Source organism: Equus przewalskii, chromosome 13, assembly GCF_037783145.1.
Source record: "Equus przewalskii isolate Varuska chromosome 13, EquPr2, whole genome shotgun sequence".
NCBI lineage: Eukaryota > Metazoa > Chordata > Mammalia > Perissodactyla > Equidae > Equus > Equus przewalskii.
In genome coordinates, this window is record NC_091843.1 from 92,112,437 (window position 1) to 92,218,123 (window position 105,687).

Sequence of the window (105,687 nt, forward strand, 5' to 3'; positions counted from 1 at the left end):
TACAAATTTTTTATAGGATGGTTCTCACCTTAAGTTTCTTACTACAATAAAAGAAATAAACATAAAAATAAAATAGGGTGAAATATCCTGTTCCCTGATTATTTTAAAGTCTAAATCAAATAAGGCCTGCGTACAACATGCCACCTACAACAGAGCAGAAATGTATTTGCATTTTAATACTTCTGGAAGCAATCTTACATTCCTTTCTGAAATGGGAAAATATTGCTGTCAAGAGATTTAACATTTTCAGAACACAGAGGAGTTGTTATACCACAAAAACTAAATATTGACTCTGAGGAAGCTCTTACTCGAAAATAATTGGCAAATCCCGGGGACTGCTGAAAACAAAAGTTACTCCTTTGTTCAAAGGACTCCGACTTCATTATCAAGATGATATATTTCATTAACGGCTTTCTTTTGTTCCTTTTATGCATCTCAAACAACATCTTTGCAACTCTTGCTATTTTTCTCACTCTTTTTTGCCTGAAGTTGTCACCTGATACTCTGACAGGAACCCAGACTCCTCTAGACGTACAATTTAGGTCCTCCGCAGTCTCCACAACCAGCCACCTGAACGTGGTCCAGAGAAGGCCAGAAGGATGCTGGAGATCTGCAGGACTCAGAGAAGAGAAGGCCTCTTTTGTGAATCGAATCCAGGTTACTTTTCAATGAAATAAGGTGAATATAGAAGGAAATTGCTGAAGATTTCTTAAATGTGGGCTGAGGCACAGCCATAAAAAATTAGTGACAGTTCTCTCTCCAAGCTGGGCTTGCATCAGCTTATCGCCAGCCCCTCAGAGTGTGGAAAAGTCTTTGCAATCGATAAGGTGTTCAACAGAAAAGCCAGTCAGTTTTATCCTCTCTGAACTTCTCTGAAGGGTGATGCTGATGGCAACATGAAAGAATGGAATGAAGTAATGGCTTTATAGCATGGAAAGAAAAATAGTGTTGTGAAATACAATATTTCATAAAGATGCCATAAAGTTCCCCAAAGGCAAGAAAATATAAATCTATTTATCCAAAGAGTTGCTCAACTTTCTGCTGAAGCGATCGATGAGTTAATATACACTGCCTTACATTTACAGTCGTGTACCACATGATGACGTTTTGGTCAATAATGGACTGTGCAGACGATGGTGGTCCCCTAAGATTAGTGCCATACAGCCTAGGTATGTAGTGGGCTATACCATCTAGGTTTGTGTAAGTACACTCGTGATGTTGGCGTAATGACGAAATCACCTAGTGACGCATTTCTCAGAATGTGTCCCCATCGTTAAGCAATGCATGAGTTTAATTAACCGTGTAATTTTTTAACAAAAAACTGCCCATGATGGACATCAGTCTGTCCCTCTGCTCATTCTTTGATAGGGAGCCCATGAAAACAACCTAATGTGGCCAGAGACTCTATTTCAATCAATTTCTAGGACAATTTTATTGTTTTGAGGTCTTTCCCTCAGCTCACTCAGGCATGTTCCCCAGGGTAAAGATCATTCTAAAGACAATAAATTAGAAGGAGTAGAAATCCCTCTAGAATGTTCCTTTCTACAAACTTAGCCCCTGAACTAATTACCTACATGAGGTAGCTCAGGTCTCAGAGGATCCAAGAGGATAAATCACAGACGGTGCCTCCCATGCCAGTCAGTTCTCTCTCTTGCAGGGCTGAATTCCAGCTGCTCCTGCCCCTCTCTCCTTTGAATCCTAGACCTGGAGAGAATCCTTCTCTTTTCTACCCAGGTCTCAACATTCCGAGTGTCACTCCCTGTCCGTCTACACCTCCTCTTCAACTCAAGGTACAACGGGTGGGAGAGGCCAGGTTAGGCTTGAGGACATGAGTCAGCACCCACTCCTCTTCTAGAGAATTCCAGAGATGTTCGCAGAGGCAGTTCTCTCCCTTACCCAGTGAAGGTAGGCGGTTCTAAGGAACAGGAAGTAAGGCACAGGACCCCAAATAAGAGCGTTCAAGCAATTTTCCCCTTGGACCTACTCATGACCCCTTCTCACCATCAGCACAGTGATTTTCAGGCCCAGGAACAGATTAAGTCTAAAAAAATGTATGCATTTCTGGGAGTCAGCAGCAAAGGAAAAGACAACGGCCAAAAGACTCAAGAGGAAAGACAGAGAAAATGATCATCAAGCGCACACTGAAACTCTAGTAGGCAGCAAGCACCAACCTAGGTGTTACATAAAAAACGTTAAGGGCATGTAGAATTTCTGCCACCTCATAGCTTACATGATGGGTGAGACAAATGGCTTAAGAAAAAGTAAAATTGGAACCAAGTCTAGAACGTTGAGTAGAATTTGGGGAAAGAAATAGAAAGACGTTACTAGGCTGGGTGAAAGATATATCATTTGCAAGAGAATCGAGGTAGCAATAACTGTAAGCGAGTTTTAAAGAAATAAGCAAGATCAGCCTAACATGAGCATCTATGTGGAGCAGTAGCTGAAGATGGAATTAGATTGACATTATGGAAGCAAATTAGATATTCCATTCTGAGTAACCACAGAAACTAGCTATTATTCCTTTACTCGTTTATTAAATAGCTGCTACACACCCAAACTAGGTGAGGTGCTGGGGAGGCAGCGGAACTTACACGTAGATGGAGCTCCTAAAGTGTTCACAGGCAGGAGGAGAGGCCAGTGAGTGACTGCAATGGCAGAGGAACAGGAAGTAGAACATGGACACCAAGAAGGGTAGATCATGGGAAGTCTCATCGAGGAAATGATGCTTGATCTGGGTCTTATGGGATAAATAGAACTCCAGGAAGTTAACATGGGAGGAAGAGAGAGAAGATAGCATGTGCAAAGGAATACAGGCTGGAGTGCGTGCTGTTCAAACCTGGTAAAGAGTGTGAGGTTGGTGAGAGACGAAGCATGCAATTGAAACCAAGAACTAAAGAGTTAAAAAATCTTCCCAAGAGCAAAAATTTTATGATCAGCTTTGCTAACGGCAGCTGTGCATACTTAACATCATCAACTGTGGTTTAAAACTAACCGGGTGCTTCTGTCGCCCTTAAAATGAGTGAGCTGTCTTTCCCAGGAAGTCAAGGTCCAGACACCAAGATTCAGCCTCACAAGGCCAAATACAGTCTGAAGATGGAAACTAACCAGCAAAGCCCAGAGAGTCAAAGGAAAAGAAATTCAAGGCCAAACGCAGGCTGGTGGGAAGGCACCACCCAGCACGGCCACATACTGCCTCCCGACCGAAAAGCCCTTGCAATGAGCAAAGTCAAGTACTCCCCCGCCCCACCTAAAACCCCAGCACGTACTCTCTCCACTTCCTAAAACTCCAGCACATGCTCCTCCTCGCCTACCTAAAACCCCAGGTAAAAACTCCTACCTTTTTCCCTTCGAGGAGGTGGATCTGAGTTCTAACTCCGAACTGCTCGTCTGGCTTCTCTGGAGAATTCTATCAAACATTCAAAGAAAATTTAGTACCTATGCTTCTCAAACTATTCCAAAAAAGTGAAGAAGATGAAACACTTCCTAACTCAATCCATGAGGCCAAGGTTATTCAGATACCAAAACCAGGCAAGGACAGCACAAAGAAGGAAAACTACAGGCTAATATCGTTGATGAACATAGATGCAAAAGTCCTCAACAAAATATTGGCAAACTGAATACAGCAATACATTAAAAGGATGGTACACCATGATTTAGTGGGATTTATACCAGGGATGCAGGGATGGTTCAACATCTGCAAATCCATCAATTTGATACACTAGATTAACAAAATGAAGAATAAAAACCACGTGATCATTTCAACAGATGCAGAGAAAGCATTTGACAAGATCCAACATCCATTTATGATAAAAAAAAAACCTCAATAAAATGAGTATAGAAGAAAAGCACCTTAACATAATAAAGGCCATATATGACAGATCCACAGCCAACATCGTACTTAATGGTGAAAAACTAAAAGCCATCCTCTGAGAACAAGAACAAGACAAGGGTGCCCACTCTCGCCACTCCTATCCAGCATGGTACTGGAGGTTTTGGCCAGAGGAATTAGGCAAAAAAAAAAGAAAGAAAAGAAATCCAAATTGGAAAGGAAGAAATGAAACTCTCACTGTTTGCAGATGAGAGGAGTCTATATGTACAAAACCCTAAAAATCCATCAGAAAACTATTAGAAATAATCAACAACTACAGCAAAGTTGTAGGGTACAAAATCAACTTACAAAAAATAGTTGCATTTCCATACACTAATGAGCAACTAGCAGAAAGAGAAGTCAAGCATATAATCTCAGTTATAATTGCAACAAAAGGAATAAAATATCTAGGAATAAATTTAACCAAAGAGGTGAAAGACCTATAGACTAAAAGCTATACAACATTACTGAAAGAAATTGAAGAAGATATAAAAAAATGGAAAGATATTCCATGCCATGGACTGGAAGAATAAACATAGTTAAAATATCCATTTATTAGGTAATATCCTTTAGGTATATTACCTAAAGCAATGTACAGTTCAGTGCTATCCCAATCAGAATCTCAATGACATTCTTCATGGAAATAGAACAAAGAATCCTAAAATTTATATGGAACAACAAAAGACCCCGAATAGCTAAAGCAATCCTGAGAAAAAGGAACAAAGCTGGAGGCATCACAATCCCTGATTTCAAAATATGCTACAAAGCTATAGTAACCAAAACAGCATGGTACTGGCACAAAAACAGACACACAGATCAATGGAACAGAATTGAAAGCCCAGAAATAAAACCACACATCTATGGACACCTAATGTTTGACAAAGGAGCCAAGAACATAAAGTGGAGAAAGGAAAGTGTCTTCAATAAATGGTGTTGGGAAAACTGGACAGCCACATGCATAAGAATGAAAGTAGACCATTATCTTACACCATACAGAAAAATTAACTCAAAATGGATTACAGACTTGAATGTAAGACCTGAAACCATAAAACTCCTAGAAGAAAATATAGGCAGTACACTCCCTGACATCATCTTAGCAGCATCTTTTCAAATACCATGTGTACTCAGGCAAGGGAGACAAAAGAAAAAATAAACAAAGGGGACTACATCAGACTAAAGAGCTTCTGCAAGGCAAAGGAAATCAGGAACAAAACAGAAAGAAAATCCACCAACTGGGAGAAAATATTTACAAATCATATATCTGACAAGGGGTTAATTTCCAAAAGATATAAAGAACTCATACAAATCAATGACAGAAACAAACAACCTGATCAAAAAATGGGCAGAGGAGATGAACAGACATTTTTCCGAAGAAGATATACAGACGACCAACAGGCATATGAATAGATGTTCAACATCACTAATTATTAGGGAAATGCAAGTCAAAACTACAGTGAGATATCACCTTACACTTGTCAGAATGACTATTATAATTAACAAGGCAAGAAATAACAAGTATTGGAGAGGATGTGAAGACAAGGGAGCCCTCACACACTGCTGGGGGGAACACAAACTGGTGCAGCCACCATGGAAAACAGTACGGAGATTTCTCAAAAAATTAAAAATACAAATACCATATAATCCAGCTATCCCACTACTGGATATTTATCCAAAGAATATGAAATCAACAATTCAAAGAGACTTATGCATCCCTATGTTCATTGCAGCATTATTCACAATAGCCAAGAAATAGAAGCAACCCAAGTATCCTTCTATGGATGAATGAATGAAGAAGATGTGGTATATATATATACAATGGAATACTACTCAGCCATAAAAAAGACAAAATCGTCACATTTGCAACAACATGGATGGACCTTGAGGGTATGATATTAAGCAAAATAAGCCAGACAAAGACAAACATTGCATGATTTCACTCATATGTGGACGATAAACAAACACATAGGTAAAGAGAACACATTAGTGGTTACCACAGGGGAAGGGGAAGGAGGGGTGGGCAAAAAGGGTAGAGGGGCACATTTGTATGGTGATGGATAAAAATTAGACTACTGGTGCTGAGCACAATGCAGTCTATACAGAAATTGATAAATAATAATGTACACCTGAAATTACACAATGTTATAAACCATTATGATTTCAAAGCTGTGGGTGACTCCCTTTGTCAGGTGGTGCCTACTTTTGATCTCTTGTAACAAAAAAAGAGGTGGAGATTTTAGTTCACTAAGAGATTTGAAGCCAACAGTTTTACACTGCCACTTTATGCTCTTCCCATGATATTATTTGAAACTAAATATCACCTAAACTAGATTCAACCCTCTCCTTTCTGAGATGTCTTCCTTTTTCCATGTATCCGAGCAGAAATTGACTCCCCAGCCCCACATTTTGGAGATGGAGAAAAATGTGTTGCTCACAATGAGGTATCTCCTTCAAGGTGGTGATGGTTTTGACCTCTGAACCCTCCCTAACCCTGCCCAGGGCAGAGAAGACAGCCCAGGATGGCATCCAACCTCAGCTCCATTAGCTCATCTGAATCAGGTTCGTTGGGCAGATTTGTCCCTTTATAACTTAGAGAGCAATCAGGCACACTTTCTTTTTCCAAAAATTCTGAAAACATGATGTATTCCATTTCAACTTCTGAAATTTACCTTTCTGGAGGGAAAGGGTGCAGAAAAATCTTGCTGTAAATCACTTAGTTGTCGATGTTTATTAACTATAACTTGATTTTCCAAGAAAGGAGGAAAGAATGAATGTTAAGTGCTGAGGAATCTCAAGACCTTTCATGGGAAACTTTTTTTGAGGGGGTGCTCTAGAGAGATCCCTGACAAGAACAGACGTTTGTTTCTGAGACAGGATTTTTGGAACAAGTGAGCATTCATTTCCAAAGGGAGATGTCAAAGACTAAAGCCAGCAGCTGCTCAGACAGCAGCAGGAGATTATTAGGAATACACTTACATCTTGAGTATAAACTAGAAACTCATATACTCAGGGTCTGTGCAACACTTTTTAAAAAGCCACAAGAAACTGGCTTAAACAGAAAAGAAGTGACTGGGAAAGGTAACAGAAGGTTGGAGTATAATCCTCACGTCCACAAATCAATGCGTTCTCTGGCCTAGCGACGTCTCCCTGGAAGGTCAAATGTTCCTGGTCCACAAGGAAGCAAAAGCCAAAACCAGCAGTGCCTGGACGGACATGTCTCCACCTATCCGAGCTTCATTCATCCATCTGCATCATCTTCACCATGAGAGTGTGTGATGGGAGCTCAGGGCTCCCTCCTCTCCGACAACGAGGCTCCGCCCGTTCACTCTAGAAGCTTTCCTCTGGCTGCCCTTCTGCTGTAAAAAGCCTGCGATTCGTTTTTAGTTTTCCTCGTTTACAGTCTAGGGACAAAGATTTCCACAGGGCCCTTTGTTTGGTCTTGATAACAGAAACGTGTATAAATCGTAGTTAGAGTAGATTGCATCTCCTCATGACTCATTCCAGCCATTGGATGACTTTTCTAGAATGATTCTCAGAAGATGCTCTGGTGTTCACTTTATCTGCAAAGTCTTGGGGTGACTCGCCATGGCTCCTGCTAGAGATTGAATGCTTGTGTTCCCCAAAATTCATATATTAAAACTCTAACCCTCGAGAACAAAAACGCAGCAATTTTCTTCCCGAAATCATGTTCATCTGGGAGTAAATGAGAGACAAATACAACAGAATGGTGGTCTTCGAACACGTGCCCGTACATGCCCTAAAAGCATTTGAAAAGTAGATGCTCGCTTGCACACTTTTAAGCTGGCTTCAGTCAAATTCTTCATCAGTTTACACAATTGCAAAGGAGTATGTCATAATGTATTATTTACCATGTATTTGCCTTCAATATATGTGTCTTGAGCTTTGGATTTGATGGTTTAGTTTATTCGTTTTTTAAAAACTTCTCCCATCTAATTCCATCAACTAATCCAGTCCTCATTTTCAAAACAACTAGGGTAGTTAGATTTATTTTTCATCTGAAAAATCTGCCTGATTTCTTTTTATTAAATAAGTGTTAAAAAGTGCATTCCTGTAATATCCTTATTAAGTCTAGATTCTAATCCTGAACCAGATATCGATAGATATGAGAGACAGAGGCAAGTAAGCCGATGGAGACTGACAGGCTGGGTTGGAAGAGAGGGAGAAGTCAAGGGGCCCGGCTCACATGTCACCACCAGCAAGTCAGGCACGGTACCTTTCATATTTCCTAGCTAAGCTCTCTCGGGACTCTCTGCCATAGACGATACTTTGTAAAATTAATTATCCCATCGTTTGCACTATAGAGCAATGCTTCTTACTAATGTTCAGGCTGGCGTGAGGAATACCCATTCTGTGATGAACCACAAGAAAGTGGATTGTGAAAAGGGAGCTGGCGGTCAGCTTCCGGGCTCACAGACAGACGCACTGCAGAAAAAGAACTTGTGAAAGTTGAGGCGTACCTCCCACACAGCACCTCTCAGACATGGCCTTTCAATTTCTGCATAATACCTCTCATGGAGCCTTTGGTAATTTCAGAAATTAGTTAACTTTAGACAGAAGGATGAGACAGGACAGAGGCTATCTGGTTCCTGATCCTGGAAATTGTGAACACAGCGTTATTTTTCGTTTTAATTGATTAGAATAGTTGCCAAAGAGATCAAATCATAAAGGTACTGGATTATGGTCCAGTCACCTTCTACTTATTCCTGAGCAAAGATCTTGGCCATAAATCCAGTAAAGTTCTCGTTGTACCAGTCAATGAATCATGACATGGATACTACGGACATCACCATTCAGTAGGGCGGGTTGAGGTACAGAGGGTATGAAACTCCATCATTGCCTCACACAGAGGGCATGTCCTGCTGGAGATGGGTCAAAGCTCACATCTTTAGAGGCTTAAGACACACATAGCTCAGAAGTGAGACTATGTATCATCTCCATCAGTGTTGCCAATAGACATCCCAGAAGGCATTACACTTGACGACGATGATGATCAAGTTGAACGTCACATCCAGAAGGAGCTGTTCTTTGCGCACCATTCTCCCAGTTGGGGTTAGGTCCTTTTTGAAGCCTTTTCTCAATGTCCTCTCTTTTCCTTCCTAATCCTTTGCACAATTATATTTCTATACTCATGCAATGATTTGCTTAATGTCTATTTTTCTACACCATTCTTGTAGTTCCATACAGACCCAAATAAGTTTTTACAGCTTTATTGAGGTATAAGTCGCATACAACAAAATTCACCCATTTTAATACACAGTTTGATGTTTTCATAAACGCAGGCAGTTGTGCGACTATTATTCCAGTCAAATCACAGAGCACTTCCTTCACCCCAAAAAGTTTCCTCGAATGAGTCGACAGAAGCAAAGAAGGAGTGAAGAGAAGTGTGGACTACCCCTTATTAAATTTTGAACAGGAGCTACACTAAGATATCTGTATGTATTATGTCAGTGTTTCTCATAACAACCCAGTGGTCAGATATTATTATTTCTGTTCTACAGCTGAGGAGACTGAGCCTCAGAATACTTACATAACTCACACAAGGTCCGATGGTCAGTACGTAGGTGCTGGGGTTTGAACCAGTTCATTTGACTACAAAAGTCCATCTCTGACCACCATCACTTACTGGTGATGTTTTCTGTAGTTATTGGCATAAGTCTTTCTCTCTGGGCTGGCCCCGTGGCTGAGTGGTTAAGTTCGTGCACTCCGCTGCAGGTGGCCCAGTGTTTCGTTGGTTTGAATCCTGGGCGTGGACATGGCACTGCTCATCAAACCACGCTGAGGCAGCGTCCCACATGCCACAACTAGAAGGACCCACAACTAAGAATATACAACTATGTACCGGGAGGCTTTGGGGAGAAAACGGAAAAAAATAAAATCTTTTAAAAAAAAAACTTTCTCTCCTTTGTGCTAATCTTACGCACAGATGAAAATCATGAAATTCCAGAAATATGGGCTAACCGTATCACACCCTCCCCCTCCATAAGAGAAGCTTCCTATTCTTCAGAACAAGAACAAGAAGCAGAACAAGACCTCTCTTCTCCTCTGACGACAGCCACATTAAGCATTCGTTATCATTTACTTGATCATTAAATGTGTTGATTTGCCCTCTGCTAGTTCAATTATTCAGCTATCATGTCTACATCAACACAGACAGCTTCAGGTCACCTTCTCCCAGAGGCTTGGATTAGTACTAGCAACAACTTTATTACAGCTCATAACATTATTAATGTTGAGAAAGAAATTTCAGAAAATCTTCTTGAAAGTTCTGTCAGAATTAGTTTCAGTTTCCTAAAACATAAAATCAGTGCTGTAAGCAAGATGGAAAGTTATCACTCCCATATCAAAGAAGCTGGAGGTCAACAGCTCACGGCACCTCTGTGATCATCAGGTGCCCTGGCTCCTCTGAATGCTCCCCCATTCCTAGTGTGCGACTTTCATTTTCGAGTTTGCTTCAGGGTCAAGCATGGCTGCTAGGGCTCCAGCCATCAAGTCTAAATTGCATGCATGAAAATGGAGAAAGAAGAATTGACACATTTTTCTGCAAGTTTTGCCAGCGTCTCATTCATCTCGTTATCTCCGCTTATCTATCAAGGAAACGGAAAAACATAGTTCCTTCACAGGCCACCTTGCTGTCTGGAGAACCAGGGACTGCTGACAATAAGAGTGGCAGGACAGGTGACTGAAGGAAAGCGAAAGGTGACAATCACCACAATGCCAAAGGGACTCCGTGTCAGTCTCGGCCGTGAGAGTTTCCATCTAATTATACCAGCATTTTCTTTGCACAAAACTGTCAATTCTATCTCTTTTTTCCAACTTCACAGATATTTACAACTCTATATCTCTAGAAATCATCCCAGTTCCTAATTCGTCCCCCATCCCACATTTGGTTCTCTGAGGGAGAGAGCACAGCAGAGCCATGCTTAGAACCAGGGACCTTTCCCATCTCATCGCTTGAGCACCACCTGCCCATCTTCTTTTGGGGTGGCCCCTCTCTTCTGCCTCTGATTCAGACAAAATGCTTCCTAAAACCCAGAAAACAAAAATAAAACCACTGCCATGACCTCCCCTCCTTCCCCCTCAGACATCTAGAACAAGAGGCCAAAGGTGATTGAGTCGAAACCTAGAGAGAAAAAACAGCGTCCTAAGGCGTGACTCTTCATGGTGGTTTCTAATTAGTGTTTATTCTGGGGAATTGTGGCTCATGCAGTAAAACGTGCACCACTTCATGCCGGCTGTGTCCTTCCCTTCCACGTGACAAACAGAGCAGGCAGCTGAGACCATGTGTCAGAAAAAAATTCAAAGTCATTACTCTGTGCAGGTCACTGTTCTGAGTGTTTTACAAAAACCAACTCATTTTGCGCTTGTAACAGACTGCGAAGCACAATGCTAGTGTTTCCTGTGCTTTTCTGATCACATGAGTGAGGCACAGAGAGGTTGGCTAAGCTGCTCAAAGACACACAGACAGTGAAGCCTGTTCAGTGCCCACCCTCTAGCTGAATTATGTGCCATTCAAGTTACTCTTCCACTCAGACTTTCCAGCAGCCCACAGAGTCCTCATTACCCGTTATTGGTCCATGTCCTCTGGTCTTCTGGTCTTCTAGGATTTACCATTAATTGCAAGCACTCAAACTCACACACCACATCGATTACCAGCTAACCCTTCAGACACTAATTAAACAAGCCATCAGGGATAACTCCGCAGCCAGTGGAGAGCAGGTTTTGTTCTCAGGGTCTGGGGAGAAAGAGCAGAGCCCTTATAGAAGTGCGGAGAGAACGAGGTCAAGTCTAATCCGAGGGATCATTGCGAAGGGAGAAGGGAGCGTGACATGGGGATGGCTTGTCGCCTGAGTCAGTGATCCTCAGAAGTAACCTCCACTGCACAAGCCTCAACCACCTCCACGGTACCCCCTCTCTGCAGGTTCCCCAGGGACCACGGCTGGAGCAGATCCACAGAGCTGGCCCGGCGCTCGGAGAAAGTCCAGAGAGTAATGCATGTCCCCCACGAGCAGGTTGTGATGGAAGGCAGACCCTCCTAGACTGAGAACAACCTCTCCACACCTGCTCAGAGGGCGAGACTCAGGTAAGGGCTAGGTCCCGCAGCCTCGTCAGAGCAAGCACAACGTGTCCTCCTGGAATATGAAGAGCATCTCCGATGACTCCATCCCTGACTGTCCCTCCCCAACTAGGACCACAGGCTGCTAGCAAAGCCTCCATTCCCTTCCCAAGCCCTCTGTAGAAGCCAGGAAACCGTGGAGGTGGGGTTAGTCCCCAGCTCTAGACAGACTGAAGTCTACACAATGCAGTAGAGGTTGGTCAGGCGCAGCAGTGTGAACGCTGGTCTATGTGGGAGACCAAGGGGCCGTGGGACGGAGGCCGGGGGTGCCAATGAAGAGTGCTCGTACGTTAAGCAGCACTGTGTAAAACTGTGTACTTCAAGCTAGAAAAGACAACAGGAACAGGACAGGCTGCCCCTGCCTGGGCAGACCAGCTGTCCAAGACTCTCCAGAAGAGCAGATGCTGCCGAGTGTGAAGTACCCTGAGCCTCATTTCTGCTGCCTCTCGGTGTTTCTGACAATGCTGAGTCAGAGTCACCCAGACAACATCAAGCCCAGTGTAGCCGTGGGAACCGAGGAGGAGAGCTGGTAAGGTCAAACATACCAGTCCCCACAGAAAGCAAGCTTTGTGCTGAATTCTCCAGCAAATGGAAATACTTAGAGAACGAAAAGGCAGTGGAGTGTGGGTGGGGGCAGGCAGTGCAGGAGGGCCTGTCCCTGTCTCACCCACGGACGGGTGGCCTCCCTCTTTGTGGTCCAGAGGCCCATCACTGCTGTGTTCCGGCTCCTTCCCCTTTCCCCTCCCTTCCCACCACCGCTAGAAAGGATTGCTGACAGGCTCAGGGCCCTACACACCCTGCAGAACGAGGAGTTATTTGAGGAACAGGCCTTCAGATTTCTTCACAAAATCAGTAGTCATTTCATGAATTAATTGCCTTACTCATGCTAAGTGCTTACACAACGTGTAAGACAGATTCTTGTCTTTAAAGAAATGACCGTCTCTACAGAAAGTAGAAAGTAACAGATTGGAAATTATTAGCTAACGATATAGCACATTACTAAATTTTCCATTAGGCAAGATCTTAAGTATTTTTCAGCCCCACAGGGTGTTTAGCAGAGTCGTGCACATAAAAGGGGGCTGTGGGCACCCCGGAGGCGGTGTGTCCTGGGTCACGGTCACAACATCTGGGGGCCTGTGAGGAGGTGACTTCCTCCTGTGAACCAGCAATGAGGCTTCAGCAGCTCACCCCGCTGAGTCCCATCTTGGCTCAGACGGAGTAGAAGACCTCCCTAACCCTTAGGGTTTCTCCGTTTTCCCCGAATCACTGAAGTGGGACAGGAGCACGTGGACAGAGCCTGGCACGCAGACTGATCCCATGGGTGCTCCTCGAGGCTGCCTCACCTCCGTTCTCCTCTCGCGGTTAGTTAGGAAAGAAGTTTTTATCTCTAAAGCGTCCTGAAAAATTACCCCTCAGCCCCCTTCTGGGGATATGGTGACCCCCCCCTTGTACTTGGGAGCCGAGGGGTGGTCCGCAGTGAGAAATCCATGAGGACGGGTTAGGAGGAAGCAAGCTCCCTCCTGTGGGTTCGCTGGGGGCGACGTGAAGAGAAGGGCTCTGTGGCAGGAGGACATGGGCAGCCAAGGCCTGGCAGGGCCAGCGAGCGGGTAGTGGGCAGAGGAGGGCTCCAGAGCAAACCCGACTCGGGCAGAGGGGACACGGTGCTCTGAGACGACTCCGCACCTGCGGGTCCTGCTTGAATCAGAGCTCCCATCCGGAATAAACGTGTCATCAGAGCAGGCCTGGAAATACAAACAAATGGTGAGAGACCGCCTGTTAATCTCAGTGAAGGAAAGAGTCGTCCTCGAACCTTGTCCCCAAGATTCCATGTCGTGTAGCTTGGTCACAGTTACGGCCTTGCCGGTCCACCAGCACCCGCCCCTGGGTACCCAGGTGGTGGGGATTTTATATTGAAGGAAGAGATTGTTTAGGCTAATAGGCAACAACAAGCTGTGGCTGAGTCCCTGTTTGCCCCTCTCATGAGCTTATTTCTGGAAATTCTTCACATTGCTGTGAATCTGATGTCCTCTCTTGTTTGTCAGCATGGGTAACACATTCCGTCAACCGCCAGAGGGATTTCAGCAGCCAGCGTCAGGCGTCGTGATAACGTTAGATACAGACGCAGACAGGGCTGTGGACGCACTCGTGCATGTACGTACAGCATGAGGGCTCTGTCTCTCACAGGGGACGCTGTATGTCACAGGGCGTATCAGTGTGCTCACAACCCAGCCTGCCAGGACGCCTGGTGCAAGTGCTGTCATTAAAAGACCCCACGGCAGCTGCTAAGAGAGAGGGAGGTGGCAGTGGTCAGAAGAAACTCAGGGGACTCAGTGTGAGAAGGAGACGATCCCTCCGTTTGCCTTGTAACTGTTTAAAGGACGGGTTCTTACTTTTTAGGCAATTGGAAGACTTAAAGATGTCTTTGCTCTTAAGACCTGAGTCTCAGAAAGACGACCCCGCTGTGAATGCGAGCGACAGCAGCACAGGGAAGGGACTGCCCACAGGAACATGGCTGGTGGCTCTACCGGGGGTCCGGATGCTCATTGCAGCCCAGGACGGCAGGGGCGAGGGCATAGACAGCTTGTGCCTGTGACATTGCGCTGGTGGAACCAGTGGGACAAGGTCACTAATGAAATATGGTGAATGAGAACTAGAACATTATTAAAAATAACTGAGCACTTTGAGTCAGGGCAACTGAGGCAGAGGCAGCCGAAAACTAGAAGAAAGGCACTGGTTTGAGTCAGGGAATGGCTGACAGGTTAAATTTGAGATGCTTCAGTTAACAACGTCAACAGGAATGTTGGACTTCAGAGAAGAATTGACAGCTGGAGACAGTTCTGGAAGGATCGTGCTTACTGGTCATTGTGGCAGATGTGGAAATTACTGTGTTCACCCAGGGAAGCAAGGCAGCGCCTTGGGAGCACCTCTGTCTGGGCAGCAAAAGGATGGAAGAGGGCCCAGGGAGTGCAGAGCCAGGTCTGAAGCAGAGCCCCACGTGGAAAGGGCGGGACAGCAAGGGTTGGAGGCAGAGCTGGAACGGTCGGGCCAGACAGCATCCAGTTTTGCAGAAGATGTGTGTGCTGTGCCTCCCTGGGATGCTGATGGAAATCATAAGTAGGGTCCCTACTCACACTCCCGCTCCTTGCCTCCCAGAACATCGCCCTCCTTTTCCTGGCAGTCTCTTCTGTCCTGGTCATTTGCGCTAATGCTATTGCTGCTTCCAGGTCTTTTTAGAAGCAAAGTGCTAGCAAGATCCTAGCTTTCAGTCTTGGCTTCACCACTTGCCACAGTCAATAAGCTAAGGTAGACCAGTTATCCTCCCCAAGCCGCTCTGCTCAGCAGTACAAGGGGGGTAAAACAGCCACCTTGCTGAGTCGTTAAAGCACTAAGGTAATCCTATGAAGTTGTCAGCATGGCACCTGGCTTGAGTGAGCGCCTAGCCATTTGCATTTATGAAGTGTAGCCTGTATCTGCCCTCTGTCATTCTTGGTCCCTCCACCCCTTTATGTCTTTCTTCACCATCCCTGCAACTTCTCCCTTTCTTGTCCAGTTTAGACTCTGAGAAGAAACCTTGGAATCAGAAATCTACGAAGGGGAAATGGCATGATTACTCCATCTCAGAAGTGGGCTAGCCTGACTTTGCCCTGCCCTGCTCACTGCATTGACACCTGTGGCCTGAGCTCTGTTAGGGATAGAATAATCGGGTTCTATAAGATTTATCCCAGAAGTATTTTTGTTAGAATAGTGAGAAGTGCAATAATTGAGTGTTCCACAAGAATGTTGGGAACTTCATAGTGAATTGTATGTAGTTTTGAAACAAGAAGAAGAAAGGTAATTTGTACTTCTTTATTCATTTACACGCCACAGTTTGGGTTGTTTTCAAATAACACTAGAGTTCTCTGGAATGTAGGACTCGGGGTGTGGTGATGGGGTGCTTGTTAATTGCAGTGTCTAAGCTGAACAGATCTCTATGAATTTTCATTTATGCATAAAGCACCAAATAAGCAACTGAAAATGAATCCTTCGTAAATTACCTGCACACACAGGATTTAATTTCTTCCCGGTCCTATCAGGGACTATAGCATCCCCATGATGAATCTGAGGGTGCACGTCCTGGGGAGAGTGTAGGAGGTTGGAGGCTGATGGAGCTCATTGGAAAGGCTGCAGGAGTCAGCAGATGGCAACCAGTTGCTTTCTAACAGCAATAGAATCCAGACGTCAGGTTGGCTGTGTTTTCCAAATCCAACAGGAAACAGCTGCTTGGTGTAGAGGTTGTACAGGGAATTCAAATTTCCCAAGAAGGGGAAGCTCTAGAGGCAATCTGACGTTCAGCAGACAACTCCAGGGGCTGTGTTTCCTCCGTGGATCCACATCTTTCTCCCTCTGCTCAAGATCCTACACTCTGGGGTCTCCTTGGGAGCCATGACCAAGTCAGCAGCTGAAGTGACTCAGCTCCTTCACTCCAGGGACTCAGGATCTTGGATTGTGTTTTTTTTTCACTGCCAGAGTGAGTGATGGTGCTGCCTGTGTGTGAGTGGTCACGGGGGGAGAGCAGCATGGTGCAGAGGGCCCAGGACATGGTGACAGAGCAGATGGAAGCCTCAGGAGATGAGCAGAGTGTGTTCACATCACTTAATCCCAGCTGCTCACAAAGCCCTTGTGCCTGCTCTGTGCCACCTCTCACCTCCCTCCTGCCATCACTTCCAAAAGGGAAAACAAGAAAACCTGAGGTGGCCAATTCCCATAAGGAGTTTGTAGAGAGAAGTCAAACGTTCTAATGGTGATGGGAGCCGTGTAGACTTTGACCAGATGGGAAGAAAATTGTTATTCACGTGGTATGCAGTTGAAGCAAGTATTTTCTCCCCACGTTATAGATACAGAAGTTGAAGTTCGGAAAGATTAAATGACATAGTCAAGGTCACAGAGTAGGAGGGAGAGCAAGACACTTATACAGCTGTTCTGCCTCCCGCTTCTGACTCTACATCTCAGCGTCTCCACAGAGCTCAGACAGGGTGAAACCCACATAGAAGCATGGACACAGGCATGAGGAAGACAATTAATTCCTCTTCTCAGGTTTTGTTCATTCCAAATTTCTTCATTCATCACAGGTGCCAGAAAATGCCTCAGCATGAGAAGTGACAACCAGAGCTTCTTGGGGGATCCCCCTAAGGACTTCATCCTTCTAGGTGTTTCTGACAGGCCATGGCTGGAACTCCCTCTTTTCGTGGTCCTCCTGGTGTCCTATGTGCTGGCCATGTTGGGGAACATCGCCATCATTCTCGTGTCCCGGCTGGATCCCCAGCTCCACAGCCCCATGTACATCTTCCTCAGCCACCTCTCCTTCCTGGACCTCTGCTACACCACCACCACGGTCCCTCAGATGCTGGTCAACATGGGCAGCTCCAAGAAGACCATCAGCTACGGTGGCTGCACAGTGCAGTATGCCATTTTCCACTGGTTGGGATGCACTGAATGCATCATCTTGGCCGCCATGGCCCTGGACCGCTACGTGGCCATCTGTGAGCCCCTCCGGTATGCGGTCATCATGCACCGCACTCTTTGCCTGCAGCCCGTGTTGGTGGCCTGGCTCAGCGGCTTCTGCAACTCCCTCGTTCAGGTTGTCCTGACAGTGCAGTTGCCCTTCTGCGGGCGGCAGAGCCTGAACAACTTCTTCTGTGAGGTGCCAGCCATGATCAAGCTGTCGTGTGCTGACACAGCCGTGAATGACGCCACGCTGGCCGTGCTGGTGGCCTTCTTTGTGCTGGTCCCCCTAGCTCTCATCCTTCTCTCCTATGGCTTCATCGCCCATGCAGTGCTCAAGATGCGGTCCTCCAAGGGCCGGCGCAAAGCCTTTGGGACCTGTTCCTCCCACCTGTTGGTGGTCTGCTTCTTCTACCTCCCTGCCATCTACATGTACCTGCAGCCCCCTTCCGGCTACTCCCAAGAACAGGGCAAGTTTATCTCGCTCTTCTATTCCATAATCACTCCCACCCTCAATCCCTTCATCTACACCCTGAGGAATAGGGATGTGAAGGGAGCTCTGAGAAGACTCCTGTCAAGGATCTGGAGGCCCTGCAGAAGATGAAGCCCTGAGACGGGTCGAGCTCCACTGGTTACAGGACCCGGGCCCAGCGTACTGTGTGCTTACAGGGTCAACAACCGAACAGTGTGAGTTTTTTGAGAGATTTGTGAGCTCCCAAGCCCCCTGTCCAGAACATTTCACCTCCTGCGTGGCCACAGTCTCTGAAATCCCACCTCCCACTGGAGTCTTTAATTTTAAAAGGCCGTATGTTTTTAACTGTTTAAGCAGAATTGACATTCAATAAGTATTTGTCAAGTTAATTAATTTCTAATGTCCTGATTCTTTCCCCTTCTCATCTTACTATTTTTTCTGCTATTTTTCCCTTTCCCATCTTCTCTCTTCCTTTTCCATTACTCCTAAGTATATATAATGTGAAACCAAAATATAATCTTATTTGTAATAAATTATGTTCTTCTCCATATACTTAAATCTCCATAAATTATATGTGACTTTCAAAGAAATTCCAGAAATGAAGTGACTCACTCCCTTCTTCCTGTGACCTTCGATGACGCAAGTTTTCTTCCTCAGAAAGTTTCCCCCCTGTTGACTGGGAACGAGCACATCATATTCACCGTGGATGTGCCCGACTCTGTGTTAGATTCCACGGGTACATATCAAAATAGCGTGATCTCTCATCTAAAGAAAGAATACACTCTAGCTGAGAACACAAGGTATAAACAAAATCAGAGTTACAGACAATATAACTTTAAATAATAAGTTCAAGATCATGGGCAACATTTGTAAAAGGCTTCCAAGATACAGGTACCAGAGCAGGTGTGTTCACGTACACCACCTTGTTGAAACCTCAGATAACTCCCTGATGCAATCGCTTCTATGATCCGCCATGGTCATAGAGAATCTATTAGAGACGTTGCAGTAACTTGGCCAAGCTCCTTCTGGACTGAGGGACTGAGACCAGCACTAATGCCCACTCTGGTTGCCTCCTTCCTGCTTCAGCAGATGCAGCTGTGATGCTAGGACTTGAGATCTGCATTTTGTTTTTTCATGTTCTTTATTTATGTTTAATTTATTCATTTTTATTCCCCCTGCCATGCATATGCCAAATATTAACATAACCTAGCAGAGAAAATAGATATAATAATAATAACAATTGTATGACAATTAGGACAAAAGGAAAATTAAGGAAGTCTTTCTGACAGCAAAGGCAAAAGGGACATATAAACCACAAAGCTATAGGACTTGATTTAAAAGACGCAAAGGACTGCGTTTATTCCTGATTCCGTGACCACAAAGGATGTTTTCCCTGGGCTGCCACAGAGCAGCCACAGGGTAACAGCTAAAAGCCCTTAGAACTACTGTAGAGAATACATACAATGATGTATAAGCCTTTTTTTCTAACTTTTCCTAGTGGCACAGGTCCCGGACTCAATTCAATGAAAGCCATGTAACATGGATCTGAAGGAAGTCAGTCCACACATACAGCTATGTAGTGATCTGTCTAATTCTAGGACATGTTTGAGGGCCCTGAGGACTGTTTCCAGGAGAGATGTGCTAGCTTAGAGGTCATCTCCAAGTCTTTTCTGATCCTTGCAGTGAGAGGGGGAGACTGATAGAAGGAAGAGAAAGTGATATGCTAGACATTCCCAGGCAGGACCCTAAGAAATCTGCTTATGAGCTTCCTGCTAGTAACGCTCTTTCTGGGTCCCCAAGTCTCCAGGGGAGAGGACTAGCCAGCTAAGACCACGGTGCTGGGGAGGCTGCAGCTGGCTGCTCTCGTCACAGGCCCACCTGAGCCAGGCTTCCAGCTGGCTCTGCCACACCCGGGTGGAGCTATCCTAGACCCTCCTGACCAGCCCACCCACCAGGTGAATACCACCCAGCAACCTCAGTAGACACAACCTGGAGCAGAAGAATCTCTCAGCTGAGTTCTGCACAAGTTCGTAACCCACAAAATGATGAGATTTAACAAATCAGTTGTTACTCTAAGCTGCTAAGTTTCGGGATGGTTTGGCAGGCAGCCATAGACAGCAGGAGCACCAGGGGCCCCTAGGATATTCAGTATCCAAGTTACGTAAAGCCACAGCATGAACATGGTGAATTTTCCAGAAGGATAAATATTACTCAAGGTTTTCTGAGAAAATATTTAACTAAGTCAACTGATAATTAAATTAAAGCAGGCTTCCATTATAATGAACTGACATCATAGATAGAAAAATGTAGATACGTTTTTATAATGAAAGCCAAGATTTCAAATATTTTGTCTGCTTTTGGTGCTCAGCTCTGTATTACTGAAATTCACTTTTCTCTGTTTTTATGAGCACTTTGTGTAGAAATGTGAGAAGCACTCATGAAGAGGAATGGACACGAGGTGCACTCTTCAGGTATCCCATCGAAAGTATCATTTTTGCCAAGAAAGCTTTGGGAATATATTGGCCTGTCTGCGAATATAACGTGACTCTTTAAGTGATTCTTGGACGTGGGTGTTGTATGTTGTGACCTAAGAGCAAAGCCAGAGATCCATGACAGTCACTCACTTGCTGCTCTCGTCAAAATGGAGGGGCGTCATGGTGAGAGGGGAAAGAGGGGCAAATATATTTCGTCGTATCCCTGGTGCTGTCTGAATGCGTTGAGTGCCTTTTAAATCTGAAAGCAACAAAATGAGGTGGATATAATCATTATCTGCATTTTTACACATGCAGGAAAGTGGGGTGACTTGCCCGAGGTGACCAGGCAGGTGGAGGATTGAGACCCTGCGTGCGAGCAGCAATTTTCCATTCCCTACTAAGTGTCCAACCATTCTGTCCAATTTTGACGCTGACTCTTGAGTTAGCACAGATCTCACTGGTTTAAGGGACTTGGTCCCACAAGGCTGCCCCCGCTTCAGACACCAGCTGCAAGTCTCAGGGGCCAGCCCCTTCTAACCAATTCGGCTGGAAATTCGGGGGTTCCTACAGCCCAGCCTTCAGGTTCAATGGTTCACCAGAAGGACTCACATGACTCATTGAAAGCGCTCTGTATGAGGATCGCGATTTTGTAATAGAGGAAGAGCCAAATGGGAGAGACGCAGCGGACAAGGTCTGCTTTGGGGCTGATGCACAGCTTCCGTGCTCTGTCCCTCTGGAGTCAGGGTGTGTCACCCTCCCAACACACACACGGGCGTGACACCAGCCAGGAAGCCCTGCCAAGCCTGAGTGTCCAGGGATTTACTGGAGGCTTTATTATGGAGGCCTGATGGATTAAATTATTGACCATGTGATGGACGCCGTCTCCAGATCCTCTCTCCTACTCAGAGGCAGGGGCAATGGAGTCGAAAGATCTGATCCTCTAATTACATGCTTGGTCTTTCTGGTGTGGCCAACCCCTTGCTTGAAACAATCCAGGGGCCCACCATGAGTTCCACTGAAATTAATCCAGGTGGTGGAAAGGAGCTTTCCACAAATAAATAACAAAGGACACTCCCATCCCTCAGGAAATCCCAAGGGTTTTTGAAGCTCTGTGCCGGGCACTAGGGACAAAGACCAAATATACTTCTTTGTTGTACCACAGACGCGGACTCCCGAAGCCTCATCTTAACCACTACAAGATCTTGAAATAAAGAGAACAAGAGGCATGAGGGGCGCAAATCTGACCGCACTGGAAGTTAGGAGCAGCCCCCTGGACGCACGGCTGTGCCTCCAGCAGCTGCTGCTGAAACCCAGCAGGACGGCGGGGAGAGGGAGCCAACCATCCATCCCTGGACCTGCAAGCCGTGGGGCTCCAGGGAGCATCCCGTCACCATGTCCCTGCTGAGCCAAAGGTCAACCCCTGAGCCACAGGGCGTGGAGTAAATCCCGGGAGCTCCAAGGTCACCAAGCGGCAAATCCCTTAAGACTGGAGCACCCTCCCAGGCAGAGTCCACAGCTGTCCGGTGCTCAGGCCTCCAACAAGCCGGAAGACTCCAGGGCCTTGGTTTCTTCCATCCTCATCTCTCAGCTCCCACTGGGCACAGAGGGGAAACAAATGTGTGACCCATGCTTTCTCCAGAGGCCCTGGCTGCGTCCCCTTTGTGGCCACCCTCTTGCTCCTATTAGAAAGGTGAACGGGGTTCGGGAGGGGACACACTGGGGCTGCCACCTTCCTAGAATGCCCCCAAGTTCTTCACCCCGGACCTGGGAGCTATCATCCTCTCCTCTCTCTAGATTATGATTTTTAATGTAGAGACTAAGAAAGCAGCACTTCTTTAAAAAAACTAAAAGAAAGTGGTACAAATACTCCCTCTCTGACATTTTACACTGTTCCTGACACTTAGAGATTTTCTGCACTTACTAGAAAAATCAATCTCGGACATGATGGTGGCCATTTATCATGCACATAACTGCAAAAACTTTTTGTGACTTCAAGTGGCCCTTGTACGGGAGGAGTAGGCGCCAGATTTATTTAGCAACGCGATGTGGCAATCCTCTGGCATTGAGCCAAGAGGCAGCATTTTAAATGAGAGCTTTAAGAGGAAGGAAGATGGAGCAAGCTGCCACCACTGCTGCGGGAGTGCAGACTCAGGAAGCGGCCTCTGCTGCAGCAGAGGAAGGAGACCAGGGTGGGCACAGCCAGGGGGACCCGCTGTCGGTGCAGGCACTGGATGTGGGGTGCCCGGCTTCACTCTGGGATCAAACCGCCCCACGACCGTGCATAACTGTGGGAACAGGTCTAGCTGGACTGATCTGACTTTGTCCACACTGCTTGTCTCTCCCAGGTCCACCCGCTCTTCCTACAGTTAATGACGATTCTGCTTCCAGTTGTCCAGGCAACTGGGTCACTTTCTGGACCTTCTGTTTGGTTCCACTGGTCTATTTGTCTATCTTTGCACCAATATCTACCAGGGTTTATTTTTCCAGTTTTATTGAGATACAGTTGACATACAACCTTGTATAAGTTTAAGGTGTACAACATAATGATTTGATAATGTATATATTGCAAAATGATCGCCACAATGAGATTAGTTAATGTCGATCACCACACAGTTACAGTGTTTTTCAATGTGATGAGGACTTTTAAGAGCTACTCTCTTAGCAAATTTCAAATATACATGACAGTATTGACTATAGTCACCCACATCCACAGGCCTTATTCATCCTGTCACTGGGAGTTTGTACCTTCTGATCACCAGGTTTTAAGAGCCGTGGCTTCATAGAGGTTGTAACATCTCCTAAGGAAAGTCTTGCTCACTTGCTTTTTTCTTTACAAGTGTTTCTACCTGAATCATGTATATGTGATACACATATGCATTGTATCTGTAACCAAAACCTCAGGTTGTACACTTTAAAGATATACAATGCTTATTTTTCAATCATTCCTCAGTGAAGCTGGAGGAAGAGAACATGTCCTTACTTTTTTTTCCCCATGAAACTCATTATCACCTTTGAACATACAGTATAGTTTTCCTTTCAGTTTTCCTTAGTGTCTTTCCTCCCCGTAGAATGTGCATTCTGTGGTGGTAGAGATTTCTTCTGCTGTGTTCCGTGCTGCGTCTAGAGCAGAGCCGGCACACACGGATTCTTGTCACATGAGTGAGCGAGTTCAGAACCCTGCCAGCTGTGCTGCGGCTGCAGGATCTAGGACACGTCGCTGACTGTGCCTCAGTTCACTGCTTTCTCACTTGCGATACATGCTGGTATTGACAGCCCCTCGAAGGTTAACTCTGAGTGAGATGATTCCTGTAAAGTACTTAACTCAGTACTTCCCTCTGGTATCAAACACAAGTAGGAAAAGAAAATAGGCACGAAGCCCAGAGAAACCAAAGAGAGGAAGGAAGCTGGTAGTTAGTGAGCATTTTCTGTATCCCTGCTCAGGGTTGGAGATCTACAAACTTCATTTTTAAAAATTACTAAAGGTTTTGTGTGTGTGTGTGTGAAGAAGATTGGCCCTGAGCTAACAGCTGTTGCCAGTATTCCTCTATTTTATGTGGGAAGCCGCCACAGCATGGCTTGATGAATGGTTCTAGGTCCACATCCGGGATCCAAACCTGTGCACCCCGGGCCACCGAAGCAGAGTGCGCAAACTTAACCACTATCCCACTGGGCCAGCCCCAAGAATATGTATTTTTGAGTTTCATTTTACACAGATGAGAGAGCGTGATTTAGAGAGGTCGCATTAGTCAAGATGGCACAGCAAATAGGACGCTCACTGAGGATGTCCCCACAGCTCCCTCTGAGTCAGGTTCCTTGAAGGGTCCAGCTGTCTCCCTTCCTCAGAATCACTTAAAGTCCTTGTTTAAAGGTTGCCTCCTGAGTGGACGCCAGAGCAGCAGAGGCAGCCGAGGGTGAGCATGGGGCCCTGGACACGGAAAGTCACGTACAGCCCTGAGGCTCCTGCAGGGGAAAGGACTTGCTCAAGGCCCCCCAGGATCCCTGGAAGATGAGGCCCAGGAGATCAGGCCAACGGAAGGATAAAGAATCGCAACAGACGAAGAAGAAATGCTCCTCCAGAAAGTGAAAAAGCAAGGACAATGCAGAGAATAAAAAGCACAGGACCTGTGTGGAGAGAAGTGGGACCAACGCTGGCAGGGAGCAGACTTCATAATCCGTCAAGGTTGGACACCGAGGCAGGTCAGAGGAGGAAGGGAAGCCACGTCCTCGATGATCATTTGAGATCACTGCCTGAATCTCCGTGGATGTATTTCACTGTCATCCTCTTCCACACTCAGTGTCGCCATCCCACCAGTGAGTGTCATTGCCACCACATCAGGGAAAGGCAGTGACCTAAAGCAGTCGTCCTACTTTTGGAAAAATATCACAGTTGATAGCTTACCACATCAAGTCCATGGAAAAAAAAAAAGGATAAAAATCTAAGTAAAAACAGCATCTATAGGGAACAGAACATATCAAGGACTAAATCTTGAGGGAAAACATGTAGTGAGATAACTTTCTGAAACATGTTGATGTTTAAAGCCAACGGTTTTATTGAGATATAATTTTTGTACCATACATTTCATTCATTGAAAATGTGCAATTTGATACGACACCTAAAGCACAAGCAACAAAAGCAAAAATCAACAAGTGGGACTACATCAAACTAAAAAGCTTCTGCAGCGAATGAAATCCTCAACATTGTGAAAAGGCAACCTACCGAATGGGAGAAAATATTTGCAAATCATGTATCTGATAAGGGCTTAATATCCAAAACACACAAGAAACTCATACAACTCAAGAGCAAAAAAACAAATAACCCAATTAAAAAATGAGCAAAGGACCTAAATAGACATTTCTCCAAAGAAGGTACAGATGGCCAACAGGGACATGAAAAGATGCCCAGCATCTCTCATCATCAGGAAAACGCAAACCAAAACCACAATGAGATATCACCTCGCACCTGTTCCAATGGCTGTTATCAAAAAGACAAGAAACAGCAAGCGTTGGCGAGGACGTGGAGAAAAGGGAACCCTCATACACGATTGGTGGGAGTGTAAATTGGTGCAACCACTATGGAAAATAGTATAGAGGTTCCTCAAAAAATTAAAAATAGAGTTACCATATGATCCAGCTATTCCACTTCTGGGAATATGTCCAAAAAAATGAAAATATTAACTTGAAGAGATATCTGCACCCCCATGTTCATCACAGCATTATCCACAACAGCCAAGACATGGAAACAAGCTAAGTCCCATTGATGGATAAACGGATGAAGAAAATATAAATGTATAGTACATATATATATATAACGGAATATTATTCAGCCATAAAAAATGAGGAAATCCTGTCATTTGTGACAACACGGATGGAGCTTCAGGACATTGTGCTAAGTGGAATAAGCAGACAGAGAAAGACAAATACTGTATGATCTCACTTGTATGTAAAATGTAAAAAAAAAAAACTCCTAGAAAAAGAGATCAGATTTGTGGTGACCCGAGGCAGATGGTGGGGGGAGGGGAATTGGAGGCAGGTGCTCAAAGGCAGCAACTTCCAGTTATCAGGTAATAAGTCCTGGGATGTGATGCACAGCGTGGTGACTGTAGCTCACGCTGCTGTGTGTTATAGAGGAAGGTCGTCAAGAGAGCAGATCCTGAGTTCTCACCACGAGGAGATGAATTTCGTTTCTCTTTTTTTTTTTTTTAAAGATTTTTATTTTTCCTTTTTCTCCCCAAAGCCCCCCGGTACATAGTTGTGTATTTTTAGTTGTGGGTCCTTCTACTTGTGGCATGTGGGATGCCGCCTCAACATGGCCCGACGAAGGGTGCCACGTCCTCGCCCAGGATTTGAACTGGTGAAACCCTGGACTGCTGAAGTGCAGCACGGAAACTTAACCACTCGGCCACGGGGCCGGCCCCTCTTTTCTTTTCTTTTCTTTTTTTGTATCTATATGGGGTGACAGATGTTAGCTGAATCTAGCATGGTAACCATTTCACAATGTACATAAATCAAACCATTGTGCTGTATGCCTTGAACTTATACAGGGATGTAGGTCAACTATTTCTCAATAGAACTGGAAAAAATGTAGAATTCAATGTTTTTTTGTATATTCACAGAGTTGTAAATTCATTGCCACTGTTTCAGAATTCCTTTTCGCCCAGAAGAGCCCCCACTCCCTTTAGCCATCACCCTTACACCCCACTCCCCCCAACCCCAGCCCTAGGCAAACATCTACTTTCTGTGTCTGTAGATTTGCCTATTTAGGACATTCCTTTGAGATATTCTGACATGCATTTTTCACTCCCAGTGATTTCTGATGCCCCTAGAGCGTCCCCTCTGAGGTTGAAGCACCCACCATGTGAAGAAACCATTCTTAACCTGGACAGTTGGATTTTGTTCTTTTTTTTTTTTCCTGAGTAAGATTCGCCCCGAGTTAGCTGTGCCAATGTTCCTCTATTTTCATATGCGGGATGCTGCCACAGAATGGCCCCAGACTAGTGGTGTAGGTCCGTGCCCTGGATCCAAACCCAGGCCACCAAAGTGGAGTGCGCCAAGCTTAACCACTAGGCCATGGGGCTGGCCCCTGGACAGTTATTTTTAAATACCTACATGGAGAATGAGGTCACGACTGTTTGAGGGCCAGGGTTTAGGCAGGACCCCCCTGAGCAGCTCATCAGCGGGCATCCCGGGGTGCCCCCCGCTGCTAGTCCTTTAGTGTCCCCAAGAATCAGACACAGGATCCTGACTTGGTTGGTGTTCCACAAGCGCTAATAGAAAAAGGACACACTTTCCAACTTTTCAAACCTAAAACTACAGAAGCAGAGAACAAAGCCCAACAGGAAATGACCGTTTTCCACCATTCACCCCCGCCACGCGTCAGGAGCCCTCGCGTGTGGTCATGCACGCCCACTCTCCTCACCACCTTCAAGGCAGTGGGTTTCCTCCTTCTTACCTTCTCTGCTGACTGGGAGACTATGTTAGGAGGCCTGAGGAGAAATTTTATAAGCTAAAGTCACTTAAGCAGAAGCAAAGGTGACCTTGATTCTAAAGAAAAGGGTAGAAGGATCAGTAATGCTCCTGCAGAAAGGATGGTGACGATTAGTGTTTTTCAATTTGCTGAGATACAGTTGACCTAATTGCCATATAAGTTTAAGCCACACGGCATAATGGTTTGACTTACATACATTGTGAAATGATTACATCTATCATCTCGTATAGATATGATAAAAGAAAAAGCAAATAAAAGAGAAAAAGCTTTTCTCCTTGTGATGAGAACTCTTAGGACCTGCTCTCTTAACGACCTTCTTTCACGTCACACAGCAGCGTGAGCTACAGTCACCACGCTGTGCATCCCCAGGACTTATTACCTGATAACTGGAAGTTGGTACCTTTGAGTACCTGCCTCCACTTCCCCCTCCCCAACCCTCCGCCTCTGGGCACCACAAATCTGATCTCTTTTTCTAGGAGTTTGTGTTTTGTTTTTTTGTTGTTGTTTTTTACGTTCCACAGATAAGTGAGATCATACAGTGTTTGTCTTTGTCTGTCTGACTTACTTCACTTAGCATAATGCTCTCGAGGTCCATTGATGTTGTTGCAAATGGCAGGATTTCCTCGTTTTTTGTGGCTGAATAATATTTCATCGTATATATACACCACATCTTCTTTATTCATTCATCTATCAGTAGACACATTGTTTTCATGCCTTGGCTATTGTGAATAATGCTGCAGCAAACATGAAGGTGCAGATATTTTTTTCAAGTTATTGCTTTTGCTCTCTTTGGACATATTCCCAGAAGCAGAATTGCTGGATCATATGGTAGTTCTAGTTCTAATTTTTTGAGAAACCTCCATACTGTTTTCCAAAGTGGCTACTCCAGTTTACGTTCCTACCAACAGTGTATGAAAGTTCTCTTTTCTCCTTTTCCTCCTCAACACTTGTTATCCCTTGTCTTTTTGATAATAGCCATGTGAAGTGATATCTTCTTGTGGTTTTGATCTGCATTTCTCTAATAATTGATGATGTTACGCATCTTTTCATGTACCTGTTGGCCATTTGAATATCTTCTTTGGAAAATATCTATTCAGTTTCTTTGCCCATTTTTTATTTGGGTTGTTGGCTTTTTGCTCTTGAGTTGTATGAGTTCTTTATATGTTTTGGATATTGACCCCTTATCAGATACATGACTTGCAAATATTTTCTCCCATTCTGTAGATTGTCTTTTCACTTTGCTGATGGTTTCTTTTACTGTGCAGAAGCTTCTTGGTTTGATGTAGTCCTTGTTTTATTTTTTATTTTGTTTCTCGGGCTTTAGGTGTCATATCCAAAAAATCATTACCAAGACCCATGTCAAGGAGGTTTTCTGTTTTCTTCTAGGAGTGTTATGGTTTCAGGTCTTACATTTAAGTCTCTAATCCATTTCGATTTAATTTTTGTGAATAGTCTAAGATAGGGGAAAAGTTTCATTCTTTTACGTGTGAATATCCAGTTTTCCCACCACCGTTTATTGAAAAGACTGTCTTTTCTCCATTGAGTATTTTTGGCTCCCTTGTCAAATATTTAGTTGACTGTACATGCTTGGGTTTATCTCTGGGCTCTCAATTCTGTTCCAGTGGTCTACTTGTCTGTTTTTATGCCCGTAGCACACTGTGTTGATTACTGTAGCTTTGTAATATAATTTGAAATCAGGAAGTGTGACGCCTCCTGCTTTGTTCTTCTTTCTCAGGATTTCTTTGATTATTCAGGGTCTTTTGCAGTTCCGTATAAATTTTAGGAATGTTTTTTCTACTTCTATAAAAAATGCCATTGGATTCTTGATAGGGATTGCATTGAATCTATAGATGCTTTTGGTAGTATTGACATTTTAACAATATTTCTTCTTCCAATGCATGAACACAGGATACCTTTCCATTTATTTGTGTCTTCAATTTCTTTCATTAATGTCTTGTAGTTTTCAGCATAGCGATGTTTTCCCTCCTTAGTTAAGTTTATCCCTAAGTATTTTATTGTTTTTGATGCCCATGTAAATGGGATCAATTTCTTTATTTCTTTTTCAGGTAATTAGTTGTTAGTGTACAGAAACTGATTTTTGTATGTTGATTTTGTATCTTGCAACTTTACTGAATTGCTGACTAGATCCAACAGTTTTGTGATGGCGTCTTTAGGATTTTCCTCTATATAAAATCATGTCATCTGCAAATAAGACAATTTTACTTCTTCCTTTCCAATTCTGATACCTTTTATTTCTTTTTCCTGCCTGATTGCTCTGGCTAGGACTTTCAGTTCTATATTGAATAGGAGTGGTGCAAGGGGGCACCTTGTCTTGCTTCTGATCTTAGAGGAAAAGCTCTCAGCCTTTCACTATTGAATATGATGTTAGCTGTGGATGTGTCATATATGGCCTGTATTATGTTGAGTTAGGTTCTTTTTATTCCTGATTTGTTAAGAGTTTTTATCATGAGCAGATGTTGAATTTTGTTGAATGTTGTTTCTGCGTCTCTTGAGATGATCTCATGATTTTTTTCTTTCATTTTATTATTGTGGTGCATCACACTGATTGATTTGCATATGTTGAAACATCCCTGCATCCTTGGGATGCATCCCACTTGATCATGGCGAATGGTCCTTTTGATGTGCTACTGAATTCACTGTGCTGGAATTTTATTGAGAATTTTTACATCTATGTTCACCAAGTAAATTAGCCTGTAGTTTTTTTTCTTGTGGTATCCTTTCTGGTTTGGCATCAGGGTAATGCTGGCCTTGTAAAATGAGTGTTCCCTTCTCTCCAATTTTTGGAAGAGTTTGAGAAGGTTTGGCATTGTTACTTCTTTAGATGTTTGCTAGAATTCACCAGTGAAGCTGTCTGGTGCTGGGCTTTTCTTGTTTGGGAGGGTTTTGAGTACTGATTCAATCTTCTTGCCAGTAATTGGTCTATTTGGATTTTCTGTTTCTTCCTGATTCAGTCTTGGTAGTTTGAATGATTCTGAGAATGTCTCCATTTCTTCCAGATTGTCCAGTTTGTTGGTGTATAGTTGTTCGTGGTGGCAAGGGTTGGTTCCGAACATTCGCCTACCACATTCTTGCCTTCTAAGACTTTGTTAGAATCATCCAAGTCTGCAGAAATGAACAGATGAAAACGTCCAAAAGGGAACTGAGAGGAAAGGCCAGTGAAAGTTTAGAGGAAATATTAATACAGGACAGGCAATTTTCTAGAATCAAAAGTCCCTTTTCTCTGCCTCCTGCAGGTGGTACTCTAGTTGATGTGCTGCTCCGTATAGTTCCAGGCGGGTGCTGGGTGGACTTGCCAACGACACCGCCCTGGGGGGCTTCATCCTTTTGGGCTTCTTGGGTAACCCCAGGCTGGAAAGGACCCTCTTTGTGGCTGTAGCCATCTTTTACATGGTCACCCTTGTGGACAACACCACCGTCATACTCCTGTCCCACTTGGACTCCCACCTCCACACACCCGTGTACTCTTCCTCATCCACCTGTCCATCCTGGACTCTGCTTCACCACCAGCTGCATCCCTCAACTGCTGGTCAACCTGTGGGGCCCAGACAAGACCATCACCTGCCTGGAATGTGTGGTCCAGCTGCACACCCCCCTGGGGTTGGGGGCTGCCGAGTGTGTGCTGCTGCTGCTCATGGCCTTTGACCGCTTTGTGGCAGTGTGCCGACTCCTACACTACACAGTAATCATGCACCCGCAGCTGAGTCACAAGCTGGCATTCCTGGTCTGGGCAAGCAGGACTTTCAGGACCCTGGTGCAGTCGCCCACCACCCTGAAGCTCCCCTTCTGCCGTCACCACCAGGTAGATGACTTTATCTGTGAGGTCCCTGCACTGATCCTCCTGGCCTGTGGGGATGCACACGTCAATGAGCTCCAGATCTCAGTGATCAGCTCCTTCTTCTTGATGGGGCCGTTCCTGCTCATCCTTGTCTCCTACAGGCACATTGCCCGGGTGGCGCTGGTCACCCAGTCCCACAAGGGGGGGAACAAGACTTTCCACACCTGCTCATCCCATGTGGCCGTCATCTTCCTCTTCTGCTCAGTTGCACTGCGGTCTACATCCAGCCCCAGAGCCATTTTTCCCAAAAGAGAGGGAAGTTCCTGACTCTTTTCTACACTGTGGTGACCCCTACTCTCCACCCCCTCATCTACACCTTGAGGAACAAGAACATAAAGGAGGCTTTCAAGAAGCTGTTTGGGAAAAGCAAAATGGCAGGTGAGGCCTGAGGGAGGGGCTCGGACTCGAGGGGAGGTCAGCTTTTGTCCAGCTCCATTGCTCACAGAATTAAACATGTGGCATTTCATGCATGGGAATTCTCATTTATCAACACCAATGCCAAGAGCCAGTAACCTGAGTTGTCCAGACAGTGGACTAACCAAAAGCAAAATTTCACACACCCTGCAATGTTATTCTTAAATTTAAATGTAAGTGTAACATTGCTCCCATCGGGCTGCCACCAGGAAAGAGACACCGTCTCAGTTATTTTAAAAGGGACAATTTATTACAAGGAATCATTAGCCAGCTAATGAAGGAGGTAAAAGGCAAAAGGAAGAAGCAATAACCCCTTACACTGAGGGAACCACCAGGAAAGGACAAGAATTGTTCAAGCGGATGGCCCAGAGGAGAGGCCCCTGGGAGTATAAATTTTTGGACCTCTTACTTCTGAGGAAGGGGTGTTGCTGGTTCTGCTCACCACAAAGTTGGAGAATCTTGATTCCGTTGCTATTTACCTCACCAACTGCCACTGACAGGGTGGAAAAAACACTGGCAGGGCCAAACGAATAAGAAAGAAAACAAACAGGAATCAAAGAGGGAGGGGCACGTCTCCTCCACTAGCCCCAGCCTGCAGCCTGCTCGCCTGTGTCGCCCCACATGGCTGCAGCCAAACAAGGAACCAGCAAGCAAAGCAGAAATATGGCACACACGCGCCCAGCCCCAGCCTCGCGATGGAGCTGACTGGCACAAGTGGGGTTTGGAGTTGCAAGACGCTGGCTCAACAAAAGGCGCATCTCACGACTCTTGACACTACAAAAGGAATCCAAAATACAAAGTTCTAGTCAAGAGGAAGGCACGATGGTAGTCAGCCTATGGAGTCTGCTCAGTCTAGATCCCATGTGCTACTTTCTGTTGAGAACGAGCTCCACGTCTGGTCAGGATAATGACAAGAAGAAGATATGTAAGAGCTGTCATTCGTGAAGTAAACTAAAGGAAACAGTAATCTCAAACTGTTACAATCTTATGACTGAAGGCGTTCTCGCTGTGCCTGCTACACTGGATTTATTTTAAATTAAACATTGTATTTTGAGATAGTTATAGATGCATATGCAGCTGTAAGAATTAATGAAGAGATCCCAGGAACTCATCACTCTGTCCCTTAGAGGTAACATCTTGCAAAACTGTGGCACAATGTCGCAGCCCAGCACATTGACATTGATGCACACGAGATGCAGGGCATTTCCATCCCCACGGGGTCCGTTGTGTTGCCTTGTACAGCCACGCCTTCTGCCCTCACAGCATCATCACCTCCCTTAAGTCCTGGCATCAGCTAATCTGTTCTGTGATTCCACACTTTTACAAATTCAAGAATTTTATACAAATGGAACTATACGGCAAGTAACCTTTGGGATGGACTTTTTTCAATCAGCATAATTCTCTGGAGGTTCATCCAAGTTGCTGTGTGTAGCAATAGTTTGCTTCTTTTTTATTGCCAGGTGGTATTCCATGGTATTGATGTACCAGCTCATCTCATCATTCACCCATTGAAAGCCATCCGGGTTGTTTCCAGTTTGGGTCTGTGATGAATAAAGCTGCTATAAATATTCATGAACAGGCTTTTGTGTGATTATTAGATTTGTGTTTCTCTGCAATAAATGCCCTAGAGTGCAATTGCTGAGTCATGTAGTAAACACACGTCTAATTTTGTAAGAAATTACCATATCCTTTCCAGAGTTGCTGTACAATTTATCATTCCCACCAGCAACCTGTGAGCGATCCAGTTTCTCTATATTCTTGAGAGCATTTAGTGTTGTCACTACTTTTTTTAAATGTTACCCATCCTGACAGACATCTAATGATATTTCACTATGGTTTTAATTTGAATTTCCCTGATGACTATTGATGATAAACATCTTTTCATCTTTCCTCAGCACGTCTTCTTCAGTGCATCTTGACTTTTGCCTATTTTTTAATTGTTTTGTTGTTGAGTTTGAGATTTCAGTTCACATCCGTTTATAAGAAAAACTCCCAAGAAAGTGGGTACAGAGGAAATATACCTCAACATAATAAAGGCCATATATGACAAGCCTACAGGTAACATCATACTCAATGGTAAAAAGCTGAAAGCTTTTCCTCTCAGATCAGGAAGAAGACAAGGAAGATGCCCACTCTCCCCACTTTTATTCAATATAGTTCTAGAAGTCTTAGCCAGAGCAATTAGGCAAGAAAAAGAAACAAAAGGCATCCAAATTGGAAAGGAAGAAGTAAAACTGTCACTATTTGCAGATGACACGATACTATATATAGAAAATTCTAAAGACTCCACCAAAAACTGTTGGAACTAATAAATGAATTCAGTAAAGCTGCAGGACACGAAATCAATATACAAAAATCTGTTGCATTTCGATATACTAATAACAAACTATCAGAAAGAGGAAGTAAGAAAACAATCTTATTTACAATCACAACAAAAGAATAAAATACCTAGGAATAAATTTAATCAAGGAAGTGAAAGAACTGTACACTGAAAACTATACGACACTCATGAAAAAAATTGAAGACACAAAGAAATGGAAAGATATTCCATGCTTGTGGATTGGAAGAATTAATATTTTCAAAATGTCCATACTACCCGAAGCCATCTACAGATTCAGTGCAATCCTTATCAAAATCCCAATGGCACTTTTCACAGAACTAGAACAAATAATTCTAAATTTTATGTGGAAACACAAAAGATCTTAAATAGCCAAAGCAATCTCGAGAGAGAACAAAGCTGGAGGTATCACACTCCCTGATTTCAAACTGTACTGCAAAGCTATAGCAATCAAAACAGCATGATACTGGCACAAAACAGACACACAGATCAATGGAACAGAACAGAGAGCCCAGAAATAAACTCATGCATATATGGTCAATTAATTTATGGCAAAGAGACCGAGAATATACAATGGGGAAATGACAGCCTCTTCAATAAATGGTGTTGGGAAAACTGGACAGCCACACAAAAAAATGAAACTAGAACACTATCTAATACCATACACAAAAATTAACTCAAAATTGCTTAAAGATTTGAATGTAAGACCTGAAAACATAAAATTCATAGAAGAAAATGGAGGCGGTAAGCTCCTTGACATCCATCTTTGCAATGCTTTTGTGGACCTGACTCCAAAGGCAAGGGAAACAAAAGCAAAAATAAATAAATAGGACTACATCAAACTAAAAAGCTTTTGCACAGAAAAGGAAATCATCATCAAAATGAAAAGGCAATGAGAATGAGAGAAAATATTTGCAAACCATATATCCGATAAGGGCTTAGTATCCAAAATATATAAAGAACTCATACAACTCAAAAGCAAAAAGCCCAACAGCCCAATTAAAAATAGAGCAGAGGATCTGAATGGACATTTTTCCCAAGAAGATGTACTGATGGCTGATAGGCACATAGAAAGATGCTCAATATCACTAATCACTGGGAAATGCAAATCCACAATGAGATATCACCTCATGCCAATCAGAAAGGCTATTATCAAAAAGACAAGAAATAACAAGCATTGGAGAAGATGTGGAGAAAAAGGAAACCTTCATATTCTATTGGTGGGAATGTAATTTGGTACAGCTGCTATGGAAAACAATATGAAGATTCCTCAAAAAACTAAGAATAGAACTACCATATGATTCAGCAATTCCACTGCTGGGTATTTATCTGAAGAATACAAAAACATGAATTAAAAAAGATACCTGCACCCCCATGTTCATTGCAGCATTACTCACAATAGCCATATATGGAAACAACCCAAGTGCCCACGGATGGATGAATGGATAAAGAAGATGTGGTGTATATATCAATGGAATACTACTCAGCCATAAAAAGGATGAAATCTTGCCATGTGCAACAATGTGGATGGACCTTGAGAATATTATGCTAAGAGAAATAAGTCAGAGAAAGACAGACACCATATGGTTTCACTCATACGTGGAATCTAAAGAGAAACAAAACAAATAAACACACCAAGCAAAACAAAATCAAATTCATACATACGGAAAACAGAGTGGTGGCTGCCAGAGTTTTGGAGGTGGGGGAAATGAGTGAAGGAGTTCAAGTGTATGGTTATGGATGGTAACTAGACTTTTGGTGGCCAGGAGACTGTAGTGTATACATATGTTGAGTTGATGTACACCTGTGGCTTATATAATGTTATATACCAATTTTACCTCAATAAAAAATATGGTATATTTATATATAGTGTACTATGTGATGTTTTGGTATAAATACATGTTCTGAAATAATCACCACAATCATACTGATTAACATATCCATCGTCTCACAATGTTGGCCTTTTCCTTTTTGTGTGTGTGGTCGGAAGATCTACCCTCTTAGCAAATTTTGAGTATATGATACAGTATTGTTAACTATAGTCACATTGTTGTGCACGTAGCTTTACTTTTAAAATTTGTCTCCATCACATTTGGAATTTTTTGTGTCATGTGAGTCAGAAATACAATCTTTCTGTGTGCATGGCTATTTGTCCCTGCCAGGTTCACTGACCTTCCTTCCTTTCCTCCCCAGTTTCATTGTCACAAATAGCATTTCCATGCGCGCCTGTGCCTGGCATGAACTGTGTCCTGCCTATACCACAGCACCAGTGATCATAGCTCCTGGATGTGTAAGACGGCAAGTCCTCCTATGTCATCAAAGTCTTCCTGGATACTCTTTGCCCCCTATTTTCCGTACATTTTAAAAATTATCTTTCTCTATTCTATGAAAATCCCTGTTAGTGTCTTAATTGCAATTACATTGAATTTTAGTTTCGGGGGACAAAGACTGGCATTGTCATGCTCTTGAATCTTCCCATCCGTGAATATGACACATATATTTACCATTTGGGTCTTCTGTTGTATGATTTTTATGCAATTTTTGATAGATTTATTCTCGGTACCTGATAAATTTTGTTGGTATGATTAGTAGGAGTTTTATTACATTTTAAATTGCAGGTGTTTAGGAAAGCTGCTGTTTTGATTTTTTAACTTTTCACTTGGAAATAATGCCAAATGTACAGAAAAGATGCAAGAATAAGAATGGTATAAAGAACAATCCCATACGACCCTCTCACCCCCCAGGATTTACCCATTGTCAACACTGACATTGACACTCTTGCAGAATACGGCCCGCTGCCCTTTTCAGCAGAACTTCCTCACTTGGGGTTTGTCTGGTGTTCCCCGAGATTAGACTCTGGCTACGTGTTCTCAGCCAGATCCTACTTGGGTAATACTGGTTTCTTCTCAAGTTCTCGCATCTGAAAGCAGAATCCACCTCTCCTCACTGAGGTTGTTTCTTAGATGCTCAGGGCCCTGTCCAATCTCTGCTCTTTATATAGTGACTGTGTTTCTTTTATAACTGCTTAGCCAACTGTGGGGAGATACTTTCCGAGCACACGAGAGCCCTGCTCTTCGTTTGACTTCCTTTGCAGGTTTAGCATCCATTACTGCTTCGTGCCCAGGAGTTTTGCTTTTCCTCTTTCCAGCTTAGCTTTGTGTTTTTAATCACATTTTATCCTGCATGTCAAGGTGTTTGTAGCGGGGGTCTGTGTGCAGTAGCTCACCTCACTAAGATGCAGAAAACAAACACCTAGATCAGACTTACTCAAAAGCATTGGTCCTGGACCAGACACAGAGTTTGCACCAGAGTATGAATCACATACTGCTTCCTTTATTGAGAAAGTCTCAGCTTGAAAAAAGTCAGCTTATCTAAAAAGCACACTTGGCAATGTGGTTGGTTTACATTCTTGCACAAGCTGCTTATATCAACAGTCCGCACTTTGAGTAGCATTGGCCTGGATGGCTCCTTGACAGGAAGTACTGTTTCCATCCTGAACAATTCCACATGGCTCAAGAGTTGCCCCATGTGTAGAGAAGCAATTTATTAACATTTATTAGTGATTTAATGCTGTGTGAAGGGCGTAAATGAACTTCTCCCGGGATGAGATAAATCCAAGATAAGTTCTTATAACTGAAGGCAAAACACATTTTTACATAGTACTTCTTTTTGTGGCTGTAGCCTCATCTCCTCTAAAACCTTCCTCTGCTTGATTTTCAACCTCCTGTCCTAGCAGAGCTGAAATTTCCATCAGAGTTAGGGTGAGGGGATTTTTTTTTCCCATTCATTACAATTTAAATCATTTGGCAAAGAGATTTTAAAAATTCGTAAAGAAATTTAATTTATCTTTAGTAGTTTAGATAAATAAGTAAAAAGATTTCTAGGCACCATCTTTTAAAATTAAGGAAAGCACACAACTCAATAAATATAACAAAGTTTTTGTATCTTCTGAATTATCAGCGAGCTACAATAAACACGAATCATTTTATTAGAAAATAAAACTGTTACAAAAATAAATAAGTTACTGCCACAAAATTGCAACATAATATACAGTTAACTCGTCCTGTTTACCGTCAGTTAAGAACAAGATGGCAGGAGTGATGATATGGGCAAAATAAACAGAACAAAAAGAAGGAAAGGTCTGAGGGAAGAAAATTTCGAGAAGAAAGCACAAAGAAAGTGCTTTATTGAAGGAGTCCATTAAGGTCACCAAGAGGAGCACACCCTCGGAGGAGGGAGGAGGCGCCGTGACGAGAACCACACCCTCTGGAGGATTCCGTGGCCCTGCTGTCTTCGACCCAGGGCCACAGGAGGCGCTCACACTCTCTCCTCAAAGGCACCACCCGCAGGCTTCCGTCTCCCACACGGCCCAGAAGAACGGCAGAGCTCTGGTCTAACCCTGATGGAGGACCGTCCCTCCACTGGTCCACACCGGATGGCGCAGCCGGAGAGCATGGGCGTCCAGCAGCCCCACGCCGTCGCTACCACGAGGGCTCGAAGACCACACTCAACTCGGGCTTTTCTTCCTGCAGTGTTTCCAATGCGCATTTTGTCTCATAATTGAAATACATTTCACACAGACTGTCAAGACAAACAGAGAGCCTGGGTTATTCTCTCCAAATGACACTCAGAGTTTCTGGCCTTAACCACCCCATCTCCTCACCCCCCCTAACCCCATGGGCTTCCTCGCTCTCCGCTGCCACGCTTCATGCCTGATGTGGTTGCTGTTATATTTTTAACCTTCGAGTCTGGCAATGTTTGAACATATGTACATGTGGAGGGAACAGTATAATGTGCCCCCACGTGCCCATTTCCCAGGTCTGACAATTAACAGCTCCTGGTCAGTCTTGTTGCTTCTGTCTCCCTCTCGCTCCTCACATCATGGACTATTTTAAACACAGCGTTTCACACACCCATAAATGCTTCACTGAGTGACACTAAGTGAAGAAAGCTTTTAACAGCATAACCACAATCCCATTATCACACCTAAAATAGTTAATAATCCTTAGTATTAACCTATGTTCAATCAGTGTCTAAATTTCCTCAACTGTCTGATAAATTTTTCATATTATGTACGTTTAATCAGGAGCCATATAAAGTCCACACATTGCAGTCGCTTGGTATGCCCCTCAAGTCTTCTTGGATATAAGTTCTTCCTTCTCTTTTTAAAAAGTTCCCTCACAACTTAAGTCAGAAATCAGCCCTCTGACTTGCATCGTTTCCAGCAATCTCGATTAGCTTGTGCTGTGGACTGAATGTCTGTGTTCCTCCGAAGGTCGTATGTTGAAGCCTTAACCCTCAATGTGATGGTTTTGGAGATGAGCCCTTTGGGAGGTGGTTAGGGTTAGATGAGGTCATGGGGGTGGGTCCTCGTGATGGGATTAGTGCCCTTGTAAGAAGAGACACCTGAGTGCACACTTCTGTCTCCCTCTCTCTGTCTCTCTCTTTCTCTCTCTGTGCCATGTGAAGACACAGCAAGAAGGCAGCCACCTGCCAGCCTGGAAAAGAGCTCTCACCAGAAATCGGATCAGCCAGCACCATGATCTTGGACTTCCCACCCTCCAGAACTGTGAGAAATTAATGTCTGTTGTTTAAGGCTCCCAGGCTATGCTATTTTATTATGGCAGCCCGAGCTGACGAGACAGGCTGATTGCTTTCCCAGTCCATTTTGAGCCTGTCACTCATCTCCAGAGTGCCCTTCAGGGCTGGCTCAGTGACCCCACATGCAGCAACGTCTCCAGCTTCATCCTGACCAACCCCTCCCTTTGTTTCTCTGTTTCTCTCAGCACCGGGAGTGTTGGCTTTTCCTGCAGCCAACGTGCCCCTCTGTGTCTGCAGAAGGATACAATGTGATCTGAATTTCTATTTATTCAAACCTGCATTCCAGTCAGTGCTCAGCCTTGACAGAAGTCCCTGGGCTAACAGAATTTATATTCTTGTGGTGAGATATAGAAAGCAAACCGGAAAATGGCATAGCATGTACGATGGTGGTCAACGCTATGGAGGAAAATAAGCAGATAAGAGGGAAGAGCATGGTGGCCTGTTGTTTTAAGTAGGATGGTCAGAGACAGACTCTCACAGAAGACCTTTAAGCAGAGAATTTAAGGATGTGTGAGAACAAGCATGTGACTATCAAAAGGGAGAGAGTTCCAGGCAGAGGGAACAGCAAGTGCAAAGTTCCAGAGGTGACCGGGTTTTTGTGAAACTGCAAGGAGACTGGTATGAGTGGAGCAGAAGGAATAAGGGTGAGGAGAAGACAAATTTGCAGAAGCAGTGGGGGCAGAACACATGGTGCCTGAGGCACTGCCGTGAGTTAGTGGCTCTTACGTGATAGGAAGTCTGTGGAGCATGGTGGTAGGAGTAATATGTTCTGACTCACATTTTAGCTACACCCTCCATCTGCTATGGTGAGAAGAGTAGATGCAGAGCAGCCTGGCAGAATGCCATCAGGACAGTGCAGACAAGAAGTGACAGTGACTTGAACCAGGGTGGAAGCCATGGAGCTGGCAAGAAGTGGTCAGAGAGTGGGCCTGCTGTGAAGCAGAGCTAACAGGACTTGCCAATGGATTGGATGTGTGCATAAGGAAGAAGAGGCATCAAGGACGACACCAGGAGTTTTTGGCCCGAGAAATTCAGACCAAGTTTCCACTCACTGAGGTGGGAAGATGCAGGTTTTAGACAGAGAGGAACAGCACAGGCTCGGATTTGCACGCGTGACGTTTGGGAGGCTTGCTAGACATCAAGTGGAAGGTCAGACAAGCATGGGGACAAAGAACTCATGGCGATATAAATTGGGAGACACAGCACATATATAGTAAAGCCAGAAGCCTAGATGGTGTAAATGAGGGAGAAAGTGTAGAGAAGAAAAGTCACCCCAATGCTTGAGACCTGGGGACTCAGCGTGTAAAGGTCAGGATGATGAAGAGCAGCGAAAAGGAGACTGAGCAGAAGCAGCCGATGAAGTAGGAGAAAATCCAGAGAAGAGCGTGTCGCCCCAAAGCCGAGTAAAGGAACTGTCTTCAGTGGAGAGTGGTGATCAGGCCAGAGACCAGCCAGGAAGCTCTTCCCAGAGAGGCAACGGTGCCTCAGTGGTACCACTGATAGTGGAAGGGAGCCTTGGTCCTCACAACTGCAGCTAGGCTGAATTTTATGGAGTCCCTGATCTGGATGTTTCTGGAGCACTCTCTTCCGTTTAGAATCCTCAGAAACAAGACTGACGGTACCTCCAGTACACAAAGACCATTGCAATTAAGATGACCCAGAGACTGGTCTCATTCTTGCACAAAGCACAGTCCCTTGCACAGAAATACAATTCTATTCAGCCACTTTCATCGGGACTTATGCTTCTTTCAGGGAAATAGATGAGAAATCTTCTCCCGCCAAACTGAACCTTGATTACTCTAAATGTCTGGATGAAGTTGAACATACAGTTCATGACTCATATACTCCATTAAAAAATCTACAGCTGGCCCAGGCCCCACCTCATTCTGAGTGCAAGTGAGGCCGTCCCGGATTCTGGGACCCAGTCAACGTTTACTGATGACTCTGCACGCTGCCACGTGCAGCTCTGCAGAGCACACCTACCCCAGGCTCCTTAGGAGGCAGCCCTGCTGTTTGAGCACTTCACAGAGCAGCATGACCCCCAGATCACCCAGGTCGTTGCCGCCCAGGCTCAGCTCCCGCAGGCTCTGGTTGGAGGTCAGCAGTGTGGACAGATCCCAGCAGCAGTGTGAGGTGAGGCTGCAGCTGTCTAACCTGCAAGAAGGAGGGTGATTTACAGAACTTGTGCCCGACCCTCCCCAGCTCGCCCAGGTCTGAGCCTGCGCCGTTTCAGACGCAGAGGAAGCACAGGAGGAACGAGCTTGGACCAGTGTTACAGACCCATGCTTATTCTTCCCTCCTCAGGTGGGAGCGTTTTTTCCAGTCTACTGGATTGTGCAGATCAAATTAGTGACAGCACTTTGCCAATTGATTTTTCCCAAATTCTATGTCCCCTCATGAATTTCCCTAAAATACTAGTGCCATTCTGCCCCACTCTTTCGTGGTAGAGAAATTTGTGGTGAGAGGAACTTCAGAACTTACCTTTACACCGTCAAAAAGTAGAATTCCTCCCAGTATCACGATTCTATAATAAGCCAAACCCTGGGAGGACTCCATCTCTCCTCAGATACAGATGATCTCGTCATTGTTCCCTCCAACTTCCCCCCACCCAGCCACGTGTGTGCCCGTCACCCTAACAAGCTGAGGGACTTACTCCAACATCTGCAGCTTGCAGTTGGGGTGCGAGAGCCCCTCACAGAGCAGCTTGACCCCCGTGTCTCCAAGAGCATTGCCCCGCAGGTAGAGTTGCTTGAGATTGTGGTTGGCGCTGAGCACCGAGGACAGGGCTGGACAACAGCCTGACGTGAGGCCAGAATTCACCAACCTGTGGAAGGACAGGGAGAAGCATCCTCAGCGGCCAGCCTTCCTCAGACATGGCAGAGCCCTCTCACCACAGAAACCTCATCTCATCTGAAGATCTGCGTCCTTCAACTTAGAGGTCAGGAGCCAGCCTCTCGGATGTAATCTGAGGACAGCACGACTCCCTGCCGCTGGCCCCGTAAGAGAGACAAACGATGGTCTCAGCAGATGTTTTGCTGGGATCAGTAGAAGAGACAGAACGAAAGCAAACTGATGCAGACTCCCTCCACGCTCCTCCTCCTTCTTACACACACTCCCTCTGACCACACATGCTCCTCAGCACCACTTCTTCCAGAAAGACTCCTCAGTTGACCCTAACAATTCCCGCAAGCCTGCAGAGGCCTACCTTGTTTGATTCTTACATCAACCGGGCAAGCGGGCAGTGCCGCTGCAACTATTACTTGACCCTTACAGATTAGAAACCTGAGTCCCATCAGACCATGTTTCTCTCGAGGTCAAAGAGCAAGTGCGTGGTGGAGAGGGGACCCGGACATAAGCTTTCCGGTGTCGTCCGCCCTCTGTTGCCCGTTCTGTCCAGCCCCTCCTCCTCCTGCACTGTAAGGGCCTCTCAGAACACAAAGCCCTAGGTTGCATTTCACTTCACGGAATTAAGATCTTTGATGTACTACTCTTGGGTCTAGTTGAGGATGTTCTATCACGCAGCGAGAGCACGTGGGCTCTGAAATAGAGAGCTGTGCAGTCCTGCATAGGAGTCAGAGGGTGGACGCCATATACGCCAGGCCTTCAATGAAGCCTTGATTTAAGAACGTCTTGTGCCGTCACATTCCTTCCTGCCAGGATCCTTAACAACGGCACGTGTCTAAGCTCTAAGGTGACTTAGAATCAGGTAAATAGAAACACAGAAAGAAGTCATTCAGACAGTGGAGCTTGAACAGATGACCACAAGGAGACAGAAGCACTTCTCCTCCCACTGGTCTCCATCCTCCAGGTCAAGGAGGAATCACAATGAACGAGGAAGAGTCAGCAGGACGAAGAAGGAAATGCAGCCCCAGAGGAAGGAGCAGAAACAAAGCACGTTTTGAGTGGCCTCCAGCTGCGAAGAATTTTTGTCAGGGGTCCTTAGTGAACACGCAGAAGGAAATTGCAGGATCACTAGCTGTTATGGACTGAATGCTTGTGTCCTCCAAAACTCGTATGTTGAAACCTTAACCCCCAATGTGGTGACGTTAGGAGCTGGAGTCTTTGAGAGGTGATTAGGTCGTGAGGGTGGAGCCCTCATGATGGGATTAATTCGTCTATAAAAGTGACCTCAGAGAGCTCTCTCGCCCCTTCCACCATGTGAGGACACAGGGAGAATGTGGCCGTCTGCAAGCCATGAAGAGTCCTCACCAGAAACCAGATGATCTACAGACACCCTTATGTTGGGCTCCCAGCCTCCAGAACTGGGAGAAATAAATGTTTGAGCCACCCAGTCTATGGCATTTTTGTTATAGCAGCCCAAACAGACGAAACACACCGGCAAAAATGAAGAACTTTCCAGGAACCTGGAGATGGTCATCAAAAAGGAAAGGAAAGAATATTTTGGAAAAAACAAGAAAAAAGAATATTTTGAAAGTTACAGAATGGCAAGCTTTACCACTATTTCCAGAAAAGGACTAGAAGGGATTACGAAACAGATGTTTGAGGAACAGAGCACAGTGAAATGGCAGCAGTTACAAGCAGGCAAGTTGGTTTTGTTAAGAATAAGTCACATCTGAATTATCAGAATGTTGTTAACTATTGAGACTGAGTTATGGATAGATGGAGGACGTAATAAAATGTTTAGAAAATCAAGCAAACAAGTCTTACCAACCAATCTGCTGGATTAGAGGAATGTAACCAATATCATATATCTTGGTCTCAACTAACCCACTAACTCAGTTCTACATTTACTGAGCACAAATATCTTGTCATGTACTGTATTAAGTTAAATTATTTGGTTTCTAAAAATTTACTAATGATATACCTTATGTCACAAAAATGTCTCAAAGAAAATCGAGGAAGAAGATATAACATTTATTGAATATTTACTATGGCCTTGGCTGTCTGAGGATGACTTTAAATAGGATTATCTCATTGAATTGTTCAAAACTAAGATGCATGCATTGTTTTTGTCTCTATTTTTAAATGGAAAAACAGGATCAGAGAAATTACTTGAAAGAATGAGAAGGAGCTTCCTAGATGGACCGTGGGGGTAGGAGACTAAACTTAACTCTCCAGGCAGGAGGAAAGTGGTGAAAGAGTAGGTCAGGTGCTTAGAACTAAACAATAATTCAATACAACTCCAAATGGAGTGAACTGCATGTTAGGTGAAGGGGCCGGGGCAGCCATCCAGCACTGGTGAGGGACAGCCCTGTGTGCCAAGCCAAGGTATGCCACCTCCACTCTGATTTCAGAGAAGAACTTTCGAAGGTGTTTTGAGCAAAGGCTCAATATTATCAAATTTGCATTTTAGAAAACTCCCTTTGGTGTTGTGTGAAAAAAAAGGATAAGAGGTAGAGGGAACTGAAAGTGGAGAAAATTTAGGATTGTCCCCTGTTTACTGGCTGGTCAGCTTCCTGGAAAGTCCCACGGTTCAACAAGGCTGTAAGGAGAGGGCAAGAAAAGGACAAAAGGATGGGGTGGGAGTAAGTTACGGGAATTAAAACATGTTGCAAATGCTCAGTGTCTCACGCTTGTGTAATATTTGGGGGGGGGGCATTATATGCAGGCAGAGATAAAGGTCTAAAGTTCAAAAAAAGAAAATTTGCCTATACCTAACAAAATATAAAATGCCTAAAAGTTTTGCCTCATTAATTCCACTAATAGGCATCCACTCAAAAGAAACAGTCATACAGATATAAAGTTATATATATACACACATACACACTTTTTTCAGAATTGTTTGTAATAGTGAAAAAGTAGAAACCCATCCAAAGGTTCATCATTTACTGAGCAGCTAAATAAATTACCAGGGGGGCTGGCCCCATGGCCAAGTGGTTAAGTTTGCGTGCTCCACTTTGGTGGCCCAGGGTTTTACCGGTTCGAAACCTAGGCACGGACATGGCACCACTTGTCAGGCCGTGCTGAGGCGGTGTCCCACATGCCACAACTAGAAGGACCCACAACTAAAATATGCAACTATGTACTGGGGGGATTTGGGGAGAAAATAAAGAAGATTGGCAGCAGTTGTTAGCTCAGGTTCCAATCTAAAAAAATAAAACAAAATAAAATAAAATAATAAATTACCATAATGCCTACTATGGAATATTATACCCAAATCTGTAGATCTGTATATACTAGCATAGTAATGTATCCACAATAAGTGAAAAAAAGCAAATCATAGGAAAGTATTCACATTACTTTTCCAGTTTTGACAGATAGAGGATTATGGGTTGAATTGTGTCCCCCAAAACTTTTTATGTTGAAGTCCTAGCCCCTAGTACTTCAGAATGTGACCTTGTTGAAATAGGGTCACTGAAGATGTAATTAGTTAAGATGAGGTCATTAAAGTGAACTTTAATCCAATATGAGCTGTGTCCTTACAAAAAAGGGAAATTTGGACACAAAGACAGACACGCATCATCACAGGAAGAAAACCATGTAGAGACAAAGGCTAAGACTGAGGTGGAGCATCTACAAGCCAAGGAATGTCACAGATTGCCAGCAAACCACCAAAAGCTGGAAGAGAAGTATAGAACAGATACTTCCTCACCAGCATCAGAAGGAACAGCCCTGCTGACACCTTGATCTTGGACTTTTAGCCTCCACTACTGACAGACAATAAATTTTGGTTGGAACATTCTATCCAACAACAGCAGACTACACGTTCTTCTCAAGCACACATGAAACATTTTCTAGGATACACCATATGTTAGGCCACAAAACAAGACTTAGTGAATTCAGGGTTGAAATCATACCAAGTATCTTCTCTGACCACAGTGTTATGAAACTAGAAATCAATAACACTATGAAAACTGGAAAACTCAATACATGGAAGTTAAACAACACTCTCCTGAACAACCAATGGGTCAGAGAAGAAAGTATAGAGGAAATAAGAAAAGTATCTTGAGACAAACAAAAATGGCAACACAACATACCAAAAGTTATGGGATGCATCAAATTAATTTCAAGGGGAAAGTTTCTAACTATAAATGCATACATCAAGAAAATTGAGAGAACTCAAATAAGCAACCTAGCTTTATCCTCAAGGAACTAGAAGAACAGACTAAGCCCAAAGTTACCAAAAGGAAGGAAATTAAAAAAAATTAGAGCAGATGTAAACAAAAGAGAGAACAGAAAAACAGTAGAGAGATTAACAAAACTAAGAGTTGGTCTTTGAAAAGATAAACAAAATTGATAAAGCTTTAGCTATACAAACCAAGATATTAAGAGAGAGGACCCAAATCAACAAAATTATAAATGAAAAGGAGAAATTACAACTGATAACACAAAACACAAAGGATCATAAGAGGTCACTATGAACAGCTGTAACCAAAAAGTTGGACAACCTAGAAGAAGTGAAAAAATTCTTAGAAACACACAGCATACCAAGACTGATCAAGGGGAAATGGAAAATCTGAACAAATTACTAGTAAGAAGATTGAATCAGTAATCAAAAAACTCCCAACAAGGAAAGGAAAGGAAGATGGCTTCAATAGTGAATTTTATCAACATTTAAAGAAGAATTAATGCCAATCCTTCTCAAAGTTTTCAAAAAAATCAGAGGGGGAAACACTTCCAATATCATTTTATGATGCTAGCATTACCCTGATGCCAACCAGATAGGACACTACAAGAAAAGAAAACTACAGGCCAACATCCCTGATGAACATAGATGTAAAAATCCTCCACAAAATACTAGTAAACCAAATTCAGTATCACATTAAAATCATTAGCCATGATGAAATGAGATTTGTCCCTGGGATGCAAGGATATTTCAAAATACACAAACCAGTAAATGTGATACACCATGTTAACAAAATGAAAGATAAAAATCATATGATCATCTCAAGAGACACAGAAAAACCATTTAGCAAAATTCAACATCCATTCATGATAAAAAAAAAAAAAAACTCAACAAATTAGGCATAGACAGAATACATCTCAACATAATAAAGGCCATATATGACAAGCCCACAGCTAATATCATACTCAATGATGAAAGGTTGAGAGCTTTTCCTCTAAGATCAGGAACAAGAAAAGGATGCCCACTTTGACCACTCCTATTCAGCATAGTACTGGAAGTCCTAGCCAGGGCAATCACTCAAGAAAAAGAAATAAAAGGCATCAGAAGCAGAAAGGAAGAAGTAAAACTGTCTCTATTTGCAGATGACATGATATTATGTACAGAAAATCCTAAAGACTCAACTAAAAAAGTGTTAAATCTGATCAATGAATTTGGTAAACTTGCAGGATACAAAATCAACATACAAAAGTCAGTAGCATATCTATACGATAATAACAAATTTTCTGAAAAAGAAATAAAGAAATCGATCCCATTTACAACAGCATCAAAAACAATAAAATACTTAGGAATAAGTTTAACCAAGGAGATTAAAGATCTCCACTTTGAAAATACAATATGTTGATGAAAGAAATTGAAGAAGACCCAAATAAATGCAAAGAAATCCTTTGTTCATAAAACAGAAGAATTCATATTATTAAAATGTCAATATTACCTGAAGCCATCAATAGATTCAATGAAATCCCTATCAAGACTTCAATGGTATTTTTCACAAAAGTAGAAAAAACACTCCTAAAATTTATATGGAATCACAAAAGACCCTGAATAAACTAAGCAATCCTGAGAGAGAACACAGAAAGAGGCATCACACTTCCTGGTTTCAAACTATTACAGAATAAACGTCTGTTGTTTAAGCCACCCCTTTTGTGATGCTTTGTTACAAAAGCTCTGGAAACCCAACACGTAGAGTATATTGAAATGGGTGGGTGGATGGACAGACAGATGAATGGATAAATGTTCACATATAACAAAATATCTGGAAGTTTGCTCATCACCCTGTTGGAAATGGTTCTCTCAGAAGTGGGTTGTGAAGGAGGTTTCACTTCTTACTTTATGTATGTAAATTATTTGATATTTTCACGCTAAGCATGTCTTGCATTTTTAATAAAAAACTCATAAGCAGGGCTTCCAGTTTCTAGTCCAGCATGTAGGAAGCTTGGAAGTCTGCACTCTGTCCTGGCAACAAGTTAAAAGCTGAACAAACTGACAAATCAACAACTCTTCTTAGATCTGTGAGAGAAGTGTGGTTGCAGGGCAGTCTGCTGCTCCCAGGTTGGAGACGGAGAGAGAAGCAAACAGTGAGAATTACAGCCTGGGTCAGAAGCCCACAGGCTGAAACCTCGTGGGAACCAGTGCCGGGTAGGGGAACCTGAACTACAACTGACAAGTAGCTGGAGGCTATCTGTGGACAGGGGCGAGAGACCAGAACTCCAGGGAGACCAGTCATTCAGGCAACCACCAGGGGCTCAGTGAATATCAGAGAAAAATCCCTTTGTGTTTCCTGCAGGGGGAGGGGAAAAGGAATCATTTAAAAATATACTAGAGCACTCTAGGCTTCTTAGCAAGGCTTGTCCTCAGGAGAAACTAGGTAGTCAAAGCCTAACGAGCTGAGACATTATCAGAGCCCAAAGGACCTGAAGGAAGGGAAACACTCCACTCCTGCCCTCTCTAGCCATCCTGTCCCACCTATGGGAGTGGGAAAAAGCTGAGAAGCACTTGAAAAGCACTTAGAAGTCACAGTCCAGAGGTACAGGCTCACTAAAAGACTGAGACCTAATCACAGGGCTATAGAACGCTTCCCTCCCCCAACTCATCACCACATCACTAAAGGTCTATTGAAAGCAGATCCTTTCACCCACTACATCATGTCCAGTATCAAGGAGGAATTACAAGACGTTTCAAAAGGCAATAAGGGTTTGAAGAGACAGAGAAAACATCAGAACCAGACTCGGCCATGTCAGGAATTTTGAAATGATCAGAACAGGAATTTAAAACAGCTATAGTTGATGCACCGATGGCTCTGATGGACAGCATACAGGAACAGATGGGCAATGGAAGCAGAGAGACAGAAATTCTAAGAACCCAAAAGAAATGCTAGAGACAAAGAGCACTGTAACAGAAATGAAGATTGCTTGATGGACTTATTAGGAGACTGGACACGGCTGAGGAGAGAATCTCTGACCTTGGGGATATCTCAACAGAACCTCCAAAAACTGACAAGTAAGCAGGAAAAAAAAAGACTGAAAAAAAGAACAAGACCTCCAAGAACTGTAGAACAACTCCAGAAGCTGTATGAGGGTAACATATATGTAATGGGAATACCAAAAAGAGAAGAAAAACAGAAAGGAAGAGAACATTAGTAAAACACTAATGACCAAGAATTTCCCCCAAATTAATGCCATTAGAGGAATAACTTATCAAGCACCATGAAAAGCCATGGCATCACAACAAGAAAATAACATTTCTCCAGAGTCTAAACATAAGTCATAGAAGATTGTGATCCGACTGATAAAGAATTCAAAATAGCTGTCACAAAGAAACTCAATGAGCTACAAGAAAACTCAGAAAGGCAGTTCAATGAGCTCAGGAATAAAATCACTGAACAGAAGGAATATTTTACCAAAGAGATTGAAACTCAAAAAGAGAATGAAACAGAAATTCTGCAGCTGAAGAACTCAATAAATGAGATGAAGAATGCATTAGAAAGCACTGGAAATAGAGCAGACCATATCAAAGAGAGAACTAGCAAGTTTGAAGATAGAAATCTAGAAATCATGCAGGTAGAAGAGGAGAGAGAAGAAAGATTTTTTTTTTAATGTAGAAATTCCACAATAATTATCCAAGTCCGTTAGAAAGGGCAGCATAAGGATAATGGAACACAAAAACATCTACAAAAAGCCTACAGCTAAGATCATACTTAGCGGAGAGGAACTCAAAGCATTACTACTAAGATCAGGAACAAGACAAGGATGTCCCCTCTCACCACACCTTTTCTTCATCATACTGAAGTCCCAGCTAATGCAATAAGACAAGAAAAGGAAAAATATATAGATTGGGAAGGAAGAAATAAAACTGTCTTTGTTCACAGATGACATGATCCTTTATACAAAAAACCTGAAAGAACTGACAAAAAAACTCCAAGAATGAATGAAAAAACGATTACAGCAACTTTGCAGGATGCAAGGTTAATATGCAAAAATCAATCACTTTCCGGTATGTTAGCAATGGACAAGTGGAATTTGAAATAAAATGCAGTACCATTTATATTAGCATCTCCAAAAATGATATATTTAGGTATAAATCTAACAAAATATGTATAAGATCTACATGAGGAAAACTACGAAACTCTGATGAGAGAAATCAAAGAACAAAATAAATGCACAGATATTCAGTGTTTACGAACAGGAAGACTCGATATTGTCAAGATATCAGTTCTTCCCAACTTCATCTAGATTCAGCACAGTCCCAATTAAAATCCCAGCAAATTGTTTTTGGTGTATATCGACAAATTAATTTCGAAGTTTCTATGGACAGGGAAAAGACCCAGAACAGCAAACACAATTTTGAAGGATAAGAACAAAGTTGGAAGACTGACACTACTCAACCCCAAGACTTGCTCTTAAGCAACAGTAACGAGGACAGTGTGGCATTGGCAAGAGGATTGACAAATAGATCAATGGAACAGAATAGAGAGCCCAGAAATAAGACCCACATAAATACAGTCAATTGATTTTTGACAAAGGAGCAAGGGCAATACTACAGATCAAAGATTCAAAGATGGTCTTTTCAACAAATGGTGCTGGAACAACTAGACATCCACATACAAAAACAAAGAATCTAGACACTGATCTTATACCCTTTAAAAAAATAAATTTAAAAAATTAACTCAATTTACTAAATGTGAAATGCAAAACTATAAAACTCCTAGAAGATAACGTAGGAGAAAGTCTAGATGACCTTGGCTTGAGCAATGACTTTTTAGATACAACACCAAAGGCAAGATCCAGTAAAGAAAAAATTGATAAGTTGGACTTTATTAAAATTAAATTTCTCTTCTCTGTGAAAGACAGTGTTAAGAGAATGCAAAGAAAAGCCACACTGGGAGAAAATATTTTCAAAAAATGTATCTGATAAAGGACTGTTATCCCAAACATACAAAGAACACTTAAAACTCAATAATAAGAAAACAAGCAATTCAACTAAAAAATGGGCCAAAGACCTTAACAGACACCTCACCAAAGAAGATATACAGATTGTAAATAAGCATATGAAAAGATGCTCCACATCATACATCATCAGGGAAATGCAAATTAAAACAACAATGAGATACCACTATACATCTATTAGAATGGCCAAAACCTGGAGCACTGACAACATCAAACGCTGGTGAGGATGTGGAGCAACAGAAACTGTCATCACTGGCAGTGGGAATGCAAAATGGTGCAGCCACATTGGAAGACAGTTTGGCACTTTCTTACAAAACTAAACGTTCTCTTACCATATGATCCAGCAACATCACCTCTTGGTATTTACCTAAAGAAACTGAAAACTTAACATCCATACAAAAATCTGCACAAAAATGTTTATGGAAGCCTTGTTCATATTTGGTTGGAAGCAACCAAGATGTCCTTCTGTAGGTGAATGGATAAATAAACTCCATCTAGACGATGGAATATTATTCAGTGCTAAAGATGTCCTTCTGTAGGTGAATGGATAAATAAACTCCATCTAGACGATGGAATATTATTCAGTGCTAAAAAGAAGTGAGCTGCAAAATCATGAAAAGACATGGAGGAACCTTAAAGGCATGTTACTAGTGAAAGAAGTCAACCTGAAAAGTCTACATATTATATGATTTCAAAAATATGACATTCTGGAAAAGGCAAAATTATGGAGGCAGTAAGAGATCAGTGGTTGCCAGGGGTTGAGGGGAGGGAGGAATGAATAGGCCGAACATAGAGGATTTGGGGGGCAGTGAAACTACTCTGTATGATACAATAGTAGATACATGTCATTATACATTTGTCCAAACCTGTAGAATGTACAACACCAAGAGTGGACCCCAATGTACACTAGTATCACTTGGGTGATAATGATGTGTCAATGTAAGTTCACCAGTTGTCACAAATGTACCACTCCGGTGGGGAATGTTGATAACGGAGAAGGCTGGGCATGTGTGGGGGCAGGGGATATATGGGAAATCTCTGCATCTTCCTTTCAATTTTGCTTTGAACCTAAAACTGCTGTAAGAAATAAAAGCCTCTTGAAAAGGAAAAAAGCTCAAGAGCATTATCTGGGTTTAAGACCTGTTTTGGGAGCCATCTGAATACAGGTCGTTTTTGAAGCTGAGGGTTATGTGAGAGTTCCCTAGGAGCGTAGAAACAGTTAGTAAAAAAGAAAACCAAGCGGTGAAATCCCCAGACCACAGGAAGAGAAGTCATTGCAGGACCCTGAGAAGCAGAAGCTGTAAAATTAGCAGGAAGGACTGAGTGGTGTCCCCAAAACAAGATAGAAGGGTTTCAAGGAGGGGAGGATGAGTAGAATTAAAGGCAACAGATGTCAACTAAGATAAAGACTGGGAAGGATCTGCAAGAGCCGGAACCAGGATCGCTGAGGGTCCACTGGGAGGCGGTGCTCTGGGGGCTTCCCTCTGTCTGCTCTGCAGGAGCACTCCGCCCCCAGCTCCTCCCCTGGCTCCTATCCCGCCCTACCCGGTTCCTCCCCTGGCTCGTGGTGTCGCTCCATTCAGTACCTGCTCCCATGTCACCTGCCCGAGAGGCATTTGCTGAACACCGGGGCAAGGAAGCAGCCCTCACTCTCTCTCCGGTTTTATTACAGCACCTATTGGTATTGTGCACTGCTTTGTTGGTCTAATGTCCAGTGTCTGTCGCCCCCTATAAGAATGTTTGTGAGAACAAGGTGTTGGTCTGTTTTACTGACTGCCATCGTCAGCACCCACAGCTGAGCCCACAGAGTGCCTGGAAAATAAAGCGCCTAAATTGTGTGCTGAGCAGATCAAGAGCAGCAGCAGCCGAATTGCTGAAGGAGAAGAGAACGGGAGGAAACAGAGGCATAAATAGACCTCTCCAGGGAAGAGATACGGGGATATCTGAGGATGGGCTGACAACACAGGTCCGAGAGGGATCAGAGCCTTGTGAACATACACACGTTTTAGTTATGGGCTAGCGGATTATTCCTCAGGGAAGACCTTCCTGCCATGGTTTGTCCTGGATGCCGACCTGGTTGGCATTTGTATCAGTAATATGAATGAAGACATCGACAGTTTGCTTGTTGTATGTGTAGCTAACATTGACAGAATCACAATTCAAAAATGTGTAGACAATGGGTCAGAAGAAAGGTAAGATGAAATTTAGCAGAGCTAAAGGTGATGCTCCCCCCCAGGTTGGAGAGGGGGTGACAAAGAAGCCCTGTAGAGAGCCTCTGTCAACACATCCAGCATTGCACTGGCGCTGGGGAGAGGGCGATGGGTCACACTGGGCTGTGTCTACGTCGGGTTCCACTGCCTTCCATCTGCGTGTCCTTGGCCAAAGGTCTTAAGCTCGCTGAGCCTCATTTTCTCCTCTTTAAATTGGAAACACTGATACCTACTTGGTATCATTTTTATGAGGCCAACTGAGATAACCCATGGAAAGAACAGGGAAGAGCAGCGATGTGTGGTGAAATGCATGATTATCAGTAGGTATTTTTGTGGTATAATAAGAAATATACCTGGTCTTTGTACCCACTTCCTGGCCCATAGCTTCTAAAACCTTGGGATTTCCTGAGTGACAGAAGCGTCTTTTACTTTTCAAAGGAGGCCCTTTTGATCACACCTGAGTTCATGCTAAGGAGGGGACTTAAGAAGGGGCCCTGGATAGCCTCAGGATGGAGCTGGTCAACAGAAAGACCAAGTGATCAGAGACTTGGAGCTTTCAGCCCCACCCTCCAACCTCTAGGAAGGAGTGGGGAGGAAGGCTGGAGATTAAGCTCTGTAAAATCTCTGCACAATGAGATTTGGAGACCTTCTGAGTTGGTGAATGCATCCATGTGCCGGCAGGGTGGAGCACCCCAGCTCCATGGGGATAGAAGCTCCTGTGCTCCAGACCCTTCTGGACCTCTCTGTGACTCTTCATCTGACTGTTCATTTGTATCCTTTATAATATCCTTTGTAATAACAGATACGTAAGTAAAGTGTTTCCCTGATTTCTGTGAGCTGTTCCAGCAAATTTTCAAACCCAAGGAGGGGGTTTATAGCCAAGTCAGGAAGAAGTGTGAGTAACCTGGGGACACACTGCTTGCAACTGTCATCTGATGTTGGGGGCAGAGGGGGCAGTCTTGTAGGACTGAGCCCTCACTCTGTGGGGTCTGCACCACCTCAGGGTAGTTAGTGTCAAAACTGAATTGACTTGTAAGACACCCAGTTGGTGTCTGCAGAGAATTGGCTGTTGGTTGGAGAAAACATGCCAGAATTTTGTATTATTGTTTACTGCAGAATTCCAACATGAACTCATGATCTGACGTGACTGCCAAAAACATAAGGAAATCCAGGCTCCACCAGTGACAGTCCAGCGCCCGGCCCCAGGAGGAGAAGTTTCCACTGCACATCTCTAGGAATAACGGGCTCAGGTCGGGCACTGCGCTTCAAACAGGGACATTAACAGACCAGCCCCTTCCTAGGACTGAACTGGTGAAGATGCTAAACCACGTCCTAGCCGAGGATTTAGAGCCGCCCAGGCAGAGGGGGGAAGACGTAAAGTGTGCATGCCGTCTCTGGGGAGCTGAGATCCGCGTCTCAGCAGAGCCCAGGGGACCGATGCACAGCCACAAAGCAGGTGCTGCGTGGAAACAAGAACCCTCTCCTCCTGCATGGCTGCATTGCGCAGTGGTGACCGGGGTGCTTGGAAGCGTTCACACAGAGAACGGGGGTGTCCGTGAGTGTCTTGGAAGCAGGTGTTTCCTCAGTGCGGAATTGGGCTGCACGATCCCTGAGGCTTCTTTCAACTCTCAGAATCTCCAGTTCCATGGTTATACACGCCTTGCTAGCAGGAGGTAGTACCTAGTGCTTCAAACCACTTCAGATATGGTGTCCTGTGTTCTCTACCCTCCACTCCCTCTGATTAACCTTTTTTAGAATAAGCCCCATCCACTTTCCAAATAACGCATTCCTGAAGAGAGTGGCTTTTCTGCCAAGACTTACCCCAGTACCTGCAGGTTACAGCGTGGATGCTTTGCTTTTTCACATAAAATTCCGACTCCCGAGTCTCCCAGGGCATTCTCTCCCAAGTAGAGTCTGATCAGGGAATGGCTGGTGCTCAAGACAGATGCGAGATCCTCACAACAGGCCGACGTGAGACAGCAGCCGACCAACCTTCCGCAGAGACAGCAGAGTGTCACAACCACTCTCTCCCACCCTCTGCTGTGGACCCGGGACGCACTTGTCCTGTGCTGCCTCGAGTCCAGGCCACACATGGGAAGAGTGCATCCAGGCTCCATACTAACACTTTGTTTCCTTTTCTGTTTGGTCTAACAGCAAGTGGACCCCTTCCAAGCCCACGCCAATGCTACATCTTCCCAGATCCCTACACTTATTTTTATTGTGGTAAAAGACACATAAAATCTACCACTGTAACCATTTTTAAGTGTATGGTTCAGTGGCACTAAGTACATTCACATTATTGTGCAACTGTTACCCCATCCGTCTCCAGAACCTCTTTCCACCACCACAACCCGTAACTCTGTCCCCATAAGACACTAACTCCCCACTCCTCCGTCCCCCAAGCCCCAGCGCTCACCGTTCTACTTTCTGTCTCTATGAATCTGACTACTCTGGGGACCTCATATAAGTGGGATCCTACAGTTTCTGTTCTTTTTTTGTCTGGCTTATTTCGCACAGCATAATGTCCTCGAGGTTCACCCGTGTTGCAGCCTGTGTCCGAATTCTTTTTAAGGCTATACGTGTGGATGCACCACATTTTTTTAATCCATTCATCTACTGATGGACATTTGGGTTGTTTCCACCTTTTGGCTTTGGTGGATAATGCTGCTATGCACATGGGTGTACAAATACGTATTTGAGTGCCAGATTTCAACACTTTCAGATATATACCCAGAAGCGGAATTGCTGGATCATATGGTAATTCTATGTTTAGTTTTTTGAAGAACTGGCATACTGTTTTCCACAGCAGCTGCACCATTTTACATTTCCACCCGCAATGCAGGGTTGTTCCAGTTTCTCCACATCCTCACCCACACTTGCTATTTTCTGTTTTGTTTTATATAATAACTATCCTAATGGGTGTAAATTGGCCCTACTATCAAGTTCTTCCTTCTCTTCTTCGGAATTCAATTCTCCCAGAAGCACTGAGTGAAAGGCTATGTGGCTTTAACACCATTTCCTGTTTAGACCTCCCGACCAAGGGCTTGTCATGAAGCCCCCAAACGCTCCCAGAGCAATGCACCGCCTTGGCTTTATTTTCTCAGCTGAGCTGTGAAAACCTTAGAGGCAAGCAGGATTTCGCTGATGGTTTAAGTTCCCTCCATGGCTTAGAACATGGCTTTCCCCCAGCAAACACTGACTGAGTTATTGACAAACACCCAGAGAGACACGCCGGGAATCTTCTGAGGAGCCAGGATGTTCTCCCCCTGAGACTCTGGCCCATCATGGCTTGCTGAAGCCGCAGCTCACGCTTCATGGAGGAGCTCAGCTCAGACTCACCAGAGCGTCTTCAGGTTGCAGAAGAGATGCCTCAGTCCCACACAGAGAAGTCTGATTCCGAAGTCTCCCAGGGCGTTGTGGCTGAGATCCAGCTCCACTAGTTTCTGGTTGCTGCTCAGGACTGAGGAGATGTTGAAGCAGCACTGATGGGAAAGCCAGCACCGGCCCAACCTTCACGCCAAGTACAGAAGCAGAAAGCGTCAGAACACGGCTGCTGTCACCGCCCTCCCGTCTGTGCTTGTTTTCAGCACCATCAGGGGCACCCGTGTTCTCATGTTACAAACGGGAAATTTTAACCAAGTTCTCATGAAAGCATCATCTTATCAGAAACCCTGAATACAGCCCAAAACATATTGGGAAGTTAACTCAGGATCCCCAGCTCACGGCCCAAGACCACAGCTGCTGAGCACATGGGTGAACTCCCTCCGTCAACAGGGGTCAACTGTCGAATGTGTAAATGGCATGTTCCTGTTTCGTTCATGAGAAGGGTATGAGCCTGTGGGCCCATGTCTTCACCACATGTTCAAGCAGGGGAACACCTTTCTTCCTAGGGTGGAACCGCTATGTCCCTGCTATGCTGTTTGTTGATTGAATCCCAGCCCTCCAGCTGCACTGAAGGGAGAAGCAGCTCTGATTCTGGATTGGTTTTCAACCACATGTGCACACACAACATCACCACCACCAACACCACCACCACAAATAACAATTTGTCCCTGTCATAGGAGCGAGGACAACATTCCTTCTCCTTTCCATGCCAATCATTCATATGTCTTGGAGCTTGTTGGCCACCTTCCTTTCTGGCCCCATCTTCACACCAACTAGAAGCAAATGGACAACTAAATTTCTATTTATGCACAAAGCATCTTGTTGTCACCCATGTCTCCTGTTTGTGTCTCGCTCTCTGGAATCACACAGGGGCACCCACAGAGGTGATGGAGAGAGTGGTGTGGGATGCAGATGGAGAGGCAGGTTAGATGCCCAGACCAGCCAGAGCCTTGAAGGCAAGAAGAGGATTCATAACTTATCAAAAGAGCAAAGAGAAAGCATTTAAGCAAGGGAATGGCATGATCATCGTGGGGTTTTCTAAATAACCCTCTGACTTTCACTTCTGTGTGGAGAATGGATTGGTAGGCAGCAGAGCAGATGTACGGAGACCAAATAGCCAATACCAACTCAGTATGCATCTCTGAGCACTAAGATGTGCTGAGACATTTGTCCAGACATTCTAGAGACATTGGCAAGACAAACACGAATCCTGTCCTGGGAAGCTGATGATCTTGGAGACCTTTGCCATATCCAGGCAAGGGATCATGGTTGTTGGACCTGGGCTGGTGGAGTGAGGATGAGGAAAAGTGGACAATGGCTTGTACAGTAGGTAAAATTGATGAGATTGATGTTGGGGTAAGTATGATGAGCAGGAGAGGGAGGTGTGAAAATGTCCTAGAGCGGTAGGCTTTGACACTGGCTGCGTAGCTTGTCAAAAATGCTGTTGTATGATGGGAGAAGGCTGGGGGCATGGCCAGACAACTGTGGGCTCAACTCGGGGCAGGTGAGTCTGATTCACATTGTGGGCCCAGAGCAAGCACTTTGTTAATAAAGCTACAGGAGATTCCCTGTAATGGTTCAATCTATGCAAAATGTTGTGATGGGTTCCAGCCCAGATGGCCATTGTCGTGTATGACGAAACTCTCCAATTCTCTTCTGTGAGCACAGCTGATGAGGAAATGGAGGATGTTGAAGGTCGTGCCCCTTTTGTCATATCACCAACGAATAACTTATTTTCAGTTCCCCTTCATTCTTCCCCATCTGAAACTTCCCAAACACCTGGCCTCCAATCCATTTCGCCTTCCCAATTGTTATGGGCCGAAGTGTGTCCCCACCCAAAAATCCATAGTTGAAGTCTTAATCCCTAGGACCTGAGAATGTGACTGTATTTGGAGACAGGGCCTTTAAGGAGGTAATTAAGCTAAAACCAGGTCATTAGGCAGATCCTAAGCCAACAGGACTGGCGTCCTTGGAAGAAGAGGACACAGAGAGACCATGTAGGACACAGTGAGAAGACGGCCGTCTACACACCGAGGTGAGAGGCATCAGAAGGAGCCAGCCCTGCTCACACCTTCACCTTGGACGTCCAGCCTCCAGGACTGTGAGAAAGTAAATTTCTGTTGTTTAAGCCCCCAGTGTGTAGCACTTTGATATGGCGGCCCCAGGAAACTCGTAAACCACTGATCTGGTCTGAGATCTTCCTCCAGTCCTCCTCTCTGTCTCTCTCTCTGTCTCTGTGTCTCTGTCTCTCTCTCTTTCTCACACACACACACACAGGCTCTTACCACAGTCTCTGAATGTTACAGCCAGGATGCTGGAGCATATCACATAACACCTTCATGCCGGAGTCCCCCAGAGTGTTGTCACCGAGGTTCAGTTCGGTGAGGCTCCAGTTAGTGCTCAGGGCTGAGAAGAGGCTCTGACAAAAGCTGGAAGTGAGAGAGCAGTTCACCAACCTAGAGATTGGAAGGAAGGAAGAAGGAGAGAAAAGAAAGTCAATCTCTAAGAATGACCAACTGAAGCCAGGGGCCAAGAGCGACTGGTACCAGTTCAGACAAAGGCCTCCCAGGGATTCAGAAATGAGTCACAGAACCAAAGATGGCCTCCTGAGGAATGAAGGCCAGGGGAGCCTTGGAAAGACCGCTCTGCACACCTACGGTGGAAGGAGAGGGAGCCTGTGACCTGGGCTCACTGTGAGCACCCTCCGGCCCCTCCCTCGGGTGCCCTTCTTCCTTCCTCATCAGTCAGCGTCCTGCCCACTCTGCTAAGTGATCCAGAGACCAGTTCTCATGTTGGCTGCACAACAGTGTCAGCAGTGCTCTCAGAAATCCCTAGGCCAGGCCGCACCGTAGGAACAGCCAGAATCTCAGGGATGCGACCAAGCATGTCCATATTAGGTCTTCCAGGCGACGCCAGCGTTCAGCTCTCGTGCAAATGCAGATTCTGACTCTGTGGGTCTAGGATTCTGCACTTCCAACAGGCACTGGCTGGATGCCCAGGCTGCTGGTCCTGAGAAGGTTCTAGAACACACAAAGCAAGCTCCTGCCCTCAGAGGAAGGTAGCTGTCACGAGCGAGAAGGGGTCAGGCTCTTCACCAGGAATTTGAGTCTGGGTCCCTGCGAACCTTCCTCCAGCTATGTGATCCTGCTCAGGTTTCTGGTTTCCTCAGCCTCACTTTTAGGGCCTAATGAGCAGGTCTGCCTCCTCCTCTCACTCCTTCTCTCTCTTTCTCCCCATCTCCCATCTTCTTGCTTGTTATTCTGAACTATTTGTCATCATGGAAGTGTACCCTGCTTTCCCACCTCCCTCCCTCTGAGCCCACTACTCCCTCTGTCGGGGGCCCCTTGCCCACTCGTGGCTCTCTCATGCTCCATCCTTCAGGATCCAGCTGGTCAAGGGCACCGTGTGCTTCAGGTCACCCTGCAAGTGTTCTTGCCATGGCCCATCCCCCTCTGCTCTCTGCCCTTGTTTCTCCACTGTCCCCACGACCCAACCTTAAGTGGTTGTGAGCAGGACCTGGGACTCAGCCACCACAGAAGCCACAGTGGGTGGTCCTTGGTGAACCAACGATAAATAGAGAGGTTGTCCTGGTAGTGGTGCCAAGGCAGAGAGAGGGAGCCAAAAACGCATCCCTGTGGGGAAGGGTCCAGCTCCCTTTCTCCGTAATTTTGTCCCACCCATGTCAAGTGCCTTCTATGGAGGGGGAGCCCCCGCGTTCTCTGGGCCGCCACCTTCCGGCAGCCACTGTAGCTGTGGCGGTTCTGTGCAGGGACTTCGGAAGTCAGGCAACTCAACGGCTTCGCTGTGCAGACACCACACCTGGCTTCCAATCTCCTGGCAAGTCCAAGAGCAGACCCTGCAGAGGTGCTGCTGGTGACTGCCTGGCTGCAAACCCAAGGTGGCCGAGAAGCACTCGGTCCTTCCCAGCCGTTTCCTCCACTTGCCCTCAGTGTGTGTGTTCCCGTGAAGCTGGTCCCTCCCTATTGTCTCCTGCACACTCTCCCTCAGACCACATTCGCACCCACGTGCTGCCAAACCTTCCAGCACGCTCAAACCTCACTCCTCCAAGAGAGCTCGCCCGCGTCCAGCGCTAAGGCCCTCTGTCCTCTGCGTTCCTGGGATGGTCACTGGGGCTGTTTTGCTCCTGAGTTGTTGGCTGGCTGTGACCCACTGGAGCCCAAGTTGATGACAAACATTTTTATTCAACTCTCTACCCAACTCGATGCTGTGTACTGAATTGCCATCCACCAAACATTTGCTTATGGTTTCGTTGGCTTTTTTTCTCATCCCATTTGCCCACCTACCCTTCCTCTACTAGTCAGCCTCAGCCCATGAAGGGGTCTGGTGGAAATGGCTGGTGGTGGCATTATCACAGAGCTGTGGCAACTGCACTTGAAAGACAGTTGAGAAGAGGAGAGAGGAAGAAAGTGCCAAGAAGAAGGGGCCGGCAGGTGGAGGGCGTGTTCCACCCCCTACCTGAAGCCGGGCCTCCTTACCGAGGAGAGTAGGTGGCATCTGAGGGGACACAGCGGTCCATGTCAGAGTGTCGAACTCCATCCTCTTCCTCTTCCTCCTCCTCCTCCTCCTCCTTCGGCGAGTTATAGAGCAACCTCAGGGAAAGTGATTCCACGCTGCGACAGTTCTCAATACAGAAAGAAGAAACCACGTGGTCCATTCTGGTGGAGAGACTGATCTCGATTTTGGGGAAATAGCCCATGGCCCTCCGCACGAAGTCCTCCTCCTGCATCTCGTACAAGCAGTAGAACAGCTCCAGCTGGCTGGGCTGGGTCTGCAGCTTCTTGACCTCGGCTTTCGCACTGATCCATTTCAGCAGCTCCAGCCTGATTTGCTGAGAGATCTTGCAACTCAGTTTTTTCTCCAAGTAGGAGGTTCTCTCCTGGTTTACGAGGCCAAAGAGGAAACGGACAACAAAAATCAGGTACCCCTTTTCAAATTTGCCGTAGTTTTCGAGAAGCACCGACACGTCCCGGTTGGGAAGATTCGAGCGACCCCACGGCATGTTCCTCACACTGCCCTGCTCCTCGTCTTCCAGCAGGTAGTACATGGCAGCAAAGAACTCCTGGAAGGTCATGTGGATGAAGCTGTAGAATTTCTCGCAGTCCACTTCCTTTTGGAAGAGGTTCATCCTCAGGAAGGCGGACGCATCCGCCCTCTGCAGGCCGTGTTTCCTGAGGTCGCTCTCCTCAAACAGGATTTTCTGGTTCCAGATTCCATCCGCTGCCAAGGAGCAGAGACCCCGGACGTTGGCAGAGAGGTGCTGCTTCTGGCTCTCTCCTCGGGATTGCAACAAACTGGAGAGGAAGAAGACGTACACGGCAGTGGTGGTCTTGGACGTCTGGGCAAGGCTCTTGCCGCTGTCCATCTGCTGTTTCAGCCCAGTGCACACGATCCAGCAGACCAGGGGAATAAAGCACATGGTGAAGAGGATCTCGTTCTCCTGAATCAGCCTGAAGGCTTCGTGGGCCTGCTGCTCGTCTGAGAAATACTTAAAGAAATATTCCTTCCTCTTGGCCTCTGAGAAGCCCAGGATCTCCACGTGCCGAGGACGGTCCAGCAAGTGCTGCAGCTTCTCCAGCGCCACGGGTCTCGTGGTGATGAGCAGGGAGGCCTCGGGGAGCAGCCTCTTTCTGATGAGGCTGCTCAGGAGGATGTCTCCCCGCTCCACCTTCTGCCAGTCCGTGCAGAGCGCCTCCGTGTGCTCGTCGAAGGCGCCTTGTAGCTCGTCGAAGCCGTCCATGAGGAAGAGGATCCTGGAAGGCTTGCTCAGAATCTTACCTATGGGCGGCTTGGGGTCGGGGCAGCAGCTGACGATCAGGTCCCCCAGGCTCCTCCGTGTCCCGAGGCTCACCTCCCGACAGTGGATGTAGAACAGATAGTCAAACCTGTTCTTGTAAAGTTTCTCTGATGCCCAGTCCAACATGATCTTCCTGGCCAGGATTGTTTTCCCGATGCCCGCTGCTCCCTGGAAGACCACCGTGTGCACGGGCTCCGAGTGTTGGTCGTCCGGCTCGAACAGCAGTTCCAGGTTCATGGAGCTCATGGGGCAGTCCTGCGTCTTGGGCGAGGTCCTGCCAATGGCCAGCAGCTCCTGCTCCCTCTCCTGCTGGCTGCGGTGCTCCTTGAGGAGACACAGCCTGGTGTAGCGTTTGTTGAGGTTGACGCTCTCGCCCAGACGGGCGTTCCTGTCTTTGATACACTGGAACCTGCTTCTCACATGCTTTCTGTACTTCTTACAGTAATCTGCAGCAGAGATGGGAGGTTAGACTTTGGGAGAAGCCCGAGCACGTCCACTCGAGATGGGCTGTCCACAGGGGCCTGTGGTCGGTGGGGAGTGGGGACCGAAACTATGAAACGGGAGGTGCAGTTTCTCTCCACTGCTTGGGTATGGGCAGCACCAGAAATCTAAGATGTCAAAATCTTCCTATGCACGGCTGAGCAGAATAGTGAAGTGCCATATGTGCCCCAGTCGGGAAACCCTTTTTATTCGTTCTTACTCGTTTAGGTGGTCTGCAGCCCGTGCCTTTTAGAACCTGCAATGCTCAGCCCCGGTCGCCTCCCCTTGTTGTGGGACTGCAAGGAGCCTCGTGAGCGTGGGCCCTTTCTTCAGTGACACGGGATTCCCAGAGATGGGCCTCCACACCCCAAGAAACAGGAGCACGTAGGGTGGCCAAGCTTCCCAGTTTCCCAGTGCCTTCCAAATTCGGTCTCCAAACCCAAGTGGACGCATCACCCTCATGGCTCACCTTTCTTTTTTTTACAAATAGAGATTCTGGAAAGGTACTCCAATAAACCAATCCACTCCTCTTCAATGCTTTCTTCCTGGCATATCAAGTGTGAACGATCTGAGAATAAAAGGAAAAAGACACAAAATGTCAAGACCCAGGACTCCTGACTAAGGTGATGTGACTGAGACCCAGTGGCCAGCACGGGGCGCAGGTCAGAGCTCCCCCCCTGGGCCCCTCCCAACCAGAGCACAGTTCAGAGCTGTGGGACGGGTGTGCAGTTGAACATCAGCTGGGGGTGTCCCTGCCATCCTGATTTCAAAGCAGCGGATGTCGCCCACCCACCCAGCAATGCGTCCCTCTGTATCAAGTGGCAGAATCTCTCTCCCGGGCCCGGGAATCAGCTGGCCAACATGTGAGACGGGCACGGCCTCCCTTACCTCCTTTGTCCTTGGCAGACTGCCCCCCGCCAGGGGTTCTGCTTTTGAGGCCCTCCCCACACTCTCCAGTGTCCCCAAGAGGGCCATGGACCAGCAGGCGCATCCTTCCTTGACCTCAAATGCCTGCAATTTATCTTACTCACATTCTGGGTCTTCAAGAGTGAGAATTACCAGTCTGCTTTATATCTAACTCCATGGTTCAGAATCCTGACCAACATTAGGAAGCTTTAAAAATACCAACTCCAGGGGCCGCCCCCACGCCCTAGTGCTTAAGTTCATCGCACTCTGCTTTGGTGGCCTGGGTTCACAGGTTCAGATCCCGGGGATGGACCTCCACCATTCATTAGCCACGCTGTGGTGGCATCCCACACACAAAATGGAAGAACATTGTCACAGATGTCAACTCAGGGCTAATCTTCCTCAACAGAAAAAACAAACAAAAAACCCAAAACTGATTCCAGAACTCCAGCCAGGGATTCTTTCTCAATCCATCTGCGATGGGGCCCAGGTACCATTGTATTTTAAAAGCTCCAACCTGCATCCGCGGTTAAGAATCACAGACATAAACAGTCACGAAATCACACATCCCAAGGACGCGTCCGTAGGAGAAATTTAGGCACGGGAGAACAGGAGTTGGCACAGGGGAAATACAGAGGATACCTCAGGTGGAGGGGAGCCCAAGAGCGACAGGAAGGGCTCCTGGGAGGTGTCTACTTATTCCGTGGGCAAGTGCTATTGGCAACCCAATCACAAAACAAAATCCAGACATTAACTCACACCAAAACCATAGCCTAATTCTTACCTAAAGCTGACCCTAGCCCCCCCAAAAACCTCCCCAAAAACCTGCTAACCCTGGTGATAACTCTTCTACCTCGAGACCCAGCTGGGGTTAGGGGCCGGGCTTTTGCCAGAGACACACGTGGCGTGGAGCCCTGGCCTGGGATCCAACTAGGACAGACCCAGGGGCAACCAGAACCTGTTCCAGGCCCATCTCACACTGTCGGGCGGCCCGTTTCCCCAACGCTTCTCATCTTGCAAAAATGAAGCTCCACACCAATTGAACAGCAATTCCCCCGCCCCTGGCAACGGCCACTTTCTGTCTCCGTGAAGCTGACTGCGCCGGGCACCGCCAATGAGTGGAATCATTCTCTTTTGTGACTGGTTTATTGCGCTTAGCACCGTGAAATTAAAAGTTCATCTGAAAGTGCCTGCCTCATGGGGTTCGTGTGAGGAATGAACGAAATTCATAAAACTGCTTGGCAAATGACTTTTGCAACCACGATGGTCACACTCTACGGTGGTTGATGAGCAGCAGGCCCCAACACGGTTCTAACCGTGCTATTACAGCAGTTTCTCCAGAGCGCCTCACTGCTGTGCGCCCCCACCTCTGCCCCCGGGCTCTTTTTCTCCCCGTCATCACACCCATATTGCCGCCCTGCCTCACCAAGATTCTTCTTGGCTACCCAATCATTCTCACTCCTCCTTACCACCAGCTCAACATCCCCATCCTGTGAGTTCTAGACCCTTCTGAGCCCTTCCTTGTTTTCCTCCCTTGCTCAGAACACCAAGCAGAATGAAGAGCATGACCCCCACCATGCCCACGGAGAGGGAGGGAATTCCTTTTCTCCACAAATTACACAGTTCTATGAGGTGAGGGGCGGCCCCCTGAGCCATGGGAAGCAGACACCCAAGCTTGTGGCTGTGCAGGCAGATACCCGAGGAGCTGGGTGAGGGGTTCGGATAAAGTGGGACTAACCAGGGGTGTTCCCAGGGGTGGGTGAGCCCTGATGTGGGGTTTTAAAGGAACCAGAAAAGAGCAAAGTGCTTCCCTCCATCTTCTCACAGCACTATCATGAGAGGAAGAGAGAGGATGAGGCCAAGATAATAAAAGAAATTATTAAAAGCCAATCATACCAATTTAGATGCATCAAAGGGTACCATCAACAAAGTGAAAAGGAACACAGAGAATGGGAAAAAATATTTGCAAATCATGCATCTGACAAGGGGTTCATATCCAGGACATGTGAAGAACTCCTACAACTCAACAAGAATTGCAACGAAACCCAATTACAACATGGGAAAAGGACTTGAAGAGACATTTCTCCAAAAGTAAATGAATGGCCAACAATCACATGAAAAGACACTCAATGTCACCAGTCAACAGGGAAATGCAAATCAAACCCACAATGAGCTACCATCTTACACCCGTTAGGATGGCTACTCTCCAAAAAAAACAACCATAAAATAAGTGTTGGCAATGATGTGGAGAAATTAGAGCCCTTGTACACTGTTGGTGGGAGTGTAAAATCGTAGAGCCACTATGCAAAACGTTTGTGTGTGTGTGTGAGGACAATTGGCCCTGAGCTAACAACTGTTGCCAATCTTCCAGTTTTTGCTTGAGGAAGATTGTCCCCAAGCCAACATCTGTGCCAATCTTCCTCCACTTTGTATGCAGGATACCACCACAGAATGGCCCAATGAGCCATGTGCATGTCCACGCCCACCATCCAAACCTGCCAACCCTGGGCCACCAAAGCAGAGCGTGTGAGCCCAACCACTACACCACCAGGCCTGCCCCTGGAAAACATCAGTAACCACAGAATTACCATGTAATCCATTAAGTCCACTTGTGGGACTATACTCAAATGAAATGAAAGCAGAGTCTTAAAGAGATCTGTACACCCATGTTCATAGCAGCATTATTCACCATAATCAGAAGCTAGAAGCAATCTGAATGTCCACTGACGGATAAATGGATGACAAAATATGGTATACACATACCATGGAATATTATTCAGCCTTAAAAAGGAATGAAATCCTGTCACATGAGACAACATAGATGAAGCTTGAGGATGTTATACTAAGTGAAATAAGCCGGATAGAAAAAGACACGTACTTTATGACTGCATTTATGAGGTGCATAGAGTAGCCAAATTTATAGAGACAGAAAGTGGTGGCTGCCTCGGGCTGAGGGGAGGGGGGAATGAGGAATTGTCTAATGGGTGCAGAGTTTTGCAAGACGAAAAAGAGTTCTGGAGATTGATTGCACAACAACATGAATGTGCTTAGGACTACCAAATTGTACACCTAAAAACAGTTAAGACAGTAAATTTTATGCTACATGTACTTTATCACCGTTAAAAAATGCCGTCTTCCTCCCACTCACCCCACTCCGGCTCTTCCAGTTTAGCCTTCTCGTGAAGGTCTCTCCTGTTGATCGCAGCAAAAATCCACACGGCCATGGCCCACGCCTTCTCCTCCCCGTTGAAGTCGATCATCAGGGTGGCCAGATCCACAGGATCTGCTTTCTCTGTCTGACCCCGAGGGGGTCGGGTGCAGCCCTTCTGAGGAGGATAGTCTTCCAAGTGCATCTTGAATTTCTTGAGGTCCGCATCCTCCAGGTCCTCCAGGTAGCGTGCCAGCTTGCAGCGGACGCTTGCCATGCTCTCTTGCAGCCCCGGTCAGGCTCCTTGGGCATACGTCCACGCTGAGAAGTTGGACGGTGAAAACAGCATATAGGTAAGGACAGTCTTTTTCAAAGCCACCCTCAGAGGGAACTAAGCTATCAAAACCCCCAAAGATTGCAAGGAAAAAGTATCTCTGGGCTGTAACAAGTAGCCATCTTTAGTTTTGAAAAGTGAGTCAAATACTTACCAGAAACTTTGCTGTTAGCTCCGCATGGGACTGTGTCCTGAGCCATGGAAGAAAGGCTTCCTGTGGAGGGAAACAATAATTAAACCCACAAACTCAGCCGCATTAACAGCGTGATGGAGGCCCACACTGCTTCATGGTACCTCCTTGACATATCGCCGGGGGAACTTGGTCCCACTGATTACTGGGCTATGACCCACGACAAGCTCTTCACTGTCCCTTGACTTCAGCTTCCTCATCCGTGAAATGACACAGTGGGGAAGATGGCTTCTACGTTCCTTCCAAGTGAAAGACTCTGGTTCCTTGTTTCTGTTTTGACCCGAGGAAAGACCAGTGAGCGACAGAAGAAGGCGGCCAGGGAATGACTGACTGCGGCGATGGCAGAGCAGCGCATGGCTAGAGAGAGGGAAGGGAGAGCACAGGGCGGGCGGAGGACAGGGTGGTCTGCAACCGCCCTTCTCTCAATCCACTGACTGATGGAAACTGAACTGAGAGGGAGGTTGGGTTGCGTGGGGGGAACAGCAAACACACACCTCACTTTAATGTCTCCTTGTAAAATTTGTAACTATGACAATTATTAGAACTCACACATACTGAGAGCTTCTCATAGGCTGATGCCACTCTGACGCTTTCTCCCATCTAAGTGCTCAAAGCCCCCCGAGGTGTATCTATTCCTGGCCCTGCTTTATGGAAGTAGAGACTGTCTTAGAGAGGCTCAGCGGCTCGCCCAGAGTTTTGCAGCCAGGGAGGGACGAAGCCAGGATTTAGGCTGGGGTCACCCACTTCTGAGCTCATGCCACTGACACTGCGCTTTTCACAGCCTGAGAAGGTGGGAGACAGTTTCTTGCACCACTTAACTATGTATCTCAGACAGATAGGAACCAAGACGATCAAAGACAATAAAATAGCTGGTTAAAAGGGAAGCATTTATCACACACAGCTTTTCATTGTAGGGTCCCCTACTCAGCTTTCCTAACTAGACTTCAAGTTCCAGGAAGACTAGAAGTCAGCTGCCGTGTCTTTCAATCCTCCACAACTCCTAATTTCGGGTGGATGAACACATTGGCTTTGTTTGGGATTGAGCCCTTCATATTACTGAAAGGCACAACACCAGCCAAAGCCATAAATGATGTAACGGCAGGGAGCGGCACTGTGAAGCAGTGGAACAAACTGAAAATTGTAACGGCCATGGTCTGATGTTTGAGACATCTCCAACGTGCTCATCTCTCCTTCTTCTATCTCCGTTCTTACCGCTCTGCTCCTGGCCTCGTGCACCCCAAGTCCACCCCCTTATGTGTTTGACGGGGTGTGAGGGTCTCCAGGCAGATCCACCGCTCTGCAGGCCCTCTCAGGTCCTGCTCCATCCGTCTCCCCATCACATCAGGACTCTGCCTCTGGTGTTCCCCTGACCTTAGCCGTGGTGCACTCTGCCCTGCCCTTTACCCACTCTGGGCCTTGGTTTCTGAGGACACTCGTTTTCTCATACATGTCCCACCCATCCACTCCCTGCTGGAATGCTGGAGTCATGGGTGTAAGCCATGGTTGCTGCCCCTGTCCTTGCCCCCTACGCACACACGCACTTGCACACACAGAGCCCAAATGATAAACATAAAAGAACATTCCAGAATCCTTGTTGGAGGACAGACTTGGAGGCTGGCAAAAGAAATCCCAAGTCCATTAACCAAGGCGAGTCTGGCCCTCTACACCCCCATGCTTTCTCCGTCATCCCCCTCCATGGAGCTGGACTCACCCACATGCGGCCTCAGGAACAGCCCAGGAGGAAACTTGATGAATTTATAGTGGTCATGGCAGAGCAGGGGCAGGAAGGATGTGGTCTCAGGCGGGACTGAACAAGCTTGCATCACAGGCAAAGGCAGAGACCGAGGTTACTCACAGCCCCGGATTTTCCAAACCGAACAAGTAAAGAAAGAAAGAGTGTTTTTGAAGCTGAGCCTGGCTGTAGCCGGAGAATTTTGGCGTTTCCTTGATGAGACTCAACCAGTGCTCGATGGACGCTCACTCTGACTCTCACAGCAACCACATGAAGTGTTGTAACAACAGAGGTGAGACTGGGATGGGGGATCCCGCAGAGTGGTGGGCACAGTCGAGAGCATGACCCATGCCCTTCCACACCGTCACACAGAGGGGTCACAGGAGGTGCAGGTGCTCTTATCGCCTGTTCATTTTTTTAAAACCACCGCATGGAGGTAAGTATATACCCGTGAAACCATCACCACCATCAAGGCCACAAACACATTTATCACTTCCCAGACTTTCCGCCCACCCACCCCTTTATTGTTAATTATTATTGTTAATTATTGTTACTATTATTGTGTGTGTGGTAAGAACACTTAATAGAAGGGCCTGCCCTTTTCGCAAACCTCACCTCACAGTCCAGTGCTGTGGACTGCAGGCCCTGTGCTGCGCCAGAGCTCTGCAGGACTTAGTCATCCCGCACGACGGAAACTTCATATCCTTTGACTAATGCTCCCCCTTGCTCCCTCTCCCCAGCCTTGGCAACTGCCATCCTGCTCTCTGTTTCTATGAGTTTGACTATTCCAGGTTTCTCATCTAAGTGAGATCATACAGTGTTTGTCTTTCTCAGTCTGACTATTTAACTTTGCATAATATCCTCAAGGTCCATCCGTGTCATCACAAATGGCAGGATGTCCTTGTCTCTCATGGCTGGAGATATACATATATATATATATATATATATATACACACACGGCATCGCCTTTGTCCGTTCCTCCACTGATGGACGCTCGGGGTGTTTCTGCGCCTCAGCTATAGTGAACAACGCTGCAGTGAACACGGGGGTGCAGGCAGCTCTTCAGGATCCTGGCTTCAATGCCTTTGGATAGGCACAAACTCTACTTCTTGACTGACGGACACACTTGCTCCACCGACACCTACGGAGCGCCTAGTGTGCGCCAGGCACGAACACAAAGCTGAAAAGCGCCTTCCCCGAGAGGAATTGGAGGAGAGACAAGCACCAGACCTGCCTCCCTGGCTCTTGCAGTACCTGCAGGGCCACAGTCTGACAAGGGCGTGAGTCCTACAGAGTCTGGAGGGCAAGCAGTGCCCAGCACCCCAGGCGAGGGCAGGAACCCCTGGAGGGAGAAGGACAGGCGTCCAAGGCCAGCAGAGGGGCGTTGGCAAGTGCCTCGGTTTCCTCGCCTATAAAGTGGGGACAACAGTGGTGCCAACTGTAGAGGGTTGTCATAAGGACTGAGCGAATAGGTGAATGTGAGGCCTTTCCGGCAGAGCCTGGGGGTCAGCTCCGGGCCCTGCCATTGTTACAGAAGCACACGCAGAGCGCTGGGAGGGAGGAGAGAGAGGCAACTGCCCCTCCTGAAGCAGGGCGGGAGGCAGAGCCGAGCCTCAGGTCGTCAGGGCAGGCTGGGAGCAACAGCAGCCAGACGTGGGTGCTGAGGCCACAGAGAGCAGATCAGTCAAGCTGGAAAGGAAAGGAGCCCGCTGGCTTGACCAGGGATTTTTTTTCTTGAGGCTGAGGGAACTTTTCCTTTTTCCTTTATGTCTTTCGGTGGCATTTGAAGTTTTATGGTTTTGCCATGAACACGCATTACTCATCAGAGTAAAGAAACAAATTAAACCATAAGTTAAGTTAACTAACGGTGCATCTCAGAGCAGGCCCTAAAGGAAATCCTCGCGTTTAAATGATGGGCAGGACCCGCCCGTGAAGGCGGCCGGCAGGGTTGACCATTGCTTCACAGATGAAGAAATGGCCATTGCGTGGACTTGGGCGTTCTTAAGGACACAGCCACGTAGTCAGCAGTGGGATTCATACTTCAACTTGGGGCTTCTGACGTCTAAGACGAGATTTAATTTTTCGTTTCTGAATGATCAACAAGTAATTGTGAACAGTTTTCTTCCCTCCTAGAACAGTTACGAACTTTTCACGCTTTCCTATCTAGCATTTATGTCCTCCTTTTCTACTGCAGCGAATGGTTACGCTGTATTGACTTGCAGTTGATCCTTTGGATCTGTTGACTGGGGATTTTGTCTGTCTTTATTCAGGTGAATTGAGAGAATCAGGTGAATTTATACGCAGGAAAAGCTCGCGCCGTTCTGGTGCCCAGGTCTGTGAGTTCTCACGGGCACCGTCGTCGTCGCGTGACCACCACCGCCGTGGAGATCCAGAACGCCTCCATGGCCCCGAAGCTCTGCTTGTGCCACCGCGTGATCAGACTCTGTCCCCAGGCGCAGACGGTGTCCCCTGGCCTGGGTTCTGCCGCTGAAGTTGTGCCTCTTCCAGGGTGTCGCACAGCGGCATCGGCCGCCTGCAGCTCCTGGCTCCCAGGTGCCTTCACTCCGCAGAGCGCAGAGGAACCTGGTCCCTGCTGTTGCGTCTGTCGCTGCTCTGTTCCTTCCTGTTGCTGGGTCAGCCTGTGGTGTGGACCCACCACAGTGTATTTATCCACACCCACACATTCGGGCTGTTTCCGGTTTGGGGCAATTGTTAATAAAGCCACTATAAACATTCGCATACAGTTGTCACTTCTCTTGGGTAAATACCTAAAAGTGGAATGCCTGGATCACACGGGAGGGGTATGTTTAACTTCCTAAGAAACTGCCAAGCTGCCTGCCAAGGTGGCCACACCATTTTATATTCCCACCAGCAACGCCTGGGGCTCCAGTCCCCGCGCCTCCCCCCAGCTTGGGGCAGAATCAGTTGTGTTTGCTTGTTTAAGCCATTCTGTAGGTTTGTATGAACAAGGGGATTGAACTAAGCCATGTTTTGAAAGGTTCATGCAGCTGAGCTGGTTGCAGTGGTTTAAGGACCTCAGTCCCTGGAGTCTCAGGGAGAGCGGATGCGACGTCCAGCTGTCACCGCCTGACGCCCAGCTGCACCCCTGGGCCGGCCATCCCCTCGGCTGTGAGGCTCCATCAAACAGCTCCTGCGAGGATGTGTGAAGCAGAAGACGGTGTTCAGAGGCCACTCCAGAACTGTGGAAAGATACTCTAACCACGTACAAAAACTAGTCAAGAAAAAAGTCACCACGCTTTACCTGTTATTCTGCATTGTGAAAAAAATTCTTTTCCAGATGCGGGAATATCAAAATCAACACAAATAATAAACAAGGAAGGTCACAAAAGTAGAGCATAACATCTGCCCTTTGCACATCCTTCACGCCCCCTCCAAAAGCAGCCTGGAGAAGAACAGTTTAATATCGTGCCCTGAAGAAAACGACGACACCCGCAGGCCCCTGCAGCTCCTCCTGGAAAGCGAGGGGACTCAGGGCACTGGGTGCCAAACCCAGACTTGCCACAAATTCTTTCTAATTGAATAAACTACGAGACACCAAAGAAAAGTCCACACCGGGAGACCAATGGCTGGTGTAAACTACAAAGACAACAGCCACCGAAGCATGAGGGGAAAGAAATGGGGCCGGACAAACGTGCTTCCCGCCCCCACCTCCCAGTGCCTGTGACCCGGACAAACCCCAGTTCCAAGGGTGGGAGTAGAGCGAGGCAGTGCCAGAGGCATGTTCTGAGCCCCAAAATCCAGACATGAGACGTGAAAGTGTAGGCAGGGGGACAAAGACCCAAACATTTAAAGTCAGAATTCTATTGGGAAACCCAAAGCCAAACAGCTACAACAGTGCAGGACCCCCAAATCCTGCATGGTCTCTGAGCCGAACGCCTCCAAACGCTCACCCAGCTACCCACCCCACCCCCCCCCACACACACACATCAGGTGCAGCACGAGAGCGGATCCCCCAGGCCTGCACGGAGGTGGTCCCACTTCTCCCACACGCGTAGGGACAAAGCACAGGACTGTCTCTGCAGAAAGCCACTGTCAGGCCACAGGGATCACCAATGCATTCCTTTCGTTCAGCCTGCACTGACTGACACAGGAGCCACCAGCTACACGTGGCTGCTGAAATTCAAGTTCAAATGAATGACCATGAACAATTCAGTTCCAGCTGCACTAGTGGCATTTTAAGGGCTAGACAGCCAGACATGGAGACAACACAAAACAGGACACGTCCATCACTGCAGAGTCTCCTTGGTCAGCCCTGGTCTGCCTCCTCTCGCCACCTGGAAGGGCCTCCTGGAGCTTAATTCCTCATGCTTGGAAAATGTAAAGAATTTCCAACGGAATATTATTCTATCAGACATTAGGCAAGTTGTTGAAGGTGTAAATAGGATCACTTATTTTTAAATAGACATATGCACTTATTGGTACATGTGTAGACAAATCTGGAAGAGCTGTATTGATTGAATGATTTTTTTGAGGAAGATTGGCCCTGAGCTAATATCTGCTGTCAGTCCTCCTCTTTTTGCTGAGGAAGTCTGGCCCTGAGCTAACATCCGTGCCCATCTTCCTCTACTTTATATGTGGGACACCTGCCACAGCATGGCTTGCGAAGTAGTGCATAGGTCTGTGTCTGGGATCTGAACTGGTGAATCCCAGGCCGCTGAAGCAGAACATGTGAACTGACCACTGTGCCACCGGGCCGGCCCCCTGGAAGAGCTGTGTTGAAACCACAAGCATGCGCAGGAGCACACCGAGTCCCTTCATTTGCTACATTCACACAGAGGACTTGTGTTTTATACATTGTACATTTTTGTATTGATTGGCTTTTTTCCCACAAGCATATATAACTTTGTAACTAAAAACAGAAAAGGGAGTGTCCCCAGCACAGTGTCAAGTTGCTGGGATTTTGGTGCCCTTGAACTAGGATGGTCCCCACATTGGGCTTCCCACCCTCCCATCCTCCTCAGCACACCACCCTGCATCTGACATGCTCCTTTTCTCTCTTCTCCTCCAGTAGCTGCTAATCTTTCTCCCACGCCTTCTCATCCACGTCAAGACATCAGCCGCACAAGGCTGCGCATGTCCTCTGTCCTGCGATGAGCACAGGGTTTAACAGGAGTGGAGCAGATCCCACAGGTGGTCAGAGCAGCATCCCCTGGCCGCCTTCTTCCTTGCTGAAAGGGCTCCAGTTTTGTGCAAGTATCTGCCCCATCCTCAAAGGACTTGGAAAGTTAACCTTTTCCAACTCCAGGGATGTATTCTGATTTATACAAGCCGGTCATAGGATCCTCTTGTCTAAAAATGATCATTTAAGGAGTGGGCTGGTGAGTAAGTTCTGACCAGAGCATCACAGAATGAAAAGTCTGTGCTCCTAAGAAAGAAATTCCATAATCTTGGTCCTTTGCTGCCAATAGATGTGGTCAAGTAGTGGCTTGATGCCTGGAGCTGCTGTGGCCTTTTTGTGACTATGAGAGAGCTGAGGATGGCACAGCCAGAGCTGGAAGGAACGTGTCCACTGAAGCAACCAGCCCGACAATGAAACGCCTCGTTGTTGAAGCCGATTTCATATGGCTTTTCTGTTCCTTAGATCCAAAAGCAACCCACACAGGAGTTGCCATTTTTAAGGTGAGATTGCCTCTCCTTCTCTGTGAGTTTCCCTTTCCCTGGGGTCGTCACTGAGCTGACGCTCACTAGTACAGCTGTGGCCCTGCTGACAGCCTGTGCCTGTGCTAACAGTGGGCGTCTGTGCCCTGAGGATTGTTATGAATTTCTAAAAAAGACCCCTGTAGTCATCAGTTGCTGTCATTCCTCAACATTTGCCCATCGTAGTCTTCCCTGCGGTAAATGTGGCCTAAAAATAAGGCGCTTTCAGCCAGCTCTGAATTTCAAGGTCGAACAATGGTCTTGAAAGAAAGGCTCTTGCGATAGAAGTGGGCTCTGAGACAGGAGATTTGCTGAGCTCCAAATGCTGTGAGCATTTGTGAACTCAGGAAATAAATTTTATCTCAGGAACTACAGCATGGAGAAGACGGCGAGGTGAGGAAAGAACAGGTTCAAAGAACATGAGAATTTCAGCAGGAGACGGAATTGGAGAAATGGAGCATAGACACCTGAGAGTCTCTGTGGTTGTTAATTTTATGCATCAAAATAAATGCTGTTTTATGCTGTTGGTCAGGCCACAGCACCCACATACTTGGTCCAACATCACTCTGGGTGTTGCTGTGAAGGTACTTTTTAAAGGAGATTAGCATTTAAATAAGTAGACTTTGAGTAAAGCAGATTATTCTCCATAATGTGGGTGGGCCTCATCCAGCCAGCTGAAGATCTTAAGAGAAAAGACAGACCCTCTGAGGAAGAAGCAGCTCTGCCTGCAGTCTGCACTCAGACTCAAGACGGTGGCCTCACTCCTTCTCTGGGTCCCCCACCTGCCCTGCAGATTTTGGGCTTGCCAGCCTTCCTACACATGTGAGCCATTTCCTTAAAGTATCTCTTTCTCTATAGACATACATATCCATATATACGTATAAGCATATTTAAACAACAGACACTTATTTCTCACAGTTCTGGAGGCTAGAAGCCCAAGATCAAGGTGCTGTCAGGTTCAGTGTCTGATAAGGACCCACTTCCTGGTTCACAGAAAACCATCTTTTTACTCTGTCCTCACATGGCAGAAGGAGCAAGGGGTCTCCCTGGCGCATTTTATAAGAGCACCGATTGCATTCACAAGGGCCCCGCCCTCATGACCTAATCACCTCCCAAAGGCCCCACCTCCTAACACCGTCACACTGGGGGTGAGGTTTCAACATATGAACCTTGAGGGGGGGGACACAAACACTCGGTTTATATTATATATGTGTGTGTGCGTGTGTGTCTACATATACAAACGTACACAGCCAACTGGCTCTGTTTCTTTGGAGAACCCTGACTAACCCTCCCTGAGTAAGGACCCAGAGCCCAGCCCCACACCTGCAGCCCAAGCCCCAGGATGGGGAGTTACAGAAACTACTAGTTGGTGTGGGGATCTGAGAGTAGGGGAAAAGACACCTCACTTTCCCGGATGCAGCCCAGAAAGAGCACACAACTCTCAGAGAAACCCCTCTTCTAAAACAACAAGGAAATGGTGCCTGAGATGCCAGGCGGGTTGGCCACGACATATTCACAAAACCCTACATGTCCCAGACCCAGGCAGGGACAGTGAGAAATCCCAAGGGGCCTGAGACTGGGCTGAGGATGTGGTGCCGGATGCAGCTGGGGAGAAGGCTGGTACCCAGGCCCGGGTGCGGGATCTCAGAGGGGCCCAGCAGGGACATAGATCCGCCCAGCAGCCAGACGCCCTCCTGCTACAGGGAGAAGAGAAGAGATGAGAGGTGGAGCGTGCGAGGCGCTGAGCTTTCCTGGAAAGAGAGTTGTTTTAAACTGAAAGTGCCTGAAGGACAGACCACAAGGCAGGAATGGATGTGGCAGGAAGATGAGCAAAGATAGACTCAGTTTTAGAAAATAAAGCTACAATTTTGCATTCCTGGGTCTCTGGGTTCTCGTGGGGACGAGCCTGGCACAGGCCCTGTATTTGGTCACGCTCACCTCCGTCTTTTCAGCGGGGCTGTCTCCCTGGGGCCTGGGCAGCTGGGACCACCCGCCCCATGGGATGTCACCCAGCGTCCCCAGTTGAGAGGGGCTTCCAGGGGTGTATGAGCCCCAGCACTCCAGGAGCCCCAATTCTCGGACCTCCATGCCTTCTGAGACAAGGATTGAAGCAGATTTGGTGGGCAATCATGAAAAGGAGTTGTGATTCCGGCTTCAGAAGGCACAAATCCCCGGCGTGAGCATCCACGCACCAGTGGAGAGCAGTTCGTCTCCCGCCATTGCTCTGCCTTTTCCCTGTCCCTGAGCTTCTCTCTAGAATTAATGTTTACCAAAAGCATTAGAATCGGAGACCCCGTCATGAGTTCTAGCTGTGGCCCGTTGGCTCATCTACCTTTAGGTGATGCTCCCAGCATTTCCGGAAGACACATTCCAAGTTAGAGCAAAGCCAGGAGCTTTCACTGCAGACCAGGAACCAGAAGGAAAGACAGGCCACCTGCCTCGCAGAAGCAGGGGGTCGTGTGGAATGATTTCATGAGCCCCACTTCAGTTGACTAAAAACCAGCGACGAAGTCATTTATATTTTATTTTATTGATGAAATATAAACACTTTCACATATGAGAGGGTAAATTTGATCCCTCCTAGAAATTCTTTTATTTTTGCATAACTTTTGGTGCCTTTTTCTATTTTGTCTCCTTTAAACAAAATTTTAATTAATTCTTCCTTAAGAAGAAAAGGCATATTCTTGGTTGTGAGGGTGAGAGGCGAAACCTTGGCTCATAGTATACTTACATTAAGTGAGTTGCCAACAATTAAATCAGAGATGTTCCATAAAATAGATTTCAGGTTTCTAACTAAAACTTAGAAATCTAGACCCAATCCAACCATTGTTCCTTCAACAAACATGGAACCGGGCACTAGGACAGGCAGTCCGTTGAGCTAGAGGGTGAACTCCCCAGTTTGCTGCAGTCCCCACCACTCCCTCCTGTCTTTCAGATTCAGTCCACACCTTGCCTCTATATTGCCTGCTGGGAACTGTAAGAATTTGAATTCCCAACTCCTGACTCTCAACCATACTCTTTTTCCAGGTTTATTGAGGTGTAATTGATAAATGACGTTGTGTAAGTTTAAGGTGTACAATGTGACGAGTTGATACACATATACATTGAGAAATGATCAGAATGACAAGGTAGTTAATATCTCACCACCTCACATAGTTACCTTTTTTTTCCTGGTGAGATCATTTAAGGTCTACTCTTCTCACAAATTTCAGGTATACAATACAGCATTATTACCTGTGGTCACCATGTTGCACATGAGGCCCCCAGAATTACTCATCTTATAACTGAAAGCCTTATCTTTAAACAAAGAAGACAAATATTTCAAGTTTCTTCATCAGAAAGAAGGGATATTTGGTAAAGTACAGTTACATGTAGAAAAAAAGTTATTTTAATATACCCGTGTTCATAGCAGTGATATTTGCAATAGCCAAAAGATGGAAACAACCCGAATGTCATCAACTAAGGGATGGATAAACAAAATGTGTTATATACATGCCATGGAATATTATTCAGCCTTGAAAAGGAAGGAAGCTCTGACACACTCTACACATAAACCATGAGAGTGTTACGCAAAGTGAAACAAGCCAGTCACAAAAGGGCAAATACTATGCGACTCTATTTATAAAAGATTCCTAGAATAGTCAAACTCGTAGAAACAGAAAGTGGGACGGCGGCTGGCAGGGGCTGGGGGGAGGGGGTGGGGAAGAGTTGTTGGAAGGGGACAGAGTTTCAGTTTTGCAAGGTGAAAAGAATTCTTGAGATCGGTTGCACAACAATGTGAATATGCTTCACACTAGTGAATCGCACACTTAAAAATGGCTGAAATGGTAAATTTATGGTATACATATTTTCAGAATAAAAAAAGAAGAAAAACAGTCATTTTATACATTCCCCCCCTCATTTAGCCCAGAAGAGAGTAAAGAAGAGCCGGAGTGCAAACGCTACTCCTCACACTCAAGAGTTAAAGGTGAGCAGTGAATCTCACTTCCCCAGACATGCCTACGCAGACGGTAGATGGAGTCATACTTAACGTCTTCATATAAGCATTTCTCGGTGTGCACAGACAACAGACGTGAAATCGAGAACAAAGAGGCTAAAACATCTTCCCAAGAGCAAAAACTTTGCCGTCAGCTTTGCCAACTGCAGCTGTGCATTTTCAGTATAGTCAACTGTGATTCAAAACTAACCAGCTCTTTCTGCCCCTCCTTAGTAGATAGTGAGCCGCCTTTCCCAGGTAGTCAAGGTCCAGACGTCAAGACTCAGCCTCACAAGGACAAACACAGGCTGAAGATGAAAACTAACCGGGAAAGTCCAGACGGTCAAGGGAAAGAAATTCAGTTTTCAAGGCCAAACGCAGGCTGGTGGAAAGGCACCAACCAGCAAGGCCACATGCTCCCCTCCCCCACCTACAACCCCAGCTCATGCTCCCCCTCCCCACGTAAAACCCCTACCTTTTTCCCTCTGAAGAGGTGGATCTGAGTTCTAACTCCCATCTCCTTGTCTGGCTGCCTTTTGATAGTAAACCTCTCTCCTTGCCACAAGCCTAACGTTTTGGGTTTTTCTCTTTATTGGCCCCGCTGTGTCTGCGTTTGGTAACAGACACACACATCTTCACCTCTAGTTAGTCCCTGAAAGAGGTGACTGTAGGGAGGAGCGCACGCTTCTGCTTCATGCCATTCTGTATCATCTCTTTGTTATAAAGAACTTCAGCAACTCTTTAAAAGTTTTGTAGAAAGCTGAAGGACTCCCTGCTGAAGAGGGCAGAGGAGAAATGTCTCACTCCTGTGTCATCTCTGAAATCAGCCCAGAACAATAAAGAGAAACGAAGAACATCCATTTCCGTGAAGCCACCCATCATGAGAGGCTCAGCTGCTTGGAGCCAGGTCGGGGGTGAGAGGAACCCAGTGAGGGAGACCCTCTGAACCCAGGGTTTTCAGAGCAGGGAACACAGCCAGCGGGAAGCAGCAACCCCAGCCCCACTCTCCTTGGAACTGCAAGGTCCAGGCGCTGGGGAAACCCAACACAGCTTCGAGCCCCATGGGGCCATCCTGGCAGGAGGTTGAGATGAAACAGAGACATACATTTCCAGGAGTGGGGTTGTCTGTTGCCAGGGTGGGGAGAAACTGAGAGTCCATAGGAGCTGACCCACGCTGACGCTCATCAGCTAAGTCCAGGCTAAATCACCCCGAATTGGTGACATGCAGAGTATGCCGTGAGTCATTTGGGAGGGGAGCACCCCCAGCAGAGAAGAGCCGAAACTTCTCCTGGTGACCAAGGTGAAGGGTCACGGATGCTGCCGGACTGCGTCGTCTGCATTCACTAGAGAAAATCACAATTAAAATGCTTCCCGTCCAAGCTCACAGACCCCTGAGCTACGTCCACAGAAGCCTCGGGGAGAGGTGCCAGCCCTGCCCAGCTACTCTCCCAAGAGCTACTCCAAGGAAAACTCCGATATTTCAAAGGAAAGTGACTCTTTTAAAAGGCACCATCACGGAAACTGTGTAAAGATAACACAGGAGCGAAAAACAAAAGGAGAAAAAGTGTCTGGCAAACAGGAGACAAGGAGAAACGTGGGAAACACAGCACATGCCCCGAGGCGAGTGGAGGTCAGCGCTGGGGCTCGGTGACCCCCCCGCAGCGCGGCTGCCCGCCAACGCCGGGAAACTGCGACGAGGGGAATCAAGGCAGCAGATGGAATTCACTTCGCTCATCAGCTGACCTTAAATTAGGGAGATTCTCCTGGATCCTATGAGTGAGGCTAAAATAGTCACGGGGCCCTCAGGAGTGGACGAGGGGACAGGAGAGCAGCGACCGGATGCGAGAAGGACGCGTGGAGGGACGTCTGGCAGCTGGAGGAGGCAAGGAACCAGATTCGCCCCCGGAGCCTCCAGGAGGAGGAACGCAGCCCTGCTGGCACCGTGATTTTAACCAGTGAGGCCCATAGGATTAACATTTTTTGTTGTCTTACACCGGCAAATTTGTGGCAATGTGTATGGCCGCCACGGAAAGCTAATACAACTAAGATCCACAAGTTCTTCATGAAATCAGACACTTCACAGGAAGTAGTATGTATCACAAAAAGTCTGAAGAAGAGACATCAGGGCTGCACTGTAGGGGAAACCTGAGAAAAGGGGGTGAAATGAGGGGCCGGCCCGCTAAGGTCACAGGAAGGGGGAGCCTGCAGGACGAAGCGTGAGGAGCAGCAGGAAAGAAAACTACATCGGCCGCGGTTTGGGCCCTGGGAACATGCTTGAGAAACTGAGCAGAGGACAGAAGCCTCAGAGGATTCAAAAGTCAAAGCAGGATGTGTAAGACAAAGGAGATCCTGCTTCTGCACAATTTCTGCCCCTGAAGACCAGAGAAAACGCAATAGGAAAGAAATCGGAGACTTAAAGAAAACTTTCCTAAAACAAAGGAATGCTTGAATCTCCCAACTGCAAAGGCACAGCGTGTCTCAGAGGAAACTGACTCAGGATGTCAACCCTTGGGCGTATCTTTCAAAGACTGAGAAGTAATCCTGTGGGCAAAAGTGAACCACTAAAGACACTTATAAAGAACAACAATCCAGGTGCTCACAGGCTTTTGGCCAAAATCTCAGTATTATTTAATGAAATCTTAAAGCAAAATTTGCCTTAAGAACTTCACAGGCAGCCAACATTCATTTAAGCCAGTAGTTGAGAGAAACATACTTTGAACAGATCAGAACTTTAAAACCACCATTCCCGTGCCCACTTTTTGGAAAAGAAAAAAAAAACTTGCCAGGGTGCAAACTTAAGCCCATGACGTAATGAAAAGAGAAGATGTTGTAAGATGATGTTGGTGGGCACATAATTTGTTTTCACATTTTTGAAATTAACTTTTTTTTTTTTTATAATTGTATTTTTTTTTTTAAAGATTTTATTTTTTCCTTTTTCTCCCCAAAGCCCCCCGGTACATAGTTGTGTATTCTTCGTTGTGGGTTCCTCTAGTTGTGGCATGTGGGACGCTGCCTCAGCGTGGTCCGATGAGCAGTGCCATGTCCGCGCCCAGGATTCGAACCGACGAAACACTGGGCCGCCTGCAGTGGAGCGCGCGAACCCAACCACTCGGCCACGGGGCCAGCCCCTGAAATTAACTTTTATTGAAATAATTTATGCATGTGATTTCAAAAACCACAAAGTAGTCCACCCCTTCAGCAGCAATAGGAGAAGTTAGAGCCCCTTTTCCACCGTCCCGGTGTGGGGTGCCTGTGTCCCTGTGTGGGGTGCCCGTGTCCTGGTGTGGGGTGCCTGTGTCCCGGTGTTGGGTGCCTGTGTGCCTGGTTAAGCCCCCCTCACAGACAGGAGTGGCCATCTGTCTCAATCCTGGCCAGGAGGACATTAGCAGAAGTCCATGAGTTGCTCCTTTTAGAAAGCTCTTATATAAGAGTTCTGCTTCCGGAATAGCAGTGTGAGGTTCCCGGGGACCCGTTCCCCAGCAAAACAACCACAGCTGGTGAAAACGTAAAAATAACAACCATGGAACATTTCTAGAAATTGTCCTAAAGGTAGACAGCAAATGAGGAAGCGTTTACTCAAGAGAATTAACTACGTCTCCACAGGAACAAAGAGAATCTGTGGCCTGGGAGCCACGGCCAGCTCCTTCTCCTCCTATGCACCCCTCTGCCCTCAGCAGAAGGAACGCTGCAATCTCGGTGAATGAGGCCCCTCTGCCCTCATCTCTCCATCAAGGGACACGTTATCTCAGCAGAAAGGACAAGAAGCCAGTATTTCTGCTTCCCTCTGACTCCGAGCTGCAGAGGGTACATTCCTTGCTCTGTCTCTGAGGTGTCAAGTTGAGACTATCCAGCCCCTGGTCTTTGCACCAGCTGATCATTGGGCACAGCTTCCATGCCAGCAACTTTCACAGGGATGTTCATAACAGCACTATTCATAGTAGCCAAAAGGTGGAAACATCCCAAACGTTCATTAAGTGGTGAGCAGATAAACAAAATGTGGCATGTCCACCCAGTGAAATATTATTCAGCATCAAAAAGTAACCCATTATTGACATGTGCAAAACGTGCGTGAACCTTCACCGCATGCCGAGTGGAAGAAGCCACTCACCAAAAACTACGCAGAGCCTGACTCATTTATATAAAATGTCCACGAGAGGCAAATGCATAGAGACAGCACGCATGTCATGACTGCCTAGGGCTGAAGATTCGGGAGGAAACGGGCTGACTCCTGATGGGTACAGGGTTTCTTTTCGTGGTGAAGCAATGTTCTAAAATTAATTGTGGTGGTGGTTGCACAACTCTGTGAATATACTAAAAACCTTTGAACTGCATACTTCAAGTAGGCAAATTTTAGAGTATGCAAATAATAGTGTATCAATAAAACTATTATTTTTTAAAAGCTCTTATTACAAAAAAGGAAGACAGTTGGAACACACCTTTTAGAATTTGTCCGTCCTGTTCCACCTGTGGAACCTGAGGCTACAAAAGCCACATGCTAAGGAGGACTTCGCAGAAAGGGTAAAAGAACCGGGACCTCGCGACACCGTGAGCTGGTCCCCTTCCTCTGAATAGAAAGCAAACTATAAACTCTCGTTTAAGTGACCGAGATGTGGGTGTTTAGTCATGTGCATCCAAGCGAAAACCTTACATGAACAACTACCCTCTCCACCCCACCTCACTCTCCGAAGCACCTCCTTCTTCATTTTCGGCTCTCTTCTTTTTTTATGTTTATCTCTTTACTTTTAACTTTGCTTTCACTGCTATTTCTTGGTTCTTCAGTTTTAGATGTTGTCCACTTCCTTCAAAAACAGTCGCACCCTGAGTTCTTAAACCTTCCCTTGCTCACCTCTTCCCTTCCATCCATTCTCCCATATGGTTCATCACTGGGTTAAGGTCAACCAGTCAGTGTTTACGAATGTGTGGCTTTGTCCTCGTCCCTCACTGCAGAGCCACTGCAGATGGGGATGCACTGATCTGCATGAGCATCTGGCCTTTGGCTGTGGAGGTTCTGTGGGTACCAGGCAGGCTGGCTTCTCATCTCTTTGTCCCAGTGGGTTCTTCCTAATCTCATCTCCCTCTGCACACACTATAGGTGGTGGTATCTTCTGTCCCACATCATTAGTTGTCAAATGGAGTGAAGGTTTAAATGCATATACAAATAGTGGAAGTAAGCAAATGAGGATTATTTTCGTAATCTTGGATCAGTAAATGCTTCTAAATTATAATACAAAACCCAAAATCCATACAACGCTGGTAACCACATAAAAATTAGACATTTTTTTCACGGCAATCAAAGACGAAATTCAAAAATAATGTCAGCAACAAAGAGTCAGTTTTAAATATACAAAATGTTCTTACAGATCAACCCAAAAATGTTAACATTCCAGTAGAAAATAAAATAGACAAAGAATTTAAACATGTAGTTCACAGAAAAGACAAACAGACAAATGGCTTATACAAACATGTTTAAATATGCTTAATTTTACTGATAAACAATTATAAATTGAGACAAGAAATCATCTTTTTGTATTTCAGAAAAGTAAAGATTCAAATACTTGGTAAAGCACAGCATTGGCGAGAATGCGGGGAAAGAATCGCCATCACACACTGGAGAGTGCGAAGTGCCAGGGATGTTTGCACAATGAGACCGAGAGCTGTCACCATTTTTAATGAATCCACTGAACCAGTATTTCTATTTCTAAGAATTTATCCTACAGATATATTTGTAATGTCACCAAGACGCCCCCTGGGGCAGGGCTGGGGCTTGTGTCTCCAGAAGGCCTGTCCTGTTCCGACACTTCTTTCCACCACACAGCTGTGAGCCCGCGTCCATCTCCAGGCACACAGCCTGCACTGCAGCCTGTCTGCTATTCTTCTGCATATTTCTGTAACTATTTTGTTCAAAGCACAATATTGTTGCAAGATATTTCCAAGTGTGATAGGTTGTTTAAAAAAAAGAAAAGCCAGCCTTTCAGGTAGTGGTGAATAGGATGAACACTCTCTCCTTGACCAAAATTTCCTCTGGCTCCTTTGAACTGCCTTCTCAAGCAGGCCTTGAAATTGGCTCTGGTCCTGTCTTCCGCTGCCCAAGCCAGTTTTAGCAAGAATCCTGCTAAGTTACCCCCCACCTTGAAGTCTGATAACCCTGGACTCTGATCAGGTTTGTCATCCCCACCCTTGGTGTCTAAGCCCTTGGCGGCCTATAGCAAGAATCCCCCGACCCTGTCTCCTCCTAGGAATTTTCCACCCTCTTCACTGACCCCCCCCCCTTGGTATCGGTCCCCAGCTGTCTCAGCTGTCTGTCCCCCATCGCAATTCCTCTGTCACAACAGTCCTTATAAAGTTTTCCCTACTGCTTCAATGAGTGTCAGGATAATTTTTTCTTTAACAACTATTGCTCAAGCTCCTGATGGTATAACAGACCCTGGTTCATCTAGAATCCCGGAGTGAGCTCATTGTGCTAAGAAAAAAAACTCCAAACTTTTGCGTCAGGTCGGATATTTCCATACTATCCTTTCTGTGCCTGTAGAAACAAATGTATTATTGCTCTGGCCCTTGAGTTTTCTGTGAAAGGAGGCCTATTCAAGGTAAACACTTAAAACACACCACGATTTCATAACCGTGCTTTGTCATTTCTTCTCTTTCTTTTTAATGCACTGAGATTCTTAAACCATGAAAAAAAAAATGGAAGTGGCCTGGAACTGCTGTCACAACGTTTCTCCTGCCCATCTCCGCTCACTTCTCCTTTCCAGACCCTGGCTGCAGCCGCATCTTGGGCTAGGGGTTGCAACATCTCTTGAATCGGGCCTGGCCTCTCTCCTCCAGGGCTGTAAGAAACCAGCTGCCTGGCCTGACCCGGCCCGGCCTGCAGCCCCCGCGGCTTCTCCGGGGCGGGGGATCCCCGAGTCCGCGCCTGCTGCTCTCTGCTGCCCTCTGCTGGTCGTGGGCGTCAGCGGCAATCAACCGGCACCCTCACCCCAAGTGCCCGGAGGAGACAGGCCAGGACCAGAGGACCGGAGGACCAGAGGAGGGGCACACAGGAGCAGAGAGAGGGGGAGTCAGTCACTGAAGGAGAGAGGCTGCGAGGCGCTGACATTCCTAGGAGAAGCGGGGCACGGGATCCTGGGGAAAGATGCTGTGTTTCTGGGTGAACATCAACAGAGCGCTCGCAGGGGCCGGGGAGAAACGGGTGGACCAGGACGTGGAGCGAGTCTCGGATACAGCCATTAATGCGGACTTTCGTGAGAAAGTCGTTTGGTCGCAAAAGCGGCCCGTCCTGAAATCTGGACCCTACAAGTCTTCACTCTCCCGGAGACCTCGTGTTCGCGGAGGGGCGCGCGCGGGCCCTCCCCACCCCGCCCGGGGCTGCCCGGCGGCCCCCTGTCCCGGGCTGGACCCCAGGCCCCCGCGAGGCCTCCGGCCCCCCGCACCTTCAGCCCTACGACCCGGCCTCCCACGGCCTCGCTGGGCTTTTCCGTGCCGGAGGGCAAGAAGCATCCAGCCCAGCCCCGGCCAGGCTTCCGTCTGTCCTGGGCTTCGGGTCCTGCCCGGAGCAGAGACGCCCACCACGGCAGAAGGGGCGGGCGGGACGCCCACCCTGCGGGCGACGAGCAGCCGCCCTCCGTCCACCCTCAGCCGGGGCCCAGCGCCCTCTGTCCGCCCCTCAAACCCGGGCACAAGAAAGGCTCGGAGCCCGCGTGCGCTGAAGCCACCTTCCCCTGTCTGCAGGTGGAGAGACAGCAGCAGTCGTGGTCTGCTCGCCTTGCTTTACAAAGGGTAAACTGAGACTCAGAGCCGTCAGCGGCTCAGGGTTAGAGCACTCTCGGCTGAGGGCGGCGCTTCTCAGACGACCTGGTCCCAAGGCCCCTTCACACTCTCGGAAATGAGGACTCAGGGCGCTTTGGGCCAGGATCGTGGCTATCAGTATTTACCGCGCCAGAAATTAACACCGAGAAAAAAAGGCTAAATAATTATGAATTTATTATTAAAAAAATAGTAAACATGGGAACCTAAGTAACACATTTTTCATGAAAATGGCTGTTTTCCAAAACGAACACGCACACGTGTAGGGAGAGGCATAACCCTTCCACACCCTGCAGTCTCACGGCCCGACAGGGAAGGCAGCCGGGGGGTCGCGTCCGCGTCTGCGAGCGCCTTCTGCACCGTCACACGCCGCGGCGCCCGCTGGACAGCCTCTGTGCCCTCGGGAGGTGAAAGGACACGCCTCAGTGTCCCCACGGGGATAGCCCGGCCCCTGCACGTGCCCTGCGGTTCCCTGAGCGCGCTCGGAGCTGTGGAGAGCCCTGGAGTCCCGTTCCAGATCTCATCTGCTGCCTTTACACCCCGCGGCACCATCATACGTTCTGTTCTCTTACCTATAAAATATCAAAATTTCTGTTAGAGCTTTATAGAAAAACCTGGACAACTCAACAACAAAAAAATCAAACCACCCGATCAAAAAGATGGGCAGAGAGGGCCGGGGCCGGGACGGCCCCATGGCCGGGTGGTTAAGTTTGCAGCGCTCGGTTTTGGCGGCCCAGGGTTTCGCTGCTTCCGATCCTGGGCCCCGACACGGCACTGCTCCTCAAGCCATGCTGAGGTGGGGTCCCACATGCCACAACTAGAAGAACCCACAACCAAAAATACACAACTATGTACAGGAAGGGATTTGGAGAGAAAAAGGAAAAATAAAATCTTTTTTAAAAAAAAATGGACAGGGGATATGAACAGACATTTCTCCAACGAAAATATACAGATGGCCAATAGGCACATACAAAAATGTTCAACATCACTAATCATCAGCGAAATGCAAATCAAAACTACACTGAGATACCACCTTACACCGGTTAGAATAGCTAAAATAACCAAAACAAAAAATAACAAATGTTGGAGAGGTTGTGGAGAAAAGGGAATCCTCATACACTGTTGGTGGGAATGCAAACTGGTGCAGCCACTATGGAAAACAATACGGAGATTTCTCAAAAACTTAAAAATAGAAATACCATATGACCCAGCTATCCCACTACTGGGTATTTATCTGAAGAACCTGAAATCAGCAATTCCAAGAGACTTATGCACCCCTATGGACATTGCAGCATTATTTACAATAGCCAAGACATGGAAGCAACCTAAGCGCCCATCAACCGATGATTGGATAAAGAAGACACAGTATATATATACAATGGAATACTACTCAGCCATAAAAAAGGATAAAATTGTCCCATTCACAACAACATGGATGGACCTTGAGGGTATTATGTTAAGTGAAATAAGCCAGACAGAGAAAGACAATCTCTGTATGGCTCCGCTCATATGTGGAAGTTAAACATGTAGACAAAGAGAACAGATTAGTGGTTACCAGGGGAAAGGGGGGTAGGGGGTGGGCACAAAGGGTGAAGGGGTGCACCTATAACACGACTGAGAGACAATAATGTACAACTGAAATTTCACAAGGTTGTAAACTATAATAACCTCAATAAAAAATAAAATAGAAAAAAAACCATACAAAGAAAATATGGAAAATATATTAGGGATGTCATGACTGAAAAGAGAAGTTGAGGGCTGGCCCGGTGGCACAAAGGTTGGCTTTGCGTGTTCCACATCGGTGGCCCGGGGTTCACCGGTTCGGATCCCAGGTGGGGACCTACGCACCACTTGTCAAGCCATGCTGTGGTGGGTGTCCCACATATGCAGTGGAGGAAGATGGGCACGGATGATAGCTCAGGGCCAGTCTTCCTCAGCAAAAAGAAAAAGAGAGAGAGGATTAGTGGCAGACGTTAGATAATGTTCCTCAAAAAAAAAAGAAAGAAAAGAGAAGTTGCGTGAGTCACTTCAGAAGAAGGGTTGGTTTTCTCTTCACAGAAACTGAACTGGAATTACGAAAGATGTATTCAAATGTTGCTGTGGGCAGCGGAGCAGTGGTTTCCAGCACATCCACTTGCTTGCCTCCAGAAGCCTCTGCGGGCTCTGAGCTGTTTTTCGTATGGAAACTCTAGGTGATACGCTCCCCAGTGAAACCATCCTGCTGTCTTTAATAGAATAGGAGTCAGTGGTTTAGGTCATGTAGTTTGAGCCAACCAGTGAGTTAAGAATTAAACTCTTCATCCCATCATTAGGAAGCTGACAAAGGTCACTGCAGGGAGTGGAGCTTCCGTCCTGGGACCTACAGGATGAAAAGAGGGCTCTGCACAGCCAGGCGTCTGCCCGTCTCCGCCTGCCTCTCCCCAGCTCTCAGCTCTGCTCAGCTCCACATTCTCCTGCCTATGCTCTCTGCTCCACGACCCAAAGGCAGGTGCCCTGCTCTCCAGCTTTAATTCTGATGGGCTGGATATAGATGCAAAACTGCTAAACACACACAGACGCCCAGACCCTGGAGCACCAAAGGATTAAGAGTGTGGTGAAGGGGAGTGGGCGAGGCTAAAGATGGAGCTAATCAAATTCAGCATCTTTACTGATTTTTAAATATTAACCCCATTGATTTTTAAATACTCTTTAAAATAGTAATATAGTCATGTGACCGCTTACATAACATGATGATAAACATATCTGTCACCACCTGTTATGGATGGAACTCATATGTTGAAGTCCTAACCCCCAGCACCTCAGAATGTGACCTTATTCAGAAACAGGGTCGTTGCAGATGTAATTAGTTGAGATGAGATCCTACCCGAGTAGGGTGGACCCTTAATCCCATATGACTGGTGTCCTTATAAGAGAGGAGACGATGTGAGGGCAGACGCACGTCGGCGGCTCTGTGGCCACAGAGGCAGAGACTGCAGTGGTGCATGTACAGGCCCACGATGGCCGGCCAAGACCAGAGCCTAGAAGAGGCAAGAAAGGAGCCCCTGCCACAGGCTTCAGAAAGCAGGGCCCTGTCGACACGCTGATTTCTGACTTCCAGCCTCCAGAATGGTGAGACAAGAAGTGTCCGTTGCTTTCAGCCACCTAGCCTGTGGCATTTTCTTACGGCGAAACGAATACAGCATCCACGAGTCCACATCGTGCTGAGTGAACAGGCACAAGCGCGAGTGGTGGCCGAGCAAAGGTGGGAACAAGTCAAGTCCGCCCCGACGTGTAACCTGCTCCAGAGGCAGCGACCTCACAGTGAGATGAGAGAAGTGAGACGTGTGAAAACTGAAACGAGGACTTCAAATTGTCATTCCCTCCAGATCATGTGATAGTTTACTTAGGAAACCTAATCTCCTTACCAGAAAACTAACTCAGAAATTGTTAAAAACTAGGAGAATTAAAAACTTCAGCTGAACACAAAACCAATACACAGAAACCGATATATTTCATGTATAAAAACAAATTAAAGGTAAAAAGGAAGGAAAATATAACAGCAAACAAAGATAAATACAAAATAGGTAGATTTTACCTAACAAGAAATGCATGAGGACGACATGAAGAGACATGTTAAGAGGTGCTGAGGGCATGAAGATGTGCACCACACCCCCGCCAGGAGGCTCAGGATCAGGACCGGCCGACCACACCCCCGCCAGGAGGCTCAGGATCAGGACCGGCCGACCACACCCCCGCCAGGAGGCTCAGGATCAGGACCGGCCGACCACACCCCCGCCAGGAGGCTCAGGATCAGGACCGGCCGACCACACCCCCGCCAGGAGGCTCAGGATCAGGACCGGCCGACCACACCCCCGCCAGGAGGCTCAGGATCAGGACCGGCCGACCACACCCCCGCCAGGAGGCTCAGGATCAGGACCGGCCGACCACACCCCCGCCAGGAGGCTCAGGATCAGGACCGGCCGACCACACCCCCGCCAGGAGGCTCAGGATCAGGACCGGCCGACCACACCCCCGCCAGGAGGCTCAGGATCAGGACCGGCCGACCACACCCCCGCCAGGAGGCTCAGGATCAGGACCGCCGCTGAGCTCCAGTTCATCTGCATCGTTAATGACTTTTTTTTTTGGTACAGCACAGAATTACGGGAGAAAAGCCAGAAAACTCTAAAAAGAAAGAGTAAAGAAGGAAGACAAATCTCTCCAGGCATTAAATATTGTAGGAACCAGAGCTGGCCCTTAGAGGAGGCAAGCCTTCCTCCCCCCGCCCCATGGCCTCTGCACTCTGCACACCGTCCCTGGGGCGGGCACTGCTGTCATCTGTTTGTGCCCGACTTTCCAAGCAGACACTGTGCCGCTGGCTCCAGGGCTCACTCCTGTCTACACATCCAGTGCCCAGGAGTGCTGGACCACAAAAGGAGCACGATAAATAACCCAAGGATTGACTCCTCTGCGCACCCTCCCTCTTCCTGACTGGCTGCGGGCGGCAGGCCCGAGGGCACGGTGCCAGAGCCTCCAGGCCGGGTCGCAGCGTCTGTCGTCAGCTTGCTCTTGCAGGAAGAGCTGCCTCAGGTGTCATCTCCGTTACACCTCCAAACCTGGAAAGCAGCGAAGTCAGTGAGCTGCTCTGCTCACGTCATAGGAGATCTATGGGTTTTGTGGAAATGAGTCAAGGAAAACCTCGCTGAAAATGGAGCAGGAAGCCCTGAAGGGGAAGCTCACTCGCACGTCCCACTCGCACGTCCCACTCGCTGCAGCCGCCCCACCAGCAGGAAGAAGGAAGGGAACCAGGTCTGTTTGTTTCAAGTTCTGTGTACAAAATGCTCCGGGTCTCAACCTCTTTTCCGTGGGGACAGGAATGTTACTTTCCTTCTGGTACAGGAGGACATTTGTCACAAGGCAATTTCATCTCCCGCTTTTAAGAAAAGGAAGGGAGACCCCTGCCTGCCCCAGCAACAGCGCACCGAGCACCGCGGCCTGCAGCCGCTGAGGACGCGCCACGACCTCAGCTCCCGTCCTCTGGTGAACTCTTGCCCACACCCCCTCCCCGGTGTCCTCCCAAAACCTAATAAAAGCCGACCTCCCCTTTGTCTCTTCACACTTGCCTGTGGTCCACCGTAGTCTACTTGTCCCGAACTGCAATTCCTCTGCTACTCCCAAATAAACTCGTTATTTTTTGAACTTGCCTCAGTTTACCTCTCTATTTAGGTTCACAGCTCTATGGCAAGTTGCTCTCCCAGTCAGCTCCCTTCCCGCCTTACAGTGGCCTAGCTGCCCAGCATCCCTCCCCAGCTGGGGGCGCTTTGGCAGTACTGAGCTTCTGTCCCACACCCTCAGGAGGACAGACAGCCCCCCTGAATCCTGGAAATCCCCACCACCCACAAACCTGCTGTGATGCCCAGAAGCCCCACCCTCCTGTGTGTGCCTGTTAAAATGCTCGTGTTATGGGAAGGTCAAGGGATCACTGACCATTAGCCACTTATCCTGAGCTGTCTTAGCAGCTCCCAAATCCACAGGGGCCTGAAGCAATGGGACACGCAGAGCTGCCGACGACCGAGGGCTCGTGTTCACGCCCAAGCTCACTCGCAGACACAGCACAGTTCCCACCAGGCTGGGGCACGTGCACCCGACTCTCGGGATTCCCTTTCCTCAGGGGTAAAATGAAAGCATGACTTGAAGTGGCTCTGTGGTCGTCCCCAGCCCCTTGACCATATGAAGTTTTAGCACTGTCTCCCTTGGGTGATGAGCTGAATGACGTCCCCCCGCCCCCCATGTTTACTGACCTGTAAGCTCTCTGAACCTGTCACTTAGGGGTTTTATGAAGGTTCCATCATGCAGCCATGTTCAATTAAATCACTGGTTATTGGTGAATGAACTCAATCAAGCTCCAGCCTCTCTCCCCTCCCTGAAGGTCTGGGGTGGGGCTGAAAGTTCCAACCCTCTGATCACATGGTTGGACCCCCTGGCCACCGGTCCCCATCCTGAAGCCATCCAGGGGCCCCACCTGGAGTCACCTCATTGCATAAATCAGGTAGGGTTGAAATGGGTTTGTTATGAATAACAAAAGAAGCTCCTCTCCCCCATGTCACTGAGGAAACTCCAAGGGTCCTAGAAGCTCTGTGCCAGGAAGCAGGCACAAAGATAAAAGACATATTTCTTATTATATCACAAACGCTCACAGCCATTCTGCTTGGTACGCATGATTATTATTGACACCCCCACTCTACAGATGAGGAAATTAAAGTTTAGATGATAACCACAGTGTGCGCTATAGCGCCTGTTATGTGTGAGCAATGGTTCTGGGTAGACTGTGGAGAGTGTTCCAAATTACACTGTAATTATACTGCAGCCCCTGTACAGTCACATGCGATGTGTGAAGTGCTCCTCCGTAATCTCGGAGCCTTATGTCAGTACGTGCTGTGGCATCACATAGCACACCCACTAAACGTTTTCTTCCTGCAATAACCCCATGTGGAGAGAACCATCATTACTGTGATTAGACCAGTGAGGAGACTGCACTAGGGAAATAACGCGCCCACCAACTCCCCGCGGGAGGCAGCGCCGAGTGCTGGTCCAAGGCTGCGCAGCCCCGGATCCTTTGCTCTCAACGCTACCCGAAACCGCCATCCTCCATGAGTCCCAGGCCGGAGCGTGGATCTGTCTCAGGCCCTTAGTCACTGGGCTTCCCACCACATCAAAGAAACTTCTCCAGTTTTACGGTATTCTCTCCTTACTTCAGTTTAAAATGTTTATCCCTCAATCACTTATTAAAATACCAGCTTCACATTTCCTAGATTCTGAATCCTGTATTTGACCAAAGATGTCATAAAGTTAAAGACAAACGGTGAAGGATACATTTGTGAAAAATTCTCATTTTATATAAGAAATTATTAATATCCAAAAGGTGTACAAAGCTCCTAAAAACTAACAAGCAGATAAGAAGACAACGTATTCACTATCTGTTGCCATATGTATAACAAGAGGCTTCAAACAACAGACACCTGTTATCTGAGTGTCCGAGGATCAGGAACGTGGGAGCGGCTTAGCGGGTGGTTCTGGCTCAGGGTCTCTCGGGGGCTGCATCTGAACCACGGGCAGGAGCTGCAGTCATGAGGGTTGCCCGGGTCTAGAAGACTCACGCCAAGCTGGTCCTCGGCCGCTGGCTGGAGGCTTCAGTTCCTGGCCACAAGGCCCTCCCTCATGATGTTGAAATTGGCTTCCCCAGAGCAAGTGATGAGACAGGGAGAGAGCCGCAAAAGCAAAGCCACAGCCTCTTATAACCTAGTCCTGGAAGAAATACACCACCCCGTTGCCCTAAGCTGTTGGTCACACAGACCGATCCTGGTACAGTGTGGGTGTGAGCAGCAGACCACGGGATAGGGGCATCTTGGATGCTGGCTGCCACCAACACAAAAATAGTTATCCATACAGAAAGGTATTCGTCTCTGCAGAGACTGGGAAATGCAAATCATAACAATAAGAACCCATTTCTCCCCTGTCAGATTGGCTGAAACTTTAAAAGTTTGATATTTTCTGTCAGTGACACAATGTAGGCAGGCAAGTAGCTTGTGCCTTGTCCTGGAAGTGGACATTGAAGGACAATTTGCAGTGACCTCTAGGTATTTCTCCTGAAGAACACTGACGCATGTTCATGTGACTTATGATCAAGGGTGCTCCGGGAAGAACCGTTTGCTGTAGGAAGAGAACAAACACACAGAAAGAGGGATTGGCAGAGTGGTTAAGTTCATGCATTCCACTTCTGCGGCCTGTGTCCTGAGGTTTAGGTCCCTGGGGCGGACCAAGCAACACTCAAGCCATGCTGTGGGGGCATCCCATACGCAAAATAGAGGAAGATGGGCACAGATGTTAGGTCAGGGACTATCTTCCTCATTAAAAAACAAAAACAAAAACAAAAGCAAGAAAAAACCCCAGAATGCCCAGGAACGGGGAATTGTTATTTCATAGCATATCCACACTACATGTTGCCAAGTGCAGAATGCTCCACGTCAAATATATGTATCTTGTGATCCAACTTAAGTAAAACAATTTTTTAAAATCTTTTGGGCAGGTAATACACACACATGAAGTTAACTGTGAAAGCACAGGAAATGTGTGTCTTGTTCACAGCTCAACCCCAGGACTGGAAGCAGCACCATCCTGGATAAAAAGGGTGCCCCCAAATAGCAGAGTATAGACACAGATGTCTACAAAGACACATGCTCGATTATAGAGGAGAACAACGGCATGATGAGGGAACCTTCGTGTGTGTGTGTATTATAAATAAAACAATTGCGGACCCAACTCTTGTGGTTTATGTCTTTCTAATGACCGGTCACAGTCAACTAAATAAAAACCATGAGACTGGCCAAAGTCAGCGAGACTGACCGGTTTTTCAATCCCAAATTCAGTACGAAGAAGGAAGACAGAAGAGGAGGAAGAGAAGGAGAAGGGGGAAAAGACAAGGAAAAAAGAGGGAAAAGGCCCCTGTCTCTTCTTTGCTCCTGAAAAGCGAAGGCCCACCCGAGTTGGGTCACCGTGAGTCCATGCACACGGGTGCGCACGAGCCAAGATGTTTCCACAAGAGGGCGCAGGAAAGAGGCCTCGGACTCGCTCGGTTGAACTCAATCCTGCACCTCTAAGTGAAAAAAAGAGAGAAGGAAACAGAAGCCCCGCCGGGCGCCCCGGGGCGCGGGTCCAGGGGCCTGTGTCCGAGGAGGCCGCCAGGTGGACCCCGCGCGGGGACTCCGGGGACCGGGCCCGCGTCCCCCGGCGCGTCGCTCCCGCCACCCTCCCGCAGCCCGGCCGTACAGATCGGAGCAGCCGGGTCAGCGCCGCGAAGGGAACCCGGGCTCCGTGGGGAACCGCTCCCCCATCATCTTCTAGCCGGCGGGCTAGACGCACGACGATTTTGAACCCGATCGCGAAAGCGCCCCGAAGCGTCTGCGGCGCTCCGGCGGTCACAGCAAAGTAAAGCCGGTGGAAATCTCACCTTTCGCCAAACTCGGGGCTCAAGGTATCGACTTATGACTCCTCCGGGAGGAACGCACGGCCTCGCAATTTGTTGAACAAGCGCCCGCAGCTCGTGGCTCCCCTCGCGTCGCCATTTCCCGGAGTGCGCTTGTTCCGTCTGAGCCGGTGGTGGACGCAACGCCCGCGCAGCACCTGAGCGGCTTGCGCCCCGGAACCCGCGCGGCACAGGCGATCGCGCTGTTGTCACCCGGGTCCGTCCGCCTCCAGGGCCTCTGCGCGCATCCCTGCCAGGCTGCGGGCCTAATGAGCTGGACTCCTCAGGATACCTTTGGCCACCACTGCGCAGGGTCACTTCTTGGGCCCCGGCCCTGGAGGCGCGGAGAGGGCGGCTCCCCAGCGTCTCCCCAGGAGGCGGCGCGCGCAGGACACTACTTTTTAAAAAGTCGTTCAGCCTTTGAGCCAGCAAGCCACTTTAAATTTATAAGAGTACACGACTGCTAGCGACCAGTAAGGCCCGACTTTGCTGACAGCTCATAGCGCACAACGCCCCACTCCCACTACCAGGAGTACCGGGGTGCTCTTGGCCCTCCCCATCTTGGAGAGCGAGGGGAGGTGCCTTCCCAGAAGACCTAACGACCCACGGAGTTCGGGCGGGAGAGTGACCCTCAGGCTTTATAGCCCCTCCCTGCCGGGCAAGTTTCCTTTTGTCCCACATTAAAATACAATGGTTGGGGGTGGGCGAGGTGAGTGAAGGTAGACAAAAGGTACAAACGTCCAATTATAAGATAAATATGTCCTGGGGATATACTGCACCGCATGGTGACTATAGTTAATACTGTACTGTGGGCCGGCCTGGTGGCGCAGTGGTTAAGTGCACATGTTCCGCTTTGGCAGCTGGGGGTTCGCTGGTTCAGATCCCGGGTGCAGACACGGCACCGCTTGTCAAGCCATGCTGTGGCAGGCGTCCCACATATAAAGTAGAGGAAGATGGGCACGGATGTTAGCTCAGGGCCAGTCTTCCTCAGCAAGAGAGGAGGCCTAATCTTCCTCAAAAAAGAAAAAACTTGAAAGTTGCTTAGAGAGTAGTCCTTAAAAGTTCTCATCACATAAAAAAAATGTGTAACTGTGTGGTGATGAATGGTAACTCACTCACTGTTGTAACTAAAGGTATTTCTCAATATATACATGTATCAAACTGATGAGGATTTTAGGCTGGTTAATTTTAAAAAACTGCAGATGAGAAGCAGGCTCCGAGGACTGGAATTTTGCTTGCCCTTTTGAGAGACATTTGCATTTGTGAAGGAAGGGGGGGTGAGCTTGTAGGGACCTGAAATTGGCCGCCCCAAGATATGTCTCTTTGGCATCGGGATTGTTTTGGGCTGATTGCTTTTGATAAACTGGGACAGGGAAGGAGGCTCTGGGGAATGGAACTTGCCCTTGTTGGGACACATTTACATTTGTAAGGTAAATCTCTATCTGTAAAAGGTGCCTCCCTCTCTGTACCAGGAAGAAGAAGAGAGATGACCTTGTCCCTAGAAACTCTTAATGGGGAAGGCAAGAACTTAAGTTGGTTGCTGTCTGGCAATCTCATGTAACTGATTTAGGGTGGCGGCTTCTGACCTTTACTTAATCCGATTTGATTCTTGTCTAAAAGTCATGGGATCACCCAACCTGCACTGATACCATTTTAACTTTTTTTCACGTTCTTTCCTTTGTCTTGTAAAGAAATGATTCACGTACCCGTGCCTTATAAAATTAGCCCTAACCCTCAACTCGGAGCAGCCGTGCCTTATAAAATTAGCCCTAACCCTCAACTCGGGGCAGCAGCAGGAGCTCTGACTGCCCGTGGGTCCTGTCCCCATGCACCAGCTCTGCCTGCCCATGGACCCTGTCCCCATGCCAGCGGGGGCAGCAGAAGCAGCGGCAGCAGAAGCTCTGACTGCCCATGGGTCCTGTCCCCATGCTATTCTAGTCTCTAAATAAGAGAGCACTACTACCAGATCTTGAGAGTCCAAGAAATCTTTCTTTCGACTCCTTGGCTCACCGACCCCGCATCAAAACCATCGTGTCATACAGCTAAAGCTAATGCTATGACATATGTCAATTATATCTCAATAAAAAAAATACAGTGGAGTCTGAAAAAGTTTGCGTATGCACCCAAATCACCTAAAGCAGTGGTCCTCAAACTTTTGTTGTGTTTGAGAAATCATCTGGGGAACTCATGAAAAAGGAAGGTTTCTTGGCTCTAGGAAGCCTTGGCATTAATGGAAACCCCAGGCAGTTTTGATGGAGTGGGTTTCCACTGCATTTTGAGATACTGACTGACAGTAGTGCTAAAATGCAGAGTCAAAAGGCTCTTCTCGCCCAGCATTTCCCATTGGGCAGGTTTGCAGAAATGGTGGGGAATCAGCATTTTTGTTACACACACGATTTGGATACAATACAGGAATTCCACAGACGGCTCCTTAAGAACTCAGGGTATAATATGGTTACTATCTTTCACATTTTTTAAAATTGAAAGTCAAAGAAAGAAATACATTTAACATGATATCTAGTTCATTTGCATTTATGTGTATGTAGATATGCATGTACGTATAAAATAGGAACAAATTTTAGGAAACAATACTTACCCTGACAGAGTGTGATGAGAAAAAGTAGCCCCTCTGTAACCAGAACTTTGTCACCTCTTCTAAAGGTTAAAAACACAACAAAAGATTCCTTACATCTTCCCTCAAGGCCCAGCTTCTCTTTGTTGTGCTGAATAAAGCTGGGACTCCTCTAACTCTTTTAAATGTATATCTGATCGCTTTTCAAATGCATATTTCACCTTATCTATGCTTATTTAGGGTGGGTTCAAAACGTGTTCTACTTGAATAGCTCTTCAAAGGCAGGTTGTTGTTTACTTCTGAGGACTGCCCCGGCTCCTCCTTTTGGGGTAGAAACCCAAACCAAAACTATTTCTGGAGGTGGGTGTCTCCTCTTCTCAAAAAGAACCCACAGAATTGTGGAGATGAAACAGTCGCGAGGTGCCCAGCTGTCTCTGTCTGGTGGGTATCCTTTTTAGCAGATCCTAGGAAAACGAAAGCCCTGTTTCAGAAACTCTGGAGTCTATGGGCATATTTCCAGAACTAAGACAGTTGGTGCTGACATCTACTCTCCACGAGTCTCTTCCATTAAAAATAATAGTAACTCTGGCGTCGGCCGGCTCCGTTGACTAAGCCATGCACAACCCACAGGGTGGAACACCCAGGCTAAGGCCTGGGGCGGGGGATGGTGGTGAGGTTCCTCCTCCTTCTGTAGTATTCAGCGGGCCCCCCAGGAGCTGGGCTGGTAACAGCCCAGAGAAATTGAACTCAGGGCTTCTTGCAAATGTCCCCAGTAGGAAAGATGAGTGCAAAAGGTCAGCACGGCACTGAGGATTGGCAATGTTTCTGGAAGAGGAGGGAGACGGAAGGCTGCACTGCCCTCAAATTCACAGAACCCAGTGAGGATCTTTAGGGTTTTTAAATTAAACTTTTTTTATTTTATCTATTTTTTTATTGCAGTAACATTGGTGTATAACATTATATAAATTTCAGGTGTACATCATTATATATTTCGGTTTCTGTTGTTGACGAAAATAATCCATAACCAATCTATAAATGACAATTTGGGTGAGTTTATTCTGAGCTTAAATCTGAGGATTATAACCCGGGGCCTTTATTCCCAAAGGAAGAAAGGGCACCGAAGAAGTGGGGTGCACAGCCTGGTTATATACCCCCAGAGAGGATGTTTCACAGGATTGAAATGTCCCTTTTACAATAGTCGCGAGACTGCTCTGTCGGCACAGCGATTGATGGAAACAGCAGGTAGGTCTTCTGTCTCAGTGAACCCCGCAGGGTGGCAGTCTGTTGTCTCCAGCTGAGTGGTCACAGGTGAGCTGGGTGGTCAAAGGTGAGTGCAGCAATCAGTTCCTAGTCTAAGGAAAAATGCTTATCCCTAAGGAAATGCCAATGTGGGGGGAAGTCGAACCTTAATCTCAAGGGCCTTTGTTCTGGCCATAGGAAATGTCTAAGCAGATATACAATGCGTGCTCAACAGCCACAGTCAGGCCCTTTTGGAAAAAACAAAGTCAGGCCGAATTAGGTTTATACCAAATGGCTTCCTCGTATACTCCAATATATCCTATTGCTTGCCATTTCTATTTGTCACTGTGTAGACTACATCATGCTCACCACCCAAAGACTAATTGCCATCCATCACCACACACATGTGCCTACTCACCCATTTCCCCCTCCTCCTTCCCCCCTTCCCCTCTGGTAACCACCAATCCAATCTCTGTATCTATGTGTTTGTTTGTTGTTGTTGTCATTTTTGAGGAAGATCAGCCCTGAGCTAACGTCTGCTGCCAATCCTCCTCTTTTTGCTGAGGAAGTCTGGCCCTGAGCTAACATCCGTGCCCATCTTCCTCTACTTTATATGTGGGACACCTGCCACAGCATGGCTTGACAAGCGGTGCCATGTCTGCACCCGGGATCCAAACCAGTGAACCCCAGGCCACTGAAGCAAAACGTGCACACTGAACCGCTACACCACCGAGCTGGCCCAATGTTTGCTGTTGTTTTTATCTTCTACTTAAAAGTGAGATCATATGGTATTTGACTTTCTCCCTCTAATTTATTTCACCCAGCATAATACCCTCAAGGACCATCCATGTTGTCGCAAATGGCCGGATTTCATCATGTCTTATGGCTGAGTAGTAGTCCATTGTGTATATATACCACATCTTCTTTATCCATTCCTCCCTTGATGGGCACCTAGGTTGCTTCAAAATCTTGGCTATTGTGAATAACCTGCAATGAATATAGGGGTGTATGTATCTTTATGCATTTGTGCTTTCATGTTCTGTGGAAAAACACCCAGCAGTGGGATAGCTGGATCATACGGTAGATCTATTCTTAATTTTTTGAGGATACTCCATATTGCTTTCCATAGTGGCTGCACTAGTTTACTCTCCCACCAGCAGTGTACGAGGGTTCCCTTCTCTCCACATCCTCTCCAATGCTTGTTGTTTCCTGTCTTGTTAATTATAGCCATTCTAACTGGAGTGAGGTGATATCTCATTGTAGTTTTGATTTGCATTTCCCTGATAGTTAATGATGTTGAACATCTTTTCATGTGCCTGTTGGCCATCTGTATATCCTTGTTGGAGAAATATCTGTTCAGATCTTTTGCACATTTTTTAACTGAGTTGTTTCCTTTTGTTCTTGAGATGTATGAGCTATTTGTATATTTTGGATATTGACCCCTTATCAGATATATGGATTGCAAATATCTTCTCTCAGTTGTTAGGTTGTCTTTTTGTCTTGTTGATGGTTTCCTTTGCTGTGCAGAAGCTTTTCAGTTTGATGTAGTCCCATTTGTTCATTTTTTCTTTTGTTTCCCTTGCCCAGTCAGACATGGTACTTGAAAATATGCTAAGACTGATGTCAAAGAGTGTATTACCTATGTTTTCTTCTAGAAGTTTCATGATTTCAGGTCTGACATTCAAGTCTTTAATCCATTTTGAGTTAATTTTTGTGCATGCGATAAGATAATGGTCTACTTTCATTCTTTTGCATGTGGCTGTCCAGTTTTCCCAACATCATTTATTGAAGAGACCCTCCTTTCTCCAGTGTATCTTCTTGGCTCCCTTCTCCAAGATTAGCTGTCCAAAGTTGTGTGGGTTCATTTCTGGGTTCCTGATTCTGTTCCATCTGTGTATCTGTTTTTGTGCCAGTACCCTGCTGTTTTGGTTAGTATAGGTTTGTAGTATATTTTGAAATCAGGGAGTGTGATACCTCCAGCTTTGTTCTTTTTTCTCAGGATTCCTTTGGCTACTTGGGGTCTTTGGTTGTTCCATATAAATTTTAGGATTCTTTGTTCTATTTCTGTGAAAAATGTTGTTAGAAGGAGCTTTAGTTAAAGCTCAGACCCCGAGGCGAGCAGCCAGAGCAGCGGTCCTGGGCTGGGAGACGACTTTTCAGCGGCGAGTGTGAGGCCTGGCAGGTGCAGTTCCACGCCTTCCGCTCTTGCCTTTCTTTAATGTCTGTCATCAACACCGCATGGGGCAATCAACAGGCACAGCCATGCTAGCTTCCTTTTTTAAGGAGATTCCCTGGGAAAACTATTTACTTCAAAAAATTTCCGTAAACATCTGTCGGCCCTAGACACAGAGGGCTGAAATTCTGGTTGACTCAGATTTCCAGTACCTGCAAGCCAATTTGGAGATAAGCATTCACCCCCGAGGCCTCTCCCAGCCATCTATGGGGGAGGGAGGAGCTACCTGGGACCCCAATCCCACCCCCTCCGAGGGTGCCAGGGCCTGCGCGAGCCCCTCTCACCGCCGAGTCCCGGAACCCAAGTTGGTGAGCGGCAGTGGCCAACAGCGGCAGGTGGCCCCGAGGTCTGGCCTCTCGCCTTCCCAGCCCAAGGCGCGCTGCAGAGACCAGGTTCTAGACCCACCCTCCTCCGCGGGGGCCGCGTGAGGTCTGTGGGGCGCGTCCCCGGCCCAAAGACAGGGCGCTGGCCAGGCTGGTGCCCAGAAAGGCCCAGCCCGGCCGGGGCTGGGGCGGCCTGCGGTGATGGGCAAGGCCGGCGGCGAGGGTGTGGAGGGCTCTGAAATTCGAGAGACCAGGCTGCGGTCCCTGTCGAAGAGCCTGGAATCCGGAGTGGGGGGGTGGTCAGATGCGCGTGGTGTCCCCAGAAACTCAGCGAATGCCCTGTGGGTCCTTCACTTTTCCAGGCCTTAGTTTCCAAACTCCAGTTAAGGAGATTCATACTGGATAATTTTTGAGAATCTATCAGGCTATTAACTCTGTGTCAGGAAAAAAAATGCTTTTTATTAAAATTATACCAAATAGTTGGAGCAAGCAATAACTGATCCTGAGGCACACAGACTTTTTTTTAAGTGATGCAAAGGATACAAGTAAATTCTAAGCTTGCAAGGAGAGTGAGGAATGTAGAGAAAGAAAATGTGAGAACAAAGTAACATTCAAACTTCTCCCCCTGGAGTGGGAAACCTGGTCATGGAAGCCAAGCAGGAAGGTGCTGTGGCCTCCACGTTAGCTACACACCTGCATCTGTCCGTGTAAGTCCGTCAGCCTCCCTAGGGCACAGCTGGGAGTCCCAGGAAGGCCACAGCATGAGCCAGACTCAGGGCCACCTCTCAGGTGCAGGTTTTAGCTCTTACCACGTGGGAGGTTCAGGAGCCAGACCTTGCGTCTTTCCAGAGCCCACAAGGCAGGCTTTCAGATGTTCTTTCTTGGCAAGCTACTAGAAGCTGCAAGTTTCTGGTTCCCAGACATTGTGCACATCTGGGGGGAGTTTTTACCTGCCCATGTCTCTCCACAGCCTGCTGGTGGCTGAGATGTACCAGGGCCCCTTCCATGACTGCTGGGCTCAGTAACAGGTGGGGGCATTTCCAGCCTTCAACTCCTGTATTAACAATTGTCTATTCTCTGGTCCTGCCAGTGAACCAGCAGCCCACACTTCTCTCTCCTGGGCTTCCCAAAAATGCCAACTGAGCTGTGGCGCCTGTCAAGATCCCCTCAGCCTGATGGGAGCCCTCCGTCAACGTGCTGTTGTATGAAGAGACTCGATAAAGACAGAATGGTCATGACCCTTGTCCAAGTGATGCGGGGTCGGTGAGCCGAGGAGTCGAAAGAAAGATTTCTTAGACTCTCAAGATCTGGCAGTAGTGCTCTTTTATTTAGAAAATAGTGTGGAATAGCATGGGGACAGGACCCATGGGCAGTCAGAGCTTCTGCTGCCGCCGCTTCTGCTGCCCCCGCTGGCATGGGGACAGAGCCCATGGGCTGGCAGAGCTGCTGCTGCTGCCCCCGCTGGCATGGGGACAGGACCCATGGGCAGGCAGAGCTGGTGCGTGGGGACAGGACCCACGGGCAGTCAGAGCTCCTGCTGCTGCCGCTTCTGCTGCCCCCGCTGGCATGGGGACAGAGCCCATGGGCAGGCAGAGCTGGTGCGAGGGGACAGGACCCACGGGCAGTCAGAGCTTCTGCTGCTGCCCCGAGTTGAGGGTTAGGGCTAATTTTATAAGGCATAGGTATATGATTCATCTCTTTACAAGACAAAGGAAAGAACATGAAAAAAAGTTAAAATGGTATCAGTGCGGGTGGGGTCTGGTCATTGGGTGATCCCATGACTTTTAGACAAGAATCAAATCGGATTAAGTAAAGGTTAGAAAGGTTAGACACCACCACCCTAAACCAGTTACATGAGATTGCCAGACAGCAACCAACTTAAGTTCTTGCCTCTGGCATTGACCAAGAGCCTCTAGAGATAAGACCATCCCCCCCTCTTCCTGGCACAGAGAGGGAGGCATCTTCACAGATAGAGGTTTCCCTTAGAAATGTAAATGTTTCCCAACAAAGGGGCAAACAAAGTCCACTCCTTGGAGCCTGAATCTCATCTGTAGTTTTAAAACTAACCAGCCTAAAAATCCTCATCATAAGCCATTTTAAAATTAAGCAGCCTAAAAATCCTCATCACAAGCACAGTAAGGGCTACGGGATGGGGTAGGGAGCTCCGCAGTGGGGTCTGGCCATGCAGGAGAGAGATCAGGCTCAACTCTAAATGCAGGAAGGGAAAGTGGGGACTTATAGGCAAGGAGCACGTGGGGGTCAGTGGATGGAAAATTACCAAGAAGAAACCTCAGGGGTGAACATCTGGCTAAAGCCACCAGAGCTGAGGGGATTCCTGCCAGGCGACCAGACCTCCCCGGGGCAGGGGGGTCGGGGGGCAGTGAGGAACCTGCTCAGACAGCTCAAGGGAGATCGGATATCTGGAGGGTGGGCGTTCTGACTCAGCAGGATTCTTGCTACAACTGGACAATGCAGAGATGAACGTGGAAGCCCCAAAGTCAGGTCTCATTGAAAAAACGCTCAGGAAAGTCTGAGTAGAGTTTGCTTGAGGAGATAATCTTTGCCAATAACAGCCCTGCCTTCCCCTAGCAGAATAGAGCAGGAATTCTCAGAGGCAACGGCCACGTGTGCACCCTTCTCTGGGCTGCAGGCAAAAAAGCGTGAGCAACCCTGGCCCACAGAGCGAGGTCCAAATTCTTCAGCCTGCTGTGTGAGTGCCTCCAGCCTCATCTGTGGGTTTGCCACATGGTTCCTTCCAAATTGCAAGTGCTTCCAAGAGGCCTCACCCGTGTGTAAGCCTCTAGGACACCCTTCCCTCCCACTTTTAGGCTTGTGAACCCAAAAGATCTGAACCGGCCATAACCCATGCCACTGTGGAGCCATTCCAGGCTGACCTTGCCGGAGGCCCTGGGCCGCCCGCCTGCTGGCTGCCCAGTCAGTTCCCTTCCACATGCACAGGCCCTCCTTCACTGTGGGCCTCCCTCCTGGCGGTGAACACCTCTGCAGGGATGAGGCTTCTGCATACCTGTCCTCCAG

The 105,687-nt window shown here is 46.8% G+C and overlaps 2 protein-coding genes, 1 long non-coding RNA gene and 1 pseudogene across 5 annotated transcripts; 2 read left to right on the top strand and 2 right to left on the bottom strand.

Annotated features, from left to right (window-relative positions):
* Positions 1–17,117: 17,117 nt before the first annotated feature.
* OR2B11 (olfactory receptor family 2 subfamily B member 11) lies at positions 17,118–18,248 on the top strand. Its single transcript, XM_008541102.2, has one exon. It carries the CDS (start codon positions 17,128–17,130, stop codon positions 18,082–18,084), a length of 957 nt encoding a protein of 318 aa, XP_008539324.2. The 5' UTR covers positions 17,118–17,127; the 3' UTR covers positions 18,085–18,248.
* Positions 18,249–28,156: 9,908 nt separating this feature from the next.
* Positions 28,157–31,656, top strand: LOC103565129 (olfactory receptor 2H2-like; annotated as a pseudogene).
* Positions 31,657–37,945: 6,289 nt separating this feature from the next.
* On the bottom strand, positions 37,946–69,941 carry NLRP3 (NLR family pyrin domain containing 3). 2 transcript variants are annotated; one of them, XM_008541098.2, is made up of 11 exons: positions 69,829–69,941; positions 68,082–68,141; positions 67,594–67,914; positions 64,009–64,107; positions 61,741–63,505; positions 59,530–59,700; positions 57,200–57,370; positions 55,682–55,852; positions 42,274–42,444; positions 41,604–41,774; positions 37,946–38,600 (listed from the first exon to the last, which is right to left on the bottom strand). In XM_008541098.2, exons 3-11 carry the CDS (start codon positions 67,868–67,870, stop codon positions 38,501–38,503), a joined length of 3,096 nt encoding a protein of 1,031 aa, XP_008539320.2. In that variant the 5' UTR covers positions 67,871–67,914; positions 68,082–68,141; positions 69,829–69,941; the 3' UTR covers positions 37,946–38,500. The 2 variants fall into 2 exon arrangements, with proteins under 2 accessions (XP_008539320.2, XP_070426014.1); XM_070569913.1 differs by having other exon boundaries at positions 68,222–69,848.
* A 17,505-nt stretch (positions 69,942–87,446) lies between these two features.
* LOC103565124 (uncharacterized) lies at positions 87,447–96,854 on the bottom strand. Of its 2 annotated transcripts, none has more exons than XR_011525353.1 (2): positions 96,270–96,809; positions 87,447–87,858 (listed from the first exon to the last, which is right to left on the bottom strand). It is a non-coding gene; the product is annotated as an uncharacterized lncRNA (long non-coding RNA). The 2 variants fall into 2 exon arrangements; XR_548211.2 differs by lacking the exon at positions 87,447–87,858 and adding an exon at positions 94,072–94,972 and having other exon boundaries at positions 96,270–96,854.
* Between the last annotated feature and the right edge of the window lie 8,833 nt (positions 96,855–105,687).

What these genes read in the sequence shown, in the direction of transcription:
- NLRP3 (XM_008541098.2), bottom strand. Translation starts at nt 67,870, where the DNA reads ATGGCAAGCGTCCGCTGCAAGCTGGCACGCTACCTGGAGGACCTGGAG. An exon ending in ACTGGAAGAGCCGGAGTGGG is followed by an intron (nt 64,108 to 67,593) that starts GTGAGTGGGAGG and finishes TTTTATTCTCAG; the next exon opens with ATCGTTCACACTTGATATGC. An exon ending in TGTAACATTCAGAGACTGTG is followed by an intron (nt 57,371 to 59,529) that starts GTAAGAGCCTGT and finishes CTTGGCGTGAAG; the next exon opens with GTTGGGCCGGTGCTGGCTTT.
- OR2B11 (XM_008541102.2), top strand. Translation starts at nt 17,128, where the DNA reads ATGAGAAGTGACAACCAGAGCTTCTTGGGGGATCCCCCTAAGGACTTC.